The 113,276-nt window shown below is 57.6% G+C and overlaps 11 protein-coding genes across 15 annotated transcripts; 3 read left to right on the top strand and 8 right to left on the bottom strand.

Moving 5' to 3' along the window:
* LOC108638094 lies at positions 16,805-19,367 on the bottom strand. The gene is made up of 3 exons (XM_018063237.1): positions 19,298-19,367; positions 18,308-18,672; positions 16,805-17,556 (listed from the first exon to the last, which is right to left on the bottom strand). The coding sequence occupies exons 1-3, from the start codon at positions 19,365-19,367 to the stop codon at positions 16,810-16,812; spliced, it is 1,182 nt and encodes a 393-aa protein (XP_017918726.1). The 3' UTR covers positions 16,805-16,809.
* Positions 17,485-24,901, top strand: KMT5C (lysine methyltransferase 5C). The gene is made up of 9 exons (XM_018063077.1): positions 17,485-17,585; positions 19,234-19,492; positions 19,672-19,837; positions 20,203-20,312; positions 21,269-21,432; positions 21,548-21,567; positions 23,184-23,320; positions 23,405-23,565; positions 23,744-24,901. The coding sequence occupies exons 2-9, from the start codon at positions 19,383-19,385 to the stop codon at positions 24,241-24,243; spliced, it is 1,368 nt and encodes a 455-aa protein (XP_017918566.1). The 5' UTR covers positions 17,485-17,585; positions 19,234-19,382; the 3' UTR covers positions 24,244-24,901.
* Positions 29,883-31,356, bottom strand: LOC102184937 (cytochrome c oxidase subunit 6B2). Its single transcript, XM_018063076.1, has 4 exons — positions 31,158-31,356; positions 30,939-31,064; positions 30,184-30,284; positions 29,883-30,089 (listed from the first exon to the last, which is right to left on the bottom strand). Exons 2-4 carry the CDS (start codon positions 31,048-31,050, stop codon positions 30,036-30,038), a joined length of 267 nt encoding a protein of 88 aa, XP_017918565.1. The 5' UTR covers positions 31,051-31,064; positions 31,158-31,356; the 3' UTR covers positions 29,883-30,035.
* Positions 31,475-37,673, bottom strand: FAM71E2 (family with sequence similarity 71 member E2). The gene is made up of 10 exons (XM_018063236.1): positions 37,524-37,673; positions 37,177-37,331; positions 36,812-37,070; positions 36,561-36,585; positions 36,316-36,377; positions 36,093-36,198; positions 35,948-36,000; positions 33,929-35,577; positions 31,746-31,831; positions 31,475-31,648 (listed from the first exon to the last, which is right to left on the bottom strand). The coding sequence occupies exons 1-9, from the start codon at positions 37,671-37,673 to the stop codon at positions 31,804-31,806; spliced, it is 2,487 nt and encodes an 828-aa protein (XP_017918725.1). The 3' UTR covers positions 31,475-31,648; positions 31,746-31,803.
* IL11 (interleukin 11) lies at positions 39,172-42,684 on the bottom strand. The gene is made up of 5 exons (XM_018063072.1): positions 42,530-42,684; positions 41,209-41,381; positions 40,955-41,041; positions 40,687-40,848; positions 39,172-39,778 (listed from the first exon to the last, which is right to left on the bottom strand). Exons 1-5 carry the CDS (start codon positions 42,534-42,536, stop codon positions 39,608-39,610), a joined length of 600 nt encoding a protein of 199 aa, XP_017918561.1. The 5' UTR covers positions 42,537-42,684; the 3' UTR covers positions 39,172-39,607.
* TMEM190 (transmembrane protein 190) lies at positions 45,722-48,842 on the top strand. 2 transcript variants are annotated; one of them, XM_018063071.1, is made up of 5 exons: positions 45,722-47,125; positions 47,210-47,245; positions 47,565-47,690; positions 47,767-47,851; positions 47,941-48,842. In XM_018063071.1, exons 1-5 carry the CDS (start codon positions 47,068-47,070, stop codon positions 48,173-48,175), a joined length of 540 nt encoding a protein of 179 aa, XP_017918560.1. In that variant the 5' UTR covers positions 45,722-47,067; the 3' UTR covers positions 48,176-48,842. The 2 variants fall into 2 exon arrangements, with proteins under 2 accessions (XP_017918560.1, XP_017918559.1); XM_018063070.1 differs by having other exon boundaries at positions 45,722-47,245.
* On the bottom strand, positions 49,066-53,333 carry TMEM238 (transmembrane protein 238). Its single transcript, XM_018063073.1, has 2 exons — positions 51,658-53,333; positions 49,066-49,196 (listed from the first exon to the last, which is right to left on the bottom strand). Exon 1 carries the CDS (start codon positions 52,202-52,204, stop codon positions 51,665-51,667), a length of 540 nt encoding a protein of 179 aa, XP_017918562.1. The 5' UTR covers positions 52,205-53,333; the 3' UTR covers positions 49,066-49,196; positions 51,658-51,664.
* On the top strand, positions 53,437-56,618 carry RPL28 (ribosomal protein L28). Of its 2 annotated transcripts, none has more exons than XM_018063074.1 (5): positions 53,437-53,937; positions 54,267-54,355; positions 54,438-54,561; positions 56,196-56,314; positions 56,478-56,618. In XM_018063074.1, exons 1-5 carry the CDS (start codon positions 53,862-53,864, stop codon positions 56,565-56,567), a joined length of 498 nt encoding a protein of 165 aa, XP_017918563.1. In that variant the 5' UTR covers positions 53,437-53,861; the 3' UTR covers positions 56,568-56,618. The 2 variants fall into 2 exon arrangements, with proteins under 2 accessions (XP_017918563.1, XP_017918564.1); XM_018063075.1 differs by having other exon boundaries at positions 53,854-53,937; positions 54,217-54,355.
* Positions 62,649-66,789, bottom strand: UBE2S (ubiquitin conjugating enzyme E2 S). The gene is made up of 4 exons (XM_018063069.1): positions 66,264-66,789; positions 65,519-65,666; positions 63,943-64,133; positions 62,649-63,115 (listed from the first exon to the last, which is right to left on the bottom strand). Exons 1-4 carry the CDS (start codon positions 66,264-66,266, stop codon positions 62,786-62,788), a joined length of 672 nt encoding a protein of 223 aa, XP_017918558.1. The 5' UTR covers positions 66,267-66,789; the 3' UTR covers positions 62,649-62,785.
* Positions 78,080-96,086, bottom strand: SHISA7 (shisa family member 7). 3 transcript variants are annotated; one of them, XM_018063066.1, is made up of 6 exons: positions 95,806-96,086; positions 88,371-89,101; positions 86,618-86,772; positions 85,143-85,208; positions 84,572-84,760; positions 78,080-82,904 (listed from the first exon to the last, which is right to left on the bottom strand). In XM_018063066.1, the coding sequence occupies exons 2-6, from the start codon at positions 89,048-89,050 to the stop codon at positions 82,261-82,263; spliced, it is 1,734 nt and encodes a 577-aa protein (XP_017918555.1). In that variant the 5' UTR covers positions 89,051-89,101; positions 95,806-96,086; the 3' UTR covers positions 78,080-82,260. The 3 variants fall into 3 exon arrangements, with proteins under 3 accessions (XP_017918555.1, XP_017918556.1, XP_017918557.1); XM_018063067.1 differs by having other exon boundaries at positions 84,572-84,721; XM_018063068.1 differs by lacking the exon at positions 85,143-85,208.
* Positions 96,166-101,739, bottom strand: ISOC2 (isochorismatase domain containing 2). Its single transcript, XM_018063065.1, has 6 exons — positions 101,619-101,739; positions 99,033-99,170; positions 98,669-98,878; positions 98,336-98,406; positions 98,078-98,195; positions 96,166-96,567 (listed from the first exon to the last, which is right to left on the bottom strand). The coding sequence occupies exons 2-6, from the start codon at positions 99,165-99,167 to the stop codon at positions 96,487-96,489; spliced, it is 615 nt and encodes a 204-aa protein (XP_017918554.1). The 5' UTR covers positions 99,168-99,170; positions 101,619-101,739; the 3' UTR covers positions 96,166-96,486.

The following is a 113,276-nucleotide window of genomic DNA, read 5'->3' as shown; positions in this document are numbered from 1 at the left end:
TTGCGGCACGTTGTGGCTTGTGGGATCTTGGTTCCCCAACCAGGGTTGGAACCTGGGGCCCCCGGCAGTGAGAGCACCCAGTCCTAACCACTGGAGGGCCAGAGAATTCCCTAACTGTTTTAAATTTTACAGTTCATGGACATTTAGCTCATTCACAGTGTTTCGAAACCAGCACCGCTACCTCGTTCCGGAACTTTTTCACTACCCCAGGAGGAAGTCCCTTACCAGTTAAGCTGACACTCCCAATTCCTGCCTCCACACCCCTCAACCCTCTGGCCACATCCAAACTGCTTCCCGTCTCTATAGATCTGGCACTTCTGGCCATTTCATATAAATAGTACGTGCCTTCTCGTGTCTGGCTTCTGTCACTACGCGTGATGTTTCTGAGGCTCACCCATGTTCCCAGGTGGGTAAAGAACCCTGCCGGCCAGTGCAGGAGGCGTCAGGAACATGGGTTCGGTCCCTACATGGGGAAGACCCCCTGGAGGAGGGCATGGCTACCCACTCCAGTGTTCTTGCCTGGAGAATCCCGTAGACAGAGGAGCCTGGCAGGCTACAGTCCTTGGGGTCACACAGAGTCAGACGCGACCGAAGTGATTTAGCAAGATAGCATGTTGTAGCACAGGTCAGTGCTTCATGCCTTTTCGTGGCTAAATAACATTTCATCAACGCCCCCCATCACGGGGACTTCTGAAGCCCGCTTCTCTCGTCCTTTGCACTTCAGGGTTTCCAAGCGCCCCAACAGCTAGGGTTTTCAGCTCTCGGATTCCTTGAGAGCAAAGACGAGAGAGCAGAGAGACAGACAGGGATCACAAGTATTTCTTGAAGGCGGAGGCCCAGTGACCAATGGAGAATGAGATCTCTCGGGACTTTCCTGGTGGTCCAGTGGTTAGGACTCTTCACGTCCACTGCTGGGGGCACGGGTTGGATCTCTGGTCAGGGAACTAAGATCCCATAGGCTGCAGTGTGCAGTCAAAAAAAAAAAAGCCAAACATGAGATGTTATAGTAGTGCAGAGCAGGGCAGGGTGGGCCCAGAAGGGGAAGTGGCTAACCAGCAATGGTAGCCAGTGCCTGTCTGGCTGTGGGGGAAGTTTAGGACAATCTCACAAGCCATGCTTACAGGAGGCAGGCGAGCTACAGGAAGGCTTTCTCAGCAGGGCCCAGGTGGTTCCTGAAACCTGGCCCCTGAGGGTTGAGTGCTTTTGTCTTTCGACCAAAATAGAAATGGCCAACCTGCGAGTTTCCGTTTTATCTGGAGTCATGCTGAGTGCTGTGGCCCACGAGACAGCCTCTCAGGGAGTTCTCAGAATCTGATTCCAGCGTATCAGTGATTTTGCAAAAGGGATTTGGGCTACCCAGCAGACATCTCCTTAGAAGGTTGCTGTTAGTCACCTAAGGCCTGGCTACCTTAGTTAATGACTTCAGTGCTTTTCAAAGCAGGAGAAGGTGCAAGAATTTGGGCTGGTAACATTTTTTCCTGAAAATATCTGAAGGCCTGTTCTTCCAGTTTTCCCAGAGTGCAGAGTGCCTCATTAAAGGGTGTTAAAGGTTAGTGACTCCAGTTAAAGGTGGGTTAAAGGTTAGTAACTCCAGTGGCTAACACCCCCATGCTTTGAGAGTCAGGAGGAGAGCGACATTCCTTAGCGGGCAGTCTGTTGGGTTACAGAATGTGGGACGCACTAGGAGAAATGAGCCTGGACCCTAAGTTCTCAGTCGTCATAAAGGGCTTGGATGTTATCCTGAGAGTACAGGGGAGCCATGGAAGGTTCTCGAGCAGGGAAGACAAAGAGGAGCTGACACTGGTGGTGTGTAGACACGAAAGAGATCTAATACGGGTTAACTAATCTTATGTCAGGCACCCCGCTGTGTGCTCCACAGGGGTTAACTCACTAATTCTCACGACAGCCTGAGTTGTCACTGCTAGAGTTATACGCCAGATCCCCTAATCCTCATGAAAGTAGAATTCCTGGTTTCTTGACTCACTTCTACATCTCACACACACACACACACACACACACACACACACACACACACAGCCCAGCGACCTTGAGGAAGAAGCTTCTGCAATAATGCACACTTCACACCTCTAAGCCGTACCCCAGAAGATCCAGAGCTTTCAACCCCACAAGCAGCTCGGAGAGATTGGTTTCGAATCCCACCTCTGCCAGTTAAGAGCTGGGGGCCCGTGGAGAGCCCTGCAATGGTTGTGACAGCAAACCATGGGCACAGTGGCTTAAGGCAACACAGATTTACTCGCTTCTGGTTCCGGAGGTCTTTGCCCCGTGGGTTGAAAGCAAGGGGCGGGCAGGGCTTCATTCCTTCTGGAGGACCCATTTCCTCATCTTTTCCAGCTTCCGGTGGTGCCTGCACCCCTTGGCTTGGGGTGCCTACCTCCTTCTGCATGGTGGGAGGTACTTCCTCACCACACCCCCTTCTCTGCCTCTGACCCTTCTCGCACTTGTGAGGACTCCTTGATTACGTTGGGCTCACCCTAAAAACCCAGAACCTCGCCATCTCAAGACCCTTAATTTAACCTCATCTGCAAAGTCCCTTTCGGCGTGGAAGGTACCGTCGACACCCATCGTGGGTACCAGGATGGACACAGAGCCCAGGGAGGGGGACGGTGGGGGGTGCTGGATACTGCCTGCTGCTCTCCCCCCACCCCCGCCCCGGAGCAGCGACCCCCTCACACACACCTTGCGCCATCTGTGCTGGTGCCTGTCTCATTCCTGCTCCTCTTTCTTTCTTTTTTTTTTTTAATGCATCTTAGGTTACTAACTTCTCTGTATCCCGGCTTATGGCTTTATTTCATTTTTAAATATTTATTCACTTACGTGGCTGCACCGGTCTTAGTTGCAGCCCGTGGCGTCTTTAGTGGGGGCGTGAGAAGTCTTAGTGGCAGCATGAGGGATCTAGTTCTCTGACCAGGGATGGAATCCAGGGCCCCCCACCCCCACCCCCACCCCGGCATTGGGAGTGTGGTCTCAGCCACTGGACCACAAAGGGAGTCCCTCCTGTGTCTCTTTCAAAAGGAAATAAAGATGCCAACCTCCAGGTGACCCTAGGCAAGAACACCCCCCCCCCACTTCCCATGCTTTGGGCCTTGGTACCCACGTCCCCACACTGGCACGGAGGCTAGGCTTACTTGTGTCCCCTGCAGTGACTGTGACAGCCTCAGGATATCCCTGTGAGGACCCGGGGGGCAGGGGGGAAGACAGCTCTGTGGGCTGCTTTCAATGTGGCCACCAGGCTCCTCCCACTGTCCACGTGCAGGCTGGGGACCTGGAAACTTCTGGATCCTTCTGCTACCCTGGTTCAGCTGAGGGGAGGAGGTGGTGGTCTTCCTCTTGGTGAGACAATATTGCACTTTCACTTTCAGGAATCTTTCCCTTCCGCTCGGTGGTAGGATCATTTTCTCCAGAAAAGGGAAACCGCCCACGTCGGGGATGGAGGCCTCCAGGCATTTGTTTTCTCATCTGTAAAAGCAAGGGTCATAATGGTGCCTCCCGCACGGGGTTCAGGAGCGGGTCCACTGGGCTTCCCTGGTGGTTCGGTGGTAAAGAATCCGCCTACCAGAGCAGGAGACGCGGGTTCCATCCCCGGTCCGGGAAGATCCCACAGGCCGCGGAGCAACAAAGCCGCTGCGCCACGACTCCTGAGCCGGTCCTCTAGAGCCCGGGGGTCACAACTGCTAAAGGGCTTACGTCCAGCGCCCGTGCTGCACAACAAGGAAAACCCCCACACACGCCGCAGCTAGACAGGAAGCTCGCCAGCAGTGAAGACCCAGCGCAGCCAAAAATAAAGAAATAAATAAATTCTAAAATAAATAAATATATATACACACACGCACCCCCCCCACACACACACACATATGCGCTTCTCTTGTGGCTCAACAGTAAAGAATCTGCCTGCAATGCGCGAGACGCGGGTTTGATCCGTGGGTCGGGAAGATCCCCTGGGGCAGGAAATGGCAATCCACTCCAGTACTCTTGCCTGGAGAATCCCACGGACAGAGAGCCTGGAGGGCTACAGTCCGTAGGGTCGCAAAGGGTGGGGCCCAACGACTGAAGCGACTGAGCGCGCGCGCGCGCGCGCGCGCACACACACACACACACACACACACACACACACACACACACACACACACACACGACACGTTTATATAGGAAGAGTGAGATCAGGGAAGGACTTGAGCGGTCCTGGTACCTAGTGAAAACGGCGCCTGGTCGGTCTTCAGGTTGACGGCTCCTCCAGGGGGTGTTCAGAACCCCTCCACAGCCTCCTGCACCCCTGAGAGGCTGTGCTACCCTGTAGGGTGAGGAGCTGGAGCTCAGACCAAGACGCTTGTGGTGTGGCTGGCTCTTCCGGGTAGCAGAGGCTGCTGTGGTGTTAGCGATGCAAGGGATTTATTGGGATGACTCCAGTGCTTCTGAACTGTGGTGCCAGCAAAAACTCTTGGGAGCCCCTCGGACTGCAAGGAGATCCAACCAGTCCGTCCTAAAGGAAATCAACCCTGAATATTCACGGGAAGGACTGATGCTGAAGCTGAAGCTCCCATTCTTTGGCCATCTGATGTAAAGAGCTGGCTCATTGGAAAACACCCTGATGCTGGGAAAGATTGAAGGCAGGAGGAGAAGCGGGTGACAGAGGATGAGATGGCTGGATGGCATCACCGACTCGATGGACATGAGTTTGAGCAAGCTCCGGGAGTTGGTGAAGGACAGGGAAGCCTGGCGTGCTGCAGACCATGGGGTCGCAAAGAGTCGGACACGACTGAGCCACTGAACTGAAGTGAAAGATAAAGGCGAGGAAGGACAGGAGGAGGCAGGAAGTCATTCTGCCACCTGTGACAGGGAAGGCAGGAGGACGGTATAGTCAGGCAGAGCCTGAGACCGTGCAGCTGCAGGAACCCTCGGCCCAAGCAGAGAGGCAGAGCAGAGATTCACTGTGGACAAACCCATAGGAACAGAAAGCAGGTTAGCGGTTGTCGGATGGATGGGGACTGATTGCTGAATCACTTCCTCTCAGGGTGGCGAAAATGTTTGGAGCTTGAGAGACACGATGGCGACGGCGGCACAAGGCCCTGACTGCACTAACCGCTACTTAAAATACTTAAAGGAAATGACTTTGTGTTCTCTGAATTGTTTCTCTTTTCATTTTCTTTTTGGCCACACGGCATACGTGTGGGATCTGTTTCCCCACCAGGGGCAGAACCAGTGACCCCTGCAGTGGAAGCTGAGTCCCAACCACGGAACCACCAGGGGAGTCTTGTGTTACCTGAATTTTATCTCAATTCAAAGTTAAAAAAAAAAAAAAGGGAAGGGAGAAAGAGAGAGGCCGAGAAAGAGACAGGGAGGAGCAGAGGGAGGGGGCCGCATCCCAGATAGCGCTAGTTGTGAAGAACCTCCCTGCTAATGTAGGAGACGTAAATGATGCAGGTTTGATCCCTGGGTTGGGAAGATCCCCTGGAGAAGGAAATGGCAACCCACTCCAGTATTCTTGCCTGGAGAATCCCATGGACAGAGGAGCCTGGCAGCAGAGTCAGACAGGAAAAAGCAACTAACACTTAACTTTCGGAGGAAGGGGGAGAAGGGGTGGGGGAAGGGAAGGAGAAGGAAAAAAAAGCGAAAAAAAGAGATTGCCATTTGATGAGCCCCTCATTGGATGGAAGTGGCCAGGCCCTAGCACGGCCCCCACCCTAAGGCTTAGTCATTGCTTGGGCGCGGCCCGGAAAGAAACTGGATTCAAACAAAACAAAACAAAACAAACTAGCTTCAGGTACTGCAGCTGGGGGCAGTTGGCCAAATACTCTCCTCACAGTTAAGTAAGTTCTTTCTTGAACGGAGACCCACCTTGGCTACCAGGCTGGTCCAATATCACCGTGGGGAGCTGGGGTCAGAACCCGGGTCTGTCTGGTTCTAAAATCTGATTCTTCCTCCTACGCTGTTGGTAGAGAATGTAAACTGGTACAGCCGCTACGGAGAACAGCAGGGAGGTTCCTTAAAAAGCTAGAAACAGAGCTACCATATAATCCTGCAATCCCACTCCTCGGTATATATTCAGAGAAAATTACAATGTGAAAAGATACATGCATCCCAATGTTCTTTGTAGCACTATTTACAATATCCAAGACATGGAGGCAATCAGCATGTCCACTGATAGACAAAAGGAAAAACAGCAGGATGTTTATGCAATGGAACATTACTCTACTATGAAAAAGAAGGAACCAATGCCAAAAAAGAATATATATATATAATTATAGTTTATATTTCTGTTTATAGTTATATTGAAATATATATCTATAAATAACCGAATCACTTTGTTGTACACCTGAAACTAACACAATATTGTGATTCAACTAGACTCCAATTTAAAAAATAAAATAATAAGGCTTTCCTGGTGGTCCAGTTGTTAAGAATCTGCCTTGCAATGAAGGGGATACCAGTTTAATTCCTGGTCTGGGAAGAACCCACATACTGGGCAAGGGCGGGGGCAGGAGGGGACGGACAGCTAAGCCCACGTGCAGCAACTACTAAACCCCTGGAGCCTGCGCTTCGCAACAAGAGAAGCCGCTGCGATGTGAGGCAACGAAGAGTAGCCCCTGACTGCCGCAACTGAGCAGCAAGAAAAACCACAGTCAATAAATAAATAAATCTTTTAAAATGAAAGAATACATCTGATTCTTTCCCAGTGTGTCATGTTTCCTGCTTGAATACACAGCCACACGTCCATCCATCCAAACTTCCGCCCAATCCACCTTTTCGTCTGTGTCTATATTCTTGCCTTTATACATTCATCCAACTAGCCATTTATCCACTCAACCATCCACTTGCCTATCTACACAACCATCGTTTCTTTAGATACTCTTCCAGCTCACCAAAGCTCTATCCATTCAACTATCCATTCATCCGCCCATAAAGTCCTTCATTCTTTAATCCCTTCTATCAATTCCCTCTTCCCATTTATCCTACAATCCACCCATCACTCCAATCACCCACTGCATTAGCTTCCTGTGACTGCTGTAACAAATCCCACAAACCTGACAGCATAAGAAAACAGAGCCAAGTAAGGGGATGGGTGGGGTGGGTGGGCATTTCCAGCCTGGGCTGTCAGGGAAGGCGTCCCTGAAGAAGGGACATTGCAGCAAAGACATGGAGCAGGGAAGGGAGTGAACCCTGTGGATATCAGTGGGCAGAGAGAACAGCAGGGATAGACCTGTAGAGGTTTGGGGTTTTCGGCATCTGGTAAGGAAGCCAATGAGACTATAACAGAGTGAGCAATGGGAAGAATCAGTTCAGTTCAGTTCAGTCGCTCAGTCCTGTCCGACTCTTTGCGACCCCATGGACTGCAGCATGCCATTCTTCCCTGCCCATCACCAACTCCCGGAGTTCACTCAGACTCATGTCCATCGAGTCGGTGATGCCGTCCAGCCATCTCATCCTCTGTCGTCCCCTTCTCCTCCCACCTTCAATCTTTCCCAGCATCAGGGTCTTTTCCAATGAGTCAGTTCTTTGCATCAGGTGGCCAAAGTATTGACGTTTCAGCTTCAGCATCAGAAAGAAGAATAGTCAGCGATAAGATCAGAGGAAGGAAGGAGGCCACGGTAACGACCTTGGATTTTGATCTAGGTGTGCCTCCATTGCCTGTAGCTTGGAAGGACGGTAGACACTTATCTCATGGGGTTTCTCTGTGTTAGGAATGGTTTAGCTGGGTGGCTCTGTCTTGGGATTTCCCTTGAGGTGACTGTCAAGCTGTGGATGGGACATCATCCTCTGAAAACTCAACTCAGACGGGAGGGCTCTTTATGGGGTGCTTTATTCACATGACTGTCAGACTATCGGAGGAAGATTCAGTTCCTCTCTGGCTGCCGGCGTGAGGCCTCCCTGCCTCGTAGATTTCACCATGAGGTGGCTGCAATGACCTTTTGACACGGTGCTGAGTTCCTCCAGAGGACCGAGTGATCCCACAGAGGATGGTGTCTCTGATACCCTAGCCACGGACTTGCCATCATTTCTGTAAAATGCTGTTGGTTACACAGCTCAGCCCTGCTCATTATGGAAGGGCATGGGGGGGAGGGTGTGGAGTGAAGGTCATCTTGGGGGCTGGCTAGCAGGGTGTGAGTCCATTGCAGAATTGTGAGCCTGATGGGGATGATTTTACAGATAGATATGTGTGTGCGTGTGTGCATACGCACAGGTATGCCTATCTGTACACAGATACAGGAATATGCATATACATTAACATATCACACGTGCTGATTATATTTCATTCAATTATTGTATGCATTTTGCTCCTTGGAAGGAAAGCTATGACAGACCTAGACAGCATATTGAAAAGTAGAGACATCACTTCGCTGACAAAGGTCCATATAGTCAAAGCTATGGTTTTTCCAGCAGTCATGTAAAGATGTGACAGCTGGACTCTAAAGAAGGCTGAGCAAAAAAAAAAAAAAATTGATGCTTTCGAACTGTGGGGCTGAAGAAGACTCTTGAGAGTCCATTGGACAGCAAGGAGATCATACTAGTCCATCCTAAAGGAAATTAACCACGAATATCCAAATTCAGACTTAAACTGAAGAAAGTAGGGAAAGCCATTAGACCATTCAGGTATGACCTAAATCAAATCCATTACGATTATGCAGTGGAAGTGACAAATAGATTCAAGGGATTCGATCTGATAGACAAAGTGCCTGCAGAACTATGGACAGAGGTTCCTGACATTGTACAGGAGGCACTGATCAAGACCATCCTCAAGAAAAAGAAATGCAAAAAGGCAAAATGGTAGTCTGAGGAGGCCTTACAAACAGCTGAGAAAAGACAAGACGTAAAAAGCAAAGGAGAAAAGGAAAGATACATCCATTCAAATGCAGAGTTCCAAAGAATAGCAAGGAGAGATAAGAAAGCCTTCCTCAGTGATCAGTGCAAAGAAATAGAGGAAAACAACAGAATGGGAAAGACTAGAGATCTCTTTAAGAAAATTAGAGATACCAAGCGAACATTTCATGCAAAGATGAGCTCAATGAAGGACAGAAATGGTATGGACCTAACAGAAGCCGATGGCAAGCATACACAGAAGAACTGTAGAAAAAAAGATCTTCACGACCCAGATAATCATGATGTGTGATCACTCACCTAGAGCCAGACATCCTGGAATGTGAAGTCAAGTGGGCCTTAGGAAGCATCACTACGAACAAAGCTAGTGGAGGTGATGGAATTCCAGTTGAGCTATTTCAAATCCTGAAAGATGATGCTGTGAAAGTGCTGCACTCAATATGCCAGCAAATTTGGAAAACTCAGCAGTGGCCACAGGACTGTAAAAGGTCAGTTTTCATTCCAGTCCCAAAGAAAGGCAATGCCAAAGAATGCTCAAACTACCACACAATTGCACTAATCTCACACACTAGCAAAGTAATGCTCAAAATTCTCCAATCTTCCAAAGTAATACTCAAAATCCTCCAAGTACATGAACCATGAACTTCCAGATGTTTAAGCTGGATTTAGAAAAGGCAGAGGAACCAGAGATCAAACTGCCAACATCTGTTGGATCATGGAAAAAGCAAGAGAGTTCCAGAAAAACATCTACTTCTGCTTTATTAACTACACCAAAGCCTTTGAATGGATCACAGCTGTTAGGTAGGTAGAACAGGGAAAAGGAGTCCAAAATGGCGGTGGCTACAAGACAAGGAAGGGAAAAGCCCGCGAAAATGAAACAAAAGAAGGTCCGAGGACTGGAGTGAGGACCTCAGGTAAAACAAACAACACTCCTGGCTGGCCCAATTTACATAGGACAGGCCCAGGGAGAGAGAAACATATAAAGGAGCCAAAGCCGGTTCTCTCTCTCTCTCTCTCTTCCCACCCCCCCACCCCCACCCTCTGCCCCCCGCACCATGCGCTGGGGCGCTCTTCTCCTCGTGTCTTTAGATCGACCTGCCCTCACGCCTTGAAGATGGATTTTCCTGCTATCTTCTAAATAAAATGGGCTTCCCCGGTAGCTCAGAGGTTAAAGCATCTGCCTGCAATGTGGGAGACCCAGGTTCGATCCCTGGGTTGGGAAGATCCCCTGGAGAAAGAAATGGCACCCCACTCCAGTATTCTTGCCTGGAGAATCCCATGGACGGAGGAGTCTGGTGGGCTACAGTTCACGGGGTCACAAAGAGTCGGACACGACTGAGTGACTTCACTTTCACTTTCTAAATAAAATAGAGCTGTAACACTGAGCTGTAACACTGAGCTGTAACACTGATTTGTCTAAGAGCTATAACACGGTCTATCCAAGACCTGAGAGCTGTGAAACACCGAGGGGGCCTTAATGTCCATCACTCTAAATCTTTGTTGTGACGAGACAAAGAATCGAGGAACATAGACTCGCGTGACGCAACAAACTGGAAAATTCAAGAGATGGGAATAGCAGACCACCTCACCTGCCTCCTGCGAAATCTCTGTGCGGGTCAAGAAGCAACAGATAGAACTGGACATGGAACAATGGACTGATTCCAAATTGGGAGAGGAGTACGTCAAGGCTGTATATTGTCACCCTGCTTATTTAACTCATATGCAGAGTACATCATGAGAAACGCTGGGCTGGAAGAAGCACAGCTGGAATCAAGATCTCTGCGAGAAATATAAAAAACCTCAGATATGCAGATGACACCACCCTTATGGCAGAAAGTGAAGAAGAACTAAATAACCTCTTGATGAAAGTGAAAGAGGAGAGGGGAAAAGTTGGCTTTAAAACTCAACATTCAGAAAACTAACGTCATGGCATCTGGTCCCATCATTTCATGGCATATAGATGGGGAAACAATGAAACAGTGAGAGACTTTATTTTGGGGGGCTCTAAAATCATTGCAGATGATGAAATCACTGTAGCCACGAAATTAAAAGACACTTGCTCCTTGGAAGAAAAGCTTTGACCAACCTAGACAGCATGTTAAAAAGGAGAGACATGACTTTTCCAACATAGGTCTGTGTAATCAAAGCTATGATTTTTCCAGTAGTCATGTATGGATGTGAGAGTTGGACTATAAAGAAAGCTGAGCACCAAAGAATTGATCCTTCTGACCTGTGATGTTGGAGAAGACTCTTGAGAGTCCCTTGGACTGCAAGGAGATCCAACCAGTCCATCCTAAAGGAAATCAGTCCTGAATAGTCATTGGAATGACTGATGGTGAAGCTGAAACTCCAAATACTTTGGCCACCTGATGCAAAGAATGGACTGATTGGAAAAGACCTTGACACTTGGAAAGATTGAAGGTGGGAGGAGAAGGGGACGTCAGAGGATGAGATGGCGGGATGGTATCACCAACTCGATGGACATGAGTTTGAGCAAGCTCTGGGAGTTGGTGATAGACAGGGAAGCGTGGCATCCTGCAGTCTATGGGGTCGTAAAGAGTCGGACATGACTGAATTACTGAACTGAACTGAACTGAACTGAACTGATTCATTGGAAAGACTAAAGTTGAAGCTGAAGCTCCAATCCTCTGGCCACCTGATGCAAAGAACTGACTCATTGGAAAAGACCCTGATGATGGGAAAGATTGAAGGCAAGAGGAGAAGGGGACAACAGAGGATGAGATGGTTGGATGGCATCACTGATTCGATGGACATGAGTTTGAGCAAGTTCTGGGAGACACTGGAGAGCAGAGGATACTGGACTACTGCAGTCCACGGGGTCACAAAGAGCTGTCATGATTCAGTGACTGAACAACAACAAATGCATTTTGCTATTAATCTATTGGTTTTAATTATTTATTCATTTTTCCCCCCTGTTACATTGCCCTCTGTGCTTCCAAGGCTTGTCACAGACTCAGCAGCGAGAGTGTTTCCTGGTGTTTGGAAACTTCTTTCTTTGTAAGACTCCCTTCCGGGACAGGACTCCCTTCCTGGGTCAGAGCTCCCGCCCTACCTCCTTTGTCTCGTTTTTCGTCTTTTATATTTTTTCCTATCTATTTTTGAAGACAATGATCTGCTTTTCTGGGTGCCTGATGTCCTCTGCCAGCATTCAGAAGTTGTTTTGTAGAATTTACTCAGCATTGAAATGTTCTTTTGATGAATTCGTGGGGGAGAAAGTGGTCTCCCCGTCCTATTCCTCCTCCATCTTAGCTGGCAGCTGCATTTTGCTATTACATAAGTAATACGTGAAAACAGAGAGCCACCTCCCCAGCAACCATTGATTTCTTTTCCAGCTTTTTTTCAGGTAAGACTGACCAACAAAAATTATGGATATTTAAGGTGCGAAACATGGTTTCTCTGATATACATAGATTATGGAATCATCACCATGATAAAGCTGATTAACACCTCAGAGAGCTACCCTTTCGGTGGGAGAGGGGAGAACACTTAGGACTACTATTAACACATTTCAAATGTACAATGTTTTATTACTAACTATAGTCACCACACTGTGTGTTAGAGCCCTGGAATTTATTCATATTATAATTGGAAGTTTGTACGCTTTGACCAACCTCCCCTTACCACGTCCCAACCAGCATTCCACTCTTTGTTGCTATGAGTTCAACTGTTTTCTGGACTCTACATAGAAATGAGTCCATGCCTTATTTGTCTTTCTGTGTCTGTCTTTTCTGACTGAGCACAATGTCGTCCGGGTTCATGCATGTGGTTGCAACTGATAGGAGGTCCTCCTTCCTCAAAGCTGAGGAACACTGCGCTGTGTTTATACACATTTTCTTATCTAGTCACCTATCCTTGGACACTTAGGCTGTTTCCAAGTCTTGCTTATCACGACTCACGCTGCAATGAAGTTGGGGGTGCAGGTATCTCTTTGTGACAGTGATTTTGTTTCCTTGGGGTATGTATCCAGAAATGGGATTGCTGAACCACATGATAACCCTATTTCTAATCCCTTGAGGAAACTCCGCACTGTTTGCCATAGTGGGCGAGCTGGTTTACATGCCCACGGTGTACCAAGTTTCCTTTTCTCCAAGTCCTTTCACTAATCATCTAATTTATATGTACACATAAACAGATATATCTTTCCCCTCAGAATACGATCATCCAGGAAATTCCTTGGAGGCCCAGTGGTTAGGACACTGAGCTTTCACTGCCCAGGATACGTGTTCAGTCCCTGATTAGGGAACTAAGATCCCACAAGCTGTATGGTACACCTCACCCCAAAATAAAAGATCATCTTGAAGTTGCTGTTTTATAGCTAGCTTTCCCCCTTAGTAGGCGTCCCTGGTGGCTCAGTTAGTAAAGAACCTGCCTGCAATACAGGAGACCTGGGTTTGATCCCTGGGTTGGGAAGAAGGAAATGGCAACCCACTCCAGCATTTTTGCCTGGGAAATCCCATGAACAGAAGAGCCTGGTGGGCTACAGTCCATGGGGCCACAAAAAGGGTTGGACATGACTGGGCAACTAAACAGCAACAACAAATCTTATGCAGAAGCAACTGTTTAATTCATTGTCTAGACAGGGGACTTCCCTGAAGGTCTGATGGTTAAGACTCGGTGCTCCCAATGCAGGGGGCAGGGATTCAGTCTCCAGACAGGGGACTAAGATCCCTCGTGCCACACAGTGTGGCCCAAAATAAATAAAAATCCAAACAGGGAAGGATACTGAGGTGCTAAGAGGGTGACTAACTTACAAAAACACATCGCAAAACTGGTCAATGACGGAATTAGAATTTGAGGGCAGGCAGTAATTCCAGATTCTCACTAAGCTACGGTGGCCTTTTTGACAGATTAGAAAACAAATGCTCAGTAAACGGGGCGTCTCAGGTGGCTCAGAGGTAAAGAATCTGCCTGCCAATGGGTCAGAAAGATCCTCTGGAGGAGGAAATGGCAACCCACTCCAGTATTCTTGCCTGGAGAATCCCCATGGACAGAGGAGCCTGGCGGGCTACAGTCCATGGGGTTGCAAGAGTCAGACACGACTTAGTGACTGAACCACCACCCCCGCCCCTTAATAGTTCACCTGCAGCCTTGAGAGTTATCAAGCCCAAAATATCTCGCCATCAGCAAATGTCCGGTCTGAGGAAGCCACCTGCAACAAGGCGTCTTCTAAGGGACGCTCCTCAAACATCCTGGGAATCTGAGTCTCCAGTCCAGGAGATTTTGATTTAGGAGGTCAGGGGTGGGGGCCTAAGACTCTGCATTCCTACCAAGCGCCTGAGGGATCCTGCTTGATTCTCTGGTCCATGGTTACACTTTGTGCAGCAATGTCCTGAAATAATTAGTTATTAAATACTTGACCAGGCTCTCTAGAGGGTAAACCTTGGAATCCATATTTTCACTACATTCTCAAGGTGATTATAATTTTCTCTCTTTTTGTTTTTTGGTGGCGTTTCTATTTTTGTTGTTGTTTTTATTTGCTTGATTTTTTGGTGGTAGAATATACGTAATGTCAAATTTGCCGTTTTAACCACTTAATTTTTTAGAAAGTATTTATTTGTTTTTAGCCGCGCAGGCTCTTCTCCAGTTGCCCGAGAGCAGGGGGCCGCTCTTCTGTGCCGTGCTTGATTTTCTCGCTGCGGTGACTTTTCTGTTGCGGAGCACCGGCTCCAGTGGAGCGCGCTTCGGTAGCTGCGTCACGTGGGCTCAGAAGCTGCAGCTCTCAGACTCCAGAGCAGTCTTAGTAGTTGTGGCGCTTGGGCTTAGTTGCCCCGCAGCATGTGGGATCTTCCCGGATCAGGGATCAAACCGGTGTCCCCTGCATTACAAGGCAGAGTCTTAACCCCTGGGCCCCCAAGAAGCCCCATTTTAACTATTTGAAAGTATGCAATTCAGTGGCATTATGCACACGCACGGCACCTTGGCAACCATCCCTCCTCTCCAGTTCCAGAAGTTCTTCATCCAGAAAAGGAAACCCCGCATCCGATATCAGTCCCTCCCTATTCTCTCCCCAGCCGCGGGCAATCATGGACCTGTTTGGGGGGTTTTGTTTGGTTGCAATGTGGCATTCTGGATATTAGTTCCCCGACCGGGGATTGAACCTGTGCCCTCTGCAGCGGAAGCACAGAGTCCTAACCACTGCAGAATCTGCAGAATTCCCCGAATCTGCTTTCTGTTTCTCTGTCTTTCTGTCTGTTCTGGATATTTCATAGAAATCGAATCACTCCATATATGACTTTTTGTGTCTGGCTCCTTTTACCCAGTATGATGCTTTTAAGGCTCATCCAAGTTGTAGCGTGTGTCAGTGATTTATTCTTTTCCCAGGGTGTCTCTTATGTCATCTGTGGGTGGAGAACAAGCTGGATCCTATCTGGGCAATGTAGCAGTAGGGGCTGAGAGTACAAGCTCTAAGATTTGATGGTCAGTTACATCCCCTCGGAAAGCCTCAGTCTGCTCATCTGTAAAATGGGTTAATAGCTTATCCCTGGCAGAGTCAGACACGACTGAAGAGACTTAGCTCACAAGCACAGGACTATTTGCAAAGTGACTGGCATGTGTTAAGAGCTCAGTTAACTATTAGGTACTGCTGTTCTTCCATCTTAGGGGTATGCTGTAATCAGTCAGACCAATCTCCTACAGTTGGACATTACAGTTTTTCCTATTTTTTTGCTTTTTTCAACAAATGCCGAGACAAACATCTTTAAATACTCTAACACTTTCCCATTATTTCTTTAGCATAAAACCCTGGAAGTGGCATTGGCGGGTCAAATTTTTATTTACATTATGAAATATTTCTGACATGTAGAAAAAAACAGGGAATATAGTAAATTCACAGCTTCCACCTGCCAGCTCAGAAAAAATAATTGCCGGTAAGAATGTCCTGAGTAGCTTTCCTGACTGCATTCCTTCCGCTCTCCCCCAGGGGTCGCCACTAGGGCACCCCCACCCCCACCCCATGTCATACCCAGGCAAGTTTGCGTTTTATTACATGTCCACACACAACTCCTGTTTTGTTTTTTTTTTTTTTTCTTTAACCGTATGCATTCGACTCTGTAAACTTCTGCAACTAGCAGCATGCTTTGGGATTGTCCAGGCTGATACACCGAGTGCTGGATCACTCACTTTCACTGCTGTATAGCATTCCCCTACGTGAAGATGCTGTAGGCAGTGCTTAGTCGTTCAGTTGTGTCCGACTCTTTGCGACCCCATGGACTGTAGCCCGCCAGGCTCGTCTGTCCCTGAGGATTCTATAGGCAAAAATACTGGAGTGGGTTGCCATGCCCTCCTCCAGAGGATCTTCCCAACCCAGGGATCGAACCCAGGTCTCCCTCATTGCAGGCGAATTCTTTTACTGTCTGAGCCATCCTGGGCGGAAGTGGGGGAGATGTGCCTGAGTTGGGGGTGTCTCAGATCTGAGGTTAAGTCCTAGTTGGGGAAGGGACAGTAAGAACAGAAGGTGAGAGCCTGGAAGCACAGATGAAAGACCCTGGGGAGGGTGTTCAGGAAGATCTCTCAAAGAGGGGTTCTCATTTTATAGATGCGAGCCTCAGGCCCGTAGAGAGCAAGCCATTTCTCCACAGTCACAGAAGGGCTGTTTGCAGAAACCAGCTTCAAACATTCATTCCTTCAGCACAAATTAACGAAGCACCTATTCCATACTGCACATTGTTCCAAGAGCACAGAGTATTTAGCAGTCAACAAAACAAAGACCGCCTGCTCCAAGTGTGGGGCCTATTATTCTGAGCGTAATTGTGATGAATTGCTAATTATGTTCGCTTCTAGGATTGTAGCAGGAGGGTGATCCCTATTGGGGGCGTCGGGGGGGTGCCCCATGAGAGCGCCCCATGAGTCACGGCTTTCTCCAAAGCCCCCACTTCCGTCTTTCTGATCGATTCACCCACAGAGTGTTATTGTGGTTATTCAAAATTAAACCGGGTTTTTTGGGGGACGAGAAGGTGATCTAGAACGGGGAAGGAAAGGAAAAGCCCTTTGTACTCGGCAGGGTTGTCAATAAAGTTTTGTCGCCTTGGCAACCGCAGGTCCAGCCGAGTTGGGGGTAGGGGGGATGGAAAGAAAGAACAGAAGTGCGCGCGCATTCACCCCCCTGCCTGGTTCGCCGCGGCTTTCCTGCTTTCTCCCTCTGGTGGCCGAAGGTTTCGCCAGAGAAAGAGAACAGGGAGGGCGTTACCCTAACGATGATAAGCGGAGACCTTAGCCAATGGAAGCATGAGTCGCTCCAAGGCCAACCAATCACACTGGGGCTCTGTAGCCGACGGAACCCTCCCTCTTCCCTCTTGTACCCAAATAACCCGACCCAAACCCGAGTTTCTCCCGGAACGACAGCGCTTTCGGCCAATGAGAGCGTCAACTTCTGGCTGTGGGCGGGGATACGTCTCCATGGCAGCAGCGGAGGGACAGGGGCGGCAGCCACTAGGTGCAGTTGGCGGCGCTTTGACGGCAACGCGGGCGTGGCGGGGTTCTGTAGGGGCACCGAAGGGGGGCTATAGGGGCGGGGCACAACGGAGCCTGACCAATGGGGGCGGCGCAAGCTTCTAGGCAATTGAAGAGTGGCGGAGACTTTGGCCAATGGGAGGCCGTAGTGGCCGTGACGGGGTGGGCCCAGCGGGGCTAACTGGAGGCGCGGCGACCCGGTCTGACGAGAGCTGGAGGAGGCTGTGGGAGGTGGTGGCAGCCGCGGCGCGGGCGCCTGAGGAGGAGGAGGAGGAGGAGAAGCGGGTGAGGGGCGGCGCGGGGCCCGACCTCTGAGCCCCTTCTCGGCCCCCGCCCCGCGCCGCCTTGGCTCCCGGTCGTCCCCAGCCCCGTCTGTCCCCTGGCCCGCCCGCCCCTCCTCGTGCCCAGGCGCCCACGTCTCCTGGCCCTTTGGCGAGCCTCAGGCTGCTCTCGGTGCCCAGCCCCTTCCCTGTGCTTCCTCCCCTAGTCCCCGCTCTCGCGCTTCAGGCCCTTCCTTGGACCCTCAGCTCGCCCTCTGACTCTGCACTCCCGTCCTTGGCCCTCAGGCGCGTCCCCTGCACTCTCGCCGCCTGCCCAGGCCCCTGGAAACCACCCCTCCCCCAAGGTGTTCCCCAGGCCCGTGTCTGCTCCCCCCAGTTTTCCTCAGCACCTCAGCCCTTTAGGCTGGGTTCTCACTGCCTACCCAGGCCCTACCCTAGAGCCCGGGCGTGCTCCTCTCGGCTCTTCAGGGTTCCTTCCTGGAGCCCCAGGACTCCCCCTGGCCCCGTTTGCTCCTCCAACCCCGTTGTGGAACCCCTGGGCCGCCCCCCTCTACCTTCCCAGGACCCTCCCTGGGCCTCCAGGTCCTTCTGTGCTTTCTCTGGACCCCTGGTCTCCCTGCTGGCTTTTCCTGGGGTCCTCGCTGGGCCCCCAAACCTCCCCGCGGGCAGCCCGGGCCTCCTCCCTGCCCTGGCTCCCTCCCTGTGGTGTCCGCATTTTGCCTTTACCTCCTCGCCCCTCTGCAGCTTCAGTTGCGTCCCAGCGCCGTCCCGCAGCGCCCCCTCTTTAATTTTCCTCTGCCTTGGGGTCTCTGCCCCCTTTCCCAGCCGCGGTAGCGCCCCTTCCTCGCAGTCCCCCGTCGACTCCCCGAAGCACCCTGGTGTGGGTGCCGGGCAGGCCTCCGCCGTCGGGGTTAGGAGGCTTGTTTTCGTTTTGCTAATCGCCGTCCTTCTCCCGTGTTTTTTCTGGGCCTCCTCTGCCTCTCCACACGTTCCTTTTCTCTGCCCCCTCCCCCCGCTTTGTCCTCCGCGCCCCTCCCCCGGAATCCTTGGAGAGAGAGCAGGTGCTGGAGCCTTCCTCGCCTTTCCCTCCCCTCACCACCCCTCCTCCTCCAGACTGCCTGAGGTTTCACCCCGAGCCTTCCGAGGAGGAGGGCTCCCGAGGGCTGCTGGGGAGGGGGGTGGCGGCCGAGGCCGGGAGAGTGGGGGTGGGCTGAGGAACGAGCGGTTCTGGCCGGGCCTGGCCGGGCCGGAGCTGCTGCTGGGGGCCCCCTGACTCCCACCTCCTGCAGGACTAAGCTTTCAGGGTTATCCCAGACTGCCAATTAATCAGCCTTCCCTGGTCTGTAGGGACCTTTGCGTACCTTCAAGCACGCGCGCACGCGTGTGTGTGTGTGTGTGTGTACGTGTATATGGGAGTCCTAGGGAATCTGCGTGCACACATGGGGTCTGTGAATGTGTGTGCGTGGGCAGGGGCGGGGGAGTTGTCATAAGCGGTTTATGTCTGTGCTCAGGAGGCTGCAGAGGTGCAGCTACTGAGGATAGTGGCTGGCATCCTTGGGGGGGGGGTCTCCCCAGTGTTAGAAGCACTTGTTGTATTTCGCCTTCACTGAGAGCCCTGTGAAGTCAGTACTGCTTCTCTCCCCGCTTTATAGATGAGGAGGCCAAAGGGCCTGCCCCAGGCTCACAGGGCTCACAAGTGGCAGAGAGCAAGCATACACACGGGATCCCAGCGCTGCGCCCCTGCCTCGCGTTCCCCACCCCCTGCTGCCACCACCAGAGGCAGCATGGTGCGTGGGGCACCATGGGGCCCGACAGAGTAACCGCCAGAGAACTGTGTGAGAATGACGACCTGGCCACCAGCCTCGTCCTGGACCCCTACCTCGGCTTCCGCACCCACAAGATGAACGTCAGGTGAGGCAACCCCCGGGACGGTGGACCCAGGGATATCGGGACCCGGGACCCCTGCCCCGCCACCACCACCCCTCTGCCCCATCCTCCTCTCAGCTCCCAGCGGGGGTGGGGGTGGGGCCTGGGAAGGCCCACAGGGAATAGGCCAAGGCCCTGGGACCCAGGCATGCCCTCTCCCCCAGCCCCGTGCCCCCCCTGCGACGACAGCACCACCTGCGCTCAGCTCTGGAGGCCTTCCTGAGGCAGCGGGACCTGGAGGCTGCGTACCGGGCCCTGACGCTGGGAGGCTGGATGGCCCACTACTTCCAGAGCCGGGGCCCACGGCAGGAGGCTGCCCTCAAGACCCACGTGAGGGAGCCCTTCCCTTTCCTCCCCTTGGCCCTCATGTTCTGTCTCCCCCACCTGTCCCGGGCCCTCCGCCCTATCGGGCAGACCCTCAGCGCAGCCCCCCAGGACTCCCTGACTTCCTATCCATTGGGACCATCTAAAGCAAGGCTCAGAGACTGCTAGGACAGGTGCTCTGGGGGGCCCTCTGAGATGGAGTCTAACCTCTTCATTTGACAGATGAGGAAACTGAGGCCCCAGCAGGGGAAGTGAGCCCCCTGAGACCACACAGTGAGTCAGGGGCAGAGCAGGACTAGAACCCAGGAGGGAGAGGGCCAAGGACGATCTGCCCCAGCTCCTCACCCCACCCACCCCCTCACCTCCCCCAGATCTATCGCTACCTCCGCGCCTTCCTGCCTGAAAGTGGCTTCACCATCTTGCCCTGTACCCGTTATTCCATGGAGACAAATGGAGCCAAGATTGTGTCAACTCGTGCATGGTAAGAGGGCAGGATTCGCAGCCCAGGCCTTGCAGGAGGCATCTCTTCCCAGGGACAGCTGGGAGAAGACACCCCCCTCTCTTGTGGAGGAGACCCAGCACTGTGGCAACAGGGCCATGTAGATGTCGATGTTGAGAGAAAGGAGGCGGGGCCTGGTCCCCAGGACCCCCCTGGCCTACCACAGCCCTCCGGGAGATGAGACCCCCTCCAGCGACCCCGGCTTCCCGGGGCTGCTGGGAAAGGACTGACCTTGTGCCCAAGAGTACACTGCTGTCCTTTCTCTCATCCTCACCAGACTCCCCCCCCGCCAAGTAGCAATCACTGCTGGGTACGAGGGCCAGACAGTAAGCAAGAGGAACCCTGCCCTCTGCATGCAGTCTAGTGAGGAGGGAGGTGGTAGTGGTGCAAGCTCACAGGGCTGACCACAGCTGCGCATCCTGAGCCTGCCTGGGGATTTCGAGAGTGTACTTGGGAGCCAGGCCGAGGCTGAGACCCACAGAATGACTGAAGGGTCTAGTGAAGAGCCTGGGGTGCTTGGGTTGGGTGGGGGTCTTCCAGGCAGGACTGAACCACGGGAAGCTGAGGCAGTGGGCGCTGGAGGAGCCGAGAGCAATTTTGAGAGTGTACTTGGGAGCCAGGCCGAGGCTGAGACCCACAGAGTGACTGAAGGGTCTAGTGAAGAGCCTGGGGTGCCTGGGTTGGGGGGTCTTCCAGGCAGGACTGGACCGCGGGAAGCTGAGGCAGTGGGCACCGGAGGAGCCGAGAGCAGGAGAGGATGCGCACCAGGCATCTGTGGGTGTAGGGCAGCAGTGTGACTTTCAGAGACATTTGGGTGGTGGAGCGTGCTGGCCCGCATCAGTTCTTCCCACAGGAGGCTTGGGATGAGAGGCCCCCGTCCCCAGTCCTGGTGGCTGGGGAGGTACTCACTGACCCACAGCGAGCCGGCTTCTCGGCAGGAAGAAGAACGAGAAGCTGGAGCTGCTGGTGGGCTGCATCGCGGAGCTGCGGGAGGCCGACGAGGAGCTGCTGAGGGCTGGGGAGAACGACTTCAGCATCATGTACTCGACCCGCAAGCGCAGCGCTCAGCTGTGGCTCGGCCCTGCCGCCTTCATCAACCACGGTGGGGGCGGGGCTCGGGGCCGGCCCAGGGGTAGGGGCGGAGGGGCGTGCCCCAGTTTTCTGGGTCCTCTGACCCGAGTCTCTTCTCTCCCCTGCACCCCCACAACTGGCTCCAGACTGCAAACCCAACTGCAAGGTGAGACCTGGGGATCCCACATCCGCGGAGGAAGGGGCACGTGGGGAGGAGCTTTCGGGTCAGTGAAGAGCTAGAAACTGTCGCGGCGGGGGGGGGGGGGGGGGGGGGGGGAGGGGGGTCTCCCTACCTGACCGCGCAGCTTCCCACCCGTCCTTGCCCGTGCCGGGAGGGAGGAGGGGGCCTCTGGTAGAGCCACACTGGGACCCAGTCACACTGCCACCTGCTGGCTGCAGTGCCCCCTCTTCGAACCTTGGCCGGGGGCGGGGCCGGTTGAGGGGGAGGGTGGTGGTGGGCAGGCCCGAGGTGCCCCTGCCCGTGCCTGTCGCCCGGCCTCCCAGGCAGAAGCCCCTGCAGCTGTGATGATAGCAGGAGGCGGGGGAGGCCCCGGGAGTGAGGTCAGAGAGAGCCCTGCCCGCCTGGAGATCCAGGGCTCCTCCTGATAGGAGGCCCTGGGAGGCAGAGAGAGGCCCCCTGTTCTGTGTGTGTGGAGGACCGAGTGCGTGGGAGGGAGTTGAGGGGTGACGCCCAGCAAGGCCTTGGGCGTCTGCCCTGCAAGTGTGGGCCTCCCTGGCCTTGGCCATCCTCCAGAGCCCCCCACGTGAGGAGGTTGGAGTCCTGGCTGCACTGCCCAGGCCCTGGTTTCTCTTCTCAGATGGGAAAGGATGAGAACTTGCCTGCTGGCACAGCTGTGAAGGCCGCTGAGTGTCAGTGTCCTGTGGGGTTTGGGGCACAGACAGTGGGTAGGAGGGAGAGGAGGCAGGGCTTGGTGAGGGGGGTGCCAGCCCCCTCGTGATGCAGAGCCGAGGCTGTACCAGTCAGAGCCAGGCGCTGGAGGAGGAGGAGAGTTTTCCCAGGTGTTGAGGGCGAAGGGGCGTGCGCTAGGGCATCTCAGATGGGGTGTCAGGCTGGAGGGCTGGGAGGCCGCGGCACAGGGGCTCCCCTCGTGTGTGAGCTCGGTCACCCCATGGCAGCTCCCGTGGGGTACAGGCTGAGGCTGGTGGGTAGCCCAGGGCAGGGAGACCCTGAAGGGCCGGCTCCAGAGGGGTCTTAGGCACGGAGGGAATGCGGATACCTGGCACTGCCTGCTCAGGAGACGCCAGGCAGCTGTCCTGGCGTCAGGCAGGCCAGAGGCCAGGGCCACTCCCAGGTGTGTGTCAGCCTGGGACGAACAGACCAGCAGACAGATGGACAGGCGGGTGGGTGGGAGTCCCGCCTCTCCCAGAGGAGGAACCTAGAGGCAGGAGCAGCCAGATGAGGGGGCTGGTGATCCTGGACTGGGGCTGGGGGTGGGCCCGGGCCTGGAGAAGGGGAGGCAGCAGAAGCAGGCGGTGCGGGCCGGCCACCGAGGAGCCAGGGGATGGGCCGGAGGGAGCGGTTCCTTTGCGTTGCCAGGCCTGGTTAGGTCATCGTCCTGCAGCGAGGGCGGGAGCAGGCAAAGCAGGGGGGGGGTCAAGGAGCCTGCGCTGAGGGCAGGCCCTGGGCAGGGCGCATCCCAGGGCTCGGCCCCTGCCCATCCCAGGGGCAGGCGGTGAGGCCAGGGGCCCAGGCCAGGCCAGGAGGTGGGGGCGGGGAGCCAGGCCACCCGCAGGGCGGGGCACTGAGCCTCTGGCCCCCAGTTTGTGCCTGCAGATGGAAACGCAGCCTGCGTGAAGGTGCTCCGGGACATCGAGCCGGGGGACGAGGTGACCTGTTTCTACGGCGAGGGCTTCTTCGGCGAGAAGAACGAGCACTGTGAATGCTACACCTGCGAGAGGTGGGCCAAGGGCCTGGGGGCCGGGAGCCGGAAGTGCGTCCTCGGGGGCCCAGCCCTCCCTCCTCACTGCCCTCCCACCCCCAGGCGAGGGGAGGGCGCTTTCCGACTGCGGCCCAGGGAGCCCCTGCCACCCCGGCCGCTGGAGAAGTACGAGCTCCGGGAGACCAAGCGGCGGTTGCAGCAAGGTCTGGACAGGCCCCGGTCCTGTGCCCACCCACCCCCGCTGCGCCGGGACCCCTTCTGCGGTGAGCACTGGGTGGGCGCTGTCCGCGGGCCCGTCCCCTGCCCTGTCTTTGCCCTCCTCCTCTCTCGTCCCTCCAGGAAGAGCCTTGGAGGCGGCCAGCCTGAGCAGGAGCTGTGCGCCCTTGCAGGAGCCCTGCTCACGCAGCTGCCCTTTCCTCTCCCCTCCCCCGGCCTCCACAGCCGCCTGCCAGCCTCTGCGCCCCCCGCCCTGCAGCGCCCGACTCGATGCCTCGCCCCTCTGGCTCCAGTGGCTGCCTCAGCCCCAGCTCCGGGTGCGTCCCCGGAGGCGCCGACGCCTGCAGCCCCGGCGAGCCCCGCCGCCTCCTGTTCTCCGAGCTGCCCGCATCTCCCTGCACCGGTGGGGAGGCTGCGGCCCCCACTGCTGCCTGCGGGCGGAGGCCCGGGTGGCCCTGGGTCAGGCCCCCCGCGCCTGCTGGGCCCCCCAGCAGGACTGGCACTGGGCCCGGCGCTACGGGCTGCCTTCTGTGGTCCGTGTGGATCTGAGCCGCGTGGCGCCAGGCCTGCCTGCCACTGCCAACCCTGCCCCCGTCGGGACCCCAGGCCCCATCGCCGTCCCCAAGCAGGCCCTTGCCTTGACCCCCTTCTCCCCACCCAAGCGCCTGCGGCTGGTGGTCAGCCATGGCTCCATTGACTTGGATGTCAACAGTGATGGGCCATGATGGGCTAGACAGGGAGACCTGGGCCCGGAGAGCAGGGTGTCCTTCCTGGTCCCCTCCTGGGCAGCTTCTCGGGGAGCCACTCCAGAAGGAGCTCTTGGACCTCTGGGAAGGAATTGACCTTCGACTCCAGCACAGCTTTGACCTGGGGGCAGGTTGGCTTGGATACCCCCAGGGATCTGACCCCTGACCCTTTGTGACTGCTGACCCCTGAGCCACCCCCACCCTGGCAGGGAGCCCTGGCCACTGCCCCCTCTCCGCCCCCGCCCCCACCCCCAGCCCGGCCTGCAGGGCTGAAGGAGCCTTCCCTGCCCACCACCTGCCCAGGGAGCAAAGCCATAGGGGTGGGGCTGCCCCGCAGGCCTGGGGGAGGTGGGGCTGGCTTGGGTGGCCTCCCTAGACATTGCCCTGTGGGGGAGGGGTCAGTTTGCTCTCAGCCTGTGACTGTCTGAGTGGGGGGCGAGGGGGGTTGGCCAGGGGCTTGTCCCCACCACCCCCGTGGGTCTCAGGGAGGCCGGGTGTGACCTCATCTTTCTCATGGTGCTATCCCTGGTGCTACTGGGGTGTGGGGGGTCTCTCCGCTCCCCCACACCAGAATGGGATATGTTGGGGGGTTGGAAGCACTTGAACTTTTTATTTTATTTTATTAAAACGTTGTTATAAGCAGCGCTCTTGGAAGCATTTCATTTTGATTTATGTTCTAAAGAGATGTCCTTTGGGAGGGTGAAACCCTACACCTTGATGGGGAGACCAGACTGGGAGGAGGCAGCCCAGACTTTGGCCCCTGAGAAGCTTAGGAGGGTGAAAGGACAGTGGACTCTGAGGATGGCCAAGCACAGAGGCAAGAATCGCACTACCACACAAACTGCTTGTGAAGAATGCTTCCAGACCCATCATATCATGCAGGAGGGGAGTCTGCCCATTTTCCAGATGAGATAACTGAGGTCCAGCAATTAGAGTGACTCACCCTGGGTCACGTGGGGCCAGATCACCCTTGTCTGAAGTCAGAGTCCCTCATGTGTGTCATCTGGGTTGGCCTAGCTGCATGAGGCCAGGACAGTGAATCGTCTGCTTTCTTGAGATCCAGTTCTGTTCTCAGTTCCCTGACCAGGGATTGAACCTGGGGCCATGGCAGTGAAAGCCCAGAATCCTAACCCCTGGACCACCAGAGAATTCCTCCCACAACCTCTTAATTCTCACCTCAACCCCCTTTTACAGAAATACTAACAGCTGACAATTAGTGCTTCCTAACACCAGGCACCCCCCCCAACCCCCTGCAAAGTGTCTTGTGGACATTTTCCATCTTGTTCACTGAGGCCTCATGATCATATCGCAAGTGTTGGGGGTCAGGTGTGGGCTGCAGGCCCTGGTTTATCTCCTCCATGACAACCATGGAAAAGTTTACGCTGGAGGCTGACAAGGCCAGGCTGTGTTGGTGAGGAACATGGAGGGCCTGATGGGACTGTTGAAAGACCCGGGTGGGCCAACGGGGTGGCCAGTTCAAAGCAGGTGACTATTCTTTTTAACTTTAAAATTTGTTTCATGTATGTTTGAAGTTTGAAATGAAAGTTACTCAATTGTGTCTGACTCTTTGTGCCCCATGGGCTGTGGCCCATCAGGCTCCTCTGTCCCTGGAATTCTCCAGGCAAGAATACTGGAGTGGACTGCCATTCCCTTTTCCAGGGGATCTTCCTAACCGAGGGATAGAATCCAGGTCTTCTGCCTTGCAGGCAGACTTTACCATTTGAGCCAGCAGGAAAGACCATTTATGTGTAGCCTGTTTGATTCCTTTTAGAACGAGAAAGTGTCTTTTTTTCCATGAGAGTCCTGCTGAACCTTGTTAGCTTTCTCCCTGAGGTTAAAAGTAAGGAGGGAGAGGGCCTCCCAGTCAGCAAGTGGCAGTGAGGAGGATGAAGAGAGACAGCTGACAGTCACTAAGGAACCCGTCCCTCTAAACAAGCAGAAGTCCATGCCTGCTAGACAAATGTGACACCTGAGCAGGAGTCAGCCTGGATGGACGCTGGAGGTTCCAAGGGCCCCGTTTCCCATGTAGAAACTGCACATTCACATGTGTGTTCTGAGCCCAGAGGGCTGAGAGCCTTCGTCCAACCCTCAAAAGCGTCTGGACCCTAAAACAATGGAGATGAGAAAGCAGTGATCGGGTCTCTCATCCTCAGCACTGCTGCCGCCTTAAGCTGCCAGTCCTGTGTCTCAGGACCAGGGCTGGCCTCTCCAGTCTCCACCCAGAGATGCCAGTAGCACCCCCTCCGTGGTGACAAAAATATCTGTGGTCCTTGCCAAATGTACCCCTCGGGGCCAAAGCCAGTCCCCTGCGAGACCTGTGGGCTAGGGTGACAAGATGATGGGGAAGGAGGTAGCTAGGTAGTACAACCGACGCCATCATGGCCCAGGCGCCCCAGCGTCTGCCGCCACAGCAGCGCTGCCAGGATGGCCCCGCACCTCTGCAGGTGGTCCCCGGAGGGCTGGCGCGTCTGCCTGAGGCTGCAGAGCTGGTACTGCGCCAAGCCCACCTTGTGCCGCCAGGCAGATGGAGCCCCAGCCTCGACAGGGAGCTGAGAGGCGTCCCTGTGAGCCGGCAGCCCCTGGAATGTCGGGGTAGATCTGGGGCTGGGCGAGCCCAGGGGGAGGGCTGGAGGGTCAAGGCTCAGGCTGAGAACCCCATCATAGACTGGGGGACCAGAGCAAGGAAACGGGAAGGTTGGCCGGAGGAGGAGGAGGAGGAGGAGGAGAGAGCTGAAAGAAAAGGGAAGTAAGCCCAGAGTCTCAGGAAGTGCCGCACGCTGTGCCTGAGAGAGCAGGGGAGCCAGGCAGGACACTCGGGCCTGGCTCCCGTTTCTCCCCTTGAGGGCGCTGTCTGACCCTCTTACCCTCGGCCTTCAGGAGCTCCCAGGTGGTGCTAGTGGTAAAGACCCACCCACCTGCCAATGCAGGAGAAATGAGTTCAATCCCTGGCTGGGTTGGGAAGATCCCCCTGGAGGAGGGCACAGCAACCCACTCCAGTATTCTTAACTGGAGAATCCCGTGGGCAGAGGAGCAGGCCACAGTCCATGGGGTCGCAAAGAGTTGCATATGACTGAGGCGACTGAACCCACACCAGGAACTCCAGGGCCCTGTTGATGGGTTTGGTCATCCTGGGCTTGCCGATCAGGAGGGCAACTGACAGTCAGTCACCCCACCACCCGGTGTGATATTGGGCACCAGAACTGGACCGACATGCCACAGGTTGTCCGACAGATGGAGATCTCACACCCCCTGAGAGCAGCTGGGCTGGACACTGTTCTCACTCGTCACACGACATCATCCTACCCACGGCCCTGCAAAGTGTAGGTGTTATCACTGTGATCTGTGTGAGAAGGCCCCAGCCCAGAGGCCTTAGGCCATGGGGCTGGCAGGCTTCAGGGCTGGACTTGAACCCATGTTCAGAGCTCATCCAGGCTCTGAGGTCTTTGGGAAAGAGGCAGGTACCAGAGGAGAGGCCAGCTCTGAGCTCACGGGAGGCCCAGGGCTTGGTTCAGCAGTGGCTTTCATGGGATGGTGGACAGAGCACAGCGCCCGGATGGCTCACGGAGCAAACGGTTTTCTGATTCTATGATCCTGAACCTGGCAGGGGAGGCAGGAGCTGCAGAGGGACAGGAAGAGGGTGGTGTTGATGAGAGGAGGCTGGAAGAGGTTGAGGATGGAGAGGAGGAGAGCTGGGAGGGGAGCAGGGATGCAGGTGGGGGGAGGGGTGGGGGACGGGAGATGCCGGAGGCCTCCCTTTCCTTTGTCCTGGGAGGCTGACCTGGGGGTTTCAGGATGTAGCCAGGCAAAGCTGGCCCGGGCGTGGTGGAGGAGGTGTTCACAGCCAGAGTTTGGGGCCTGAGAGCGTTGGTCTGCTGGCTGGAGGTGAGGTGGGTCTGGCCCTGCCCTGGGCTCAGGCATCCAAGGGACAGAGGTGGCCAGCAAGGAGGCTGGGCGAGTCAGAAGTCCCAGAGGCGGTGGACGGATGGGGCCGGGATCCTGGCCCCAGAGGGGAAGAAGGGGGAACGGGAAGGGGCTGCTTCGGAACTGGTGCCTGGGGAGGTTGGGAGGCTGGCCGCGGTCGCGGCCGCACAGGTGTCAGGTAGTGCTCGGCACTACCTGGGTGACCTCAGCGAGTGTTCAGACGGCCTCCGGTCCGTGCTGTGACTCAGAGCTTGCCCGCGTGGCACTGCGGCTTGCTTTCTTCCCCGTGGCAGCGCCACCTCTGTGTGGGCCAGAGGTCTGCAGGTCAGCGGAGGTCGCGAGAACGCCTCACACCGCCCCCCCCCTCGCCATAGCTTCCAGCCTGTCTGTCTGTCTGAGTCCACACCCTGTGCCCTCATTTGCCCGGGTGCCTTGCAGGTTGCGGTCTGAGAGCGGGAGCCTGAGGCCAAGGTTTCGGTGAAGCCATCGTGGGAAATGGCACGTTGGGGTGTGCCCTGGGGAGGGGGGAGATGAGGGCAGTGTAGAGGGGTGGGGGGGGAAGTGTTCTCCCCCAGCTCGCTTAGCCCCTCCCGTCGTCCCACCTCTCCTGATAATGGGGTTTGCACCATCTCTGCACAGCTGGAGAAACTGAGGTAATGCAGGTCAGGAGGCTTGCCGGGGTGGGGGGGGAGGGCCAGGAAGTCATCACATGATTAGTAATAGCCACCTTTGAACCCTGGGGTCGAATGGGGGGCCTATGAGATCACTGCAGGCAGAGTCTGGGGGTCCAGGCTGCCCCAAGAGGCTGACAGCTTCAAGAATAAACAGTCAAATCCACCCCACCCCCACTCCCATGTCCATCTAGGGCAGGACCGGGCTAGAACCCTCAGGCTCCAGGTTCTGTCAAGGGTCACTCAGCCTGGCTCAGGGCAATGGTGGTGGTGGTGGAGGTGTAGGTGGCCGGAGAGGTGACATATTGAGAGGCATCTGGAATCAGGATGAACCTCAGCATTGTTGTGCCTGAGTTTGGCTGAAGGCAGGCTCAGAGATGAAGTAGGGCAGGGGCAAAGAATAATTCAGCCTGGAGCTCCGGGTGTCTTGGAGGTGCTCACAGGGAGGGGTTGGCAGGAGAAACTGAAGTGACGTATTTGAGCAGAGAGAGCTGCTCCGGGCCATGGACAGGTGCTGAAAAGACCGAGGGGACCAGGCGAGGCACCCTGTTGGGAGAGGCTCAAGTGGTGGGTTCCGGGATGTACCGGGAGGGGAGGGGAGGGGAGTCAAAGAGGATGGGGGTGAGGGAAAGGTGGAGAGCCAGGAATGGTCTGGAGCAGGGAGGGAGAGACGGGGTCAGTGCTGGACGGTATAAACATTGCTCCTCTGTACCTGAGATGGGATGGAGGGGGTGGGACTGGTGGCCCAGGAAGGGAAGAGGACCCTGAGGGACTTGAGTGACAAGTGGGGGACTGAGAGGCAGGACGACCCTGGAGCAATCCTAGCGGACGAGTGCTGGGACTCAGAGAGCCAAGGCAGACCCTGCTGGAGCGGGGGTGGGGTGGGGGGAAGCTGGGGAGGGGACAGGAGGAGCTCCCTCACCCCTCCCACGCCTGGAACCAGTAGTTTCGGCGGCAGGGTACCGGAAGGGCCTCTCGATGCTCCCTCACCTTACCTCACCTTACCGACAAGACATTAAAGAGAAATACCAACAGTAACACCGCTTTATTTGAGGCTTAAAGACGGGGCGGAGCGGGGTGAGGTTTGGGGCGGTGGGGCCCATTTTCCGGGAGATGAGAGGATGGGGCGGGGAATGTCACTGGGGCTGATTCTTCGGAGGAGAAGCCGAGTTCAGACCGTTAGATTTTCCCAGCGAAAGTCCCGTCCTTGATCTGCTCTTTCCAGCGCTGCACCTGGGGGTGGGGAAGAGGGGAGTGGACGCCGTCCTAATTCAGCCAACCCATCCACCCTCGCCCGGCCCGTCCGTGCGGCCCTCTGTCCGCTCACCCAGCTGATGGGGCACAGCGAGTGGTACACGCGGAAGTAGTACTCGCAGGGCTGTGTGCTCTTCCCGCGGCGGTTCATGGTCTTGATGCAGCGATGGTAGTCTGCCGAAGGGGGCGGGGCGGGGCGAGCAGGTGGGTAGTCCCGCCCCCACGGGAGGCCCCGCCCCCGCCGGGCCGGCACTCTCCCCGCCCGCCCCTTGTAGCCACGCCCTCCGAGAGGGCCAGCCCCGCCTCCTTCCCTCAAGGCCCCGCCTATCCTCTCTTCCCTCCCTTCCAGGACTCTGTCACAAGCCTCCAAGATCGGCCCCGCCCCTTCCGAGATTCAATCCCAGCCCAACCTGGAGGGCCCCGCTCCGCCCTCCAAGGCCCCGCCCACCTCCCATAACCCCGACCCCTTCACGACTCGGACCTTCCTCTTCCAGGCAAGGCTCCGCTCCTCCCTCGACCCCCGCCTTCCACGGAACGATCCCGCCCCCGTTAAATAAGGCCCCGCCCCTACCTGGTAGGCCCCTCCCCCCTCCGAGATTCAGTCCCAGCCCAACCTGGAGGCCCCGCTCCTCCATCGCCCCGCCCCTCCAGGAACGATTCCGCCCCCTCTAAATAACGCCACGCCCCCTTCAAAGAGGCCCCGCCCCTCCGACCGTCGCCGGCTCCGTCTCCACCCCAACGGTCTCCGCGTCCTCGTGCGGGGCGCGCCCCTCCCCGCCTCGCACCTTCTCTCACCCGCCGCCCCTGACCTGGCCCGCGAGGTCTTACCCAGGAAGTTCTGGTAGCAGTTGCGGGTCTGGTTCTGATTGGGGAAGCGCGGGTCGAAAGGCGGCGTTGGCCATTTCCCCTTGCAGGGCTTTGGGCACTCACCACCCAGCATCGGCGAAGGCGGCGCTGTGGGGAGGAGTGGGTTCCGTGGGGCCGACTAGCGCCCCTCTCTCCGCCCGGCTCCTGACGCTTGCCCCGAAGCCCAGCCCCCGTCCCCACCTGTCCGGCGCTCAGCAGACGTCGGCTGGTCGCTGGGTCAGCTGTGCCTGTGGTTCCGTCGGGGGTGGCCCTTGCTGCGGAGTCTCGGGGGTCCCAGCCCAGAAAGCACTACCCCTCGGGCCCGATTGGCTGGGCCCCCCCGGAGCCCCAGCCAATGGGAGCCGCTGCGCTGCAGGAAACGTGGCAGGACGCCGGGCTGGGGTCGGTGCGGACGACCCCCGCCTCCGCCGCCCGCCGCCCGCTCTCGGGGCCGACGCGAGCACACAGGCAGCAGGCGCTACTCACTCAGGCCGAGTCTCAGACTCGGGCTTTTAATATCTGCGAAGCTGGGGCACCACGCGGGCTCTCCCGGGCCTCGGCTCCCGCCCCGTCCCGTCCCCTATATAAACGTATAGATAGCTCTGGTCTCTACCCGGCAAGAAGCACCCCGCCCCCGCCCGGCCTTTTCAGCACCCTGCTTCTTACAGTAGAGGTGCACAGCACCTGGGGGCCTGTGAGGAAGAGGAAAGAGCCAGGGTAAGGGCCGGGCTCCTGGACGCTAGGGCCAGGTGTCAGGCGTCAGGCGGACCTACAGGGCTCAGGGGCTACCTGGCCCCGGTAGGCTCCTCTGGACACTGGCGACTGAAGTTGAGTCCCTCGCATCCCACTATTGAGACTGCTGCGAGTGCGGCCTGCTGGAGAGAGAGAGAGAAAGAAAGCTAGAGAGGGCTTGGGGGACCCGCGGGGAGAGAGTAGTGAGTGCCGATGGGGGGCGTTCCTGCTCCAGGGCCTGGTAAGCCTGACCTGGAACCCATGTTTCCTCCAAGGTCTCTCCTAGGTTTCCCTCCCTCCTGCCTCCTCTATATCAAGCCTGACTCTGGATCCTTCACCCCAGCATCCAAATGCACTAACAAACATCTCCTTTTTCTCAAGAAGTCCTCTCATGTCCCACATCCCAAACCAGCTTCCTCTTCAGGTTCCTCCTTCCCTTCCAGCGAATTTCTTGGAAAGAGCTGGTGAACCCCTCCTCTCCCATTCCCCTTTACGTGTGTGTATGTGTGTGTGTGTGTAACGACTGGGGAAATACACAACCTGCAAAAATTACCATTGTAATGATTTGAAAGTGTGCAACTTAGTGGCATTAAATTGCACTCATAATGTTGTGCAACCACATAGTTTCCAGGACGTTTTCATCACCCCAGAAGGAAACCTCGCATCCTTGAGGCAGTTGCTCCCCACCCCTCCCATCCCTTGCAGCTCCCGGCAGGCAGCCACCAATCTGTTTCCTGTCTCTTGGGATTTGCCTCATCTGGACGTTTCATGCAAACCACATCGTACACGACGTGGCCTTGTGTGTCTGGCTCCTTTCACTCAGCCACGTTTTCAGGAGTTGCAGCTCGCTGATCCTGCCCCGTGCTCGCCTGAGCCTGCCCCATTCAGGTCCTCCCTCTTCCCCTCCTTGCTGTTAAATCCAGAGGTTCTGTCTGCCCCCCGACCCCCCGTCTTCCTTCACCTGCTTGCAGCATTCGACACGGCTACTCCCGTGATGTTCCTGGTCATTTTCTTCACTTGGTGGGTTCAGGACGCTTTTCCATGCTCACCCTCTCTGACCGTGTTTCCCCTTTCCCTAAACACCGTGGACCCTGTCTCCGCCTGCCCTCGCTCCCTGGTGACCTCCCAGGCTTATAGCTTGCAGAAGCTGTCCACGTGCGGGTGAGTCTCCACATCATTCTAGACTTGTGTCCAGCAGCTTACCCCACATCCTCACCTGACATCTCAGAGGTGAGATGTCCAGGACGGAATTCCCAGTCTTCTCCCTGACACCTGCCGCACCCACAGCGTCCGCTGCCACACCTTCTGGGTCCCAAACCTCAAGGTCACCCTCGGTGCCGTATCAAACATGCACAGCCCATGAGCTGGCCTGTGGGCTCAACCATCAGAGCATCTGCAGAGCCCCACTCCTCCATACTCCTGTCCCCGCCCCTCTGGTCCAAGCCACCATCACCTTGTGCCTCGGTCACCATGGGAACGGCCTGGCCCTCTCCTCTCCCGGTGTCCCCCCGTCCCCCTCCACCTCTCCACCCTTCAGCCAGAGAGCATCCTTTCTAATATACGTAAGTTCCAGCCATCCTGCTCAAAACCCTCCAGGGCCACTCAGCAGCGAACCCACACCACTTCAGGTGGCCTGCAAGGCCCTGCGTAACTGCGATTCCCACTCCGAGCCGTCCGGGAGCTCCGTGTCAGCCCAGCACATCACGTGCTCTCCTGCCTCAGGGACTTTACCGCGGCTGTTCTTTCTGAAGGGAACGGATTTCCCCAGAAGTCCGCACAGCTTCCTCACCTCCCTCCTTGAGATCTTCACACAGATGACACCAGATCACTGAGGCCCTCCTGGACCAACTCAACCCGGTCCCAGAACCTGCCTACCCCCACACCTAACTCTCCCTACCCTGCGGTGTGCCCAGAGCCCTCCCGCCTTCTACCGTACAATAAGGTTGATATGGATTCTGTTGTCAGAGTTGCCAACCTCAGCACTACTGTGATCTTGTGGGGCACCATCCCTTACACTGTGGGACGTTGAGGGGCATCCCTGGGCTCCACCCCAAAGATGCCAGGAGCAACCCCCTCCCCGAATTGCTCAGTGCCACGTCCCTAGTGCATAGAATGATGCCTGGTGCCTGGTCGACGCTCACTCTATGCTGAGAGCCCAGAGGGAAGTTAGGAAAGAGGGAGTGAGCCCCCTGCCTCCTTGTGGACACCAGGCAGAGAGGATCATGACCACCGCCAAATACCTGGGCGAAGGAGCAAAGGCGCCCAGCTCGTCCTTTATCTTCTCCACCTTGGAGGCCTCATCCTCCATACTCTCGATTTCCAAGAGGGTGGGCAGGAGGATCTCCAGGTTCGACCCCACTGTGGCCACAGGGCCCTGGTCTGGCCCCCTCTCAGGCTCTTGAGACACTCTCCTGGGCTGCTGGGAGACCCTGGCCTCCATCTTTGAGATGGGGGTCAGCGAGGTGGGCGACTCGGGTATGTCCTCCCATCTCGTGGAGGGCAGAGGGATGGGAGTCTGAGAGGCAACATTCATCTTGGGGCTGCTGGGCGCACGCCTGGGGCGAGAGGACACGTTGGAAGGTCCCTTTGAGTCCTGGGGCATCTCCTCCACCCTGACCCCCAACTGCGGCTGCTCCCTGACCCCCACCAGCGTCTCCTCCAGCATGGACAAATGGGTGGGGCTGAGGAGTACTCTGCCCATCGTGGACAAGTCACACCCCTGCGAAGTTGAGAGCCAGGAGGGCAGGTCGACCAGACCTGACCTCAAGGTGGGGTCCTTGGAGCCGGCGATGATCATCAGCTTGGCAAGGGTGAGCCCTTCCACGGAGAAGGGCCTGGTCTGCTCCTGGGGGGCTTCTTGGATGGCCAGTTTCTTGGTCTTGACCCACTTCTTCTGCTGCCCCACCTCCTTGGATTTGAAGCCTGGCATGTCCAGAGCAATCTCCTCCTTCATCGTATGGACCCTGTCCTCCAGCTTTCCCTTGCCCTTCAAGCCGTTCACAGTGATCTCCTGGGCCCTGCGGATCAGGACTTCCTCTGACTTCTTCTCGGTGGTGGTGAAAGGCACCTCCACGGTTGTTTTCTGAGTTCTCGTGTCTACCACGTTCTTCTCCTTGGTGCCCATTAACTTCACCGGCTCTGGCTTCTCTTCAGGCTTCCTCTTCTCAAGCATATCCCCTCCGTGGCTTCTGGAGGGCACCACGCTGACGCTGTCAGGGCCCAGTGTCATGCGGTGTTGGGTGGGTGAGGTCAGACCCTTCTGGGAAGGGGCAGGTAGGAACACAGATTTCCTGTTGGGAGCAGGGTGGGAAACAGCCTTTGGGGAAACACCAAGTGTTCCTGGGGCCCTCTGAGATGGCGCAACCATGACTGGGGCCTTCTGGGGGGTGGCTGGTGCATGACGGGGTTTCTGAGATGGGCCAGGCACAGCTGAGGCCTTTTGGGGAATGGTTGGTACATGAGGGGGCTTCTGAAATGGGGCCTTTTTGGGAGCAGGAGAATAAGCTGTGGCCTTCTGGGAGGGGCCGGGTGCAGCGGACATCTGCAGTGGAGCAGGCATGGCTGAGACCCTCTTGGACTGGTCAAGGATGAATGGAGCCTTATGACGGGCAGTGGGCACAGCTAGGGGCTTCCAGGTGGGTGGCAGAGGCCTGGCCTTCTCGTTGAAACTGGGGAAGTTGGGAGTGTAGGCGGCCGGGCAGATGGAGCAGCTGGACATGGTGCTGGTCTCAGGGTCCATCAGGTTGTCCACGTGCTGCTGCCACGCGCACATATCCAGGTGGTCACATGTGCCCAGAAGGGGCGTTTCAGGGCTGTGCTCCGAGATACAGTGTAAAGGGGTCTCCAGTAAGCCTGCCAGGCACGTGCCGCCCACAGAGTCAGAGCAACCCTGTGGGTGGGGGACGCAAGGGGAGCGGTGGTGAGGCTGCTGGAGATACCCAGACGCCGGCCGCGGCCCCTCCACCCTCAGACCCGGGGGTCCAGGCCCCCCAGCCCCTCCTCCCTCAGACCCCGAGGTCCAGGCCCCCTGCCCCTCCTGCGCTGTCTCAAGCGTCGCCCCAGCCCTGGATATACAACTGCCTTGGGAGAAGACTCCATGTGGTCTGTTGTGTTGGAAATGATGCTGAAGATGGTCCGAATGGTGATGCTGGGCTTCTCTGGGGGGTGGGGGGAGGGGATGCAGGGAGAAAACAGTCTAAGCCCTCTGCAGAAAGGTCAGAATTTCGGGGGTCCATTCATGGAGGAGGGTGTGTGCTCACCAGAAACTTGGATTTCAGTCTTCGGTCTGCCAGAGGGGAGATTGGGTTGGGGCCTGCAGGGGAAATTTGGTGTGAGTCTGGCAGCTTCTGCACCGAGACCCACCCCCCGCCCCCTTGCCCTGCTGGGCAGCGAGGCCCCATGCCTACTTCTTTTCTGTGGATTTCTTCCTGGCGTCCACGTGCTCCAGCTGGGACCACACGAGAGGCAGAGAGTCGCCCACGGCCTGAGACTTGAATTTTCGCTTGAGGGTCTGGCGGTGTGTATGTAGTGGGGGGGTGGGGTGGTCAGGAGGTGCAGCCCCTCAACCCCTCATGCCCCACCCTGCTCTCCCGACCCCCCGCCTCCCCAGGCCCAGCGGCCCACTCACCTTGGCCTTCTGTCTCTGAGCTGTCAGAATCTTGTAAGGAAAGGTGGGCTCGGCAGTCGTGACTGGAAAGAGACAGGGACCCGTCAGGTCAAGGACCCAGGGATGGAGGGCGGAGGCCCCCAGGAGACTCACGGGGGCGCTCAGCCAGGGGACAGGGGAAGAGAGGGACTGCTGGGGCTCCGTCCACGCGTGGCAGAGGAGCTGAGACTGGGGGATGGGCCTAGTGGACACCCCAGCCAGCTCACCTGAATGTCTGTGGTGGGACGGGACCTGTGGAAGGGGAGGGAGGGCAGTCAGGAAGGGGGTCTTCTCCTGGTGTCCATATCTCTCCTACCTCCCCAGTCCAGACCCCCAGCCCCTCCTCCCTCAGACCTGGGGGTCCAGACCCCCAGCCCCCTTCCCAGGGCTCCTATACTTTCATGGCGTTTGGTCCTGACTCCCTCTGGAATCCAGAACCAAAGCTGCCCCCAGGGGTCTGTGGGGGTCAGGGCCGCACCTGGAGGCGCCAGGTGGAGGCAGGAGGCCCTAGGTGGGAGAGGCCCGTGGGGGGCGTGTGCAGGGTCCTAGGGGCCCAGGAAGTGGCGGGCTGCTGGAGCCGGCTGATCAGGCGTATCCAGCGGTCGAACAGGAAGCCGACCTCGCTGTCGGGGGCGTCCAGCTCCAGGTAGTAGTAGCGGCCTGTGACCAGGCGCAGCTTCAGGCGCCAGGCGGACAGGTCGTGGACGTAGAGGTGGGCCAGGTCCAGCGGGATCATCCTGGGAGGGGGACACGGCGGCGGTAGCGCGCGCGCCGGGCGCTCGGGGGCCGGCGGCGATAGAGCGCGCCCCCCGGCGCGGGGCACGCGGGCGCGGGTGGAGGCACCTGGTGAGGACGAGGTTGGAGCACTCCCTGTCCTCGGGGGGCTGGGCCATCAGCAGCATGTCCGGCAGCACCAAGCCTGGCAGGGAGGCGGCCACGCCCATCGTCACTCGGTTGGTCCTGTGGTGCACGTACACCGGGGCCCCTCGATTGGTCACCTGGGGGGTCCAGGGAGAGGGGCTGGGACCACTCGGGTCTCTACGCTACTCTGGCTCCCCCACAGCGAGCCTCCCACCCCCATCACGCCTCCCAGCTGCCTCTTGCCCGCCGAATCCGCCAGTCCGAACCGGGGATCTCCCGCCCCTCTTGCCCCTCTTCCGCCTGCCCGCGGGGCGCAGAGAGCCGGGGACCTGGATGAAGTTACTCTCGAACATGGGCAGCGGGCGGAGGGGCAAGTGCTCCCCCTGCTGGAGGGTCTTCTGCAGCTCGCCCAGAGTGGGGACCCACTGCGGGGGGCCCCGGAGTGGCTCCGGACGCCTCCTGTTCCGGAGCCGGTTCATGGCGGCTGCAGAAAGAACGGGTCACCCGGAGGCGCGGAGGCAGGGACCCGGCACCCCGGCGCCTGGCTGCCCCGGCCCCCGCCCCAGCCCACTGGGCCCAGCCTCTCGGACTTCAGCGGCTCCAGCGGGTGGAGCTTCCCCAGGGCTCGGGCATGGCCCTGCAGGGGTGGTCCGCGCCCGCCTGGGGGAGGAGCCTTCCTCGGAGGGGCTTTGTGACCTCATGGACCACAGGTGCGGTGCTTCCCGGGAACTCCTTAGGGACAGTGGGCTCCCTTTTCCTCCTCCTGGGACCCTGCCTCGGAGTCCCAAAGGCTGGGGTGGGTGAATCAGAATACCCCCTGCAGACCCAAACTAGACAACCCAGGGCCCTGGGAGGGTCCCTCTGGGAGGCTATAAATGGATAATTAAATCCAAGGGTTTCTGACTCTTAAAGAGGGGGAAGCTTCAGTTACAGTCCCCACTTGGCAATGACCCTTCTCCATGCTGCCAGGGGCCTCAGTTTCCCTGTATCTAACTTGTGTCTGTGGTAGTGGTTGCCGTATGTTGTTACAACGAACTTGTACTGGCCCAGTGCTGTACGTTTGGACATCAGGTTTGGATTGAGCCAGACTGGGCAGAGTCAAACTGACTCTCCCTAGCTGTGTGGCCTTAAACGACAGGATTCCCCAGGAGCCTGTTCCCTCCTCTGTAAATTGAGGGGGGTGGGTCCCAGGGAGTGCCGGGAATCTTGTAAAGGAAAGCCCACACTTAGGGCCTGGCCCACAGCAGGCCTGCCATGAATGGTCATTCTTGTCCCTTTCTGAGGTCTTTTGGGGAGGGTGGGTGCTGCTCCTCTGTTATTCTAAATATAGTGTTTATTTTCTCTTTTTAATGTGTCATGCAAAATACGTGGTCATTGTAAAAGTTTTGGAAAATACAGAGAAGCACAAATAATGAAAGTCACCAGCAACTCCACCCCCACCTTCTACGTGAGCTGGCCATTGGCAACATTTTGGCGTATTTCCTTCTAGGGTTTTAAAATAATCCGTATATCTATCTCTATCTAGCTCTGTGTGTGCGTAAACACACACACAATGGGAATCACACAGTGGCTTGTAGCCCGCTCCTCCTGTGCCAAAGGCAGGCTCTGTTAACATCTCTCTTCGCGGCTGGCGTGTTCTGTCACATAGATAGGCACTATAATTTATATAACCATCCCCTACTATTGGGCATCTAGGCTGTTTTCAATTTGCTGTTGTAAACACTGCCATAAAGGGCAGCCTTGAACTTGCAACTTTGCCCTGTACTAGTAAACCTCTGGAATCTTCCATTAAATATTTATTGAGTGCCTATGAAGTGCTGGCCACCAGGTGAGGCTCAGCAGCACTAAGAACTCATGGTCTCTGGGGGTGACCCAGAGAGTAGATGGTCCCCCCTCCAGGGACCCCAGCATCGAGCCCCCAGCCCCCAGAGAAATCACCTCTAAGTGGATATGTATGACGAATTTAATTCCCCCTTCTCCATCTCACAAAGGTTTCTCACATTTTTGTACAAAAACCCAGGCCTCCTTTCCCCCTCCCTGCCCACCCCAACATAAAAAGTTAATAGTTTAATAAATAATAATATGCTCCTGCCCAGGCCCAGAGGGGTGGGGGTCAGGGAGACCCTGTGGCCAGACTTCTTAGAGACCCACGAATCTGGGAGCCAAGTTCCTTCCTCCTCAGGGACCCTGGAGTGCACCTGCCTCCCACCACCCCTGTTAAATAAATAAGTATAAATAAGGCACAGATGCCCCTCTGCCCAGGTCTCCGGGACGGATCCTGGAGGGATCGTCTCTAACTAGGAGAGAATGGAGTCGGGGGAGGGGGGGATCCTCTGACTGCCAAACTCCATCCCGAAATAAATAAATAAATAAGATCTGGCTTTAAACGGCGCCGGTGGCTCTGGGCGGAGGGTCACAGCCGAGTTTTCAGCAGCAGCAGGCCCCGCACGGCCCAGTCGAGCGTCAGCTGCAGCCCCCCCAGGATGGCGTGGGCTGCCCGGATGCCCCCCCAGGCTGAGGCCGGGGGCGCAAGGGGGGGTGCCGGAGGGTCTGGGGGCGCCTGGGGCAGGGCCAGGCGGGACATCTGTCAGGAGAGGATAGAGGGTTAGCGTCAGGCCAGGGGTGCAGTAGGGTGTCTGAGTAAGGGTGGGGGGGTTGTTTGAGGCCTGTGCTGAACCAGGGTTGGAGGAGGACCAGGGGCCTATTTCCACAGCGTCTCGGGGCTGGAAGCTGGGGTGTCGGGGGAGTCCTGCAGGATGCTGAGTTCAGAAATTTGAGGATGGGGTTCCAGAGTCAAGTTCAGGGGGCTCGGGTGGGTCTGTAAGGTCAGGGCTGGGATCCTGAGGCTAAGGTCTTAGATGTGGGATCTCTGGGATCAGGCTCAGATACTCATGGGTGAGGGCTGGGGCCTCCAGTCTGCGGTCTCAGAGCTGAGAATCGGAGTCTGAGTTCCAGGGCCTTTGGGCTGATGTCCAGGAACTGAGGACTGAAGTCTTAGCACCTCAGGGTCTTGGGTCTGGGGTTTAGAAAGTCAGGGTCTTGGGGTCTTAAGGGGTCACAACCTAGGTCTGAGCTCTTGGGGACTCAGGGCTCAAGGTCTGGGGTCTTCTCATTGGAGACTTCAGAATCTAGGTTCTTGGGGTTCTTGGGGTCAGGATCTAGATCCTTGCAGAGCGAGGGTCTTCAGGCTGGTCTCAGGGTCTAGAGGTTCAGAATTTCCTGGCCTTTGGGTCTGGAATCTTCCTGTCTTGGGATGAGGGTTTGGACTCTCAAATCTCAGGACTTCAGGGTGGGAGACTCAGAGTAACAAGATCATGGGGTCCGAGTCTCCAGGTGACAGTTTAGAGTTTCCAGGCAGGACTTCGGAGTCCGGGGGCTCAGGGACACGGGGAGAGGGTCTCAGAGTGCCCTGGAGTCTGGGGCCTCAGGGACATGGGGAGAAGGTCTCAGAGTGGGCCTGGAGTCCAGGGGCTCAGGGCCAGGTCATCGTACCAGGAGCTGCAGCCGGCGCAGCAGCCGGTCCAGCCGGGCCTGCAGGGTGCCCAGCTCGGGCTCCAGGGTCCGCAGGGAAGGGCCTCCTGAGCGTCGCAGCCACTGCACATGCCTCAGGTAGGAGAACAGGTCTGCCCGCAGCCGTGTCAATACTCCTGGGAGCTGGGGGCCCGGCGGGGGAGGTGGGGGCGTCAAGGAGCGCCTGGCAAGCGCCCACACCGGCCCTCAACCCCCTGCACCCGCTCCACTGGCCCACCCCCGCCCTTACCTGCAGCGCTCCCAGCGCCCCTGCACTCATGGCCAAGGTGGGGAGCGAATCCAGGCTGTGGTCTCCGTCAGCTGGGAATTTGTCTCTCTTGGGAGGAAAAGAGACCGTGAGAGGGACTCAGACCAGCTCCAGGGGGTCCTTCCTCCCCCACCACACGCTCCTGACCCCCTTTCCCCCGACTCGGCCACCCTGGTAGCCCAGAAGCCCTCTGGTCTCGGTCCTGGCCCCTGCCCGTCCCCTGCAGGCTGTCCTACCAGCTGTGCGGCCAGCTGCCGAGTGTCCGCCAGGAGGGAGCGGGTCAGGAGGACAGCGCTGTCCAGCTCAGCGCGAGGGTCCGGGGAGGCCCGCGGCGGGGCGGGCGGCGGCCCCGGGGCAGCAGCTCTATCGGGCCACAGGCTCAGGGCGGCCAGGACCAGGCAGCAAACACCTGGGGAGGTGGAAAGGTCGGGGGAGAGGGCAGCGGCTCAGCCCCGACCGGGGGGTCTGAGGGAGGAAGGGCTGGGGTGCGGGTCCTGGGTCCCCGGGCGGAGCGCCCAGGGCTCGGCGAAGGACCTGGGCGGGTTTCCCTCTCCCTCCCCGGCTCGGGCTGCCCCGCCCGTCGGAGCAGACGCGGCCCCGGGGCGGGTAGACGGGCCGGGCGTCTCCCTTCCGCCCCCGGACGCCGGAATCCGGGCCCCGGGGCGGGGCACGGTCGGGGGAGACGCACAGGCCAGGACCTGCCCCCCTCCCGGGGCTCGGGAGCCCGAGCCGGACCGAGAGCAGGGGAAAGAGACCCGGGGGAGACGGAGCCGCCGGAGGAGCCCCCGCGGGGGCCGGCCCCAGCGGGCCGCAGAGTCGGCGATGCCCCGCCGCGCACCTGGGCGGCGGGCGGCGGGGAGGCGGGCGCGCCGAGCGCGCACGCGGCGGGCGGAGAGGGCGCCGGCGGCTAGGTGCGCTGGGGCCCCGGGCCGCCGCCGCCCATCCCCCCCGCTCCGCCCACCCCGCCTGCCGGCCAATCAGCGCCCCCCGGCCCGCCCCGCTCCAGCGGCACGCCCCCGGCCCGCCCCCCGGGCCCTCCCTGCCCGCGGTCCGTCGGTCTGTCCGCGTTCGTCTGGCTCTGCTGTTTCTGTCTGCGCCCCTGCGTCTTCCTCTCTCCTCCCCTTGGCTGGGCGCGGTGGGAGGTGGGGGGTCCGCTCTGACCCCCTGGGGCCCTCTGCCTCAGTTTCTCTCCTGGAGCCTGTCGGTTGGGGTCCCCGGGTGTCTGGGGCCCCCTGACGCCCCGGGGGTCCCGGGCCCTTCGGGCTCAGCCCCTGGCGTTTGTCTGCCTGTCCGTGGGCCTCCCATCTCTGTCTCTTCGCCTGGCGCTGCCCCGTCGGGGTCTCCGAGTCCCTGACCTGGCCTTGCACCCCTCCCGCTGCCGGTCCCTTGCCTAGGCCCCCTGCGCGCCCCGAAGGTCCTACTCGCTGCGTCTCCGCCTCCCCATCGCTGCCTCGCGCTCCTCCGACGCTCTGTCTGCTCCCCACCCTTCCAGCGACGGTCCCTCCCTCCCCGTCCACCCCCCCCAACTCCCCGCTCCAGGAACTTGAACCAACTTACTGTTCATGTCCCCACAGGGCAGGGATTCCCCAGGGCAGGGGGCAGGGGGCTGGGGGCCTTTAACCCTTCCCTGTCCGCTGCCGTGGGAGCCCTGGGGGTCAGCTGGGCCTCGGCCTGGGGAGGGGAGGCATGTGCGTGTGAGCAGAGAGGGCCGCGGCAGTGAGGGAGTGTGCACGCCTGGGGGGTTATATAGGGGGCCGAGGCGGGCGGGCGGGGGGCAGGCGGCAGGGGAGGGCAGCCTGACACATCCTGACTCACCCTCCCTGCCTGCCTTTTCCATTCAGACGGAGCCGGCTGCCTCGCAGGGCTCACGCCGCCGCCGCTCTCGGAGGAGGGCACGGAAGGAAAAGTTGGAAAAGTTGAAAAGGGAAAGGGGGGGGTGGTCGGAGAGGGGCTGGTGAGGTCATTGGCGTCCCCTCCCTCCACCTCCTCGGCCGGCCGCCGGGGCAGACACACGCTGCTGAGAACGGGGCCTGGCTGTAGGGCGTGGGGGGGGGGGTGCGGGTGGGCCCGGGCTGGCAGAGAGATGGGGAGACGGGGAAGCTGAAGATGGGGGCTGGAGGTGCGAGCGCACAGACGCTTTTAGGAACAGAGAGAGGGGGGCTGCAGAGACCCAGACCCAATCAAGGAGGTCCAGACACACAGAGAGATGGGCCGCAAGACAGCGATGGAGCATCTGAGATGCAGAGAGAGACACAGAGATCTCCCCAGAGAGACAGAGACAGCCAGTGAAAACCAGCGGAGAGAGGTGAGGTCCAGGAAGCAACACAAAGACAGCAGGAGAGATTTGGAGAGACCCTCCCCCCAAAAAGGAAAAGAGACAGAGACAGGTGTGTCCGAGAAAGGCGAGGCAGGGCAGCAGCAAACAGAGACACAGGCAGGGTGACAGAGATGCAGCCACCCCCAGGGGTTGAAGTCCCGAGAGAGGCATCTGCTGGCAAGTGGTCAGCCATGGGGACCGATGGGGAGGGGGGCATTCTCCCAGAGACATGCTGGAACGTGGAGAGAGAGGACCAGAGGCACAGACAGGGACCAGGGGCAAGAGACACCCAGCAGGTGTGGGACCTCGGACACGTGGCTTCACCGCGCTGTGCCTCAGTTGCTCAGTCTGTGAAATGGGGACCCCCCAGGCACCCTCCCCAAACGCCTGCGCAGGGAGACAGTGAGTTCACTCCTGTAAAGTCACAGTCAACTCTCAGCCGATGTGAACCATTGCCATTCTCACCACTGATGTTTTATTAACATATCCAGGGAGACAGATACAAAGATGTGGCCCCTAGGGAGATGGAGATGGGGAGACAAGGAGAGAGCTGGGGGTGGGCAGGGACAGGAAGAACACGTGCAGAGAGGCAGAGAAGCGGACAGGGGCTGGAGCCGAGGGGGACACGGATTCCAGGGGGCAGTGGTGCCAACACAGACGCACGTAGACCGGGGAGCACCAGGGGTACGGAGCAGAGGTGGCCCCCAGGGTTCATGGCAGGACGGAGTGAGGGACCCAGACAGGAGCCCAAGCCCCAAGGAGCACCCCCCAGGTTAAAAGTAGCAAAGGAGGACGGAAGAACGTGAGAAGTGAAAAGGTGACCAGGACTGTCAAAGGTTCCTGCAGAGCACCCCCCCACGCTGCCCCCAGACTGTGCTGAGCGGCTGCCAGGGGGACCCTTGGGATGCATGGCGGCTGGAGGCCCCCTCCCATCCCCCACCACTTGGGGGGCGACTGCTGAGGCCCCCGGGGAGGTGAGGTCACAGCCCCCCACGGTGGGACATGACCTCATCGCCTCAGGTGAGAGCTCCCTCTGCCTCTCTCAGTCTGCCTGGCCACCCCTGCCAGGGCCCCCCAGGGGCCCTCCCCAGCCCCCGCAAGCGCTGGGACCCAGGCCTCTGACCACTGGGTCTCCGCCCCTCAGGGGGCCTGTTTCCGGCTGAGTCAGCGTGGGGGGCCCGAGGCTGCGTCAGTGAGGGGAGAACTGACGTAGCCCCCCCCCAGACTGGCGGGGCCAGCCAAGGTGACTCAGGCCACCAGCCTGGGGGATGGCCTGGCCCGAGGGGGTGTGGGGGCCTGGGCCTGGGGCCAGCCTGTCGGAGGGCAGCCCCTCCACTGACAGGGGGCAGGATAGGGGAGGTGCCAGCCCCCACCCGCTGCTTCAGCCGAGGATCACAAGAATGCCCCCCCAGCCTCCTCCCTCTCTCTCAGGGATCCAGACCCCCAGCCTCCACCTCCTCCTTCCCGTCCAGGAGCCCAGCTCTCAGTTCCCTCATCCTGCAGACCCAGGTGTCGTCCAGGCGTGAAACCCTTGTTTCTTGAAAGAAAGACGGAGAGAACTTGTGGGCATGCTACAATCTGAGGAGTGCAGTCCGGAGTCCGGGTATGGGTCAGCGGCCCGCACCCAGCGCCAGCCCCAGCACCCTCCTCGGCCCCCACCTGAGGGTGTGGGAGTCACCTCCCCGCCCAGGGTAGGGGGCGGGCTGCAGGGGGCTGGTGGGTTCAGGACGGGAGGGTGGGAGTTCTCAGGACTCCTGGATCTTCCCCGAAGCTGGGGACACTCGGGCCACTTCTGTGGAGAGGCAGAGACAGACCCCAGGGAAAGACATGGTGGAGAATCACAATGACAGGAGATGACTGAGAAACAGAGACGGGACCACACTGAGGCACCAGAGAGAAAGAGACGCAAACAAGCAAAAAGTTGGGGCCCACAGAGAGAGGAGATCAGGGGCTTAGAGGCAAAGACCGGGAGACACAGAGGGGATTTGGGCGCTGAGGGGTGGTCACAGACGCGGGAGGGGGGGCGAGATGCCGCTGGGAGATGACGGGCCCCAGGGGGTCCTTGCTCATGGGCTGGCCCCCAGCTGAGGTGGAGTTGGCCGGCGTGAGGTCAGCAGGTCCGAGGCTGTGTGTGTCCGTCTGTCTGTCCCTGGGGGGTCCTGTCTGGCCTCTGGGGGGTGACGGGGCAGGCGGGCCGCAGAGGCAGCCCAAACCTGTCATTAGCGGTGAGGGCCGTGACGGTGGGCCCCCCCAGCCCCAAGCCGCGGTCCAGGGCGTGCGGCCCCACCCCCCACCCCCTCCTTGATCCCTGAGGAATCCCGGGAATTGGGAAGTGGGTCCAGATGATGTTGACACAGGAAATGGTCAGCAGCTGCCGGGCCTCAGCCCCGCAACCCCTCTGACCCCCACCCCCGGCCCCCTGCCGAGCCCCTCTGACCTGTGTCATCTCTGACGAAGGCAACCCCGGGCCCACTCAGCACCCACCAGGATGTTTACAGGAGGTGAGGAGGCCGGGAGGCAGCCTCACAGGGCTTCTGGGGAGGGGGCTCTGGACTCCTGGTCAGCTGCCCTCAGACCTCGGCCCTGCCTCCTGCACCCTCAGACTGAGTCAGGACCCCCCGGGGCCACCTCTGTCAGACCTGAGTCAGGACCCCTGGCCCCTCCTCCTCAGACCCAGGGGTCCAGGCCCCCATCCCCTCCCCACTCAGACCTGGGGGTCCAGGACCCCATGCCTCCTCCTCAGACCCGGGGTCCAGACCCCAGCTCGTCCCTTACACCCAGGGATCCAGACCCCCAGCCCCTCTTCCCTCAGGAACACAGAGGTCCAGAACCCCAGCCCCTCCCCATTCAGACTCCAGATCTGGACACGAGGACAGACCACTCCAGGGGCGATGAGCCCCATCCTCCCTGGCTGGAAGCTGAGTGCAGGTTCGGGGGAGAACTCAGGATCAGTTCCCAACCCAGTCCCCAGGTTGGCCTCCTCCCCCACCACTGGGGAACCGGACCAGAAGCCTGGGGACCCCAGTTGGGTGTGTTTCCCCGTTTTCGGATGGAGAAACTGAGACACGCTAGACGGGGCTCCTTTCCTATGACCCCCTGCCCCACCAACCAGGCCTCAGAGCTCTTGGATCCTGGGGGGCCCAGCCCTCTGGTTGGTTACACATTCCCCATTGGGGGCCTGGGTGCTCTTGGGACCAGGGGGCGCCTGAGCAGGAGCTGTGTGGCCTGACCCCCATTTTCCTCATCACCCTCCTAGGTCTGGTTGCTCGGGAGCCTCCCTAACAATGGGGCTCAGTGAGGTCCTCTGGGCCTCAGGCCCCCCACCCCTGGTTGCTAGGGAGGGCGTCCTGGTCTGAGGAGCCTTTGGGCCCCGTGGACCTTCCCCTCAGGCATCAGTTTACTAAGCAGAGGGAGGCCTTGGCAAGAGGTCTCGGGGTGCCCACTCTTGGGGTCCCCTGGTTGGCAAAGGGGAGATGATTTAGACTCCCCCTTGCTTTGCAGCCGGGTTGCTGAGGGGACTCTTCTAACACCAGGGACCCATCCCACCCTCAAGGCCCCTTCCACCTGGTTGCTAGAGAAGCAACTCCCTAGCAACCAGGAGTGACCAGGCCAGTGTGACCCCCCTTTTTTGCTTCCCCACTGCTGAGGGGGGCTCCCTAGCAACAGAACTTAGAACTTCAGGGGTCAGGCAGGGAGGTGGGCGGGGCCAAGCCGGTTGCTGGGGTGATGGCCTTCAGGGTCCCTCCCCACAGAGGCCCCAGGAGGCTGGGGAGGCAAGATGGTGGGCTCTGGGATCCCAGCTTTGGGTCTCCTCCTGCTCATGCAGGGCTCAGCAGGTGAGGGCGCTGGCGAGAGGGTCGGAGGGCGCAGCCAGGGGCCTCCTCAGCCTCCAGTCTCGCACAGGGCTCTTTCTTTCACAGACGGGAATGGAATCCAGGGATTCTTCTATCCATGGAGTGAGCAGTGGAGGACACCCGGGGTCCCTCCAGGGACAGAGAACCCTGGGACTGAGGAGGAGGGGCTGGGGGTCTGAGGGAGGAGGGCTGGGGTCTGGACCCCGGGGTCTGAGGGAGGGCTGGGGTCTGGCCCCCCGGGTCTGAGGGGGTAGGGCTGGAGTCTGGACCCCCCGGGTCTGAGGGAGGAGAGGCTGGGGCCTGGGCTCTGGCTCTGACAGAACAGGGGCTGGGGGCCCGGGCTGGAGTGGGCTCTGGGCAGGCGGCCTCGGGCCGGGCCGTGGGCTCCGTGAGGACGCTGCCCCTCGTGATGGGCCCCCAGGTTGTGAAGGAGACGTGTGGGACCGGGAGAGTTGCGGGGGCCAGGCGGCAATCGAGAACCCCAATCTCTGCCTGCGTCTCCGATGCTGCTACCGCGACGGTGTCTGCTACCACCAGCGTCCGGATGGTGCGCGGGGAGCCGGGGCCCGGGGTGGGGGCTGGCGGCGGGGAGCCCTGGGTCTCACCGCCCCCGCTCTGCGCAGAGAACATGCGGCGGAAGCACATGTGGGCGCTGGGCTGGACGTGCGGCGGCCTCCTCTTCCTCATCACCAGCATCTGCCTGTTCTGGCGAGTGGGGCTCGGGTGCGGGAGGGCGCCCCTAACCCGGGCATGGGGGCAGGGGTACGGCGCGACTGACGGTGTCCCTTCCCTGCCAGGTGGGCCAGGCGACACGACATGCTGCGGCTGCCCTGGTTCCTGAAGGGCAAGTGCAACCTGTCCAGGACGGTCTCTTTGTTGTCCAAGGGGACTCCGAGCGAAAAGAAGACGCCCTCTGTCGGCAGCATCCCCCCCGCCCCGCCCACGGAGGGGACCCAGGATGCCTCTGGGGGCACTGAGGGGGAGGGGACGGAAGGGGGCGAAGAAACGGAAGGGGGGGACGAAGATGATTAGGGGCGCCCCCTGGAGGGGCCCCTCAATACAGACGTAGCACAGAGATGCTCAGTCTCTTTTCTGAGAAGCATGAAGCAGAGGGCACGGTGCTGGGAATGTGTGTGTGTGTTTTGGGGGGGTCTTGGGCTGACGGGGGGGGGGGCGCCTGGGCTGTGATCACGGGGGATGCGAGGGGACAGGCGTTTGGAATGGGAGAGGCCCTGGGGTAAGTGCGGAAGATCTGAGCTGAGAGGTACTTGGGCTAATGGGCACCCTGAGTTGAGTGTAGGTCCCAGGCTGTGATTAGTGGGGGTCTAGACTGAGGGGGTGGGGATGAATGGGGGTGGCCTCAGCTGAGACTCCAGCTGGGCTGGGGGGGCGGATTCACGGGCAGCCGAGCCCCTCATCTGTCCTTCTGCCACTGTCTGACAGTCTCTGCTGCCCACCCGCCAGCCCATGGGATCCTGCGGCCCTTGGGTCAGCAGCAGCTTGTCCCGCTTCCCACCAACGCTGGACGACTGCAGCCCTCGGCCTTGGGACGGAAACCTTCCTGGAAGCTCCTTACGGTTGAAGACTCATCCTGCCTGGCCCCCTTCCTCCCCTCTTCCTTTCTCAGGAGACAGAGCCCACACCAGCCTACCCTCCACATGTGTTTTGTGTTTTCCCCAATAAATATCTTACAGTCTTTGTCCCTCGTCTGCCTCTCCGGGCACCCCAAACTAACCGAGGACACTGGGCTGCAGGAGGTCTGGATGGGGGGTTGGGTCTGGGCTTGAGATTCTGGCCTCCCTGCACCACTCCACCCTGCCCCTGGCTCCTGTTCCCCCTCCACAAGGGGGCGGCCTGGACAGCTGGGCTCCTAGGGCCCCTTCCCCTGCTCCAGCAGCATCCCTCCCCAGACAGACATGCAGTGCTGGGAGGCAGAGCCGTTTATCTGGGGCAGGAGAGATGGGAGACAGGCAGGCGTATCCTGGTGGCCAGGGGCTGCTGGGGGTGGCAGCGCATCTCCGTCGGGCGCTCACAGCTGGGGCCACGCGTTCATCTGCAGGAGGGAGGGTGGGGTTAGTGGCTGCCCGGGACCCCTGCATCCCAGGTCCACCACGCACGGCCAGGGGCCCCTTCCTCCTGCTTCGGCCCCTCACAACAGACTCTCATATTTGCTTATTCAGTGCTCCTCCGTTCTTCGCGGCCTGCTGTGCAGCAGCAACTGCGCCTTTAACTCAGCAGACCCCAGGGGTACAGGGTGGAGGATGAGAGGCAGGCAGAGGCAGAGAGAGGGAGAGGGAGGTTGAGGGGCCTACAGAGGGACAATGATACAGAGGGACATGGGAGATGGACTGTGACAGACACAGGGACACAGAGAGGCAGAGAGGCAGAGAGAGATGACACGGGGGAGAAATGACACGGGCTGGGGCTATGCCTCTCCACGGGTTTTGGTCCCAGAGGCAGAGAGGAGCGCTTGGAGTCCCACCCACAGTCCCTCTGTTCAAGTTCCAGTTCCTGTCTTTAGGGTGCTAGAGCCACCTCACCCTGCTCGTGATAGAGTCCTGTCTTGGGACAGACCCATTCTCCTTCTCAGAGGGGCCTAAAGTCTAATCAGCTTGGCCGCCAGTTTCTGGCAAGTGGTTCTGGCAGCAGAGGTCCACCACAGCTGGGTTAGACTTCTGGGCAAGGTAAAGTGTTTCCAGGGGGTAATGTTAACCACTGGTGGTTATTTCCGCATGGTATGTCAAATTGTGTGTCAGCTCATGCTTTGTCTATGCATACATTTGTTCATCTTCAACTGTTTCCTCATCTGAACCACAACATAGCATATGATCCGGGTGACTATTCTCGAAATTCTCTCTCTCTCACACACACAATAAGGTATATAACTAGCATCCTTCTGGTTGCAGAGGAGGAAAGTTAATTCATCACCAATAGAGAATGTCTTAGGGCATGGATTTAATTCCTTTATGGAACCCCTCATTTGGGAAACTGGTTCGGTCATCCATCCATTGCTCCACTTACCTATTCACCTACCAACCAACCCTTTCATCTGTCCTCTCATCTGTCTGCCTACCCATCCGACCCAAATCCATTCAACTACCCATCCACCTAACTGTCATCAATCAGTCCCACCATACTGGGAATTCCCTGGAGGTCCAGAGGTTAGGACTCAGCACTTTCACTGCCGTGGGCCTGCATTCAGTCCCTGGTCAGGAAGTTTAAATCCGACAAGCCACACAGTGCAGCCAAAAACAAAATTCCAAATCCCCCACCATATCCATCCATCCACCCACCCATCCATCAACCAATTCATCCATCCATCCATCCATCACTCATCTATCCATCCATTCATCCACCCACCCACCCAATCATCAGCCTCTGACTTCCTGAGTTCACTCTTAGCTGGAGAATGCTAAAAACAAAGACACCAGAGACCCAGATCTTACCCTCTAAGGTCTCCCTCTTGGGTGTGAGAGACAGTATCAGTACACACACACACACACACACACACACACACACAAACACAACACATGGCAATATAAACAATAAAAGAGGGTAACTCAGACCATGAGAAGACCCAGAAAAAGGCACTGAAATCGGAGTAGGATCGTAAAAGACATCTGGTAAACTTTCTGTGCAGCGTGAAGACTACAAGTGCGCCCCTGATGAAGGTGAAGGTGTGGACAGAGGCCAATTGGTGCGAGACATCCCAACCCTGATGGACGGGGGTGGGGGGCAGGGGTGTTATCATCACTGCAGAGAAGGCAGGAGAGTGGGGGATACACACAGAATGAGTGGCTTGGATTCAACCAGAGGGCAGCAGGGAGCCACAGCAGGTCTCTGCACTCCGGAGAGTACAACAACTAGCCCCCCGGGGCAGGACGTGGTACCTTTGGGGGACCTCAGTGTCCTCCCTGGGATGTCACGGTAATATTAGTGACCTCAGAGGCTGGTACACTGGGAGGACTGGATGGGAAATGAGAGCGGGTGTGCCTGAAGACTGGAGACACTGGGACCAATATCCCCAAATATCCAAGGAGCCAATAGTGACTCTCCAGCCCTCATGGCTGAGATGTGTGTGTGTTAGTCGTTCAAGTCATGTGCCACTCTTTGCAACCCCATGGACTGTATGTCGCCCACCAGGCTCCTCTGTCCATGAATTCTCCAGGCAGGAATACTGGAGTGGGCGGCCACGCCCTTCTCCAGGGGATCTTCCTGACCCAGGGATCGAACCAAGGTCTCCTACCCTGCAGGTACTCTTCCTCACCATTTGAGAGACCTGGAAATTCCCACGTCTGGGGACGGGCTCTCATTTGTCTCTCCCGGCCTATACCCACGCGTACTGTCTCTGGGTCTTGGTCCTCTGGTCTCTGTGCTCTTCGCTTCTCTCCCTCCCGATCTTGACCTCTATCTGTCTCTCTTCCCCGCGTGTCCCTGTCCCCTTCTCTCCACTTTCCTGTCCCTTTGACGTCTCTTCCCTCGTCCCCGCCCCGCCCCGCCTCCCCACCCCTCACCTCGGGCTCACTCGGTGCCCGCTCCCGCCGCCCCGGGCCCAGCCTCCAGCGAGGCGAGCTGCAGGCGCACGCGGCGGGAACCGGCGGCGGGCGGTGGGGGCGTGCGGGCGGCGCGGCGCGCTCCCCGGGAGCCGGGCGCGGCGCGCCGGCCGGCGGCGGAGGAAGCCGGCGCCGACCAGCGGCGGGAGAGCTTCCGCGCGAGGCGGGCGAGCGCCGAGGGCCTCAGGCCGTAGTCGCGCTCCAGCTCCTGGCGCGAGATCTCGATGTTGCCGGTGTACCAGAGGATCCAGCCGAGCAGGCTCAGGAAGACGAGTAGCGCACCCGTGTAGATAAGCAGGTCGCCGAAGTCGCGGCCGCGCACCTGCAGCTGCGCGAACACGCCGGTCAGCAGCGCCGCCATGCCCGCCACGTCCAGAGCCACGGCCAGCAGCAGCGCCATCCGACAGCGGCCCAGGCCGGACGCCAGCCCCGGCGCGCCCGCCGCCAGGGACGGTGCAGCGCTCGGCGGGGTCCCCGGCGAGGTGCACACGGCCGGCGCCGCCGCCATGGCTGGCTGGCTCTGACCCGCGGAGAGCGCGTTCCGCGTTCCGGGTGCGGTCCGGGGCGGGGTCAGGGTCCTGCGCCAGGTATGCCCAGCGCTCTCCTGGTCACCTGGGCTGGGCCGGGTGTGGAAGGGCCCGGCCCGGGGGCGCCCTGGCCCTCAGGAGCCGATGCTGGGGCCGGCTGGGCGCACAGGTTAGTGTGGCCCGAGCCCCCTGCGCCCCCAAGGAGTCTGAAGCCGCACGTAGTCCAAATTTAGGACTTTCTGATGGAGGCACCATAAGGCGCGGGGGGAGCCCTGGCATTGTTTCTCTGCCTGTCTCCCGCGCCTCCTGGGCAGTGGGCCCCGCGGTGGGGACAGGTGGGGTCAAAAAACAAGGATCAGACAAAGCCCTGGGCCCTCAGGAGGAAGCAGGGGATCGGCAGTCAGAGCGCCTTAAGGGATGGAAGTGGGCACTTATTGCCTGCCTGCCGAGGTCGCCTGTGTGGTCCGGAGAGAATGATCCCAAAGACAGAACGGTGGATCGGACTCACAGGAACTCTGTTGCCACCATCAGATTTAGAGCACGCCAAAGGAGCAAGGCAAACCCCAACGTCCCTGTTTGCTCAGATTTCTCCTGGGGCCTCGGGACTCATTAGGGGCGAAGTCCAAGGGCAAGGAGATGGACAAAGCCTCTGCCCTCGAGGAGTTCCTGGACATAATCACGAGTTGTCCTGATGGAGGTGACATAAGGCCCTGTCATTCCTTCTGTTCACTTGGGAGCCTCGCCAGGCCCTGTGCTGGCCAGGCTGCAACAGAGGTGTATCAGGCGAGGCTCCTTCCCCTTAAGGAGGACCCTGACAACAGAAAAGAAAAGATTCATAAAGTGTAACGGCCGTGAACGGTGCTGGTGGGAATGGAGCACCAGGCCGCAAGGCACAGGGAAGAGGGGGAACAGGAATGGAAGCTCTAAGGGAACCAGAGGTTTCGCAGGCAAACCTCCTCTCCTCCAACACAACTCGCCCTTAGAGGAAATCCACGTCCCCCGAGGGTGGTGGACTGCGAGAAAGTTTCGTCCAGCTTCTCTCTAGACTCACAGGGTTCAGGTGTTGGAAGAGGGGCCGGAGGAAGGCGAATTGAGAGAAGGGGCTCCCGGGGATAGCCGAAGCTTTCCGAAGGTGGCCGAATGGAGACCGAGTGTTTCCGAAGCGATCCGAAGTGGGCCGGAGGCAAGAGGACGGAAGGCGGCCCTCCTTCCGAAGGGCGTTGCCGGAGAGTTCCGAAAATGTCCGAGCGGGCTTGCTGCCTTCGTCGGGAATAGCCGACGGTCTACGAAGAAGCTGGAGGCTCTTGAAGTCCCTGGAACTGGGGTTAAATAGTGCACGCACTCACAGGTTCATTTGTCAGACAGATGTGTACTGAGCACCCATACTGTGCCAAGCATTGGGTGGCCATGTTGGAAAGAAGCCGCTGAGGAAGGGGACTTGGGGGGGTCTCTGGAGCGAGACTTGTTCGGAAATCCGACCGTGGAGTTCCTGGGACACATGAAGGCCCTCCCTAGCGGAAGGCTTCCGAAGGGCCCCGAACGGTTGGCGACTGGCTGGCGGAAATAGCCGAGCCTTGACGAGCTGCCTCGGAGGCGGGGGGAGCCGACCTCACGCGCGTGCCCAGACAGGAAGCGGAAATGCGTGTCGGTATTAAAGGCGTCGTCCCGCCCCCGGCTTGTCTCTTTCCGTCTCCGGCCGCCGCACCGAGTGGAGGTGAGTGGAGGCCTGTTCCTCCTCCCGCGTGCCTCGCTCTCGTGCCCGATTCCCGTGTTTGTGCCCCGGCCTGGTCGCTCTCACCGCGCCCCTCTCGTTCTTGGCTGCTTTCCGGCGCTGCCGCCTTAGGTCTCTGGGTTCTCATCGCCTCGCCCCTTGTAGTGAGTCTTGGCCGCCTGAGTTCAGCCCCGCCTGGCAGACTTCTAGGCGCCCTCGGCACACGTGGTGTCCCCCCTCATTCCCCGCGACTCCCCCAAAACACCTCTTCTCTGTGGTCAGGTTTCTGCCTGCTGCTCCCCTGACGGTTCCCCGCGCCCCTTTCCCCGCAGTCGCCGCCATGTCCGCGCATCTTCAGTGGATGGTCGTGCGGAACTGCTCCAGCTTCTTGATCAAGAGAAACAAGCAGACGTACAGCACCGTAAGTGGGGACCCGACACGTCGGTCGGAGGGAGGGGCCTGCACTATCGCCCCTCACGACCGCGATGCGTTCCCGTTCCCAGGAGCCGAATAACCTGAAAGCGCGCAACTCCTTCCGCTACAATGGGCTCATTCACCGCAAGACCGTGGGTGTGGAGCCGGCGGCGGACGGCAAAGGAGTCGTGGTGGTGATGAAGCGGAGATTCGGTGAGACTTTACCCTGGCTGGGCCCAGGCAACTGACCCCCATCCGGCGCAGGGGGCTGTGGCTTTTCAGTGTTGGTGCTTGTGCTGTTGAATCAATTCCTGGGCTCGGGGTGTTTGCTTGGGAGGCTGGTTCCTTTCCAAGCGAGCCTACCAGTTACACGAGCTCATCATCTGAAAAGTGGAGAAATTAATAGGACCTGAGTCAGGACTACAAAATTGCTGCTGTTTGATGATTTTTTAAGAGTAAATCCTTGAAGCACCCCAGGTGGAGGTGGGCGTTAGTCTCTCCAGAAGTGGGGAAACGAAGCAAACAGATGAGAGACCGACCGTTAGTTCCCACATGTGGGAAGTGAAGCTTCTGAAGCAGTAGTTAGATTCCAGTTGTGGCTGGAGGAGCGCAGAAGGAGGTCTCAGCATTCCACTACCCCCGCCCCCATAAACTGGCTTCCCCCACAGACTTGCTCTTTAGACTCTTTGAGGGGGGTCAAGGGGAGGAGGGGTTTCTGGATAACAGCTGAGTTAGTGTAGCACACCTTCAGCACTTGTTTTTAAACGGGCACTGGGTTTTATGAGAGAGGAACGAGTGTTTCCAGGTCCCTACTTGATTTCTCTGTGGGTTTTGACCTCTGTCCTGTTCAGTGACAGCACCAACCACAGCTGCTGCCTCGTGGTCTCAGGGACAAGGGTTAGCCTCTCTTCCCGAGAGTGCAGCCAGGGGCAGCCAGTTGCTTATGCTGTTAGGCTGCCCAGATCCCCACACTCTTAAGAACCCTGTTCTGGGGTGCTGGGTCCCCAAAACCTTGCTTTGCCTTGTTGTGTTGTTGGTGGCTCTTTCTGGGCCGTCAGAAACTGGGTTGACCTGAGGGGGTAATGTGGGCTCCCTTCTGGGGTCAGCAAAGGCTAACGTCAAACCTCCAGTGTGGTACGGGGTCCTGGGCTTCTTGGGAGCACCCAGAGGCGCAGGATGCAACCAGGACCCCATCAGCTCTGAGGCACAGTAAAGGAGGTGGGGTTTCATTTCCATCCTGCCTGGGCAGTAAAGGGCAGACTCCAGCTGTGTGCAGGTGAGGGGTGGGTGCTCAGCACACACACCCAGACGCTCACACCGCCCGCCCCCCCTGCTGCCCTTCCTCCTCCAGTCCCTCCTGTGGCTCCAGATCACCCCTCATTGATCAGGGCCAGGCCTCAGAGCTCTGCCTTTTGGATTCTTGTTGCCCAGACTGGTAGCTTGGGCCTGGGAGGGTGTGGACGTGAGAGGAGCAGAGCTGCTTTCTGGGGAGCACTCACTACCTGGCCCATGCGGTGCCGAGTGCCCGCCTCGCTTGCGTTCGGACAACTGCTATGCACATATGACCTTACACGTGAGAGTCCACCTTTTGTCCGGTGAGCTGAGCAGTGTTGTCTCCGGGCTGGGGTAGGGAGGAGACACCTGTATCGGTGCAGGGCCTGGCCTGTGGTCGTCGCTGTGATTGCTCCCCAAGTGGAGCTGGGAGATGAGGCAGCCTCCCGCACTCCACACGGCCCAGCCACTCGGACTCTCTGGGTGGGATTCTGCCCTCACGACAGGTGTGGGCACCGACATTCCAGACCCTTCCTCTGACCCTTGGGGCCCCTCTTCTCCCCATTGCCCGCCAGGCCAGCGCAAGCCGGCCACTTCCTACGTGCGGACCACCATCAACAAGAACGCCCGGGCCACCCTCAGCAGCATCCGGCACATGATCCGGAAGAATAAGTACCGCCCGGATTTGCGCATGGTGAGCGGGGCTGGACCCGCGAGGCGGGCAGGGGCCCGGGGCACCTGGGCGGTGCTGCAAGGGGCGGTCCTCTCCTGACTGTGGAGCCGGACCTGCGCTCTGGGAACACAAGGTGGGGGGCACAGACTCCCAGGGAGGTGACCTGAGCCCGCCTCGCCTACAGGCCGCCATCCGCAGAGCCAGCGCCATCCTGCGCAGCCAGAAGCCCGTGATGGTAAAGAGGAAGCCGAGCCGCCCCACCAAGAGCTCCTGAGCCTCTGGCCTCCCTTCCCCAGAGCAATAAAGCTGTCAGCCGCTGCCTCCACCTGCGTCTTCTGTGCAGCCGCGAGTGCGTCCCCGCTCCCATCTGTCCCCCAGGGACTGCCAACGCCACAGGTTCCCCAGCATCCTGGGTCTGAAGGGCCAGCTCCAGGCGGGGGCCTGAGTCCGCGGCCCAGCGTCTCTGCCTGTCTGGTGCACATTCAGACACTCGGGAGACTAGGAACTGCACATGAAGTAGAGCCTAGAATCATCGCAGCGCCGCGCGCTGCCAGCGCACGCTGAAGCATCAGGATAGATGTGTGGAAGTTCCTGGTCTCCGAGTAGTGTCTCTCCTGAGGGGTGGGCATCTGGATGGAGGCTCAGCGCACCTCCTGTTCGGGTAGTTCTGTGGCCTGTAAAGGTGACGTGTGTGCTCTCTGGGACCCTGGCTGTGGACTGTTCTCTGGGGGGTGGTCTGGAAGCCCCATGAGGAGCTGTGGTGGGAAGGAGGGGTGCAGACTGACCCTGCCCTCAGCTGAGGGTCCCGGGTAGCCCACAGTCTCCAAGGGGATGCTGCAGGTGTGAACTGAGGATCTTGGGACTTACGGGTGGGCAGGGCCCACTCGTTCCTTGGCCTTAGGTTCAGGGCCAAGTGCCCATCTGGGAAAGGAGCCTGCCTTTGGGGGCACCAGGCAGCTCCTGAGTCCAGGACCCTGTGGGGCCCTGTCCCCAGCGGCAGAGGGGAAGGAAGGCAGGCTGCAACGGCCACATCCTTGCACAGCCTCTTGGCTAGGAACCCGCCTGGCCGGCCGTCTGCCTCCTGCTGCGTTGGGAGTAAGCCCTCAGGCCCTACAACCCTGACTTAACCTGCTGCCTCAGATGCCTTCCCCCGCCACGCCCCGCCCCCCTCAGCTCTCCCTGCTCGCTCTGCGGCAGAGCCTGCCTCCAGCCCTTGGCAGGCGCACAGCTCTGCTTCTAGGGTCTGTTTGCTGGGTCTGAAGTCGCTTCTGCTGCTGGCTTCCCGCTGTCTGTTAAAACCCGGATGTAGCACCGCAGCTGGGTGCCTCCCGGGCACCTTCCAGCTGTTTCTAGCCGTGTGGTCTTGGGCAAGTGCGTGCCGCTTTCTGTGCCTCTTAGAATTGAGGAGATTCATGAGTGCCTGGGGGACAGCCTACACATGGTAAGTGTGGTAATTAGCTGTCGGTACGAGATCGACCTGTGCCATGTATACGTGTGTGTACACAAAAGTATATGCACATACTCGTGGAGTGGTTGTCTTCCAGACACCCCATGAAGCAGACATCCCATCCCACCTTATAGATGGAGAAAGTGAGGCTCAGATGAATAAAGGTTCCCCACGTCACGGCTCCTGGCATGTTCCTGGTGTACCTACTGTGTGCCAGCCATCCTGTTTTCCTGAGGACCCTGCCCCAGCTCTGAGCTGGGATCAGGAGCTCCATCTTTCCTCAGCGGACACGATCTGTTCTCAACCCTGGTGGGGCAGTCTGTAGTTCCGGTGGAACTTCAGTGGCTTGACACTTGCTCAGAGCTCTCTCACGGTTCCTGTCTCACTCCATGGAGAGGCAGCCCCTGGCCGTGGCCAATCCCCCCGCTCCCCCGCCCCCGAGCTGTCACCCGGCCGCCTCTCACTGAGCCTCACTGTTCTTTGGGAGGTGCTTGCCCACACTGAGCCTTGGTCCTGGGCACACCCACCCCAGTGACTGTTTAGCCCAGCAGGTCAGAGGCATGCAGCCGTGGGTGTCCACTGTGCCGCGTGGCAGCTGATGGTCAGATGCAGGGGTCTCCTTGTCTGCCCCGGATCCCTGCTGCTGTGGGCGCTCAGCACACATGCAGTCCAGCTGGGCAGATACACATCCTGGCAAAAATGCTGGACGCCGTGACAAAGGGAAAATCTGGAAAGCAGCAAGAGAAAAGCAACTCGTGAGGGAGGGCCAGACTGACTGCTGTCTTCTCAGTGGGGACCGCGGGGCCAGGGTGGGGACAGCGGAAGACAAGTGCCCAGAGATGGGCCCCCCGCCCCCCCACAACACCCCTCTCCGTGCCAGTGGCCAAGCTGCCCGGGTGCCAGTTCTGTGCTGTGGCACTAGTCTCTCTGGGCCTCGGCTTCCCTCCGTGTTAAACGAGCTCCTTTCTTGTCTGATCCCTTGGGGCTCTGAGAAGCAGAGATCTTGGTTCTGTGTGCTGTGTTGTGTCCAGTGGTAACCTAGGAACGTTTACAGAGTTGAGTGTAGGGCACGCCCTTGGCAGCTGCCCCACGCTGGGTCACTCAGCGGTGGAAACCTGCTTCTGTCGAGGGAGAGGCTGGCCTTGATTGGACTTCCGTCTGCATGGTTACCTCAGGGCTCCACCACTCCGAGGCTGTGCACAGACCTCTCTGTGCCTATGACACGTCTACTTCAGTAGACCTTACTTCCTAGGGTTGTTGAGGTTAAATGTGCAAAGCGCTTGTGAAACGGCCTGCTGGGACAAGTCCGCAGATCTCCCTTGCATGTATGAATGGGTGCAGTTTATCTTGAGCAGATGGACTCAGAACGAACACAAATATCCTTCCTTGTCTACAGCTATTTGCACACAAAACGGTGCTCGGGTGCTTTCTGAGCACTCGGAGGACAAATCCAGGCGGTAATGCCTGCTGCTATGAGAATGTGAGCTATGTGAATACCCCTGTGCCCTCTGCTGCATTTCCTCCAGGCTGTCTCTACCCTGTCCAGGAATTTTAAAATGTTACTTTTGTTACTCTTGCAGTCATCTGCTGGAATAAAACCTACTCTTTAAAGTCTTCTGTTATGGAAATAACGTGTGCATGTGGTTTGGAGACATGCAAGGAGCCCAGGATCCCAGTTGGGGACCCAACCATGCCACATGGCACGTGGGATCTTAGTTCCCTGACCAGGTATTGAACCCATGCCCCCTGTAGAGGAAGCACAGGGTCCTCACCACTGGAGAGCCAGGGAAGTCCTCGTGCCCCTTGGCCAGGCTCTCACAGCCACACCAGCACAGTGATTTCAGCAACTTCGCGTTTACGGAGGAGACGCAGCCAGGAGGCACCCCGTACTGTCTTCACAATTTCTGTGTAAATCCCAAACTGTTGCTAAGTCTATTAAAGATGACTAAGTGTTCGCCTCTCAGGTTGAGAAAAACCCAAGTTGGATAAAAATCAGTGCTGCTGAGGCTGTGGGCAGGGGTGGGGTGGGGGTGGACACAGGTTGCTGGTGGTGTCAAGCGGTGCAGACCCTCGGGGGACGACCTGGCAGTATCCGTACAGTTACACACGTAGTACAAATTCCTTGGGCGCAGGAATGTCGCAGAAAAGGGTGACTGCAGACTTCTGGTGCGTCCCGGGCTCCACGCACCGAGGTCATTTCTTCCAGTGGTGGTGTTTTTTTTGCCATACATTGGGGCGCGACTGAGAGCATGGAAGGGCTGGGTGCTACAGGCCAGCCCGCCAGACATGCCAAGTCCAAAAGCCCAGGTGTGACATGTGCAGGTCACTGCCAGGTACACACAAACGAGACAATGGATGTGAGGGCGCAGGTGTTAGGGGACTTGCCCTGCTGGTCCAGCGGTTAGGGCTCTGCGCTTTCACTGCCGAGGGCACGGGTTCAATCCCTGGCTGAGGAACTGAGATCCCACAAGCCGCGTTGTATGGCCTAAAAATAGAAATAATAAAAAGAACATATGCTTAAATTTGGGGGGCTTTCTTGGTGGCTCAGTAGTAAAGAACCCACCTACCAATGCAGGAGATACGGCTTCGATCCCTGGGTCAGGAAGATCCCCTGGAGAAGGAAATGGCAGCCCCCTCCAGTATTCTTGACTGGAAAATCCCATGGACCGCAGAGCCTGATAGGTTACCGTCCATGGGGTCGCACAGAGTCAGACACGACTGAGCGACTTCACTTGCAGGTGCTAATGTCACCTTCTGGTTAAGTTTAAAAAGAGAAATGGCAGCACATTCTATACAGTGTTGGCATGTTGCTCTTTCTTGCGTAATATGTTTTGGACATTGGTCCATCTCTCATAATGAGCTTCTTCATGTTCTTTTTGTGTTGTGTGTTTTGTCTTTTTTAAAAATCAATTAATTTTAATTGGAGGCTAATAACTTTACAGTGTTGTAGTGGTTTTTGCCATACATCGACATGAATCAGCCATGGGCGCACATGTGTTCCCCATCCAGAACACGCCTCCCACCTCCCTCCCTTCATGTCCTTAAAATTCTGAAAGCCAGATGCGCAGAGAAGCACACAAGTACACACTCATGCTTTGCTCCAGGGCTCCTTGCTGGTTAGGGGTCACCAGTGTCCTGAGCCTTGGGGAAACGATCTTGCTCTCAAACACAGCGTGACCACCGAGGTATGTATGTTTAGCAGCAGAGCTTGGTTTTGATGGTTCTGGAACTGCATGCGATGGCATTCGGACTGGGGGTCTCCTGAAACTTGTTTGGCTGATGGCAAGCTTTTCTATGCTGCTGGGAGTGATGGCCCACTGCTCTGGTGTTGCATAGTATTGCTCCTCAACTGTATACAGGCATGTTAATGTTGCTTGCAACTTGGGACAAATGTGGCTTTGCAGCTCGTGGTGTGTGCAAGAGCGCTGAGTAATGACATACTTGTGCTTCCGGCCTTTCCAGCGTGTCTCCACATGACTGATTTCCCGCTCCTGCCAAGGGTGCACCGTGGACTGGGAGAGCATCCGTGGCTCTGCACTTGGCCTTGCCAGGTCTAGCGGGGTCACGGGCTTCTGCTGTATCTTTCCCACCACTTGTGATGGTGGGAATCTTGTCTGTTTGCCTGGTGGTCGCTGGGATTCCCCCTTTTGTGACGGTGTTTGTGCAAGAGCCTTTGCTTTCACATTTCTACTGACCTGTAGGCGCTCTTCACACATTTCGATTTGTCTTTTCCCTTGTGTCTTGTTAACGGTCATCTTTCCCACTGAACAGAATGCCTTGATTTAAATTACATCAAATTCTGGGATGTACTTTACAGAGTGCAATACACCGATTTTAAATATACACGTTCACATAATTATGCAGCCAGGTGAGCCCCACAGTAACCGATGTCTGGAATGTGCTCATCACCAAGGCTGTGTCCTTGATCCTCCCTGATACCAGCCAGCCAAGGGTCTGCTTTTGGCTGCCTTCTAGAATTTCACGGAAGTGGAACCGAATATTTTGTACTTGTACACGGCTTCACTCAGCGTTTTGTGTACTTAAGTTGTATTCTGCCGAGTGACTGCACAGTTCCTTCACTCGTGTTGATGAACGCGTCCGCTGCTTCCAGCCTGATTACAAAAGCAGCAACTGTGGAAGTTGGCATACCAGTCTGACGGGCCTTCATTTCTCTTTGTGCTTTTTGATCACTTCTGACGTCCTAAGGCCCTGCAGAACCTGATGGCGTCCCCCTCTGCCTTCAGGCTGCTAAACCAGCAGCTCCCTGTTGTCCCTTCATGATTCTCCAGGCTTTGCAGCCTCACCCTGGCCCTCCACAGCCACCCACAGGTGCAGTGACTGCCACTCTGCACTCCTGCAGATGAGTAAACTGGGCAGGGAGGAGGGCCATGACCCAGACCCACCCCTCTTCCAACTGGGACAAGCTCCTGCAGACAAGTTTTCCCCAAGGGTTCATCAAACAGCTCCATCTAATCAACTAGGCCCTGCCAAAGGGCCAGGTCAGCCACAAATGGGGGGGCATGGGGTGAGGACCCTAGCAGCTTCCAGCTGAGGACAGCCCCAGGCCCACAACCCAGGAATAGAAGCCTGCAGAGAACCCGAGAAAGGAGCGGGGCCTGGTCAGCTTCACCTGAGACCTGAGCAGCAACCTGCCCACCACGAAACCGGTGTCATGAGGCCTGGCAGGAGAGTCAGAGGCCCCCGAGAGCATGCTCTGCAGCCAGAGCTGGACCAAGAACCCGGAGCAGGGCAGACACATGGGGCCCGCACCTGCCGCCTGGCCAGACCCCACCAGTCCACTGTGCCTGTTTCAGGACAAGGTCAGGAGCGATCGGGACCAGGCCCCACCAACCACTGCACCCCAGACGGACCAGGGTGCTTGCTGCTCACAGCCCAGGCGGTGGAGGCGCAGAGCTGCTTTTCCAACTTTATTTAGAAAAACAAATCCAGGTCCCAGTGCCCTCGTGCCCTCCCCCACCCCAGCCATAATTTAAATAACTTAGAGACAGAGTCGGGTCAGGTGGGAAGGGAGGGGAGAGAGCCCACTACAGGCGCCGCAGTGCCCGCTTCTTGTCCGTCTTTTTCTTGGCTGCCAGCTTCTTGTCGCGCTCGCCTGCGTGCTTCTTGGCCATGGGCCCCTCAGCCCCTCCTGGGCCCCCTGGAGTTGTGGGGTCAGCAGCGGAGGCCGCTGCCCCACTGGCCGTTGCCCGGCCGGGCTCGGGCCTCCCGCCGCTGGGCCCGCCGGCGCCGCCGTGGATCTCGGTGAGCAGGCGCGCGCGGGCTGCATACTCCTCGTAGTTTTCCAGCAGCAGGCGGCCCGCCTCCTCATTGAGGGCCGACTCGGGGTTGGGGTGGATCAGCAGGCACTTGATGGTCTGTGGGGAGAGGGCCAGGGTCAGGGGCCCGCCCCCAAACCTCTCAAACCCCACACTGCCCTGCCATCAGTGCTCCGGCGGGACAGGGGAGCCCAGGTACCGGCCCGGCAGGCCACACTCACCACCCGGTGGGCACACGGGTGCTCGGTGAGCTCACCCGCAATCTCTCTGGCAGCCGCTACCAAGGCTCCAGGGAGAGGAGGAACGGGTCTGGGGGTCAGTTTACTCTGGTGCTCGACCCTCCCCATGCCCTGCTGGAAACCCCAACTCCCCGTCCTCCCTACTGTTTGCCCTAGGGGCTCATTAGAAAGTCAGATTTTTAAAAAACTTTTACCTTGTGAGGCAGGTAGGGAGAGGCACCAGGTGACCTCCATGCTCTAAGGGGCCCACAGGGACCCTGGGTCCCCACCTGGGGGGCAGGCGGGCATGGCTCTCCAAGGGGTAGCAGCTCCTTAGCGTCCTCCCACTGAGGGTGGAGCACCCCAGCAGGGACAATTAAAGACGTCCCGGGGGCACAGAGCCACCCCTGGGTGAGAAACAGCGGAATCACAGCGCTGACGGCTGCCACTCGCCGTTCGGTGTCAGAAAGGCTCTCCAACCAGACACTCGGCCTGCGCCTGCAGAAAACTATCCCCACACAAGCCCCTCACCCGCCCCGTGGCAGAGTTCCCTGGGCGCTGCCTACCCTTCTAGAAAAGCTGGAAACCTGGACTCTCATGTGGAGGCCCCCACCACTTCAGCATTGATTGTTTTAAAGAGGAACAAGGCTCTGTGGCTTGGACGTGACTGGGCCGGCCAGGAGGCAGGCCGGGTGCAGCAGAACTCACCAGAAGCACGTGCCGGATGCCCAGCTCAGCGGTCCAGTCCCTCTTGAGTACGTTGACACATATCTCGCCATTGGCGCCCACATTCGGGTGGAAGATCTTCGTCAGGAAGTAGCCCTTGGGCGGGGAGGCTGGGAAGTCCTTCCCCAGCAGGAGTTTCATGCGGAAGAGGCCTCCGGCGTAAGGGGTCCCCTCTGGAATGCAAGGAGGGGATGCATCAGGAGGCTCAGGTCTTCCAGGCACCCCCAACACCCAGCCTCCCCGGTCTGTCGGTGAGGCAAATGCCCCCTCGTTTACTTCCCCAGACTGGAGAGGACTAGGTTCCCAGGGGCCTGCAGGCACTCCCCCCCAACCCCAGCTCAGAGCTAACCAGACTGGTGGTCCCCCCCACGGAGGCTCCTCAGTCCCTGCTGAAGCCACAGCACACCATTCCCAAGTGGCACAGACATATATGGCCCCTCTGTCCCCCGGAAAAACATCTGTTTGGAAGTCTCTCAGGCAAGACTCAGGACAGTTCTGTCCACTCCAAGGTCTCCCTGCTGCAGCCACAGCCCTCTCGTTCACTCTCCTGATCAGGTCAAAAACCCGTGGGAGCCGTTTCCAGGGCTGTTCTTGGTGCTCCAGCCCCCATGTCCAACCCATCCAGTTCCCCCCATAAATGTGAGGCCCCCTCCAAGTCCAGCAGAACCACCTCGCTCACCTGATGGATGCCAGCCTCCAGCCTGCAACCCCACCGAAGTCACGGTGAAGTCCTGCTTTAAACCCACCACGGGCTTCCTTTCTAAACTCCTGAAGAGACCTACAGACCCTAAAAGATCTGCTTCCTGTAAGCTTCACCAATCGTTTTTCTTCTGTTCTTATAAAATATCTAATACACCCCAAGACTGCCAAAAGCTTTTTGGGATCCTCACCTCCCACTGAGCCCACATCAGCATGGGGGTGAATCACCTTCTCACCATCTCAGAAAGCCTTCCCTGACCCACTGCCCACAAACCCGATTCCAAACTAGGTCTTTTCGTTACATGCTCTTCATTTAAATCGTAAAAATTCAATAATCTAAACGTAGTGCACGTGAAGTGACATGTTACACCAACCTACAAGATCAAACACCTGTAGTGGCTTGGTTATTACCTCCCCCAAGCCTGCATCTGGCTTACTCTCTGGTTGGTCCCCAGAGCCCGACACTGCCGACAGGAAGGAATCTGAGATGGTCCACCCCGCCCTCCGGGCCTTTGCTGACACTTCTCCCCACCTGGCATCCTTCTCCCAACCCCACGGAACTCCTACCCAACTTCAGGATGGAGGAAACATGCAGAGCCAAGCTAAGGACCCATTACATGCTCTCTTTGCCCCCAGTTTTTTCTCACCAACATTTAATGGAGAGAGAGTACACAATTATTTCACTCCTAGTGTCCAGCCCTGCACACCAGGAACACACGTAACAGATGTGTGTGCTTGTCCTGCCCACCCTTGCGTCCCCAGGGTCTGGCAATCCACTTAAGAGTGGGAGCCTCCTATCCTGGCTCCAGGGTGACTAGGATCTAGGAAGCGCACTCCTCCCTGTCAATCCGACACTCACCAGGGCCCTCAATGGTGACCTGCAGGTCGGTAAGGTCCTCCTCGTTGGGAAAGACCTTGATGCCGTCAGGTGGGTCAGCGGTCAGCGTCGTCACCTCCTTGTACACCAGGCGGATGATGTGGGGGGGCAGGTTCTCCACGTTGGAGTTCTAGGTATGGAGACAAGCGGGTGAGCCACGGGCAGAGCCAGGGCCTGGAGCCTCTTGCAGGATCTAGGAGTCGGTGGAGTCCCGGGCTGGTCAATCAATCACCCCGAGCTCCCGAAACTCCCAACCCAGGAAGACTCAGGCGACAGCCCCAGGCTAATCCACTAGAAATGGGAAGCATCTCCGAGCTCCTGCGGGCGACTCCACCTTCCCCAGAAGCCCCCGAAGCCCGTTCGTAGCTCCGCACAGGCTCCCCAATGATTCTGGGTAAGCCCGATGCCTACCTGGGTCCCTTTCCCCCATCTAATCTTGTTAAGACCACCCTGGAAACCCCAGATCGGTCCTGGAGACGGCCGCAGAGTGTTGTTGTTCCCGGAACACCCACAGGCCTGCCCAAAAGGCCGGAGCCCTCCCCGGGACTCGGCCGGGCCTTCCCCTCCGCCCCGCCTACATGAAGGCCCCTGGGCCCAACTCAGGCCTCGGACCTCCAGGTGGGCTCTCCAACCCCTCAAACCGCCCGCGAGAGGGTCCTGAGACCACGCCTCTTCCTCTACGGGGGGGTACCCGCCTACCCTTCCCGGGCCTGGGCGCCGCACTCACCATGACTGCAGCCGGCCGGGGGCGGGTCCCCCCGGCCCCCTTCCCGCGCTCTCCGGCCGCCTGCCGGGGCGGGGGGCCCAACTGCTGTCGCTGCGGCCCTAACGAGGCCCCAGCGGCCCCGCTCTGCTCCTCTCAGCCTCCGACGTCCGCCGCGAACCACAAAGCAGCTTCACCCGCCCGAGTGACCGGCCGCAGTAAGCCGGCCGCGCGCGCACGGCCACCCTTTTATATCCGCCCACAGGCCACGCCCCCTCACGGGCCCCTCTCGCGGCGCCTCGACCCGTGACGTCAGCGCGCACGGTCTTCGGCGTTCGACGGGCTCGCTCCCTTCCTGCAAACTGCGGGCAGAAGTTGGAGAGGGGGCGCGCGGCCGGCTGGCCGCTCGGGGCGCGTATGGGTCCGGGAGGGGATCCGGGAGAATGGAGAGGTGGACAAGGGGGAAGCAGAAAGGAAGAGGACGTAAAGGGCGACGCGAACGCTGATTGGGCCGTTTGAATGAGACGCCTGCGTACGCGCGCGCCCTGACGCCCAGAAATCGCGCACGCGACTAACGGTCGGCCGTGGAGCCTGGGCGGGGCGAAAGGAGGTGGGACTCGCGGGGTTTAAAAGGATGATAGAAGGCATTCCGACCAATAGGGACGCGCAGTCGTGGAGTGGCGTCACGAGACACGAGCGGGCCAATCCTTGACGTAGAAGGCGGTACCACAGGGGCAGAGAACAGGAGAATGACCAATGGGGGCTCTGCCTAGCGCGGACCCAGACTCTCACAGCCAATGAAGTTCGTTGCTTTTGTGTATGCAAATAAGTTCGCGGACATTCGCGCCCCTTCCTCAGCCCGTCGTGGGGGTGGGCGCTGGCCGTCGCGGTACGTTTTTCTTCGAGGCGCCATTTTGTGGTGGGAATGACGTGTGACCTGCGTGCTGCAGAGCGGAGGTTCTGTCAGCCCGGCGCTGAAGGCTTAGAAGCCTTGCCCTCCAATGTGTGACCTCTGGCCCCGGCCGGGCCTCAGTCTCCTGTGAGGACGGTGTCTAATAAAGGAAGAGCCTTCAGGCCTTGCTGAGGGCCGGGCCTTACCTGTGACTGACCCCGTTCTTCCGCCAACCAGGCCTCGTCAGGACTCCTTTTCCCTGTCTGGGGACCCGGCCCGGCATGCCCCGGGCGGGCACGTGTCGGCGCCCTTACAGCAGGACCCCTGGGAGTTGAACCACCGCCACAGCTACTCTGTGGCCCAGCGCCCCCGCCAAGGCCTCTCAGACCCTCTAGAGAGGGTCCCGACAAGACCCCAAGTGGGACCCTAGCTTCTAGAACTGGGGCAGAAACATGCAGAGACGGCCACCGCCCTAGCCAAAACCAGCGTGTGGCGGGTTGACCGCACTCGGGCACCCCCCACGCCTCACCTTAAGTCCTGCCCAGTGAACACGCAAGGACTCTTATGGAAGAGGGGTTCTAGTGACTTGCCCAGGGGCCCCCACTCGAGACGAGGCTGAGTTGGGGGTCAGATTGATCTGTAGCTCCGGAGTCTACCCGACTGATAAGAAGGACTGATGGTGCTCATGAGAGTGATGGTTACTGATTCATGCTTGCTGGCCAAGGCACTGTTGTAATTTATTTGCATGTCTGATCTCATTGAAACCTCGAAACAACCCGGTCAGGTGGATGTTATTAGGTTCCTCTCTGGACACTGGCAGTTATTCAGTATGCTTTGGGTTTTTGAGCACCTTCCTTGGTGACTCAGTGGTAAAGAACCTGCCTGTCAATGCAAGAGACTCCCCTTCGATTCCTGGGTTAGGAAGATCACCTGGAGAAGGACATGGCTATTCACTCCAGTATTCTTATCTGGAGAATCCCAGGGGCAGAGCAGCCTGGCGGTCTACAGTCCATGAGGTTGCAGAGAGCTGGGCAAGACTTAGTGACTAAACAGCAACAGCCCTGTGGCAGGCAAGATGCTTTGGGGATACAGCTGAGAGTAAAAGGGACAAAATCCCTGTGCTCAGGGTGCTGACAACCTCGTGGGGAAGCCAGACAGTAAACAAGTAAGTATATCCTATTACGTCGGCGAGTGATAAAGACATCGGATCAGTCAGGGCCCGGGGTGCAGGGAGAGAGGGCTAGGGCTTCTCACTGACTTGTCGGAGGAAGAATTGCCTGGGCTCCATATGGCAAAAGCTCTTCAGAAAAAGGAACAACCCGTACAAAGGCGAGGCGAGGGGATCACGCGTGGTTGGTTTGGGGCGCCACCGGGAAGCCGGTGAGGCTGAGTGGGCGGTGTGTTGAAGCGTTCAGGTCCTGGAGAGCCGTTGGAGGCTCTGATTGGGGCCTGGGCGGGAGCAGACAGGCCGGTGAGCATGTTGATGGCAGGGCGGGTGGGAGACGTGCTAGGGATCCCTGACGTGGACAGGTCCTGAGGGAGGAGGAAGGAATCTCCCGCAGCCTTAAAACTGGGCTCAGCGAACCTTCTCAGTCAAGGTTTTTGATTCTGCAGGCCACCCATCTCTGTCCCAACCGACTCCGTTCTGCTGCCCTAGCCAGAGCAGTCAAGTGGATGTGCAGATGAAGGGGGCTGCTGTGTCCCAGTCAGCCTTTGTTGACAGAAACAGGTAGTAGCTGGGGCCGGTCCTCAGGGAGGCTGCCCTTTACCGACACCTGAAATTCCAATAGGCCCCATCTCTGCTAAGAACTTCTCATGATCTTTGCCTTTTTTGGGGTTTCCAGTGGTAAGGGAAAATAGACACAGAAGCAAAAGGTAATAAATAAAATATATGGTAGGTTAGAAGGGAGCGAGTGCCATGGAAAAAGAGAAAAGTAGAGCAAGGGAGGAGGGGTTCGGGTGGGGGTGCCAGATTGTGGGATGCCAGCTGGAATGAATTTTAAGCCAGGTGGCCAGGGAAACCTCACCACTCAGGTGTCATGTGAACACAAGTTTGAAGGAAGAGAGGAAATGAGCTATGTGCTTATCAGGAAGCTGTATTTGGGCAGTTGAAACAGCTGGAGCAGAGGTCTAGCACATTTGAGGAACTGCAAAGGAGGCCAGTGTGGTTGGAACAGAGTGGGCAAGGGGAGAGTATGGGGAGATGAGGTCAGAGAAATGTCTGTGTGGATGGAGTTGGGGAGGGGAATATCATGCAGGACCTTGAAGGCCGTGATTAGGACTGTGGTCTTGTCTCTGAGGGAATAGGGAGCCACTGTCAGATTTTGAGCAGAGGACTGCTGTGGTCTCACTATTACTGCTGGATGGAGAAGAGGATGAAGGAGGATGCTCATGGGGATGTGGGCAGAGCCAGGGAGGCCAGAGAAGAGGCTGTTGGAATAACCCTGAGAAGACATGGTGCTGCTGGTCAAAGATATATAAATGGCCAGTAAGCACATGATAAGATGCTCAGTGTCATCAGCTATCAGGGAAAGGAGAATCAAAACCGCAATGAGATATCATCTCACACCACCAGGGTGGCTGTAATCAAAAAGGGAGATAATAGGTGTTGGGAAAGATGTGGAAAAATTGGAACCCTCACACAGCTGGTGGGAATGAAAAATGGTGTAGCTGCTTTGGCAAACCGTATGGCAGTTCATCAAAGGGTTAAACCTAGAGTTACCATATGACCCAGCAATTCCACAGCTAGGTACATACCCCAGAGAAATAGAAACATGTCTACACAGAAAGTCATACACAGATATTCATAGCTGTGCAGATATGCATATCATGTTGTTTGTAATACCCCAAAGATGGAAATAACCAACATATTCGATACCTGGGGAATGGGTAAACTAAATGTGGTGTATACTTACAATGTCAGATCAATACACATAGAAGGGAATGAAGTACTGTCACCTACTACAGAATGGACAAACCTCCAAAACACTGTGCTAAGGGAAAGAAGCCGGTTACACAGGACTGCATTTGTATGGTTCCATTTGTGTGTAATGCCTAGAACAGTTGAATCCATGCAAACAGAAAGTAGATGAGTGATTGTCTAGGGCTGAGGGATGGGAAATTGCTGTCTAATGGGTAGATTTGGGGGCAATGAAAATACTCTAAACTTGACTGTGGTGATGGCATAGATGTGTGACTCTGTTGAGTATACCAAAACACTTTAAATTGGTGAGTTTTGTGTATGGTGTGTGAGTTATATCTCAAAAAGCTGTTGTTTCTTAAAAGAATTTTTTGAAAACCCTCAGATGGGAGGAACTGAGAGAAGGGCAGAGGAGTGGGGAAAGAAAGGTCTGACAGGGGAATGTTCTGGGCTGGGAGAGGTGGGCGTGGTCGGTAGGGCCCTAGGGAGCCAATGAGGAATTCTGACCCGGAGACGTGAATGGATTTGTTGTGATTCTAGCTCAAGGCTGCTGGTTAGAGACTTGACTGGAGGGCCCAGAGTGGAAGCAAAACTTCAACAGGAAGTTGGTTGTGGCTTGGGCTGGGATGGTGGCCATAGCCATGGTGGGAGAAAAGTGGGCAGATGTGAGAAGGAGTCGGGAGGTGGCCTAGTGATGGGGCCTTTTGAGTTAGTTTGGGAGATGGATGGGCAGGAGATGGGCTGGGAGAGGGGTGTTCTTCCTTTGCTAAGTGCTGGAGGCCCAGAAACTTAACTTTTGCTCAGTGAAACCCAGATTTCTAGCTTTAGAAATGAACCTTCATTTCTTCTGTTCATATGTATTAAGTCATGAAAGAAATACATATTTGGAGGGAAATTCACAGTGATTGCAGTGAAAGGAGGAAGCACAGCTCTAGTCCTCCTTCCCCTCTCACGTTTCCATTCACCACCCCTCACGTAGCTGCCGTGAATATCTGGTGTCTTCCTCCCCACACTACTGGCACATTTACATTCCCACACATCCTTCCTCAGCAGCGTGCACTGTGATCCTCCATAAGAACCTAGGAGTTTCTAGCATTCTCCAGCTAATGGGTGTTTACGCTGGTCTAGTGTGTGGTTAGGAGCTGCAGTGAGCATCCTTGGGCAAAGCTGTGAGCTTTCCTGAAGGGGAAGTTCCTAGAAGTGGAATTGCAGGCTCAAACAGCACAAGTGTCTGAAGTTCTGCCAAGTAGCCCTTGGCAGGGCTCTCCTTATTTGGATCCCCACCACTAGGATCTGGTCCCTTCATTCAAGTATTTATTTATAGCCAGCTGTCTGCCAGGCTCTGTTCTGTGTGCTTGGGATACATCAGTGACCAAGACAGGAAGCAAGGAACCACCTTCCTGGGGCATCCATTCTGTGGGGAGACAGATGATAAACAGTAAGCACTAAATTCAGGGTGGCCAACTGTCCAGGTTGCCCACAATGCCGAACTTTAGTGCTGACACAGGGAAAGTCCCAGGCTAGTTGGTAAGAAAAGTTGGTAGTACAAAAAGATAATTACTATAAAAATTAGAGCAGCTAAGGCAAGATGGTTCAGTAACACTAGGCAGAGAGGAAGGGGGAGGGGGAGAATTTTTAGATTAGAGGAGTCAGGGTAGACCTTTATTGAGAAGGAAACATTTCCATAAACATTTAAAGGAAGTGAGGGAGCAAGTTTTGTGAATATCCAGAAGAGAAAGACTGTTCCAGGCAGAGGAGGCTGCCGATGTCAATGTCCTGATGCAGAAATGAGACCAAGCATCAGCAGTCTCTGAAACATGTGTCAGTCATGGAAAGACAGAAGTGCCTTGTCTTTCTCCTGTGTTCCCTTTCTTCTCAGTGAGGCTGAGCATCTTTTCGTGGGTAAATGCCTCCATATTTATTACTGAGTCCATGGTCTGTGGTTGCTGACAAGTTCTTTGCCCCTTCGTGGCCATAATATTTTAAAACATGTCATCTGTAGGGGCTGTGGTAGGTGATTAACAAGAACCACTTTCTTCTGTGTCCCTGAGCAGAACTTAGAACTCTCTTCAGTGGTCAGAGCTAGTTAATTGGTAAATATAAATTCTTAGAGATGGGAATATCAGACCACCTTACCTGTCTCCTGAGAAACCTGTATGCAGGTCAAGAAGCAACAATTAGAACTGAACACAGAACAACGGACTGGTTCAAAATTGGGAAAACATTGGGAAAAGAGTACATCAAGGCTGTATATTGTCACCTTGCTTACTGAACTTATATATAGAGTACATCATGTGAAATGCCAGACTGGAGGAATCACAAGCATCAGCCTGGAGAAGTATCAACAACCTCAGAGATACAGATGATAACACTCTAATGGCAGAAAGCAAAGAGGAACTAAAGAGCCTCTTGATGAGGTTGAAAGAGGAGAGTGAAAAAGCTGGCTTAAAAAACTCAACATTTAAAAAACTAAGATCATGGCATCTGGTCCCATCACTTCATGGCAAATAGGTTGGGAAACAGTGGAAACAGTGACAGACTTTTATCTTCGTGGGCTCCAAAATCACAGAATGGTGGTTGCAGCCATGAAATTAAAAGACGCTTGCTCCTTGGAAGAAAAGCTATGATGAACTTAGTATATTAAAAAGCAGAGACATCACTTTGCTGTTAAAGGTCCCTGTACTCAAAGCTATGGTTTTTCCAGTAGTCATGTATATATGTGAGAGTTGGACCATAAAGAAGGCTGCTGCTGCTGCTAAGTCACTTCAGTCGTGTCTGACTCTGTGCGACCCCATAGATGGCAGCCTACCAGGCTCCCCCGTTCCTGGGATTCTCCAGGCTGAGTGCCACATAACTGCTGCTTTGGAATTGTGTTGCTGGAGAAGATTCTTGAAAGTCTTTTGGACAGCAAAGAGATCAAACCAGTCAATCCTAAAGGAAATCAACCCTGAATAGTCATTGGAAAGACTGCTGCTGAAGCTGAAGCTCTAATTCCTTTGGCCGCCGGATGTGAAGAGCTGACCATTGGAAAAGACCCTGATGCTAGGCAGGAGAAGGGGGTGATGACAGAGGATGAGATGGTTGGATGGCATCACCAACTCAGTGGAAATGAGTCTGAGCAAACTCAGGGAGATAGTGAAGGACAGGGAAGCCTGGAGTGCTGCAGACCATGGAGCCCCAAAGAGTCAGACCCTACTTAGCGATGGGACAACAGTGCCTGCAGTGGATCAGGTGCTCCCTCTAGTGACAGTAACAGTGAACTGCACTGCCTGGCTCTCAACTTGCTCCAAAACCCCAGACTGCAGGGCTGACTTTGCCTTGGATAAAAACCGACTTTAGCTGCCAGAGGATTCCTTAAATGGCTGTAAAACTGACTTCTCTGATGCGCTGCAAGATTAACTAGAACAATGCCTGATGCTGGCAACTGTGGGAGCAAATGAGCATTCTCACATACATGGACTTGGCAAGGCTCTAAGAACTGCATCTTGGCCTCATGTAGCAAGTCTTAAAAACACACCTCCCTCCAACCCAGAAGTTCACCCTCCTAGGAGCTCATCCCAGGGAAAACTACGTAAATGCTCCATGTGGTGTGCAAAAACATATTCCTTACAGTATTGTTTATCATAGTGGAAAATGGGAAAACCCCAGATGTCTACCGGTAGGGACTGAAATAAAAATTATGCTGCTCCTTGGACTCCAAAACTCATGAAAGATACTGAGGAGCTGTTCAAGTCTCGAGAGACACAGTAACTACTCACAACACCTAATCCCAGAGTAGCAGGGGCTGAAAAGAGAATCGCTCCAAAGGACAATATTGGGACAGTTGGTGAAACTTCAACGTGGGCTTCATCAGTGTTAAGTCCTTGATTTTTGATAACTGTACTGTAACTGTGTAAGAGAATGTCTGTGTTTTCCAGAAATGTTCCTTAGGGGCTGCTCACTCTCAACTGTCTTAAAAAAATATTTATGTGGGAATAAAACTGGAAAGCAGTGTAATGAATTGCTAACAGTTGGTGAGTTGACAAAAGCTGTGCAGGAGTTCTTGGGCTTATACTTGTAATTCTTGTACATTTGAAACTTTATAAAGTGAAAAAGACACGAAAAGAAAAAAAGGCACGTGCAGGAGAAGGCAATGACACCCCACTCCAGTACTCTTGCCTGGAAAATCCCATGGATGGAGGAGCCTGGTAGGCTGCAGTCCATGGGGTCGCTGAGAGTTGGATACGACTGAGCAACTTCACTTTCACGCATTAGAGAAGGAAATGGCAACCCACTCCAGTGTTCTTGCCTGGAGAATCCCAGGGATGGGGGAGCCCGGTGGGCTGCCGTCTATGGGGTTGCACACAGTCGGACACGACTGAAGTGACTTAGCAGCAGCAGCATACAGCATCTGGTACAGATATCAGAAGTTCACAAGCCTACCCTGGCAAATGCAGGTTAAGAATACCTGCTCAGAGGCTGAACTTTTTTTAATCAACACAGTGAAGTTGCAAATTGAGCAAGTGTTAGGTTACAAAGGCAAAACTCTTGTGCCAGATCTTGTCCTTGACTTGCCCAACCAAAGCACGGGACATGTGGATCAGATTACTTTCTTGTTTGAGCAGAAATGAAATAGTTGACAGGCACATAGAGGGTATGTTGAATGAAAAATAGGTAACATTTAAGCCCTGGCATTACAACTGCATGGGAAGGGAATGAGACTCCTGTCTCCCATATCACCCTCACTCCTGGGCATCTATCTACTTAGTGAGGGCAATGGCAGCCGAAGTTGGCACTGTTGACATTCAGATTTAAACTTTTTTTTAATTTGAAAATATAAAAAAAAATAATTTAAAAAATGAATTTAAACTTTATTTTTAAAAACTAGGTTAAAAAAAGTAAAAAAGTGTTAGTTGCTCAGTTGTGAGCAACTCTTTGCGACCCCGTGGACTGTAGCCCGCCAGGCTCCTCTGTCTATGATATTCTCCAGGCAAGAATACTGGAATGGGTAGAATTCCCTTCCTTCTCCAGGGGATCTTCCCAACCCAAGGATTGAACCCTGGTCTCCTGCATTGCAGGTGGATTCTTTACCATCTGAGCCACCAGGAAAGCCCAAAGTTAGGTTAAACAAATACAAAAGAGTCACAAGTGCAAGTCAGTCAGTCAGTTCAGTTGCTCAGTCGTGTCTGACTCTTTGGAACCCCATGGACTACAGCACGCCAGGACTCCCTGTCCATCACCAACTCCCGGAGCTTGCTCAAACTCATGTCCGTGGAGTCAGTGATGCCATCCAACCATCTCATCCTCTTCCACCTCCTTCTCCTCTTGCCTTCAATCTTTCCGAGCATCAGGGTCTTTTCCAGTGGGTCAGTTCTTCATATCAGGTGGCCAAAGTATTGGAGTTTCAGCTCAGCGTCAGTCCTTCCAATGAATACCCAGGACTGATCTCCTTTAGAATGGACTGGTTGGATCTCCTTGCAGTCCAAAGGACACTCAAGAGTCTTCTCCAACACCACAGTTCAAAAGCATCAATTCTTCAGTGCTCAGCTTTCTTCACAGTCCAACTCTCACATCCATACATGACTACTGGAAAAACCATAGCCTTGACTAGACGGACCTTTGTTGGCAAAGTAAATGCTGTCTAGGTTGGTCATAGCTTTTCTTCCAAGGAGCAAGCATCTTTTAATTTCATGGCTGCAGTCACCATCTGCAGTGATTTTGGAGCCCAAGAAAAGAAAATCTGTCACTGTTTCCATTGTTTCCCCATCTATTTGCGGTGAAGTGATGGGACCGGATGCCATGATCTTAATTTTCTGAATGTTGAGTTTTAAGCCAGCTTTTTCACTCTTCTCTTTTGCTTTCATCAAGAGGCTCTTCAGTTCCTCTTCACTTTCAGCCATAAGGGTGGTGTCATCTGTGTTTCTGAGGATATTGATGTTTCTCCTGACAACCTTGATTCTGGCTTGTGCTTCATCCAGCCTGGCATTTCGCATGATGCTCTCTGCATATAAGTTAAATAAGCAGGGTGACAATATACAACCTTGACATACTCCTTTCCCAATTTGGAACCAGTCAGTTGTTCCATGTCAAGTTCTAACTGTTGCTTCTTGACCTGCATACAGATTTCTCAGGAGGCAGGTAAGATACAAATGCAAGAGAGTACAGCAAATAGCCCCCAGCCATCCAGTCCCCTTCTCCACAGGCAAGGTGCATCAGCAGAATAGGCTGCAGTGTCCCACAGTAACAGCAGCCCCAGGTGCTAAAGCAACAGGGTTTGTTTATCTGGCATGTCTAATAACGTCTGGGAGGCAGGAAAGTACTTTCCTAGTCTGTGCCCAGGAGGAGACCCTCTGAGTGCTCAGTGATCCCATACTTAGATGCAGTGCATCACCACCCTGCCTCTCCTTCCGCCCCACCCTCCAATTACCTGTAGACAAAGCCTCCAACACAAAGAATAGATGGACGAACAACCCTTACATGGACCAGATGGGGGCATTTTACCAGTGACCCGACATCAGTGTTTGAAGGCATTACTCCCTTCCCCTCCCATTAATTTAGAGTCAAACAAATGGACCCAAGCAGGTGAAATCTAGCCGGTGGTGAACATGTCACGGAAGGGGAGGAGTCTTTCTCAACTGCACATCACACTCTGTCTCCCAGCTGGCGCTTCCCTGCAAGGATGGTTAGGTTTCATGTGTCAGCTTGGCCAGGTGACAGTGCCTGGTTGTTGGTTCAGACACAGCCCTGCCGTTGCTGTGAAGGTATTCTGTAGACACCTACAGTCAGCTAACTTTGAGTAATGGAGTTATCCTAGATCATACGGTGGGCCGCATGCAATCAGTCGAAAGCCTTAGAGCAAAAAACGGAGGTTTCCGGGAAAAGAATGAATCCTGCCTCAAGACTGCAGCCTAGAAAACCTGCCTGAGTTTCTGAAGTGCCTTGCAGACTGAATTTTCCAGCCCCCGCAGGAGATGCAGGACACACAGTGTCGACCCCTGGGTCAGGAAGATCCCGTGGAGAGGGCATGGCAACTCACTCCAGTACTCTTGCCTGGAGAATCCCATGGACAGAGGAGCCTGATGGGCTATAGTCCTTGGGGTCACAAAGAGCTGAACACTGCTAAAGCGACTGAGCAGGCACACTCTCACAGGCCAGTTCCTTGACAGAAATAGACACACACACACACAGACACACACACACACACACACACACACACACACACACACACAGAGGTTCTGTTTCTCTGGAGTACCCTGACTGATACAGAATAAAATCTAATATTTGAGATGCAAACACTTAAATGCACTAGAGGGGAAGGGGTTTTCTTAGTGATAAAACTGATACTGGAATGCCCTGCACACACGACTCAGAGAGACCAGCAAACTCATGCTTTTGATGTAATGAGAGCTGGCAGTTGGTAAACAAGCATTTAGATGCTCCTGGGGTAGGCTGGCCTAAAGTTCATAAAACCCTGCCTTTGGGGCACCTCCTGAGACAGAGGGAGGGGACAGTTCTGTCTTCACTATGCATATATGTTAATACACTGGGCGGGAAGAGAGAGGTGTGGAAAATGCTTCCTGGTTATCACAAAAACTGACACTTAGACTGTATTCTGTCACACATCTTGTTATGGCTTGAATTTTGTCCTCTCCTCCCACCAAAAAAAAAAAAGTGTTTTAGTCCTAACCTCCAGGACCTGTGAATATGGCTTTGTTTGGAAATAGGGTCTTTGCAGGGAAAATCACTGGGGTGAGCCCTGATCTGTCATGACTGGTGTCCTTATGAAACGGGACATTTTGCCAAGGAGTCGGGCGTACAGAGGGAAGATGATGTGTTGAGTGCCAGCACTGCCCGCAAGCCCCCAGAAGCTGGGGGGGTGGGGAGGGCACGGAGAGATCCTCCCACCCAGCCTCAGGAGGAGGGGGCCCTGCCGGCACCTCCCCCTCAGACCTGTGGCCTCCAGCAGCTCCAGGTGAGAATGCACTTCTGTTTAAGCTGCCCCGAGTGTGGTACTACTGTTACCACAGCCTAAGGAAACTAACACAGCTCCCCCAACACACACACTTTAATGATATTCAGTCAAAAAAATTGATGTAAGGAGGTGCAAACAAATAGAATCTGCAAACAAATGCTTAAATGCTTAGAGTCAAGACATGTAGGAAGAAATGAAGGATTTAAAAGCATCTGGCAGGGCAGCCTGACTCCTCACCACCCATCTGCAAAGACACGCAGATGCTCACCCTGCCTCGGCCACAGCGAGGACTCCCCAGTGACCTGCAGACGCGGAGGTGGAAGCCCATCCTTTCCACAGTAAACCTGAGGCTGGGGAGCAGGAAAACGTGTTTATTAAAAAAAAATACCCAGTGCAGCTTGGCTGGCTGTCCTCACTAAGGAGCTGGGGCGAGTCCGGTGTTGGGTGGAGGAGCAGGGTGGGGAGGGGTAAGGAAGCAGGCAGAGCTGCAGAAGGTCTTCTGGTCCAGAATGGATCATCTTCTCTCCATACTGCCCTCCACTGCCCCCTCACTGGAATGGTTGTGTGTGTGTGTGCGCACACGTGCGCACACAAGCCTGTATGATGTAGAAGGCGGCAGGGCAGGGGGGAGACAGATGGCGAGGTCTCAGCTCTGGAAGCATCAAGGGAGTCTGGCAGGACATGCCCACTTCCTCACCCACCTCGAGACCTCTCCCCACTATGGCTTATTTGAGATAAGAGGTCAAGGCCCCAGGGTCGGGCAGCCTGTGTCGAGTGAGTGATGTGTGGTGGGTGGCGGGGGTGAGATGCTCTTTCCAGGCCAGGAAAGAGCGAGTGGAAGGGGAGGGGGCATAGAAAAGATGAGAGGCCTCAAACCCTGCAGATGTGGGGGCTGGAGAAGGCTGAGTGCTCCCTGGGGGTGATGAGTGGAGGGGAGGGGCTCTGGCGGGGCAGGTGCTCAAGCTGGCTCCTTTTGGGGGAAGTCACAGTCTGCCCTAGGGACCCTGGGCGTGTTGAGGCCCTTGCAGGGATTGGAGGAGCCCAGCGGAGCAGCTGCAAGCAGGGGGCTGAAAAACTGGCGCTGGGGCCCTGGTAGCCTGGGGCTGGCCCCTCAGTGTCCTCAATGTGGTGGGAGCCGTGCTGTGTGTGCTCAGTTGCTCAGGCGTGTCCAACTCTTTAGACCCCATGAATATTGCCCTCCAAGCTCCTCTGTCCATGGGGTTTCCCAGGCAAGAGTACTGGAGGGGGTTGCCGTTTCCTCCTCCAGGGGACCATGGTGGGAGTCGAGGGCCAAGTTTCTGCCCCAGGCTCCCGACAATAAGGGATGAGCTGAGGTGCCGTTATTTGTGGGGAGAGGAGAGGAAGGGGGGCGGCCCAGAGGAGGGAGAAGAGGCCCCCCGACCTGGCCCTCGGGGCTGGGAGAGGGGGCGTGTAGCCCTTTAAGAGTGGGGGAATGGCCGCCCCCCAACATGGCTATGTACAAAGAGAATTTGGGCAAACTGTGCGTTGGGTGTTGGGGACTCCCCAGAGGGTGAGGGGGCAAGGGGAGGGAGTGGTGCTTCTCTGTCATCCTGGGGAGATGCAGAGCACACCCTGCCCCGCGGCTGGCAGGGGCGGTGGCCGCTTTGCTCCAGATGTGCCCTCCTGGGGCCAGGCAGCAGCAGACACCACTGAAGGCCCCGGGCAGGTCGGCAGCTGTTGGCCCGGCCCTGGGCGTCTCCAGGGAGAGTTTGGCCCAAGCCAATGGCGTGCGGCACTGGGTGCGGCTCCAGTGCCAGGGACGGGACTGGGGCTGTGACATCACCCAAGGACTGGAAGGCCCCCCTCTGGGGATGGTAAGAGGTCTCTGTGTTGACCCTGTCACCGGTCAGATGGTTGGGTGAAGGGCAGTAATCCGGAGGGACTGGTGCCCTCACCCAGGGGTGAGGGGGCACTGGCCAAGGCCAAGTCTCTGGTTGGGTTGAGGCAGGCATCAGCCTGAGTCAGGAGCAAGGTGGTGACATCACCAAGAAGGGCTGGGTAGGATGATGTCATCAGAGGGAGCCCCACCCCACGCTCTTTTTGAGGGAGGGGGGAGAGAATACATATTGTGCTGGTTCCTCTAAAGGGATCGACTGTAGGTGACCCCACAAGACAATTGAAATACAGCTGTCATAGCACTTGGCTCCCAAGGGGATGGATCTTGGAAGGTGATGATACACGGTTGACATGGATCCTGATGAAGGACATAATTGGGTGTCCGGGATCCTGGGAGATGATGATGTCACAGTCATGGTATATCCCAGTTGATGATGGTACCAAGGTTGAAGTGGATCCCGGGAGATGATGATGTTGGATGTCATGGGTCCCGGGACACCGTCAACTCTCATGGATGCTGGGGGCTGGTGGCATCGTGGCTGAATCAGATCCTGGGAGGTGATGACAGTTGTGGGGGTCTGTGGGAAACTGGGGCATCATCAGTCCTAGTGGATCCTGGTAGAAGATGTCACCATCAGCCATACTGGGTTCTGGAAGGTGATGACATCACTGGTCATGGTGGATTCTGGGGGATGATGACATCATCAGCTGTGGTGAATCCTGGGAGATGATGACGCCGTGTTGGTGGAGAATCATGGAAGATGGTGACACCACTGGCTCTCGGCTACCTTAGAAGGTGACACTATAGTTATGACGAATCTTGGATGAGAACGAGACCCTCACTGTGGTGGATCCTGGAAGATGAACAGGCCGTAGATCACAGGGAACCCTGGGAAATGACGTCATCATCAGGCATGGTTACCACGGGACCCCAGGTGCAATGCGGCCATGAGTGGTGGAAGTCTTGTCAATAGCAGGCACACCCCACTCCCCACCCCAACAGGAGGCCAGGACTTTGTAGAGTTGACGATGTCTGTAGTTGTGGCAGAGACGCAGGGCTGCCTGAGTCCCCAGGACTCCAGGAGCAGTGGAGCGGCCTCCTTGGGAGCAGAAGCCAGTCTGGGAGTGCGTGCTGTCTTCCAGGAGTCACCAGGAGGTGACATCCCTGCACGGGGGGAGGACCCCTGGGCCAGCCTTGCTTGAGGGGAGGGTCTGGTGGAAATCGCACAGGGCTCGTCCCTGGGGTCAGGGGAGAGAGCAACCAACCTAAGTCATGGTGGGACAAGGCATAAACTCTGGTGACACCATCACAAGGAATGGCCTTCCAGAGCAGGCATTGTCTCCGGTGGTGACGTCACAGCTCCGGGGCCCCAGGGGCAGGCTGTCACCTCTGGCCACAGCTTCCCCACAGGGCAGCCGCCCCAGCAATGACACCCGGGGTAGCATCTCAGGACCGGTCCCTTCCTTGGCGGCCCCCAGGTTAGTCATGGGCTCTGGGCGGCCCACCTTGTGGATGCTGGGCCATCGCAGTGGACGTGTCTCACGGGGACATAATCTCTGCGCAGGCAGAGTCTGGTGCTGTGGTGCAGAAGGGCCTCACCCCGGAGAAGTCCCAAGCGGGCTGCCCGTCTTCGGGGATGACATCACAGGGCAAGCCAGCTCCTCTGGCGATGGTGTCACAGGAAGGAAGCAGAGCCCCCGTGGTGACGTCCTAGAAAGGAGGCCTTGTGTCTCGTGAGGATGCAAGGCTTTTTTCCCTGTGGCACGTCCCGGGAAGATGGCTTTGTCCGCAGGCATGGCTTCATAGACAGAGGCATCTTCTTTGGAAGAAAATATTTTCCTGGTGACGAGGAGGTCCACAGAGGCCTTTGGTGCCAGAGACAACATCAGAGGGTGAGACTTATCTGTGTAGTGACGTCACAGGAGGGCTCCTTGTCTCTCGGGACGATGTCATGGGACAAGGCATTGCTCCTCTTACGACGTCACTGGAGGGAGGTCTTCGTGATGACACTGTGGAGCACAGACACGGCCTCCAGCGATGACTGTAGTGGGCCTGTTCCTCTTCGATGACCTCATGGGAAGCAGGGTTTGTCCCTGTGATGAACACAGACGTTTTTTGCTACTGATGACCTCACATACAGGCCTCTTCCTCTGTGATGACGTCATGGGAAGGAGGCCCTGCTTCAGACTGTGTCAGGATGAGGATCTTATCTGCCATGACATTGCAGAAGGAAACTTTTTCTCTCGTGAGTATTTCGTCCAAAACCATGTCCTTGGAGGTAGCCCTCCTGGCCCCCGCAGGTCTGGATTCCAGGCCCGCCAGCCGGGTGTGGCAGGGGGTGCAGGCTGGGATGGGGGCCGCAGGCCACAGCGCCCCAGCCCCCAGCCCGGCCTTGGACACTCAGACAGTCACCTCGTTTTTGCTGGCCGTGCGGAGGTGTTGGGGCAGGTGATGGCCGGGGATGAACTGCAGCTGCTCCAGCGTGCCCTGGCGCTGGAAGGGCGGCCTGCGGGCCAGTGTGCCCCCACCCCCACCGGCGTCTGACATCCAGGCTGGCTGCGGTGAGCCGTGCAGGGCGTGGTGGTGGTGCGCGTGCAGGCCGGGCGGCGGCGGCAGGCCATGCAGCGGTGTGGGGGGGCCCCCGGGCCCCAGCAACAGGTTGGAGTGGGAGGCGGCCAGGCTGGCGCGCGCAGTGGGCTCGGGGGGCAGCGCGGGGCTGCGCGGGGGCGACAGGAGGTGCTCGCGGCTCTGGCGCAGGGCCTCGGGCGACGACAGAAGCAGATGCTCCTGGGACACGAGGCGCGCGCGCGGCAGCGTGAACTCGTAGCGCGACCGGCCCCCGTCGCCCAGCAGGTGCTCCTGGGACATGACGCGCCGAGGGTGGGGCGCGGGGGCCAGGCCCAGCTCCTCGGGGCCGCCCCAGGCTTCCATGCGGTAGCCGCCCCCAGTGCCGGGTCGCCGCAGCGAATGCAGGGGCAGCGTCCCGCGGGGCACCTCCGCCAGGTGCCGGCGCTTCAGGTAGGCCTCGTCCAGGTCCTTCTCGGCTGCGGGAGAAGCGGGGGAAACCATAGAGCTGGGCCCCTAGCCGGCCCAGAAGCTGCCTGCCTCCCTGGGCCATCCCTCTGCCTCTCCTCGCACTGGGCTCCGGCCCCCAGGGAGCTCCAGACATCACTGGAACTTCCTGGGCATTAGCCTGGGCAGGGGCACGGTTTTAACCAGTGGGAACAGTCAAGCTAGAAGAATGCATGTTCCCAGGCCCAGCTTGCGGTGCTGTTGCGGTAGATGAGGAGGGGGATTGTTTTTTAAATCGCTTGGGAATATCCTTTCTTTTGGGCGTAGAACCTAGCTCTTGCTTTTTGAGGAAACTTCCTTCTCTTTCATACTGTAGAAAGTATTTTTCGATTTGACCCATTCATGGATTGTAAAGTCAATGTTGTGGGTAGAGACAGTATTTTGCAAAATGAAATAGGATAGAAAATTACTAGAAAGTTTCCCACAATAAGAAAAAAGTGAAAGAAAGTGAAGTCGCTCAGTCGTGTCTGACTCTTTGCGACCTCATGGACTGTGGCCCACCAGGCTCCTCAGTCCATGGGATTTTCCAGGCAAGAGTACTGGAGTGGGTTGCCATTTCCTTCTCCAGGGGATCTTCCCAACCCAGGGGTTGAACCCGGGTCTCCTGCACTGCAGGCAGACACTTTACCGCCTGAGCCCCCAGGGAAGCCCATCGAGAGAATAAGGGTGAGTGCCGTTCATACAATTTTTGTTTCAGCTGTGTGTGTTATTGAAATATCAGTGGTTGAAGTGACATAGTGTCTGGGATTTGTTTTGAAATAATCCACCAAAAGATGGGGTGGGGGAAGGAGGGAGCAAGAAAATGTTAACGCTGGGTGATAGGAACCTAGGGGTTCATTTGTCGTTTCTCTGCTCTTGAACCTCTTTGAAAATGTCCACAATGGCAAGTTTCAAAACTTTGCTGTAATTTAAAAATTGCCAGTGTACGTGGGTTTCATGAGACACAGTATAAAAACCCTTTCTGACCATGAATCTGTTTAAAATGTGTGACGCCTCCACAACCAGGAATGTCCAATCAAGAGTCACGGTGACTGGATCTGGGACAAGCTCCTGACCCTTTCTTGGCCAGTGGGGTTCAGGTTTGGGAATTTTGCTGCAATCACTTGGAGACACTCTTCTGGTAAGAACTGCCCTGAAGATTCTCAGGGCAGTCTTTGCCATCACAGGGGGAGATTCTGTCTGAAAACGAAGCCAGCCCACCCTTCAGCAGAGCTGAGAGAGAGAGAATCTTGGCGCCAGCTGTTGAGCACCTGGGTTCAGCCACACCTGAAGTTTGTGGCACACAGAATTTGCCTTATCAAGCCAGTGTAATTACCTTTCTGTTCTAAGTTGTGTTTCAGCATAGTTACTTTTTTTTTTCTTTAAATTGTGTTTCTATTAATTGCAAACACAAGTCCTGATGAATGCAATAGATCTTGTGGAGAGGACCATGGATTTGCATTTATGAAAAGCACCCTAAGTGGTTAATTGCGATGCAGAATGACCTTGGGTCTTTCTGGAAGCCCTTGGAGAAAAAAAAGAAAAGAACCCTAACCGGGTAATCGAGAGCTTGAGCAAGCGCTCGAGCCACTGTCCAGGGTCCTGAACCCAGGCCCTGCCCCTGCCCCGCCGCCCAGGCAGCCCCCCTCCCGGGACTCACCGAGCCTCTTGAGAGAGGAGTAGCGGTTGAGCTCCGACTTCACGGCAGCCTCGTAGGATGGGGGAAGATGTGAGAGGTTGTGGAAGGACCGCGAGCAGGACAGCGTGGAGTAGCGCAAGGAGGGGCTGGGCGGCGGGACGGCCCGCCAGTCTGGGGCAGGGGGCACGGCCGGGGTCAGTCCAGGCCAGTCTGGGGCAGAGGGCACGGCCGTGGTCAGTCCGGCCCTGCTCCCTCGGACCCCGCGGTTCCGCCCCCGCCCCCTTAGAACTTTAGCAGCCTGGGGTTCCAGCCCCTCAAAGCTGCAGCAGGCCAAGCCCCCTCTGCTCACCCCCACCACGCCCCCTCGGGGGCTCCTTGCTGGGGAAGGAGCAGGAGGCGCAGCCGGCACATCCTGTGTGCCCCACCCCAGGCAGGAGGGGCGCACTGCAGGCCGCTTCCCGCGGACCGCTTCGGGGTTATCCGGCTGGTCCGTGAGGACAGGCTCCCACGGCCTCCGCCGTCCTACCGGGGCGCCTGGCTCCGACTTAGTGCCAGGTGGGGAGGGAAGGAGCCCTGCCGCCCGGGTGCATACCCAGAGTGGCAGCGCGGTGTTTGGGGCTGCTGACGCTGAGGTGCAGGTAGTTGTGGTGCAGGTTATCTGTGGGGACCAAGAGGGGCGTCACTGCCGTTGCCGGCGGCCAGCGGGCACCCCGTCCTGGTCTGTGCGCAGGGCTTCCTGCTCGCGCCTTCCTGGTCCCCAGCTCTGCAGTCTTTGCCCTGACTTCCTTCTCCCTCCCGGATCGTCACACCAGCCTTCCACCCAGCTCCAAGACCAGCCCTGCCACGGTGCTACACACACACACACACACACACACACACAGACACAGACACACACACACACACACACACCCCTCTGCTGCACGAAACCCTCCGCCTGTCTCACCATCACCGATGGGACATAGTCTGAGCTGGGGGCGGCCTCTGAGGCCTTCCGACCTGCCCTCAGTCTCATCTCTCACCCCTCCCCTCAAGCCCTGCTTCCCTCTGATGCCCAGTGGTCCAGCTCAGTTCTGCCACAGGGCCTCTGCACGTGCTGTTCCGCTGTTTTCCGCGCGTTGAACCCCTTCCTTGCCTGAAGACCTCCTTCCTGCTCATCCCTCCAGATCCAGGTCAAATGTCTCTTCTTCGTCGCTAGTATTCAAAGCTCTCTTTTCTCCTGCCTTCCTGACCTCAGATCAATCCGCGTACTTTACTGCCTGGACCCGCCTCCCAGCCTCCTCCGGAGCCTTCCTCCTCTCATTTCATTCCCTGCATATGGGTCCCAGAGACATAGTCCTGCCCACTCGGGACTCTGCTCCTCTCCTGCTCTAAACTCCTCCCTGGCTTCCCATTGCCCTCAGGACACAGAGCTACTCAGCTCGGCCTGGCACTCGAGGCCCTTCCTGAGGTCCCTGCCCACCCTCTCCCCAGACTCAGCTCTGGGCGCCTCACAAGCTGAGCTCCCCCTGCCCAAGAAACTCCCCTCTGTCCCCTGGCCACTGCCCCGAGATCTCTTTCTGAGGGCGCCTCCTCTGCCTCCCCGGACGCCTGGACCTCTCTGCCGACGCTCTGGCCACGCCCCGTAAGAAGAGCGGTGATGTGAGGCGACCCCTCCTCTGATGCTCATTTTATGGATGAGGAAACTGAGGCCCAGAGAACTGAAGCCGGTCGCCCCAGGCCACAGTGGTAGAACTAGGATTCTAATCAGGCGTCTAGCTCCAGACATTCTAACTCAGTGGCTACCTGCGTCCTTGTGTGTCACCGGCTGCTGGGTGGTCTGACATGAGTTTCTCAAGCGCAGTGGCTTGAGAAACCGTCGACGCGCCCGCGGTACCCACCTAGGGTGCCCACGGAAGGGCAGGGAGGGGGACGGACTCGCTGCAGCGTCCGGAGCAGTGTCCGGAACAGGGCTCAGCCCAGACTGTGCGGGGAAGGCAGATTCCGGGGCGGTGGGAGGCGGGGCCACCCTGGGGCGGGGCCACATGATGGGGCGGGGCCGAGGGCCTCCTCAGCCCCGCCTCTGCTCACCGAGATTGGACGGCTTCACCGGGTTGTAGAGGTTCTTGGGCGTCCTCGGCGGCATGCTGTCTGGGCCTCCGACCCCTGGGGTAAGGGAGCTGCTTCGTGCCCGGTTCGGGCGGGCCCCGGGCCCCGCCTGATGTCTCAGAATGTCCACCAGAGCCCTGGAAGGGGCAGAGGGATGGTCAGTGGCCTGGGGGCTGCGGGTAGGGATGGAGAGAGGGAGGGCGCAGGCCTCTTTCCCCTCCCCTTCTCACGTTTGCGGGTATCTTAGTTCGGCTCGACTTCTCGCCTTTGGCCACGCCCCTTGCTAGCGTCAGTCTGAGCTCCGCCTGCCTCAGGGTCCCTCCGACTCACTTCCCCAATTCATCTGGATCCTACCCCTTGTGTGGTCCCTTCCACAGCGTCCTCTCTGTGGCTCTGCGCCACCCCGAACCTGGGACCTTACTCCTGTTTCTTTTGCTGCCGTCCCCACGGCGCTAAAACCTTAGATTCACCCTAGACTCTTCGTCTTTCCTCCATGGCCCTTAGTAATCCCCTGGATTCGCTCTCCAAAATATATCCCAACCATTTGTCGCCACCTCTGCGGCTAGCAGCCTGCTTCTCGCCATGGACCCGCCTGCCCTGCCCGTTTCTGCCCTTGTTCCTTGCGGCTAAGTTCGCATGCACAGCCCAGGGCTCAGGTGGCCGCACACGGAGCTCAGGACACTCCAGTGCCCCCCCCCCCCCCACCGCACTTAGGGTGAACCCACCTCCACCTGTTTCTGTCCACCTCCTCCTCACCCACTGCGCTCCAGTGTCGTGGGCCTCTTCACAGTCCTTCCAACACGCCACCCCAGGGCCTTTGCGCTTACGGCCTCCTCTGCCTGGAGTGCCCTTTCCATAGATACCTGCTTGGTTCTCTCTTGTCCTCCAGGTCTCTGCTCAGAGAGGTCTTTCCTGACCCCTTCATGTAAAACAGCACCTCCCCTCCCACTCACATCGCGTCACACTGCGTTTCTTCGCAGCAGTCATTAGCATCTGAAAGCATACTGCCCAAGTGCAGGGCTTCCCTGGTGGCTCGGAGGGCAGAGAGTCTGCCTGCAGTGCAGGAGACCAGACTCGATTCCTGGGTGGGGAAGACCCCCTGGAGAAGGAAATGGCAACCCACTCCGGTATTCTTGCCTGGAGAATCCCATGGACCGAGGAACCTGGTGGGCTATGGTCCATGGGGTCCCAAAGTTGGATACGTCTGAGCAACTAACACTGCTTGCTTACTATCTTAATGATAACGGTAGCCAGCATTTATTGAAGGCTTACCATGTGCCAGGACTGGACATGAATCAACCCAGTTAATCTTCATTGCTGTCCGAATGGGTGGGGAATAATGATTAGCCCCACTGTACAGACACAGGGAACAGGCACAGAGAGGTTAAGCAACTTTCCCCGGGTCACACAGCCCGCAGGCAGCTGGCCTGGGATTAGAAGCCAGGTTCACTCGTCAGTGCAGGGATTTTGTCTTGTCCACCGCTGTGCCCCAGCTCCTGGCTCACAGAAAGCGCTCAAGAAATATTTGCTGAATGAAGGCGTGAGCCAACCTCGTCCCTCCCTAGCCTGTCACTCCAGTCACCTGTATTCTCAGACCCCGCCCGTCTCCTCAAGGCTTCGGCGGCCTCAGCCTCTGGCCATGCGGGCCCACCCGCCTCACTCCATCTGGCCCCGCCCCCGCCGCCCAAGTCCAGCCCCCAGCACCCCCCGCCCCCCGGCCCTAGAGTACACACACCTGGGCACGTTGATCTCCCTGGGCGCCCTGGGCGCACGGGACGCCTTGCTGAAGGCCACTTTGGCGCCGACGCCCACGGCCAGGGCGAAGCTGATGACCCCGCACACCACGTAGGCCGTGCTGCCCCCTGGGCCCTCGCCCCCACGCCCCCCAGCCCCGCCCGCCCGGCCCCCTTCCAGCCAGCCGGCCTGGCCGGGCCCAGGCCCCCCGCCCGCACCCCCGGCGCCCCCGGCGCCCCCGGCCAGCGGCGGCGGCGTGGTGGCCCAGCGCGGCGTGTCGTAGTTGGAGCAGGAGGCCTGCGCCAGGCGCATGTGGCGGTGTTCGCAGCAGAAGCGGTAGTGGCAGGTGCCGCAGCAGAAGCGGTAGGAGCCGGTGCTGCAGTTGAAGGTGGCGTCGTACTGGCCCATGACGTCGTAGTAGCCGTGGCACAGCTCGGCCGGAGGGGGCGCGCGTGCAGCCGCGCCCGCCGAGCTCGGGGTGCTGGCTCTGGTGCCGTTGGCCCCCGCGCCCGCTGCACCCCCGCCGCCCGTCAGCGCCCCGGTCAGGCGCCGCAGGTGCGCCAGCAGGGCGGGCAGCGGACCCGGGGGCTCGGCGCTCGTGGCGTTGGACGGACGCGCCCCAGCCTGGCCGGTAGTCGAGGCCAGGAACAGGAGGGTCCCGAGGAACAGGAGGGCCGGCATGGGGCGCGCAGGAGCTCGGCCGGGGCAGCCAGGCTGGGGGGAGAACCGAGGCTGGAACGGTGCACGGAAGAAAGGCGCCAGAGGTGCAGAAATGTGGAGATGGTAGCGGGAAAGGATGAGGAAGGCAGAAGCACGGGGAGGGGGCGAGCAGGAGCCCGGAAAAGGGGGGTCCGTGCATGGGCCCGGGGTTGGCCAGGCCCAGGGGGCAGTGGTCGGTGATGCGCGAGCCACAGAAGAATGTCCCGATGCCACGGAAGGGGAACAGCAACGATCACGGGCAGAGAAAGGGTCAGAGAGAGATGAGTGGGGAGGCAAGAGAGGGAAAGTGGACAGGAGTGTGAAGAAATAAGAGGGACGGAGAAAAGCCAGAGGAGAGATGGAATGGAGGGAGAAGAAACCAAGGAGGCAGGTGAGGGAGAGGGCGGAGGCCGAGGCCGAGGCCGAGGGGAGCCAGCGAGCCAGGGCGGAGGCGGGCAGGGTCAGCGTCAGCGGGACCAAGGGCGGCAATGAAGGGGGCACGGTGGGGTGGGGAGACGGGGAGGAGGGAGAGGAGGGAAGACGGGGAGGAGAGAGAGGAGGGGAGACGGGAGGAGAGAGAGATCCGAGTTGAGAATCTGAGTTTAGACCAGGAGGCGGCGGGGAGGGACCGCCCTACACTACTGCCCGGGGGCGCAGTGCACTTTGTAGCGGCTGTCCCTGCACGTGGGGTAGCAGCAGCTGCTGGGTGCAGGAGGGTTCACACCCCCCACCGCATGGGGGCAACATAGGGTGCCTCCAGGCATTGCCCAGTGTCCCCCTGGGGGCACATTTACCCTCAGTTAGAACTGCTGGCTTACATCCCTGTGGTCCTCAGTTCTCCCAAGGCTTATTTTTTCCCCTTTATTTAGGTCTGATAGTCAAGGGGTCTTGAGCCTCTGTCTCCCTTCTCTCTCTGCCCCACCCCCCACCCTTACACCTCACACACACACACACACACACACACACACAATCTTACAATTTCAGCTCTGAAGTGTCTCCTTGCACGGCTGGCAAGTCAGAGTAGCAGTGGTTCATCTCCCAGCCCCACCGTGTGCCAGGTGCCTGGCACTGGACACACCTAAGTCCTCACGTGCCTCAGTTTCCCCATCGAAACTGGGGGTAAGGGTGGCTATCACTGGGTGGTTGGAAGGACAAACCCACCCCAGTATTCTTGCCTGGAGAACTACCTCGACAGGGGAGCCTGGCGGGCTGCAGTCCATGGGGTTGCAGAGAGATGCAACTGAGCGCGCACTCAGAGGGCTCGGGTAGCGCCTGGCCAGTGCAGGCTCTACACTCCCCAGAGGGGACACAGGGTGAGAGGGGCCAGACGGACAGGCTGGCCTCGCTGTGTCTGCAGCAGCAGGCTGGCAGGCGGCCCCTGCGGCAGTGTTTACTGAGGCTGGGGGTGCAGTGGTGGGTGAACCGCAGGGTCCCGCCTCTGTCTTTACGGGGCTGGCATTCTGGCACGCAGACAAAGCCAGCACACAGACACGCATCAGTGGGCTGCACGCTGAAAACTATCGTGGAGAAACGCTAAGAGATTATGAAGGAGGCCGTGAAGAAATACAGCAGCGGGAGGAGGTGGGAGTGAGGGTGGGTGGGGGGACGCGTTCAATAGACGTCTGTCCGCTGTTATTTTTACCCCTTCTTCCTCCCCACTGAGCACACGTGTATCTTGGGACCACAGCATTATCAAAGGCTGCTGGGGGCTGGGATGCTGAGAGGGCTGTGGGAGGCTGCGGCGCCACCCGCGTTTCCATGGGGCCCCAACCTTCCCTCTCAGCTCTGCTCTGGCCCCTGTCCTGCACTCCCCGCTCACTGCCTTCTGGACGCCCCCACTTGGTGTGTCACAGTCATCTAAGAAGTGCCTTGGCCCACACTCTGGAAAGCACTTCAGCAGCTCCTCAAGAGTTAAACATGTAGGGACTTCACTGATGGGCCAATGGTTGAGACTCTGCTCCCACTGCAGGAGTCACAGGTTCTGTCCCTGGTTGGGAACTAAGATCCTGCATGCAGCAGGATGTGGCCAAAAAAAATTAGAGTTACCATATGACCCAGGAGTTCTCCTCCTAGGTATCAGTTCCAAAGAGTCGAAAACATAAATGTCCTTAGCAGCATGGTTTACAACAGCCCCAGATGGAAGACCACCCAAGTGCCCATCAGTTGATGAATGGGTAAACAAAATGCGGCCTAGCCATTCAGTGGAATAATACTCAGCCACGAAAAGGGACGGAGCACCGATAGATACTACATCTTGAAGAACCTCGAGGGCATTAAGAGAGAAAAGCCAGACACAAAAAGTCACATATCCATGATTCTGTTGATATGAAATGTCCACAACAGTCACATCCATGCAGACGGAAGCTGATAAGTGGTTGCCTGGGGCTGAGCGCAGGTGGCAAGAGGAGCTGACTGCTCAGTGGGGGCAGGGCCTTCTTTGGGGGTAATGAAAATGTTCTGGAACTAGACAGTGATGGTAGTCACACAACATCATTAAATACGATTGACTTGTACACTTGAGATGGTTAAATTTTGTGTTACATGTATTTTACTACAGTTAAGAAACAGAAAAACAACCAACATACCTCAAATGGTGTCACAGCTAGACTTTGAACTCAGGGCACCACCGCCCATAGAACATGGATGCCCCTGTCCCACACAGAGAAATGCAGGCCCTCATGCTCACAGAGATACCCCTTCTGTCCCACACAGAGAAATGCAGGCCCTCATGCTCACAGAGATACCCCTTCTGAGAGTGACACGTGCCCGTGGCGACGTGGACTTCTTCATTCATACAAGGGCTGCCACGTATGGTTGGGCAGGTTGTGCGCTGCACAAGAGGGTCTGGCAGAGAGACTGGCTCTCCTTCCCAAGGCACGCTGGCGGGGCGGCATCCATCTGTGGGAAGGGGCACTCCTTCCAAACACATGTGAGGGTGCTAGCTGCCTGCTAAGTCCCAGATGCTGGGGAGCTGCACAGGGCCAAGGGGTGCCTTGGTCCCATCTGCCGGCATGGGCTAGCAGTGTGCAGGCTCAGTCCCTGTGCTGTGCCAAGCCTCTGGCGGGGCTGCATCACGGAACTTCTCCCTCTGCGCACAGAGCGCCCTGGTCCCCTCCAACTCCACACACAGGCGCATTCCCAGGGAAATTCCAGCTCCTGGTCATTTACAGCTCCGGGGATTGGGGCAGGAGGAGCGGGGCATACACCCCCTCAGGTCCAGCAACACACACACACACAGACACACACATGTGGCCCCTCTGTCAGTGGGGGCCCAGAGCCTTCCACCCCTGCGTCCCACCTCTTGCCCTGCAGCACCTATCCCTGCAGACACTGGGCCAGATGCGCGGATACAGAGGACCGGCCTTCCTCGGCCTCACAGAACTCTGCACGGATGCACAATAGAGCTTGTGTACGCAGCGACACAGGACACAGCACGCAAGGACACCCAGGGTCGTCCTGGCAGCACGCCCGAGCCTTCTCCCAACACACGTGCAGGACAGTTCCCTGTGGACACACAGCCCTGCGTCTCTGGGCATTCCCGCCCACAGCACCCAACAGTCAGACAGTCTCAGACACCACGACACCCTGGGACCACACACAGCTCCAGAGCGCAGCCAGAGGCCCACCCCAGCCAGCTGCACCTGGACATGCTGCCCACCGCCCGTAGACCGTGGACGCTTGTATCCCAGCCAGACGGGCAGCCTTGTGGGTACACAGGCCAGTGCAAACTCCGTGGCGGAGCATCTGGAAGCAAGCATGTGACCCTCCGTCAGACACGCCCAGACAGCACCCCCTCCCCGAGACACACACACACACACACACACACACACACACACGCACACGTGCGCGCGCGAGCGCAGGAAGGCACAATCCTCCTCCTCCCCCAAGCCGTCTTCTCCCTCCCCTCCCCGGGCACAGCCAGCAGCTCAGGGCCAGAACCCAGGATCCTAGTCCAGGACCTGAGAGAAAACAGATGTGGGCACAGAGCTCGGGGAGCCAGTGTGAGACAGGGTCCCTGTGCTCCTGGAGAACCCCATCTCCCCCCTGCTGCCCTGCCAGCACTGCGCCCCACACCTCACCCCTACCCCTCTCCTGACCCTGTCAGCTAGGCTGGGGGGGCAAGGACTGCCTTGTGAGATGCCTGGGAGCAGAGAGTGAGAACAGGATGCTGGCGGACGGGGAGAGGGTCTTGGGGTGAGGGCAGAGGGTTAGAGAGAGGGAGGGGTAAGGACCCAGAGAGAGGGAGACATAGAGACTCAGGGAGAGAAACGGAGTCTCAGGGAGAGGGACAGAGACCCAGGGAGAGGGAGACAGTGACCCAGAGAGAGAGAGACGGAGACCCAGAGAGAGAGACGGGGACCCAGAGAGAGAGAGACATCCAGAGAGAGAGATGGAGACCCAGAGAGAGAGACCGAGACCCGGAGAGAGAGAGACATCCAGAGAGAGGGACAGAGACCCAGGGAGAGGGAGACGGGGACCCAGAGAGAGAGACGGGGACCCAGAGAGAGAGACATCCAGAGAGAGAGATGGAGACCCAGAGAGAGAGACCGAGACCCGGAGAGAGAGAGACATCCAGAGAGAGAGACAGAGACCCAGAGAGAGAGAAATATAGAAACTCAGGGAAACAGAGCCTCAGGGAGAGGGACAGAGACCCAGGGAGAGGGAGACCCAGAGAGAGAGAGACGGAGACCCAGAGAGAGAGACAGAAACCCAGGGAGAGAGACCAAGACCCAAAGAGAGAGAGACGGAGACCCAGAGAGAGAGACAGAGACCCAGAGAGAGAGAAACATAGAAACTCAGGGAAACAGAGCCTCCGGGAGAGGGACAGAGACCCAGAGAGAGAGACTGAGATCCAGAGAGAGAGACGGAGAGGGACAGAGACCCAGAGAGAGAGAGAGAGATGGAGACCCAGAGAGAAACATAGAAACTTAGGGAAACAGCCTCCGGGAGAGGGACAGAGACCCAGAGAGAGGGACAGAGACCCAGAGAGGGAGACAGAGACCCAGAGAGAGAGACAGGGAGAGGGTCAGAGACCCAGGGAGAGAAGAACAGAGGTGAAGAGAAGGGATATTCTCCTCCTTTCAAAGAAACTGAAGATATTCAAAGAATATTCAAAGAGAAGAGGGCAGAGACCTGGGAGGGCGAGCAGTGACGGGGAGAAAAGACTCGGAGAACTGGGGATCAAAGGAGAGCGAGAGAGAAGGAAAGAGACAGCCCGAGGACAGAGACCCGCAGGGGGCGGAGACCCAGAGAAAGTCAGAAGCCTGATCTCGGGCTGCAGGGAGCTGGAGAGTGGTGGGCAGGTGGACGCTGAGGGTGCGGGGGTCCGAAGGCGAAGGGCAGGCGGGCCTCCTGGGAATGTCTGGAGTTGAGGGTGGGTTTGGGGTAGGGATGTGGCGAGAAGGCAATAGGAGGGGCGATCCGGGTTCAAGAGGAGGCGGACTAGGCCGCAGGGGTCCAGGTAGGGGGCGGGGATCCCAGCTCCCGGCGGGGGCGGTGGGGTGGAGGCACCCGGCCCCGCCTCCAGCTCGCCGCCCGGGGGCGGGGTTTGAGGGAGAGACTCGGCGGGTCCCCAAGCACTCCCCACAGCCCTCCGGGTGCCTAGGCCTTCCCGTCCGCTCTCTCTCACTGGGAGTCTCTGCGTCTCCCTGTCCTGACCTCCTCCCGGGATCTCTTGCCCACTGCCCCTCCCTCGGCCCGCCGGCCAGTCTCATCTCTGCAGGGAGGTGCCCGGGGTCACGGGCTCTCTTAGCCCGTCTCTCTCCACGTGTCTCAGCGCATCTCTGCATCCTGCCGTCTCTGCCCCCACGTCTCCTCCGCGTGCCAGCATTTCCTCCTCCCCTCTGCCCCGTCAGTCTCTTCTCTGCACATCCCCGTCTCTCGCTACCTCTGACTGCGTGTCTCCATCTGTGTGTGTGTCTTTCCCAGGTTTGCTGTCTACAGATCTCTGACCCTGTGAGTGTCTCTGTGCCCCTTTCGACCCCGGACCACCCATCTCCCTTCCTGGGCCCCTCGCTCTCACTCAGGCTCAGGTTAGAGGGGCGGGGTGGGGGGGCGCTGCAACGGGAGCTGTGTGTTCCCAGCGGAAAATAGACTCCTGTTGCCATGGCGACGCGAGCGCGGCCTCCGAGACGCGAGGCTTCAGGCTGGGGGGTGAGGAGGGGGGACACTCGGATCCGGAAGGCGGGGGCCGGGGGCGCTAGCGCCCGGTCCCAGGGGTTCCTGGAGGAGGGGGAAGCAGGGACTCCTAGGTCCCTGTGGAGAGAGGGCCCTGGGCGCTCTGACGCGGGGTCCGGTGACCGGGCCTTCTGAGCGAGGTCTGGGATCCAGGGACGTTGGGAGGGGGGTGCTCTGATTCCCCAGTGGGGGCGGTCTGGCTGACAGCTCTGACGCTTGGGTCCCTGGGGGACTCGGATTGCCTTCTTGGGCCCCCAAAGATTGCGAGATGGGGGTGGGGGAGCCTGAGAATCTAAAAGGGCTGAGCGGCCCTGACTGGGGGGCTCGTTGAGTCCCGACTTCCAGATTTCCAAGAGGGCTGTAGAATTCTGGAAGCCCGCATGCGGATCCCCGGGCTCCTGTGTCTTAGGGGAGTAGGGACCACTCAGATGAATCTATCTGTCCTTCCCATCCATCCGTCCATCCATTCAACCGCATGCCTGTCTCTCTTCCTTCCTCCGCGTACCCAAGTCCCTCCTGCCTCAGTTTCCCCCTCCGCACCGGGGTGCGGCCGCGCTCACCTCACTTTCCGGATGCGGGACCCTGGGGGAGTCGGGGGGTGGCGGCGACGTGGGGGGCCGGCCGGGGGAGGCAGAGCGAGCGCGTGTCTGCGAGCCAACCCGGCTGGGCGTGTGCGCGCGCGCTGCCTGAGGGGCGGCCGGCAGCGTGTCGGGGACCCGGGCCGGCAGTCCCTTTGCGGGCAGATGCGCGCCGGCTGCGGTGCAGATGTGAGTGGCCGCCCTCGCCTTTGCCTTGCGCCGCCGGCTCGGAGTTGAGCGGAGGCACCACCCCCTCCCCACCTGCCGGGGACCCCTCTTCCCCCGCCGCCCGCGGGCCCCGGTCGCCCCCGGGACACCCCCTAGCCCAAGAATGGTTCGGCCCACAGTCACATCAGTGTTTATTCTCCGCGAGCGGGTCCCACACAGACTGTGACGCCCTCCCCCTCGCCGCCCCTTGGAGTGGCCCGGGGCCGAGCCCCGCCTCCAGCCCGGCTCGACCAACCCTCGCCCAGCTCTGGGAGCTTCATTTGCATTTCCGGGAGCTGCGGCCCAATGGGAAGGCGGCACCCATCGCCCTCCCGAGGGGGCGGTTCTCCCTGTGGACTGCACCACTCTCGGGACCCGGCGACGGGGGGAGAAGGTGCGCCTGCCAAAGTCCCGAGGACAGAAGAGGGTGTCTCCGCTCAGCGCAGGGCGGCGAGGTCAGCGGAAGAGGGGGTTCTGGTCTTGGAAAAGGCCCAGCAGCCCGCTGTCGGGGCTGGGCTCCTTGATGAGCTTCTGGATCTGTAGCGGGAGTCAGGGGTTCCCGTTTCCACGACAGATCCATTTTCACCTCCCTCGCCAACCGCCCCCCCAACCCCCGGGCAGTAACTGGCCAAACTCACCGCCCCTCCCCTCAAGACTTCTGCTGGTGGTCTCCCTTTCACCACAGCTACCAGGGGTCGCGCCTGATTGTCGCCTGGGCCCACCTGGCCGGCTTCAACCACTGAAGGTGACTGACTGTCCTGGGGCTTCCTGTGTACAGCTGCTTCTTAAGTAATCTCCCCTCTCAACTCTCAGGTCCAGCCCACGCCTTGCGCCTCAACTCTGGAGGCACTTATGCAACTGCCTCTTCGATGCTGGTGGTCATTTGACCTTCCGCCCCCTCCCCCATCAGTGCACAGCCTGAGCCGCCGTGCTCATCCTGGAGCCTCTCTGGGCTGCCTTTTCATGCACTGCACCCACCAGCAAGTCCTCTCATGCTAACCTACAGAAATTACAAAATAAAAGTGAGCCAGGCCTGTAACCATGCTGCCTCCACCCTCGTTTCCCTCCTTCCTACCCCATGTCCATTAGCCACCCAGCACCACACACAGATCTGACAGTGTCCAGCTCCCGGGTGCAACCGCACCAGAACCTTTGGGAAGACTCTGCTCTGGCTCCTCCTTGCCCCCCTACCACCCTCCTCCTCCACCCTGAGCTCACCGAGCCCTGCTGTGGTTCCTTGAATAAGTCAAGCTTAGTCCCACGTTCAGGCTTCTGCCCTAGCTGTCCACTCTGCCAAGAATGCGTTTCGGATGACTGGTTGCTCACCGCCCCCACTCCAGGTCTTCACTTTAAGGCCACCCCCGGGGCCTCTGTGCTGCCGGCCCCCATCTCATCTCACACACCCCACAGATTGCCTCCCCAGCTCCTGGCTGCCATGTGAAACTGAATACAGATTGTCTTTTTCTGCGATTGCCCCTGGACCTGCCACACTGGCTGGCACACAGTAGGTGCTCAGTAAATGCTCAACAGACCTGATCTACAGGAGAAGGGGCAGACCTCAGAGGACTGGGATATTAGCATATTCCGTTACCCTAAGGGCCAAGGTGCGAAGCCGTGGCAACCCAGTCAGACCTGGGTACTGGGAAGGCCACTTGCGTGGTAGCTGTGGAGGCTGGACCTGAATCCAGACTGGAGGAGGAGGAGGGGTGCTGGCGAAGGGCCGGGGGGAGCCGTCGACAGGGTCCCCGTGGCTCCCTTCCATCTCCACCTCGCTCTAAAGTCCCCTTCTTCTAGGAAGCCTGTGGACTGCCCTCAGCAACCCGTCCTGGCACACCCAGCCCTCCCCTGCTTTCTCTGTCTCTACAGCCCTCAGGGCCAGCCGGCTTCTCTGCTTCAGGATGTATGGCAGTGTTGACCTGCAGTGTCCCCTGGGGGCGGCAGCTTGCTATGTTCCGGGATGTATTCTGCCACTGTACCGTGGGCGCTAGAAAGGCATTTGCTGTTTGAGTGGGAGAAGGGGGAGGTCGGGTGTAGGGGGATCTAGTACCTCCTTGAACTGAGGGTGGGCAGCATCGCCCATGAGCTGCAAAATGAGCCCCTCGCTGGTGGAGAGGAAGGCGCCGCTCTGGCGCATCCGCGACAACGCCACCAGCCGGTCCACCTGGCTGAGGGGGTGAGGGAGAGGGTGTCTCGGTCCGCACTGCAGGCCCAGACAGCTGGTGAACTCAGCAAGGATCCGCCCCCGGGTTCTCCCTGGGTGCCCCAAACCCAACCCACACGCACCTCACCCCTGAGAAGAGCTCACCTCCGGGAGGTACAGGCGTCCACCACCACGTGGACCTGCAGCCCGCGATCCAGGAGGTCCAGGGCCGTTTGCTGGGGGTGGAGAGAGGTCAGGACCACCCCAGCCAGGAATGACGGGGGCCAGGGTGGAGCTGAGGGCAGATCAGGGCAGGAGGGGTGGGGATTATAGCGGGATCCTCAGCAGGACGAAAGACCAGGGGTCCTGAGTGGAGGTGAAGATCCCAGGTCAGGAGGGGAGCCACAGGTCAGGAAGGAGAGCGTCCAGGGTTCTGGGTTTTCAGGTTGGGGAGGTCTCAGGTGGAGAGGAGGTCCCAAGGGTCAGTGGGGGTCTCACCAAGATGCAGGCTTGTGTCTCCAAGCCACAGAGGAGCACGGAGCGCAGCTGGGGCCGCGCATCCAGCTCCTGCTGCACCACGGGCACCATGCTGAAGCAGGTCTTGGAGTGCGGCTGCAGGCCCTGGGCGCCCAGCTCAGGCACCGTGGGGCCCAGGCCCTGGGGGTACTGCTCAGTCAGCACTGTCGGGACATTCAGCAGCCGGGCCACCTGGTGTGGGGGCACAGGAGCACAGGTCTGAGCCCAAAGAGGGGCTGCGGCCTGGACTCCTGGTCTGAGGGACGAGGGGCTGGGGCGCTGGACCCCCGGGTCTGAGGGAGGAGGCGTGGGGTCTGGACCCGGGCCTGAGGGAGCAGGGCTGTACCTTGAGCATGCGCGCAGCCACGGAGACGATCTGGCGGAAGTACACGACGTGGCGGAACTTCTCCTGCATGTCGCACAGGAAGAGCATGGAAGATCCGGGGAGGACGCGGCCCAACGCGGGCCTCGCAGCTGCCATGTCCTGGGAGTGCAGTTAGGCTCAGAGGGGGCTTCTCTGCATGTCCGGGGTCCACACACTCACCCCCTAGACTCCCCCTGTGACCCTCCCGCAGCCCCGGGGGAGACTGAGGCTCTGAAGGCACGGCCAGCCCGAGGCAAAGCTGCATTACCCCCCCCCCCCCCGGGCCTGTGATCCCCCAGGTCTGGATCCTGGAACTGATGCACAGATGGGGAGTCCTGGCTTGCATCTGCAGCTCCCCCCATCTCTGCATGTCACTCACTTATTTGTTAATTTATTTAGGAAGCAAAGGCCCTGCGGACCCAGTGCACCCAGCGGAGGGCAAGCCAGCTGACCCTTGCTCAAGGCAAGTTTCAGTGTCGGGAGTCCCACAGGTGTTTTTGGTTACTCTTTAAACTGAGCACATCTCCCACTGGAAATGTTTCCTACATGGAACATCTAAAGTTTAAAACCTAGTGGATGGCTAAAATGGTGAATCTTATGCTGTGGGAATTTTGTCTCGAAATACAAATGGAAGGGAAATTCCCTCAAAAATGAAACCACACTGCCTTACTTCATTGTGTAATTAATTACAGCTGTGGCCAGGGTGAGGCTTTCTGGGGAAGCTACTCTGTCTTGGCAGAGTTCTCCCAGAGAAAGTGGAGAGAGAGAAAGCAATCTTTTTGAAAACACACAGGTGACCCTGTTACCCCATCTTAGCTCTCCCCCAGGCCTCATGGCTTTTCTCTGCCTTCAACACTAAGAGGTACCGTCCCCCCACAAGGCGCTGGACTGCCACATCCCCCTTCAGGGCCTTTGCCCAGGCAGCTGCCTCCACCTGGAGCGCTCTCCTCACTCTGGTTCTGGGTGGTAACTCTCCAAGAGACGGAAGGACAGGGTCAGGAGCAGGTGGGGTGCTGGAATGTCCGTCTGTGAGGGGCGCCTGCAGGAGCTCCCCTTTGGGATGGTAGGAGTGTAAACTGCAGCAAGCACCCCCTAGGGAGAACCATGTGCCCACAGTTCTCAAAATTACAGATTCACAAACCCTGTGACCCAGGGAACTCATGCTAAGTGTTTAGCCTACGTGCATGCCTGCAGACATGCCTATGAAATGACCCATTATTCATTATGGGACAAGGTTATTCACTATAGACCCCTCCCTGAGCAAAAGAACAGAGATAAATCTAAACATGCACGGTTAGGGCACTGGTAACCACAAGGAAGATCTAAGTAACAATGTGGAGAAGTGTCTGAGAGATGTTAAGGAGGGGAGTGACAGGGGGGACAGACGCGACAAACACAGTGTGTAAACAGTGCTCCCATTTGTGCCAAAATGCAAGAAGGAAAAAAAAAAAGCCTACAAACTGCTGCAATCCGTATTTGCTCTCTGGCGAGCACGTAAGAACAGGCTTTTTCTGCACGGACAGGTCTCTGAGGGGCACAGTGTGAAGGATGTTTGACCACTGTGTGTATGACTCTGTTGCTCTTGAATTTTTGACAGTGTGTAAACAGGTTCTCCAGTCAGGTAAATATAATACAGTGAATACAACACAGTAAAACGTTTACATAAGGCAAGAACCCAGCCAAACCCATCGGTGGCATTAAAGTCATGATAATGATTGTCCTTGGGCAGCAGTGATGAAGGAGGGGCTGGGACTTCGCGTCGGGGGTGTTTGGTTTCTGCGTTTGTATGCTGTTCACATACTCTTTGTGAAGATACGTGAGCTGTGTATCTGTGATTTGTACTTTTCCCTACACGTGTAATAAACTTCCACAAGAAAGTTTTGAAAATAGAAAACGGGGAGGCCTCGCTGGCCGCCTGTGGGGCCGGACTGGAGGTGGAGGCCGGGAGGGCAGGGTCCAGTCCAGGCAGCGGGGACGGAGAGGAGGGGGCAGGCGGGCCTGGTTTCCAGTCGTCAAGAGGGTGGGCTAATTCCCTTGAAGAGCCCACCAGACTGAGGCAGAGGAGATGAAACACGTGGGGGCGGGGCCTGGCTGGAGACAGAGTTTGGGGGTGCTCTAGGGGAGGGTTGAGGATCCAGAACGCAGCTCAGGGCAGAGGAAGCCCGAGGCCGGGCGGGAGGGGCCACCTGCGGAGCGAATCGGTCTGTTGAGATCCCCCAGGTGGCCCGGGAGGAGTGCGTCCGCACTCAGCCTCGCTGGCTGTGTGACCCTCAAGTTTCACGCTCCGTCTGAGCCGGTTTCCTTCTTGGGGAAACAGCCGCCGCGCAAGGGTGATGCGGGCACTCGGCGCGGAGGGTGGAATCGGCCCTGGCCAGCCACTAGTGTCGGGCGCGGGCAGGAGTCCTGCCCCGGCCGCGTCCCCTCGGCTCCGGATGGCCCCGCGGAGCCTTGGTCCCCCCAGCGGCAGGCGGGGAGGTCGGTGCCCCCACAGCGCCGGCGGGGCCCTACTCGGAAGGCTCCGGAGGAAGCCGGGCCTGCCCTCCGCAGGTGAGGCCTGCAGTCACTCACCCGCTGCCGCCGGACTCGCGCAGCTCGACTCCTCGGGTAAGGTCCGCAGGCCGGGTCAACGTTTCTCACCTTCTGGACACGGAGCCCCACCCCGCGCCCTCCACGTCCCGCCTCCCAAGCCGATCCGCCCAATAGGCACTCGCCTAGCTCTGCTCCGCTCTGTTGGCAGCCAATCCGCGAACGCCGCTTCTTCCCACCCGCCTCGGGGAGGGGGGCCGTGGGCCAGGCTGTCCGTCTTGAGAGCTTGATTGGCCCGCCTTGGAGAAAGGCAGAGGGTCGGGCCAATGGAGAGTCGCGAAAGGCGTGCGTGGCGTGTCTAAAGGCGGAGCGGTGAGCCGGGTACAGAGAACTCGGGACTGCAGCCCTAGAGGTTGGTGGGTCGCGATCAGACCGACTGTCAAGTTCGAACGACAGCGGCGAAGGGCGCGAGGTGCGCGGCGCAGGGGCAGACCTTGGGTCCGAATCTGGCCCTTCTAGCTAGAGACAGAAATTTAGACCCACGGATTAAATCTTGGAATGTGAAGTCAAGTGGGCCTTTGAAAGCATCAGTACGAACAAAGCTAGTGGAGGTGATAGCATTCCAGTTGAGCTGTTTCAAATCCTGAAAGATGATGCTGTGAAAGTGCTGCACTCAATATGCCAGCAAATTTGGAAAAATTAGCAGTAGCCACAGGACTGGAAAAGGTCAGTTTTCAATCCAATCCCAAAGAAAGGCACTGCTAAAGAATGCTCAGACTACCGCACAATTGCACTCATCTCACATGCTAGTAAAGTCATGCTCAAAATTCTCCAAGCCAGGCTTCAGCAATACGTGAACCGTGAACTCCCTGATGTTCAAGCTGGTTTTAGAAAAGGCAGAGGAACCAGAGATCAAATTGCCAACATCCGCCGGATCATGGAAAAAGCAAGAGAGTTCCAGAAAAACATCTATTTCTGCTTCATTGACTATGCCAAAGACTTTGACTGTGTGGATCACAATAAACTGTGGAAAATTCTGAAAGAGATGGGAATACCAGACCACCTGACCTGCCTCTTGAGAAATCTGTATGCAGGTCAGGAAGCAACAGATAGAACTGGACATGGAACAACAGACTGGTTCCAAATAGGAAAAGGAGTACGTCAAGGCTGTATATTGTCACCCTGCTTATTTATCTTCTATGCAGAGTACATCATGAGAAACGCTGGGCTGGAAGAAGCACAAGCTGGAATCAAGATTGCCGGGAGAAATATCAATAACCTCAGATATGCAGATGACACCACCGTTATGGCAGAAAGTGAAGAGGAGCTAAAAAGCCTCTTGATGAAAGTGAAAGAGGAGAATGAAAAAGTTGGCTTAAAGCTCAACATTCAGAAAACTAAGATCATGGCAACCAGTCCCATCACATCATGTCAAATAGACGGGGAAACAGTGGAAACAGTGGCCAACTTTATTTTTTTTGGACTCCAAAATCACTGTGGATGGTGATTGCAGCCATGAAATTAAAAGACGTTTGCTCCTTGGAAGGAAAGTTATGACCAACCTAGACAGCATATTAAAAAGCAGAGATGTTACTTTGCCAACAAAGGTCTGTCTAGTCAAGGCTATGGTTTTTCCAGTAGTCATGTATGGATGTGAGAGTTGGACTATAAAGAAAGCTGAGTGCCAAAGAATTGATGCTTTTGAACTGTGGTGTTGAAGAAGACTCTTGAGAGTCCCTTGGGCTGCAAGGAGATCCAACCAGTCCATCCTAAAGGAGATCAGTCCTGGGTGTTCATTGGAGGGACTGATATTGAAACTGAAACTCCAGTACTTTGGCCACCTGATGCAGAGAGCTGACTCATTTGAAAAGACCCTAATGCTGGGAGGGATTGAGGGCAGGGGGAGAACAGAGGATGAGATGGTTGGATGATATCACTGATACAATGGACATGGGTTTGGGTGGACTCCGGGAGTAGGTAGGTGATGGACAGGGAGGCCTGGCGTGCTGTGGTTCACGGTGTCGCAAAGAATCGGACATGACTGAACGACTGAACTGAACTGAACTGAACTCCCAATTCACTGTCTGCCTTTTCAGCCCCTCAACTGCCCACCTGTCCGTCTTACACTCTCCCCCGGCTCACTCCGCTCCAGCCAGGCTGGCCCTCAACGTCCCACCGTCCCACCGTTGGGCCTTTGCACCAGCTGGTCCCTCTGCTTGAAACCCCAGACTTTTCACAGTAGCAGCTCCTTGTCATTGAAGGCCTTCCCTGACCACCTTGTATGAAGGAGTCCCCCAATCGGGTTGCTATCCGATCAATATTTTCTTCCCAGCACTAATACCAATCTGAAATTGGAAATTTATCTTGCCTTAAAAAAAAAAAAGTATGGATGTACTCATTTATTTTCAGTGCTCCCAACTTTACCCCCCACCCTGCCATGTCAACTCCACGAGGGCAGAGGTGTCTGTTTTATTCACTGCTGAATCCTCACACCCAGATCTGGGCCTGGTATGCAGTAGGCGCTCCGCAGTCTTTGGGAATAAACAATACGAGACCAGACATTAGGCAGAGCTGAGCCAGGGTGAGAGGGAGCCGAGGGGGACAGTCACCAAGGAGGTGGGGCTGAGCAGAAAGAAGGGAGAAGGTGAGGGAGGGAGAGAGCACCACCTCCCCCCATCCCAGAGGCTGAACTGGGGGCCCTGGACCTGGGAGACGACCCTTGAGGCCGAGGCTGGAGTCTGGGCTTGATTCCTGTGGCCAGAGGTTGCCAGGAAGGTCGCCAGGATGGGACAGGAGACTGCCCGGCAGGCAGCTGAGGAGCTGTCATGGCGGGGGCTCTGGTCCCTCTGGGAGCCTGGGCTGGGTTGTGATTGGATGTCACGGGAAGTAGGTCCCCCAGCCTGCAGGGGTACCCTGAGAAGGGCAGGCACAAGACACCTCCCACCTGACCCCATCAGAAGGCAAGAGCTCCTCCCCTCCCCCCAGGGAACGCGGGGGAGGGAGCAGGGGGTCGTAGAGCCGTGTGTCCTGCCTCAGGGCCGGCTGGCCTGGCACACAGAGGGACAGGTCAGATGGGGCTGAAGGACACGCCGGGGGGAGCGCAATGTCCTCAAAGAGGTCAAGGGTGGAGGTGTCCAGGGCAGCGAGACTCAGGCTAGGGCCAGCATGCAGTGCCTCGGTGGGCGCCACGGCACAGGCCACGCCCAGGAAGGGGGAGGGAGGTGGTGGGGGCGGCCTCTGGGGCGGCGGTCTTTGGGGAGGCGCCTCCTGGGACAGGATGCACAGGGCCAGGCGCTGGGTGGCAGCTTCGATCTTGGCAAACTGCCTGCAGAAAGAGCCGGGCGTTACAGGGGTGACCGCGAAGAAATCCCCTCCCGTCTGCCATCCCTGGAGTGACGTGTCTCTTCTCTCCCTCCCCATTTGTCTTTAAGCTACTGTCTCTGCCCTGGGTCCGTTTCCTTGAGTCTCGCAGTTCAGTGTCTCTAACCCCATCCATGGGCTTTCCTGGTGGCTCAGATGGTAAAGAATCTGCCTGCAATGTAGGAGACACAGGTTCGATCCCCGGGTGGGGAAGATTTCCCTGGAGAAGGAAATGGCAACCCACTCCAGTATTCTTGCCTGGGAAATCCCATAGACAGAGGAGCTTGGCCGGCTACTGTCCGTGGGGTTGCAGAGTCGGACAGGACTGATCAACTGACCCTTTGTTTCAGTTTCAACCCCATCCATAGGGAAGCTATGAACAGCTGTGGGGCTTGCGCATTGCGCAGAGCAGCACGTGCCGTCCAACACTGTGCGCACTTGAAAGTGTTTGTTTATGTTTGCCGGTGCTGGGTCTGTCGCTGTGAGGGCTTTCCCTCCTTGGGAAAGCTAGTCGGGGTGTGCGGGCTGCTCATCGCGGTGGCTTCTCTGGTTGCAGAGCACGGGCTCTAGGGTGCACGGGCTTCAGTAGCTGCAGCGTGAGGCTCGTTGTCAGTCATGTCTGACTGTTTGGGACCCCATGGGCTGTAGCCCACCAGGCTGCTCTGTCCATGGAATTCTCCAGACAAGAATACTGGAGTGGGTTGCCATTTCCTTCTCCAGGGGAATCTTCCCGACCCAGGGACTGAACCCAGGTTGCCTGCATCGCAGGCAGATTCTTTACCACTGAGCCATCAGGGAAGCCCCAGGGCCTCAAAACAGGACTGCATTTGGAGATGGAGTGCCTAGAGAGGTGATTAAGTCAAAATGACATAATCAGGGTGGTTCCTAACCCAGGAGGAGGAGATTCGGACACGCCGAGGAAGGACCACAGGAGAAGCCGCGGAGGAGGGCTCTCTCCGCCAGCACCTTGGTCATGAGGTTGTCCTCAATGCCCGGCCCGGTCTGTCATGTTTGATCGTGGCTGTTCCAGCAGATGAATGGAAAAACATGGTGTTGAACAAAAGCAATGAGACTTAGCCCATGCGTGCTGCTGCTGCTGCTGCAGCTAAGTCGCTTCAGTCGTGTCCGACTCTGTGCGACCCCACAGACGGCAGCCCGCCAGGCTCCCCTGTCCCTGGGATTCTCCAGGCAAGAATATTGGAGTGGGTTGCCATTTCCTTCTCCAATGCATGAAAGTGAAAAGTGAAAGTGAAGTCGCTCAGTCGTGTCCGACTCTTTGCGACTCCATGGACTGCAGCCGACCAGGTTCCTCTGTCCATGGGATTTTCCAGGCAAGAGTACTGAAGTTGGTTGCCATTGCCTTCTCCCAGTCGGTGCGTGACACCATAGAAATAAAGTTCAAAACCAGGCTAACTCGATCAACAGGGAGAGATGTCAGCATGGCGACTCATGGGAAGGAGATCCCACCAGGATCTCTGGGGGCAAGAAATGCCCTGTTCTTGGATCTGAATGTTGATTTTATCAGCGGGTCCCCTTTGGGAAAAAAAATTCATTAACCTCCGCGCGGATGATTCATGCTTTTTTTTTTTTTTTTTTTGGTATTGTTAAACCTGCAGGGAAAGGTTTATTTAAAAATGTATCCGTTGAAACTTCCCTGGTAGTCCAGTGACTAAGACAGCACGCTGGGTCACTGATCAGGGAAGACCCCACATGCCCTGGAAAAAGTAAGCCAGAGCAGCACAACTGGTGCCTCTGCAGAAGTCCGTGCTCCCCAAGGAGAGAAGCCACCTCAACGAGAAACCCACGCGCACACCTAGAGAGGAGCCCTGCTGGCCACAACTAGAGAAACCCACACAGCCGCGAAGATAAATAAAAGTTAATTAATTAATTTGAGAATATATCTGACGGGACTTCCCCGGTGGTCGAGTGGCTAAGACACCATGCTTCCAAAGCCGGGGCCCCGGGTTCGATCCCTGGTTGGGGAGCTAGACTCCCTGCACACCCGTGCCGCGGGGCGCAACTGAGACCCAGAGCTGTCGGATAAATAATCAATCAAACTTTCAATAAAAGAACTGCTGCGTCAGACAACCGTCTTTCGACCTTTCTGCAAGTTTGAAAATTTTCACACGGAGTTAAACAATCTCTAGCGTGGGTGCAGGGGGATCCGGGGGGAGCGGGGCCTGAGGGGACCCAGAGAAAGGAGGGCGTGGGTGGGGAGACAGCGGAGCTCACCCCTGCCCTGGATCTTGTCGGGCCGCGCCTGCGTGCCCAGGGGGATGTGCTCACTGTGGGCGGCCCGGGCCTCGGGGAGCCTGGGGCAGAGACGCCGTGGAGGTGGGGACGTCTGTGCTGTGGAAGCTGGCCCTGGGGGGCGGGGAGGACAGGCAGGGAGCTTCGGGGAGTGCCCAGCAGCGGCATCGCCACGGGGTCCAGGCTGGGGGCGGGCTGAAGGTGGGGAGGGGTCCTTGAGCAGTTGGTGAGGAGGCTGGCTCTGGAACATGGGGCGGACCGTGTCTGGGAGCAGGTGGGTCTTCCATCCTGGGGTCCCTGGGGGAAGGCCGCTTGCGGCAGGGAAGAAGCGGTTAGGCTGGGCGGCTCCCACTCATTCATGTGTGGTCCAGGATCTCCTGGGGCGAGTCCCCGGAGCCACCCACTTCCAGAAAATCAGGAGCTTGGGCAAGTCGTTTTACTGCTCTGTGCCTCAGTTTCCTCATCTGAAAAGGGAGGACTGTGAGAGCACCCGCCTCCTGGGGCTGCTGTCAGCGATTCCTGAGCTTATGCTCACTGTAAGGGGCATCAGAGGCTAAAACGAAAGCGCTTAGAACAGTGCCACGGAGAAGCCGATGGCAGCCACTCCAGTGCTCTTGCCGGGAAAGCCCCGGGACGGGGGAGCCTGGTGGGCTGCAGCCATGGGGCCGCTAAGATCAGACACGACTGAGCAACCTCACTTTCACTTTTTACTTTCATGCATTGGAGCAGGAAATGGCAACCCACTCCAGTGTTCTTGCCTGGAGAATCCCAGGGACAGGGGAGCCTGGTGGGCTGCCGTCTATGGGGTCCCACAGAGTCGGACACGACTGAAGCGACTTAGCAGCAGCAGCAGCAGCAGAGTGCCAGGCACATGGGAAGTGCCCGATAGGTTTTAGCTCCCATCGCCACCACCCTCATCCTTACCATCACCTCAGCCTCATCACCATCACCATCGCCACCCTCACCATCACCACCCTCACCACCCTCACCATCACCACCCTCACCTTGGTGGTGAGTTGGAGTGGGGTGTGAATGGTGGTGATGGTGATGGTGGTGATGGTGGTGAGGTGTGGTGATGGTGGTGATGGTGATGGTGGTGATGGATGGTGATGGTGGTGATGGTGGTGGTGGATGGTGGTGATGGGTTGTGTGAGGGTGGTGATGGTGGTGATGGTGGTGAGGTGATGGTGGTGATGGTGATTAGGTGTGAGGTGGTGATGGTGGTGAGGGTGGTGAGGGTGGTGATGGTGGTGATGGTGGTGATGGTGATGGTGGTGAGGGTGGTGAGGGTGGTGAGGGTGGTGAGGGTGGTGAGGGTGGTGAGGGTGGTGATGGTGAGGGTGGTGATGGTGATGGTGGTGATGGTGATGGTGGTGAGGGTGGTGAGGGTGAGGGTGGTGAGGGTGGTGAGGGTGGTGATGGTGGTGAGGGTGGTGATGGTGAGGGTGGTGATGGTGATGGTGGTGATGGTGGTGATGGTGATGGTGGTGAGGGTGGTGATGGTGGTGATGATGGTGAGGGTGAGGGTGGTGAGGGTGGGGAGGGTGGCAATGGTGATGGTGATGGTGATGGTGAGGGTGGTGACGGTGGTGAGGGTGGTGACGGTGGTGAGGGTGGTGATGGTGATGGTGGTGATGGTGAGGGCGGGGAGGGTGGTGATGGTGATGGTGAGGGTGGTGATGGTGGTGATGGTGAGGGTGGTGATGGTGGTGAGGGTGGTGAGGGTGAGGGTGGTGATGGTGAGGGTGGTGAGGGTGGTGATGGTGAGGGTGGTGAGGGTGGTGAGGGTGGTGAGGGTGGTGAGGGTGAGGGTGGTGATGGTGGTGGAGGAGCGGTGAGGGTGGTGATGGTGAGGGCGGTGAGGGTGGTGATGGTGAGGGTGGTGAGGGTGGTGATGGTGAGGGTGGTGATGGTGAGGGTGGTGATGGTGGTGAGGGCGGTGAGGGTGGTGATGGTGAGGGCGGTGAGGGTGGTGATGGTGAGGGTGGTGAGGGTGGTGATGGTGAGGGTGGTGAGGGTGGTGATGGTGAGGGTGGCGATGGTGATGGTGATGAGGCTGAGGTGATGGTAAGGATGAGGGTGGTGGCGATGGGAGCTAAAACCTATCGGGCACTTCCATGTGCCTGGCACTCTGCTGCTGCGCGCTGCTGGCTGCTAAGTCGCTTCAGTCGTGTCCGACTCTGTGGCGACCCCATAGACGGCAGCCCACCAGGCTCCCCTGTCCCTGGGATTCTCCAGCAAGAACACTGAGGTGGGTTGCCATTTCCTGCTCCAATGCATGAAAGTAAAAAGTGAAAGTGAGGTTGCTCAGTCGTGTCTGATCTTAGCGGCCCCATGGCTGCAGCCCACCAGGCTCCCCCGTCCCGGGGCTTTCCCGGCAAGAGCACTGGAGTGGCTGCCATCGGCTTCTCCGTGGCACTGTTCTAAGCGCTTTCGTTTTAGCTCTGATGCCCCTTACAGTGAGCATAAGCTCAGGAATCGCTGACAGCAGCCCAGGAGGCGGGTGCTCTCACAGTCCTCCCTTTTCAGATGAGGAAACTGAGGCACAGAGCAGTAAAACGACTTGCCCAAGCTCCTGATTTTCTGGAAGTGGGTGGCTCCGGGACTCGCCCCAGGAGATTGCCTGGACCACACATGAATGAGTGGGAGCCGCCCAGCCTAACCGCTTCTTCCCTGCCGCAAGCGGCCTTCCCCCAGGGACCCCAGGATGGAAGACCCACCTGCTCCCAGACACGGTCCGCCCCATGTTCCAGAGCCAGCCTCCTCACCAACTGCTCAAGGACCCCTCCCCACCTTCAGCCCGCCCCCAGCCTGGACCCCGTGGCGATGCCGCTGCTGGGCACTCCCCGAAGCTCCCTGCCTGTCCTCCCCGCCCCCCAGGGCCAGCTTCCACAGCACAGACGTCCCCACCTCCACGGCGTCTCTGCCCCAGGCTCCCCGAGGCCCGGGCCGCCCACAGTGAGCACATCCCCCTGGGCACGCAGGCGCGGCCGCGACAAGATCCAGGGCAGGGGTGAGCTCCGCTGTCTCCCCACCCACGCCCTCCTTTCTCTGGGTCCCCTCAGGCCCCGCTCCCCCCGGATCCCCCTGCACCCACGCTAGAGATTGTTTAACTCCGTGTGAAAATTTTCAAACTTGCAGAAGGTCGAAAGACGGTTGTCTGACGCAGCAGTTCTTTTATTGAAAGTTTGATATGAATTATTTATTTACCGACAGCTCTGGGGTCTCAGTTGCGCCCGCGCGGCAACGGGTGTGCAGGGAGTCTAGCTCCCCAACCAGGGATCGAACCCGGGGCCCCGGCTTTGGAAGCATATGGTGTCTTAGCCATCGCACCACCGGGGAAGTCCCGTCAGATATATTCTCAAATTAATTAATTAACTTTTATTTATCTTCGCGGCTGTGTGGGTTTCTCTAGTTGTGGCCAGCAGGGCTCCTCTCTAGGTGTGCGCGCGTGGGTTTCTCGTTGAGGTGGCTTCTCTCCTTGGGAGCAGCGGACTTCTGCAGAGGCCACCAGTTGTGCTGCTCTGGCTTACTTTTTCCAAGGGCATGTGGGGTCTTCCCTGATCAGTGACCCAGCGTGCTGTCTTAGTCACTGGACTACCAGGGAAGTTTCAACGGATATACATTTTAATAAACCTTTCCCGTGCAGGTTTATACAATAACAAAAAAAAAAAAAAAAGCATGAATCATCCGCGCGGAGGTTAATGAATTTTTTTTCCCAAAGGGGACCCGCTGATAAAATCAACATTCAGATCCAAGAACAGGGCATTCTTGCCCCCAGAGATCCTGGTGGGGATCTCCTTCCCATGAGTCGCCATGCTGACATCTCTCCCTGTTGATCGATGTTAGCCTGGTTTTGAACTTTATTTCTATGGTGTCACGCACCGACTTGGGAGAAGGCAATGGCAACCAACTTCAGTACTCTTGCCTGGAAAATCCCATGGACAGAGAACCTGGTCGGCTGCAGTCCATGGAGTCGCAAAGAGTCGGACACGACTGAGCGACTTCACTTTCACTTTTCACTTTCATGCATTGGAGAAGGAAATGGCAACCCACTCCAATATTCTTGCCTGGAGAATCCCAGGCACAGGGAGCCTGGCGGGCTCCGTCTGTGGGGTCGCACAGAGTCGGACACGACTGAAGCGACTTAGCTGCAGCAGGCAGCAGCAGCACGCATTGGGCTAAGTCTCATTGCTTTGTGTTCAAACACCATGTTTTTCCATTCATCTGCTGGAACAGCCACGATCAAACATGACAGACCGGGCCGGGCATTGAGGACAACCTCATGACAAGGTGCTGGCGGAGAGAGCCCTCCTCCGCGGCTTCTCCTGTGGTCCTTCCTCAGCGTGTCCGAATCTCCTCCTCCTGGGTTAGGAACCACCCTGATTATGTCATTTTGACTTAATCACCTCTCTAGGCACTCCATCTCCAAATGCAGTCCTGTTTTTGAGGCCCTGGGGCTTCCCTGATGGCTCAGTGGTAAAGAATCTGCCTGCGATGCAGGCAACCTGGGTTCAGTCCCCTGGTCAGGGAAGATTCCCCTGGAGAAGGAAATGGCAACCACTCCAGTATTCTTGTCTGGAGAATTCCATGGACAGAGCAGCCTGGTGGGCTACAGCCCATGGGGTCCCAAACAGTCAGACATGACTGACAACGAGCCTCACGCTGCAGCTACTGAAGCCCGTGCACCCTAGAGCCCGTGCTCTGCAACCAGAGAAGCCACCGCGATGAGCCAGCCCGCACACCCCGACTAGCTTTCCAAGGAGGGGAAAGCCCTCACAGCGACAGACCCAGCACCGGCAAACATAAACAAACACTTTTCAAGTGCGCACAGTGTTGGACGGCACGTGCTGCTCTGCGCAAGTGCGGCAAGCCCCACAGCTGTTCATAGCTTCCTATGGATGGGGTTGAAACTGAAACAAAGGGTCAGTTGATCAGTCCTGTCGACTCTAGCAACCGCACGACAGTAGCCGGCAAGCATCCTCTGCCGCTGGGTCGCGTTTCCTTGAGTCTCGCAGTTCAGTGTCTCTAACCGCCATCCATGGGCTTTCCTGGTGGCTCAGATGGTAAAGAATCTGCCTGCAATGTAGGAGACACAGGTTTCGATCCCGGTGGGGAAGATTTCGCCTGGAGAAGGAAATGGCAACCCACTCCAGTATTCTTGCCTGGAAATCCCATAGACGCAGAGGAGCTTGGCCGGCTACTGTCCGTGGGGTTTGCAGAGTCGGACAAGGACTGAACAAAGCCGCTTTGTTTCAGTTTCAACCCCATCCATAGGGAAGCTATGAACAGCTGTGGGCTTTGCGCATTGCGCAGAGCAGCACGTGCCGTCGCAACACTGTGCGGCACTTGAAAGTGTTTGTTTATGTTTGGCCGGTGCTGGGTCTGTCGCTGTGAGGGCTTTCCTCCTTGGGAAAGCTAGTCGGGGTGTGCGGGCTGCTCATCGCGGGTGGCTTCTCTGGTTGCAGAGCACGGGCTCTAGGGTGCACGGGCTTCAGTAGCTGCAGCGTGAGGCTCGTTGTCAGTCATGTCTGACTGTTTGGGACCCCATGGGGCTGTAGCCCACCAGGCTGCTCTGTCCATGGAATTCTCCAGACAAGAATACTGAGTGGTTGCCATTTCCTTCTCCAGGGGAATCTTCCCGACCAGGACTGAACCCAGGTTGCCTGCATCGCAGGCAGATTCTTACCACTGAGCCATCAGGGAAAGCCCCAGGGCCTCAAAACAGGACTGCATTTGGAGATGGAGTCCTAGAGAGGTGATTAAGTCAAAATGACATAATCAGGGTGGTTCCTAACCCAGGAGGAGGAGATTCGGACACGCCGAGGAAGGACCACAGGAGAAGCCGCGGAGGAGGGCTCTCTCCGCCAGCACCTGGTCATGAGTTTGTCCTCAATGCCGGCCCGGTCTGTCATGTTTGATCGTGGCTGTTCCAGCAGATGAATGGAAAAACATGGTGTTGAACAAAAGCAATGAGACTTAGCCCATGCGTGCTGCTGCTGCTGCTGCAGCTAAGTCGCTTCAGTCGTGTCCGACTCTGTGCGACGCCACAGACGGCAGCCCGCCAGGCTCCCCTGTCCCTGGGATTCT

The sequence above is a fragment of the Capra hircus genome, chromosome 18, assembly GCF_001704415.2.
Source record: "Capra hircus breed San Clemente chromosome 18, ASM170441v1, whole genome shotgun sequence".
Classification (NCBI taxonomy): domain Eukaryota; kingdom Metazoa; phylum Chordata; class Mammalia; order Artiodactyla; family Bovidae; genus Capra; species Capra hircus.
The sequence above is the reverse complement of the archived record's forward strand: the minus strand, read 5'-3'. Positions and strand labels throughout refer to the sequence as shown.

Bases quoted from the DNA above. Each gene is read 5' to 3' on its own strand.
- IL11 (XM_018063072.1), bottom strand. The intron at 40,849-40,954 runs GTAAGGGCGGGG...CCGGGCCCCCAG, and splicing joins GGGCGCTGGGAGCGCTGCAG to CTCCCAGGAGTATTGACACG. The intron at 39,779-40,686 runs GTACGATGACCT...CTCTCCTGACAG, and splicing joins TGCGCCGGCTGCAGCTCCTG to ATGTCCCGCCTGGCCCTGCC.
- TMEM238 (XM_018063073.1), bottom strand. From the start codon at position 52,204: ATGGCGGCGGCGCCGGCCGTGTGCACCTCGCCGGGGACCCCGCCGAGC.
- ISOC2 (XM_018063065.1), bottom strand. From the start codon at position 99,167: ATGGCAGCTGCGAGGCCCGCGTTGGGCCGCGTCCTCCCCGGATCTTCC. The intron at 98,407-98,668 runs GTGAGACCCCCA...CTCCACCCCCAG, and splicing joins AGACACAAGCCTGCATCTTG to CAAACGGCCCTGGACCTCCT. The intron at 98,196-98,335 runs GTGAGCTCTTCT...TCACCCCCTCAG, and splicing joins GACGCCTGTACCTCCCGGAG to CCAGGTGGACCGGCTGGTGG.
- LOC108638094 (XM_018063237.1), bottom strand. From the start codon at position 19,367: ATGCTGCCTCTGGTGGTGGCAGCAGGGGGTGGGGAACGCGAGGCAGGG. The intron at 18,673-19,297 runs GTATGCTTGCTC...AGGGGTGGTGAG, and splicing joins GCAGCGCTGGGATCCCGTGT to GGGAGGGAAAGGCGAGGAAG. The intron at 17,557-18,307 runs GTAAAGGCAAAA...CCTCCTCCTCAG, and splicing joins AGCTGCAGAGGGGCGAGGAG to GCGCCCGCGCCGCGGCTGCC.
- TMEM190 (XM_018063070.1), top strand. From the start codon at position 47,068: ATGGTGGGCTCTGGGATCCCAGCTTTGGGTCTCCTCCTGCTCATGCAG. The intron at 47,691-47,766 runs GTGCGCGGGGAG...CGCTCTGCGCAG, and splicing joins CTACCACCAGCGTCCGGATG to AGAACATGCGGCGGAAGCAC. The intron at 47,852-47,940 runs GCGAGTGGGGCT...CTTCCCTGCCAG, and splicing joins ACCAGCATCTGCCTGTTCTG to GTGGGCCAGGCGACACGACA.
- KMT5C (XM_018063077.1), top strand. From the start codon at position 19,383: ATGGGGCCCGACAGAGTAACCGCCAGAGAACTGTGTGAGAATGACGAC. The intron at 21,433-21,547 runs GTGGGGGCGGGG...AACTGGCTCCAG, and splicing joins TGCCGCCTTCATCAACCACG to ACTGCAAACCCAACTGCAAG. The intron at 21,568-23,183 runs GTGAGACCTGGG...TCTGGCCCCCAG, and splicing joins ACTGCAAACCCAACTGCAAG to TTTGTGCCTGCAGATGGAAA.
- RPL28 (XM_018063074.1), top strand. From the start codon at position 53,862: ATGCGTGTCGGTATTAAAGGCGTCGTCCCGCCCCCGGCTTGTCTCTTT. The intron at 54,562-56,195 runs GTGAGACTTTAC...ATTGCCCGCCAG, and splicing joins GGTGATGAAGCGGAGATTCG to GCCAGCGCAAGCCGGCCACT. The intron at 56,315-56,477 runs GTGAGCGGGGCT...CCTCGCCTACAG, and splicing joins ACCGCCCGGATTTGCGCATG to GCCGCCATCCGCAGAGCCAG.
- UBE2S (XM_018063069.1), bottom strand. The intron at 64,134-65,518 runs GTGAGTGTCGGA...CTTGCATTCCAG, and splicing joins GGTCACCATTGAGGGCCCTG to AGGGGACCCCTTACGCCGGA. The intron at 63,116-63,942 runs GTGAGTTCTGCT...CTCTCCCCACAG, and splicing joins GCATCCGGCACGTGCTTCTG to ACCATCAAGTGCCTGCTGAT.
- FAM71E2 (XM_018063236.1), bottom strand. From the start codon at position 37,673: ATGAACCGGCTCCGGAACAGGAGGCGTCCGGAGCCACTCCGGGGCCCC. The intron at 36,199-36,315 runs GTGAGTGGGCCG...ACACACCGCCAG, and splicing joins CTCAGAGACAGAAGGCCAAG to ACCCTCAAGCGAAAATTCAA. The intron at 35,578-35,947 runs GTGAGCACACAC...CCCCACCCACAG, and splicing joins GACTGAAATCCAAGTTTCTG to GGTTGCTCTGACTCTGTGGG.
- SHISA7 (XM_018063066.1), bottom strand. From the start codon at position 89,050: ATGCCGGCCCTCCTGTTCCTCGGGACCCTCCTGTTCCTGGCCTCGACT. The intron at 86,773-88,370 runs GTGTGTGTACTC...TGCCCCTTCCAG, and splicing joins AGGGAGATCAACGTGCCCAG to GGCTCTGGTGGACATTCTGA. The intron at 84,761-85,142 runs GTATGCACCCGG...CCTCTGCCCCAG, and splicing joins ACACCGCGCTGCCACTCTGG to ACTGGCCTGGACTGACCCCG.
- LOC102184937 (XM_018063076.1), bottom strand. From the start codon at position 31,050: ATGCTGGGTGGTGAGTGCCCAAAGCCCTGCAAGGGGAAATGGCCAACG. The intron at 30,285-30,938 runs GTAAGACCTCGC...CCCCTTCGGCAG, and splicing joins CTGCTACCAGAACTTCCTGG to ACTACCATCGCTGCATCAAG. The intron at 30,090-30,183 runs GTGAGCGGACAG...CCCCACCCCCAG, and splicing joins CGCTGTGCCCCATCAGCTGG to GTGCAGCGCTGGAAAGAGCA.